This window comes from Zingiber officinale, chromosome 1A (assembly GCF_018446385.1).
Source record: "Zingiber officinale cultivar Zhangliang chromosome 1A, Zo_v1.1, whole genome shotgun sequence".
Taxonomy (NCBI): domain Eukaryota; kingdom Viridiplantae; phylum Streptophyta; class Magnoliopsida; order Zingiberales; family Zingiberaceae; genus Zingiber; species Zingiber officinale.
This window is the reverse complement of record NC_055987.1, coordinates 199196-339287: the sequence shown is the minus strand read 5'-3', so window position 1 is coordinate 339287 and position 140092 is coordinate 199196. Positions and strand designations below refer to the sequence as shown.

Genomic DNA, 140092 nt, shown 5'->3' with positions numbered 1-140092 from the left:
CCTCATTTATAAATAACTAAGTGGGAGAGGGATTTTAAATAAATCCCATGGTCTCCATTACTGGTTTGTAAGTGATGCAAACAAGCTTGCGCGTTGGCTCTGAGTGCCTTCCTCCATAACGGATGAGCTTGTTTGTGGATCACTAGAACAGACTTCCATTTCTGGATGACTATAGGAAGTTAATTAAGAGCGTGTGATCTTCCCCAACGGAAGGGGCATAATCTTATTAATGGACTTAGTGTCAAGTAATGGTATACACTTAGACATATCTAATAGTATCCTCCCAACGAGTCACTATTATTATTTGTGTGACCAAATAATACCAACTATTAATTTTATTTGTCAAAAAGTTAGGTTGACAAGATAATAAAATTAATGGGTTAAACCCTCCTTTAATGTTGAATTTGTATACGTCCACACTAACGTGGCATACAAAATTCACGGTGTGATGAGGTGTTGGTTAATTTAAAATAGTATTGTTTGAGGAATCAATATTATTCTAAATTTATAGTTCGACCAAAAGTTATTTGTGATTCTTAGGATGACTTTCAACCCACCGTCCATCATACTTCAACAAAATAGACTTACTGGACCTAATTACATAGATTGGAAAAGAAACTGGACATTGTTCACTGCTGAAAGTTATAAATTTGTATTGACTGAACCTTGTCCCGATGCACCCACTGGTGAATCTACCCAAGAGGAGATTGAATATCATAAGAGATGGGTAAAGGCAGATGAGATGGCGCGGTGTTACATTTTGGCTTCAATGTCAAATGTATTGCAACATCAAGATCAAGATTTACCAACAACTTATGATATTATGAAAACAATCTCAAGGAGCTCTTTGGTCATCGTGATAGGGCTTCTAGACAAGAAGCTATGAGAAAGATAATGACAGCCACCATGCAAGAGGGTACTCCTGTGAGGGATCATATCCTAAAGATGATGGCTTATCCGAACGAGATACAGATCCTTGGAGGAGAAATTGATGGGGAAACCCAGATCGATATGATCTCCAAACGCTACCTAGAAGTTTTGAGCACTTCCGAACTATAATAAAAGGATTTATTCATTAGGGGAACCACTGACATAACTTCAAGAAGGATTATTTCGTCACAATTCTCAAATTCACTTTGAAAATGGTTCTACTTCTAAACCGAAGGAAAGAAGAAGAAGAAACAAGTCGGCTCAAGAAAGAAAGTGAATAAATCTCGAATCAGGATTTAAAGCTAGAGTGAAGAAGCCAAAGGGCAAGTGCTTCAGTCGGGACATTGGAAGGCTGATCGTCCTCGTAGGAACCAAAACAAAGGTATATCTCATGCTCGTTGTTAAAACATGTTTAGCGGTGTTATCTACCAAGACCTGGTGTGTAGATACGGAGCCATTGATCATGTCCGCAATTCCTTGCAGGGTTCCAGGAAACCCGACGACTATCTCAAGGGGAGATTACCGTCTACATGGGCAATGCTACTAAGGTGGCAATTGCAGTGGGAGACGCCTACTTGTCTTTTAGTAGAAATAGAAATTTGGTTTTAAGAAATTGTCTTTATGTACCCAGTTTTAGAAAGAATTTAATTTCAGTTTCTAAACTGTTTATAGATGGATATTTCTTTCAAAACGATGTAGTTATTAAAAATAAAGTGATTATCTATTCGTGCATTAGTTGGCAATTTGTATATTTTAAATCCAATTTCTTCCACAAAGCAAAACATGGAAATTTATAACTCATCTTCTAATTCTAATAAGAGAAAAGAACCTTCAAATGAACCAAGCATATCTTTGGCATCTAAGACTTGGTCATATTAATTTAAGTAGGATTCAGAGGCTTATAGCCGATGGACTTTGAGTTCATTAGAGTTGGAAAATTTTCCAACTTGTGAATCTTGCTTAGAAGGTAAATGACCAAGAGGCCGCTTAAGGCCAAGGGGTATAGAGCCAAAGAAGTATTAGAGTTGGTTCACTCCGATTTGTGTGGTCCTATGTCCGTCCGTGCAAGAGGAGGTTTTGAATATTTTGTCTCTTTCATAGACGATTATTCAAGATATGGATACATTTACCTAATGCGCCGAAGTCCGAGTGCTTTGACAAGTTCAAAGAATACAAGGCGATGTGGAGAAACGATTAGATAAAAGTATCAAGACACTACGATCTGATCATGGTGTGGCGAATACCTCTTAGAGAGTTTAGGAATTACTTATCGAGGTGATTCAATCCCAATTGTTCGCACTGGAACACCCCAAGAATGGTGTAGCAGAACAAGGAATAGGACTCTTATGGAGATGGTTAGATCGATGATGAGTTATTCAGATTACTAAATTCGTTTTGGGGATATGCTACGAAACAAAGAAGATATCGCTCGAACTTAGTACCTTCTAAATCAATTTCTTCTACTCCCATAGAATTGTGGAATGGGCGAAAACCCAGTCTAAGACATATTCGGATTTGGGGTAGTCCAGCACATGTGCTGAAACCAGATGCTGATAAGTTAGAATCTCGTACAGAAGTTCGCGTGTTTGTAGGATATCCCAAAGGAACGAAAGGTGGTTTATTTTATAGTCCTAAAGACCAGAAGGTCATTGTTAGCACCAATGCCCAGTTTTTAGAAGAAGACTATATAATGGATCACAAGCCCAATAGTAAAGTTGTTTTAGAAGAACTTAGAGAGGACATGTCTACTTCAGTACCAACAGTACAAGATGAAGTACGACAAGAGACTGCAACACGTGTCACACATGATACACAACCACAGACAGTGCCTCGTCAGAGTGGGAGGGTTGTGAGGCACTGAAAGATTCATGTTTTGGGAGAGTGTTCGGACTTGATCCCGGTAAACATGAACCCGATCCAGTCATATGACGAAGCACTCCAAGATATAGATGCAGCATCTTGGCAAAAGGCAATGAATTCTGAAATAGAGTCCATGTACTCTAATAAGGTTTGGGAGCTTGTAGAACCACCTGATGGTGTAAAAGCCGTTGGATGCAAATGGATATACAAAAGGAAAAGAGGGACAGACGGGAAGGTAGAAACCTTCAAAACTAGGCTTGTTCCAAAAGGGTACACTCAAAAAGAGGGAATCGATTATGAGGAGACCTTTTCACCGGTAGTCATGCTTAAGTCTATCCGGATACTTTTATCCATTGCTGCTCATATGGATTATGAGATTTGGCAAATGGATGTCAAGACAGCTTTCCTTAATGGAAGTCTTGAAGAGAACATCCATATGAAGCAACCAGAAGGGTTCATTGAAAAAGGCAAAGAGCATCTAGTGTGCAAGCTCAATCGGTCCATTTATGGACTGAAGCAAGCTTCAAGGTCTTGGAACATCCGGTTTAATGAAGTAATCCAGTCATATGGATTTATTCAAAGTCCGGATGGGTCTTGTGTATATAAGAAGTGTAACGGAAACGTGGTGGTTCTTGTACTATACGTAGATGATATTTTGTTAATTGGCAACAATGTCAAGGTATTATCAGACGTAAGGGTATGGTTGTCCAAACAATTTGATATGAAGGACTTAGGAGAATGTGCACACATTCTTGGGATCAAAGTTATAAGGGATCGTAAGAAAAGAATGTTGTGTCTATCCCAAGCTTCATATATAGATACAATCCTTGCTCGTTTTAGCATGCAGGATTCCAAGAAAGGTTTCTTACCTTTTAGACATGGAGTAGCTCTATCTAAAGAGATGTCTCCAAAGACATCAAAAGAGATAGAGGACATGAAAGCGCCTTATGCTTCTACTGTAGGAAGCCTAATGTATGCAATGCTATGTACGAGACCGATATCTGCTTTGCGTAGGCATGGTCAGTAGATAACCCTGGACAAGGACATTGACTGCAGTAAAGCATATATTAAAGTACCGAGAAGGACTAGAGATTATATGCTAGTTTACCAAGCGGAACGATTTGCTCCCTGTGGTTACACTGATTCCGATTTCCAATCGATAGGGATAACAGTAAGTCTACATCAGGCTATGTGTTTACTTTAGGAGGTGGAGCCATTTCATGGAGGAGTGTTAAGAAATGCATTTCGGACTCAACCATGGAAGTCGAATATGTAGCGAGGCGCCAAAGAAGCAGATGGCTCAGAGCTTAATGGACTTAGATGTGATTCTGGTTTGCCCAAAATCATCACAATTTATTGTGATAATAGTGGTGCAAACTCGAAGGAACCACGAGCTCATAAGGCAAGTAAACATATAGAGCGCAAGTACCACCTGATACGAGATATTGTGAAGCGAGGAGAAGTTGTCATCGTCAAGATTGCATCAGCGGATAACCTGGCAGATCCTTTCACTAAGGCCCTTCCGGCGAAAGCTTTCGATCGGCATGTGGAGGGAATGGGAATCAGATGTATGGTAGAAGATATGGCAGCTTAGTCATTAGTATAAGTGGGAGATTGTTGGAATGTATACTGAAAGCCTAAGCTTTGTAAACATTTATTATGAATAAAGAATCACATTTGGTCTAATTGTCTACATTTGTTTGTAGTTGTTCATTTAATTTATATTATAGATAACATAGTATGTGGTGTCACATACAGAAGATGATGTTATCAGTACCTTATAAATTATAAACAGTAGCTCACGACCAAAATGGAAAATGAACAAACCATTAGAAGGTCGTAGTGTAATTAGATATTAGTTTATCTTGACTATATAATTACACTAGTACACTCAGAGTGTATTGAGTAGGACCATTTGAGGTCGTTTTTATACTGACTTTATAAAGGAACAAAGACCTCAGTTATTATGGAAGTGTGTGCTCTTAATCCTAATATAATAACAAGCACATATATTTGATATTTATTTCTTTAATTTATCAATGGGTGAGATTTAGTTCGTTGAATCAATAAACCCGATAAGTTAGGAAATGGTATTACTTATAGTGTGTGTTGTTGATTATAGAAGGAAACTGTGTCCTAGAGATACTAGGTTGATAATGTCCTCAAGAGGAGCTCATAAAGATTGTCATGTTAAACCCCGCAGTGGACTTAGTCCGACATGACAATAAGGTTGAGTGGTACTACTTGGACTTAGATATTAATTAAATGAGTTGTCAAGAACTCACTTAATTAGTGGGCATTCGATATCTTAAACACAGGAGACTAACACACTCATAATAAGAAGGAGCCCAAAATGTAATTTGGGATTGGTGCGTGTAGTTCAATGATAGTTCTCTAGTGGAATGAATTATCATTGATAAAATTAAGTTGTGTGTTCGGGGCGAACACGGGATGCTTAATTTTATCGGGAGACCAAAACCAATTCCTACTCTCGGTCCCTATCGTAGCCTCTTATTTATAGAGTTCTATACCCACCTATACCCACCTTCTATACCCATCAATAAGGGGCCGGCCAAGCTAGCTTGGGAAACAAGCTAGGGCCGGCCTAGGAATATTATTGGGTGGCCGGCCCTAGCTTGAACCCAAGCTAGTAGGGTCGGCCAAAATAAATTAAAAGGGATTTTAATTTTAATTTTTATTATTATGTGGAAGATATAATTTAAAGAGAATTAGAATTAAAATATCTCTCTTGTAAAAGATTTACAAAAGATTAAAGAAAGAGATTAGATCTCTTTCCTTATTTGTAGATTGGAGAGATGTTTTATTTTCTCTTTAAAAATTATTCACATGTTGATAAAATTAAAATTATAGAAATTTCCTTTTATCAACCATGAAGAGATTTTAAAGAGAAATTTTATTTTTTCCGGAAACAAATTAGGAAGTTTTAATTGTTGATTAAAACTTGTCCAATTTGTTCTCCAATGATGTGGCCGGCCATTGAAGATTGATTTGGAAAATTTATTTTATTTTTCTAAATTAAATCATGTCAAGGAAATTGAGGAAATTTTATTGTAATTAAATTTCCTAATTTGCCTAGGCCAAGGAATATAAAAGAAGGGGTGAGGGTGCCTTCATGAGATACAACCTCTATTATTTTCTCTCCCTCTTTTGTTCCTTGGTGTGGCCGGCCATCCTCTCCCTCTCTTCCTCTTGTGGTGGCCGAACCTCTCTCCCTTCCTTGGAGCTTTTGTGGTGGTCGGATACTACTTGGAGAAGAAGAAGAAGAAGGAGAGAAAGCTAGCATCTCTTGGAGCTTGGTTAGTATTTTGGTTTTCTTCTTTGGTGAAGTTCTTCCTTTGTGGCCGAACCTTGCTTGGAGGAGAAGAAGGTGGTTGGTGGTTTCATATCTCGGATCGTTGCCCACACAACGTCCGAGGTTAGAAGAGGAATACGAGAAGATCAAGAGGTTTTTCTACAAGGTATAACTAGTAATTTTATTTCCGCATCATGCTAGTTATTTATGGAAATAATACCAAATACAAGAGGCTTACGTTCTAGTATTTCGAATATGTTTTTCGATGTTGTGTTCTTTTGTTTTCTTTCTTTTCCTTGTGATTTGATTGTTCTCTTTGGTTAACCTAAAGTTATTTTAGGAAATTAAATATTAGCTTTCTATTAAAGGTTTTGTCTAGTCGGTGGTGGTTGCTCCCATATCCAAGAAGGCCATGTGCCTCGCCACGTCAGTACTGGGAACCTTTTATGGAAATTAATATTTAATGGAATTAATAACTTAAGGAGACTTGGGTCGAACGTGTTAAGTTCCGCAGGAGATCCAAGTCAAAACCTAAAAGAACAAATAGATTAAGTTTTGGATCAAACGTGTTAAGTTCCGCAAGCGATCCAAAATTTAATTTAAAAGAACACATGGTAGCTAGGAAAAGGTTCAGACCTTTGTACAAAATTTTTGTACAGTAGAACCTCTAGGTTTTCCGAGTAGCAACCAACAGGTTGCTACTCGGAATACCGTCCTAGTTCCCTTGTACAAAAATTTGTACAAGCATAGAACTATCCTAGCTACCCATGTGCTCTACTGAAGTTAAATTTGAATTGCAAACGATGCTTAACATTATTAATCCAAATTGTCCTTCAGAAGTTAAACTTGGATTGGAAACGATACTTAACATTTTTACTCTAAGTTTAACCGATGTGATCTTCCTAAGTTAAATCATATTACAAAAGTTATCAAATATCTATTTCAAAGATCGGCTTCCAGGTTAAACATGGCGAGGCACTAAGCCTTCTTGGGTATGGGATCATCCACCACTTCCTAGATAAAGTCTCACAAAGAAATCAAATATTTAACTTCTTACAGTAAACTAGGTTTAACTATAGAGACCTCAATAGAAACACAATATCGAAACATGAAATCGAAACAATAAAATCGATAACAAAAACGATAATTTAAAACCGTTAACCTCTTGTGTTTGATTTTTCAAGATCTATACAAAAGATGAACTAGTCATGATGCGGAAACTAATAACTAGTTATACCTTTTGTAGCTTATAGACCTCTTGATCTTCTATTGTATTCCTCTCCTTCTCTTGGACGTCATGTGGGTGACAATCTTCCAAGATGAAATCCACTCAAGCTTCTTCCAAGGCTTCCAAGATCCGGCCACCAACTAACCTCCAAGGGATGCTAGACACGAGAGCTTCCTTCTCTTCTTCTTCTCCTTCAAGCAACCGGCCACCAAGAGATCTCCACAAGATGCCGCCGGCCACCAAGAGGGAAAACAAAAGGATAAGAGAGAAGGACAAGGGCCTACCACCAAGGATTGGAAGAGAGGAATAGAAGATGTGTTATTAGGTGAGGCACCCCCTCCTTCTCTTTTATAATCCTTGGTCTTGACAAAAAAGGAAAGTTTTAAACATAATTAAAACTTCCTTATATTTCTTGCCAATGACTAAAAAGGAAAGTTTTAAAAAAAAAAATTAAAACTTGCTTTTCTTCTTGTCATGGCCGGCCACCTCCTTGTGTTCCAAACAAGGAAAGTTTTAAACACAAAATTTAAACTTCCTTATTTTTTCTGATAAAAAATTTTAATTAAAAAATTTCTCTTTTTAAATCCCTTGTTAGTTATAAAAGGAAAATTTTATAAATTAAAATCTCTCTTTTAAAACATGTGGATGGTTACCAAAAAGGAAAGTTTTATCAAAAATTAAAATATTTATTTTAACTATAAATAAGGAAAGATATCAAACATTTCTCTTAATCCTTTGTAGAAAGCTATAAAAGGAAAGATTCAAAATTTTTAAAACTTTCTTTTAAAACCATGGCTTCCTCAAAAGGAAAGATTTTAAAAATTAAAACACCCTTTTAATATGATGTGGTCGGCCACCTTGCTTGGGCTCCATGCTTGGCCGACCATTAATCTTGACTCCATCCTTTGGCTTGGCCTGCCCTAGCTTGGGCTCCAAGCTTGGCTTGAAGTGGATATAAAGCTTTATAAATAAGAGGTTACAATAGGGACCGAGAGGAGGAATTGGTTTTGGTCTCCCGATGATCTTGAGCTTCCCATGTTCGCCCCGAACACCCAACTCAAGTTCACCAATAATATCTCATTCCACTAAAGAGTTATTATTACACTACCGCACCAATCCCATATTACAATATGGGCTCCTTCTTATCATGAGTGTGTTAGTCTCCCTGTGTTTAAGATATCGAATGACCACTAATTAAATGAGTTACTGACAACTCACTTAATTAATATATAGCTCCAAGAGTAGTACCACTCAACCTTATTGTCATATTGGACTAAGTCCACCTGCAGGAATTACATGACAATCCTTATGAGCTCCTCAAGGGGGCATTATCAACATAAATTACTAGGACACAGTTTTATTCTATAATCAATAACACATCATATAAATAATATCATTTTCCAACTTATCGGGCCTATTGATTTAACGAACTAAATCACACCCTTTGATAAATTAAAAAAATAAAATATTAAGTTTGCGTGCTTGTTATTATATCATGATTAAGAGTACACACTTCTATAATAACAGAGGTTTTGTTCTTTTTAATAGTCAGTATAAAAAGAACAACCTTAAATGGTCCTACTCAATACACTCAAAGTGTACTAGTGTAATTTATAGTCAAGATAAACTCATACCAAATTACACTACAACCATTCCAATGGTTTGTCCCATTCCATCTTGGTTATGAGCAACTTTTTATAATTTATAAGGAACTGGTAACATGATTTTCTGTGTGTCTCCTCGCACCATGTTATCTACAATATAAATTAAATGGACAACTGCACTTAGCATAAATGTAGACATTTGACCAATGTGATTCTTATTTCAAAATGATTGTTTATACAAAAAGCTAGACTTTTATTATACACTCTAACAATCATGTCAATTGACTTGTGACAAATGGACTCTTCCTTATCACTGCATCATCTACTGATACGGAGATAGCTGAGGGGTAAAAAGGAAATTAGGGGAGGGAGGAGGGGCATTTTGGTAAGTGCACTGTAGCGCCCCTTTTTAGGGCACTGTTCACACCGCAAGCGGGAGGAGGCTGCTTCATTTTTCTGTGCTGCCACCAACAGAAAAGGAGCCTTCTTCCCTTTCATGCTTCTCGCCGACAACGACGACGACCGCCGGCTGCTCCCTTCCCCTTCCTCCAGTCACAACCACCTCCTCTTCTCCCTGCTTACCCGCACCGCCCCTCCTCATGCTCCGCTCTTCGCCGGCGCTCTCCACTGCTCCTCTCCTTCTCCTTGCGACGCTGCCATCCTTCTCCTCCTCGCGACACAGCCACCGGATCGACACCACCCCCACTTTCTTGCTCATCGCAGCGACCAGCCATCACCGTCGCGATCACTGCCTGCCCTCTCCAACATTGAGGGCGCAATTCTTTGCTGGCTTGCCCCTTGTCAGCATCATCGACCAGCGTTCACAGCTGCCTCTAGCGTCACAGACGGTTTCCGAGCCGCGGTCGAGTCCCATCATCGTAGACGGCTTCTGATTTGCATTGTAGTACATTTCCGAAGCTGGTCCGGTATCCGACCCATGTTGACGAGCGTCTTCGGCATTATTCCAACCATCGAGCTATTATTGTCTTCCGGCCTTCGAGTCGCGATTATGTTCTGGATTGTGTGATTTAGGTCTAGCCTCCTTGGTATTATTATTTCCCGACCTGCGTGCCAAAATCTTATTCCAGCTTGTGTGCCGACGTTATAGTTCAGCCCGCGTGCCGATGTTTTATCTCGACCTGTGTACCGACATTATAGCCCGACCTAGGTGTCGATGTTTTGTCCCGGCCTGTGTGTCGATGTTTTATCTCGACCTGCGTGCCATTATTATCTCTGACCTGTAACTCATCTTCCAGTTCGGTGCCATGTCTGACTCCGCGTTGTCAGATCCAGCTCCTCGTCCGATGCATTCATCTACTCTTCCGGGTCGTGACAACTCGAGCAGCGTCCAATCCGAGGGCACCCCCTGGGCAAGGGTACGTTATCGTACTCACTCTCCCTTCATTTGTTTATTCTAGTATTAGTCTGTTATTTATATGTTCGTTGGATCTGCCTCGAGCCTCGGGGTACCAAGGACCGGGGGGAACCTGATCGCTGGCTGCAGGTAGCGTTGACCAGAGGACTTCATAAGACTTGGTCAACATAGAAGCCATCTCAGCATACCCCCCTCCGGGACATCGCGACTCGGTCAACATTTCATCATTCCATCCACCTCACCCGGCGGTCCGTCTGACTCAAATTCTGGGCGGGATCAAATTTGACGCCGTCTGTGGGAATCTTCTCCACCTGTTCTGGGATGTGAAGATGGACGACGTCGGGAGGTTCTCTGCCATTATCACAATTCCGGAGGATCCCGACGAACATATTATCTTTTACCCTCACTCCACCGGTATTCGGGAGTCGAGGGATCGAGTGGAGCTTCAGTTGGCCGACAGATTAGTTTTTCTATTATGTTTTTTCCCTGACTCCACATGTATTCGGGAGTCAAGGGACCGAGACAAACCCTTAGCCGGTTGGCACGGCTCCCCGATCAGGTACGTTACAAGCTCTGCTCCCTTTTTACGGTTATAGGAGCTGTTATAACTCCCTGATAAGAGAGTAAGATCCTAGTTCCTTGATCAAAGACTAGGGCCTTCGATTTTTGATCGGACACTAGGGGCCCAGCTCCCCGATCATACACTAGGGACACATCACCCCGATCATTGACTCGTAGTACGACTTCTTGATCAGGATCTAGGGGTCTCACTCTTTGATTACAGGCTAGGGGTCTTACTCTCCAATCAGGGACCAGGGGCCCAGCTCCCCGATCAGGTGTGGTATAGGCTCTGCACCCTTTTCCATGAGGTTCTGCATCCTCTTACTAGTACAGGCTCTGCACCCTTCACCATGGGGCTCAACATCCTCTTATTGCTATAAGAGTTTTACTCTATTATTATTATATGCTCTACATCCTCCACCTGTTTTGTATCCTCTTACGTCTATAGGCTCTGCTACCTATACCCGCGGTGTTCTGCTTCCTTCTATGATTACAGACTTTGCTCCCTCATATGGCTATGGGCTTCACTCCCTTGGACGGTCAAGGTTCAGATTATTCTCTCCCTGACTCCGTGAACATTTGGGAGTCAAGGGATCGACACTATTTCTCTCATTGATTGTACAAGCATTTGGGATTCGAGCCAGCCGGTTGACATCACTTCGCCATCAGGTATGATAAAGGCTCTGTCCCCTCATATTGCTACGGGCTCCACTTCTATGGGCATCAAGGCTTATCCTCCCCCGGTCGGGGTCGAGTTATCGCCACTGGTCTCGGACCAGAGTATCACCACCGGTCTCAGATCGGAGTATCGCTAACGAACTCTCAGTCGGGCTTCCAGACCAATGCTCGGTCGAGCTTCTAGACCAATTCTTGGTAGGCCTCCAGATCAAGTCTTGGTCAGACCTTCAGATCAATTCTTGGTTAGACCTCCAGATCAATTCCTGATTAGGCCTCCAAAATGCTTCTTAGTCAGGCCTTTGGATTGTTTCCTGGTCAGGTCTCCAGATCAAGTCCTACTCAGACTTCTAAATCAATTCCTGGTCAGGTCTCCAAATCAAGTCCTACTCAAACCTCTAGATCAAGTCCTACTCAAACCTCCAGATCAATTCCTGGTCAGGTCTCTAGATCAAGTCCTCCTCAGACCTCCAGATCAATTCCTGGGCAGGTCTCCAGATCAAGTCCTACTCAGACCTCCAGATCAATTCCTGGTCAGGTCTCCAGATCAAGTGCTGGTCAGGCCTCCAGATCACCTCCCGATCGGCCTCCAGACTCTCGCCCCAGTGCGAGTTATAAGTGAGCCTGCTCTCATGCCCAACGACCTCTTGGTCGGTGTCCGAAACTCTCACTTCAATGCGAGTTATAAGTGAGCATGCTCTCACGCCTCTAGACTCTCGCCTTAGAGCGAGTTATAAGTGAGCATGCTCTCATGCCCAACGATCTCTCGGTCGGATCCCAGACTCTCGCCTCAGTGCAAGTTATAAGTGAGCATGCTCTCATGCCCAACGACCTCCCGGTCGGTATCCCAAACTATCGCCCCAGTGCGAGTTATAAGTGAGCCTGCTCTCACGCCCAACAACCTCCCGGTCGGGTCCCAGACTCTCGACTCAGTGCGAGTTATAAGTGAGCATGCTCTCACGCCCAACAACCTCTCAGTCAGGTCCCAGACTCTCGCCTCAGTGCAAGTTATAAGTGAGCATGATCTCACACCAAACAACCTCCCGGTCGGTGTCCCAGACTCTCGCTTCAGTGTGAGTTATAAGTGAGCATGCTCTCACGCCTCCAGACTCTCGCCTCAGTGGGAGTTATAAGTGAGCATGCTCTCACGCCTCCAGACTCTCGCCTCAGTGGGAGTTATAAGTGAGCATGCTCTCACGCCTCCAGACTCTCGCCCAAGTGCGAGTTATAAGTGAGCATGCTCTCACGCCTCCAGACTCTCGCCCGAGTGCAAGTTATAAGTGAGCATGCTCTCATGCCTCCAGACTCTCGCCCGAGTGCAAGTTATAAGTGAGCATGCTCTCACGCCCAACGACCTCCCGGTCGGTGTCCCAGACTCTCGCTTCAGTGCGAGTTATAAGTGAGCATGTTCTCACGCCTCTAGACTTTCGCCCCAGTGCGAGTTATAAGTGAGCATGCTCTCACGCCCAACGACCTCTCGGTCAGTGCTCACCGCTCACTCGCAGCTCTACCTGGCACTCATCAAACTCACTTTACTCGTCGCTCTGCCCGGCACTCATCCTTAGCGTTTCTCTCACCGCTGTTGCTCGGTCAGCACTCATCGCTCACTTGCCGCTCTGTTTGGCACTCGTCATACTCACTTTACTCGTCGCTCTGCCCGACACTCATCCTTAGCGTTTTGCTCACCGCTGTTGTTCGGTCGGCACTCACCGCTCACTTGCCACTCTGTCTGGCACTCGTCATACTCACTTTACTCGTAGCTCTACCCGACACTCATCCTTAGCGTTTCGGTCACCACTGTTGCTTGGTCGACACGCATCGCTCACTCACAGCTCTGTCTGGCACTCGTCGTACTCACTTTACTCGCCGCTCTGCCCGACACTCACCCTTAGCATTTCGCTCACCGTTGTTGCTCGGTCGATGCTCACCGCTCACTCACCGCTCTGTCTGACGCTCGTCTTTCACATTTCGCTCATCGCTGTTGCTTGGTCGTTTGCTCTGTTGGAACGTATACTAAAAGGCTAGCTTTTTGTATAAATATTTTTTTTTAGAAATAAGAATCACATTAGTCAAATGTCTACATTTTGCTAAGTGTAGTTGTTCGTTTAATTTATATTATAGATAATATGGTGTGAGGAGACACACAGAAGTTCATGTTATCAGTTCCTTATAAATTATAAACAGTTGCTCACAACCAAGATGGAATGGGACAAACCATTGGAGTGATTGTAGTGTAATTAGGTATTAGTTTATCTTGACTAATAAATTACACTAGTACACTATGAGTGTATTGAGCATGACCATTTGAGGTAGTTTCTTTTTATACTGACTCTTTAAAAAGAACAAGACCTCTGTTATTATGGAAGTGTGTACTCTTAATCATGATATAATAACAAGCACGTATACTTAATATTTATTTATTTAATTTATCAAAGGGTGCGATTTAATTCGATAAATCAATAGACCCGATAAGTTGAGAAATGATATTATTTATATGGTGTGTTGTTGATTATAGAATGAAACTGTGTCCTAGTAATCTAGGTTGATGATGTCCCCTTGAGGAGCTCATAAGGATTGTCATGTAAACCCTGCAGGTGGACTTAGTCCGACATGACAATAAGGTTGAGTGGTACTACTCTTGGAGTTAGATATTAATTAAGTGAGTTGTCAGTAACTCATTTAATTAGTGGACATTCGATATCTTAAACACAGGGAGATTAACACACTCATGATAAGAAGGAGCTCATATAGTAATATGGGATTGGTGCGATAGTTCAATAATAACTCTTTAGTGGTATGAGTTATCATTGATGAACTCGAGTTGGGTGTTCGGGATGAACACGGGAAGCTCAAGTTCATCGGGAGACCAAAACCAATTCCTCCTCTCAGTCCCTGTCGTAGCCTCTTATTTATAAAGTCTTATATGTTGGGACCTTTGTGCCTGCTAGAGGGGGGATGAATAGCTCGTCGTAGCTTGCTTCTTGCTGATAATATGCAGCGGAATACTAATACAAACACAACCAACGCTAACTCGAGGATTTACTTGGTATCCACCTCAAGAAGAGGTGACTAATCCAAGGATCCACACACGACGCTATCTCCACTATGAAAACCCTCCTTCTCGGTCACAGCCAAGGCGGAGAAGCCTTGTACAATCTCTCACACACACAAACAACTCATACAAGAAGAAGAAATACAAATATAAATAGAAACCCTCTCTTCTTGCTTACTTGTTGCTTGTTGTTGCCTCTTGAACCTTGGGAATGCACCCCAAGAGCCTTCAAGAACTGGCGGAGAAGCTCGGAGAAAATTGCCGGTGAATCGCACACAAATCGTAGAAGACAGCTCGTAAAGAACTGCGGAGAAAACGCTCCGCCCAGGCTTTAAACAGTGCTCCCAATCGATCTAAATCATCCCCAGTCGATTGCCACGTCAGCACCCAGCAATCCCAGCCGTCCATCGCATGCAACCTGCGCAACGGTTACTTCCCAATCGATCGACCGATCGATTGGGACTTCCTGAATCGATCGACCAATCGATTCAGAGCCTTTCTATTTTCTATGAAAATGGCTGGATCGATCCAGTTGTTCCCGCGACTCCTCGCACGAGAACTCCAGGTCCCAATCGATCCACTGATCGATTGGTAGCTCCAATCGATCGCCCGATCGATTGGGATGGCTTCTGTGCTCGCGAGTAATGCTCCCAATCGATCGACCGATCGATTGGCGCCATTCCACACTCGCAGCACACTCCAATCGATCGACCGATCGATTGAAGCCTGATTCAATCGATTGCCCGATCGATTGAACATCCTGGACTTGACTCAAACTCAAGTCCAAAGTCTCCACCCCAACTTCCGGTCAACCGTGACCTGTTAGGTTTCTATGCCTAGCATTTGGCCACACCCGACCAACCTCGAATTAGCCTTCTAGCCTCCTCCATCAGCCTTGCATCCCTTGGATATCTCCCATCCTTCACACCTTGCCTTCAGGAGCTTCGTTCGGCCTCATCCTAGTTGTCGGATTATACACCACACTCGATCAACCTTGAACTAGCTTTCTAGCCTCCTCCATCAGCCTTGCATCCCTCAGATATCTACCCATCCTTCACGCCTTGCCTTCAGGAGCTTCCTTCAGCCTCATCCTAGTTATCGAGTTCTCCTTGCCAAATCACACTAGGACTTACCTTGCCAAGACCATATGCTTGGACTTACCACCTTTGCCAAGATCACACTTGGACTTCCCAATTGCCTGGCTCCTCACCAGGACTTTCTCCTTTACCAATATCACACTTGGACTTTCCAATTTGCCTAACCTCCAGTTAGGACCTTCACCACCAAGTCTGGTCAACACTGACCTACTTGGATTTTCACTCTTGCCAACCTTCCTGTTGGACTTACCTTTGCCTAATCTCCAATTAGGACTTTCCCGGTCAAGTCTCCTGTCAACCTTGACCTACTTGACTTCTCTCTTGCCTAACCTCCAGTTAAGACTTTCCCAGATGCCTAAACTCCAGTTAGGACTTACCCGGTCAAGTCTCTTGACCATCTCCACAATCGGACGATTGCTCCAGCAATCTCCATATATTGTCAAACTCCTTATATTGTCAAACATCAAAACTCAAATCTCGACTCAAGCTTAGTCAAACTGGTCAAACTTGACCTAGGGAAATTGTCCCAACATTATACTCACCTAAACCTAACTTCTTACCCACCTTAAGGTGGCCGGCCAAACCAAGGCTAGATGGGTGCAAGTGGTGGTCAGCCCTAGCTTGGAGCCCAAGTAGGGTGGCCGGCCACAATAAATTAAAAGGAGATTTTAATTTTTAAAATCTTTCTTTATGTGGAAGCCATGATTTTAAAAGAGAGTTTAAAATTTAAATCTTTCCTCTTATAGTTTTCTACAAAAGATTAAAATAAAGATTTGATATTTTTCCTTATTTGTAGTTGAAAAGAAAGATTTTAATTTTGGAGAAAATTTTCCTTTTTTAACCATCCACATGTTTTAAAAGAGATATTTTAATTTATAAAAGTTTCCTTTTATAACCAACCATGAAGGGATTTAAAGGGAGAAATTTTTTAATTAAAATTTCTTACCGGAAACAAATAAGGAAGTTTTATTTTCATGTTTAAAACTTTCCTTGTTTGGAATTAAAGGGGTGGCTGGCCATTGAAAGGTTAAAAGGAAGTTTTGATTAAATTTTCCTTTTTAGACATTGACAAGGAAAATAAGGAAGTTTTAATTATGTTTAAAACTTTCCTTATTTGCCAAGACCAAGGAATATAAAAGAGAAGGTAGAGGTGCCTCACCTCACAACATACATCTATTATTCCTCTCCTCTCTTCCTTGGTGGTGGCCGGCCCTCTTCTTCCCCTATTCTTCTTCCTTGGTGGCCGGCGGCATCTCATTTCTAGGAGTTGTTGGTGGCCGAATCTTGTTAGAGGAAGAAGGAGAGATAGGAGGCATTGTTTCTTAGCATCCCTTGGAGCTTGGTTGGTGGTCGAAGTTCTTTATCTCTAGGAGATTGTTGGTGGCCGAAATTTGGAAGGAGAAGAAGGAGGCTTGGGTGGATTCTCATCTTGGTAGATCGTCGCCCACACGACGTCCGAGATAAGAAGAGGAATACGACAGAAGATCAAGAGGTCTATAAGCTACAAAAGGTATAACTAGTTATTAGTTTCCGCATTATAACTAGTTCATTCTTTTGTTTAGATCTTAAAATACCAAACACAAGAGGCTAACGATTCTAAGCAATCGAATTTATGTTCCTATTTTGTGTTTCTTTTGTTTTTCGATCTTGTGATTCGATTGTTCTTAATGATTAAACCTAGGGTTACTGTAAGGAGATTAAATATTTAATTTCATTGAAAGACTTTGTCTAGGAAGTGGTGGATGATCCGATACCCAAGAAGGCCTAGTGTCTCGCCATGTTTAACCTTGAAGCCGATGTCTGAAATAAATATTTAATCAAATTTGTAACATGGGTGGATTTGGATTAATAATGTTAAGCATCGTTTGCAATCCAAGTCTAAACCTCTAAGAACAGATAAGTTGAATTTGGAATCAATAATGTTAAGTTCTGTTGTGATTCCAAATTTAATTTCTAAAGAACACAATAGGTTGTTAGGAAAGGTTCAGGGCTTGTACAAAATTTTTATACAGGGAAACCAGTACGATATTCCAGGTAGCAACCAACATGCTCAACCATTCACTGGTACCACTCGGCTACTCGTTTTATGTCGATCAGCCTATCACTTAATGTTTTTCTTTGTTGGGCACTCGACATCGCTCACCCATTCTTATTCTGCCCTATAGGCATTCTCTCTGTTTCTTGATTGACATTTTTCGATGGTCTGGTCGTGAGTTACTGTCGCTTGGTCTGGATTTTTTCGATCGTGCTCGCGACTTCGCTCGCCCATCGTCTCTCGACCTGCTCGATAGTCGCCTTATCGCCCGATCGATATTTTTTCGATCGCCCGGTCATGATTACTGACACTTGATTGACATTTTTTCGGTCGCGCGATTGACACCACTCGATCATCATCTTTCGACCCGCTCAGCATTCTCATTATTTCCTAGTCGGTTATTCTCGATTGCCCGGTCGTGAATTACTATCGCTCGGTCGACACTCTTTCCCGGTCACGCTCACGGCTTTACTCGTCGATCCGTCTCTCTATTGCCTGGTTGCGATTTACTGTCGCTCGGATGACATTTTCCCGGTCACGATTTAATGTCGTTCGGTCGACACTTTTCGATCACCCGATCGTGGTTTGTTGTCGCTTGGTCATGCGCTCGGGACTGCTCGCCTAGCATCTCTATACCCAATTGACGTTCTCCTGATGTTTCGGTTGACATTTTCTCGATCGTGGTTTACTATCACTCGGTCGACACTTTCCTGGTATCACTCGGTCTACCTCAGCATTCGATCGATCGCTTGCTCGGCGTGCGCTTCGCATTATTTCTTGTCGTTCACTCGATACTATTTGAGTCACTTGCTCGGCATTGCCACAGCTACTCGTTCGACGTGATAAGACGAGCGCAGTAATCTGATTTCGTGTTCGGTAGTGATTCTGTTTTGGGCTTGGTCTAGTTAGTCAGACTTGCACTCCTTCGACTAGACTTGAAGGGGAGGCTTGTGATACGGAGATAGCTGAGGGGTAAAGAGGAAATTAGGGGAGGAAGGAGGGGAATTTTGGTAAGTGCACTATAGCACCCCTTTTTAGGGCATTGTTCACACTGCAAGCGGGAGGAGGCTGCTTCGTTTTTCTGCGTCGCCGCCAACAGAAAGAAAAGGAGCCTTCTTCCCTTTCACGCTTCTCGCCGACAACGACGCCGGCCGCCGGCTGCTCCCTTCCCCTTCCTCCAGTCACAACCACCTCCTCTTCTCCCTGCTTACGCGCATCGCCCCTCTCTCACGCTCTCTCGCCTTCGCCGCTGAGGAGGATTTTCGTTCACTTTTGCTTTCACCGCCAGTGCTCTTCCTCACGCTCCGCTCTTCGCCGGCGCTCGCCACTGCTCCTCTCCTTCTCCTCGCGACGCTGCCATCCTTCTTCTCCTTGCGACGCAGCCACCGGATCGACACCACCCCCACTTTCTTCCTCGTCGCAGCGACTAGCCATCACCGCCGCGATCACTGCCTGCCCTCTCCAGCGTTGAGGGCGCAATTCTTTGCTGGCCAGCCCCTTGTCATCATCATCGACTAGCGTTCACAGCTGCCTCTAGCGTCACAGACGATTTCCGAGCCGCGGTCGAGTCCCATAGTCGTAGATGGCTTCCGATTTGCATTGTAGTACATTCCCGAAGCCAGTCCGATATCCGACCCATGTTAACGAGCGTCTTCGGCATTATTCTAGCCATCAAGCTATTGTTGTGTTCCGGCCTTCAAGCCGCGATTGTGTTCCAGATTGTGTGATTTTGGGTCTAGCCTCCTTGGTATTATTATTTCCCGGCCTGCGTGCCGAAATCTTATTCCAGCTTGTGTGTCGACGTTATAGTTCGGCCTGTGTGCCGATGTTTTATCTCGGTCTGTGTGCCGATGTTATAGCCCGGCCTAGGTGCCGATGTTTTGTCCCAGCCTGCGTGCCGATGTTTTATCTCGACCCGCGTGTCGTTATTATCTCCGGACCTGTAGCTCATCTTCCGGTTCCGTGCCACATCCGACTCTGCGTTATCAGATCCAGCTCCTCGTCCGACGCATTCATCTACTCTTCCGAGTCGCGACAACTCGAGCAGCGCCCCATCCGAGGGCGCCCCCTAGGCCAGGGTACGTTACCGTACTCACTCTCCCTTCATTTGTTTATTCTAGTATTAGCCTGTTACTTATATGTTCGTTGGATCCGCCTCGAGCCTCGGGATACCAAGGACAGGGGGAACCCGGTCGCTGGCTGCAGGTAGCGTTGACCAGAGGATTTCTGAAGACTTGGTGAACATAGAAGTTATCTCAGCATATCCCCTTCCGGGACATCGCGACTCGATCAATATTCCATCCATCTCACCCGATGATTCGTCTGACTCAGATTCCGGACGGGATCATTTACTATTAGCAGTTGGAGCTGAAAGCTAATTTAATTTCCCAGCTGTAGATTATGGAGTGGGTTTTAGGATTTTGTAAACGCCATTTTGTTTTCTCTTCTCGGTCGAGCAATAATCACGAGTCTTTCCATAGCTTTGACGTTTTTTTTGTCCATGCATGTGAAATTTGTCGTTGAAATTGATCACGGTGTCTGGGATTGATGTGCGCGTATAGAAATGGAGACATAGATGACTTCAGGATATGTATTCACATCAGGAGTTTGCGTGCTTATTGAAAAAAATATATATATTATTGAAAAATGTGATTGATATTTGACTAATTCTTTCATGCTACAACAATTTTGAAGGCAATTTTCTGAGCAATTTTTACGCACTCTCAGGGTGTAGTGAATTAGAGTGTAATTGAAGTCTAATTTTCACATTCCATTTTCAATTCCACCATGGCTTCCTCCTTCGTCTCCCTTCTGCTTCCCCTCCTCTCTTTCGCTGGCGCCCAGGAGCAGTTACCGAACTGTGATCCCAGCGCCGGCAAGTTCAGCGACAACAGCACCTACCAATCCAACCTCGAACTCCTCCTCTCCACCCTCTCCTCCGACGGCTACGCCACCGGCTTCCTCAATACCATTGTCGGGGGAGGCTCCGACCAGGTGTTTGGCCTCGTCAACTGCCGCGGCGACATCAACGCCACCGAGTGCCGCTCCTGCCTCGACACCGCCACCGCCGAAGTCACCCGCAACTGCCCTAATTACAGGGCGGCCGAGGTGTGGTACGATGTCTGCCTCGTCCTCATCTCCGACAAGCCGCTGCCCATCTCCTCCTCTAACCGACAGCCACTGGCGTTTAACAGCATGAACAACGCCCCGGAACCGAACCGGTTCGCCTGGCTGTTGAGGATGCTGATGAACCGGACTGCCGATGCGGCGGCCAATTCCAGCAAGAGGTTCGCGATCGGGGAAGCCAACTACTACACGGCAGAGTTCCCCTCCATCTACGTCCTGATGCAGTGCAGGCACGACCTGTCGCACGAGCAGTGCAGGGAGTGCCTGGGCACGCTGTTCGTTCCGATGCCGCCGTTGTTCGTGGGAAAGCAAGGGGGGAGGATACTCGGCGAGAGCTGCGGCATGAGGTTCGAGCTCTACTCCTTCTTCCAAGGTTCCCCTACCGTCAACATCTCTGTGCCCTCGCCGTCAGCGATGCAACTGGCTTCGGCGGCCACCTCCTCCGGAGGTAATTAATTATTTGGTTAATCAATTAGCTACTTAACTATCATGAACATGATGATCTGCAACAGATAAATACAAGTATTAATTGAAAGCATAATGATCGGGTAATGATAGGGGTCCCACTAAAGATGGGGCAAATTAAGGAAGACCGGCTGACGTGAAAGATAAAGTTAAGCGGGATATCCTAGTCCGCAGAGTAGATCATGCAGTGCTGAGCGGACCAGGTATGGCCAAGTGGGTCGGTTACAACCGAGCGAATGATAATAGCTTCGTAGACAAGTAAGTTGAGCTCTACCTCAGTCGGGTGAAATAGTCCTCCGATAACAAAAAGAAATAAGCAGCAGCTGGTCTCGCCGACCGGGCTTTGTATTCGGTCAGAGCAGGATAACCGCTGACAATCAGAAAGCAAGGAAAAAGACAAGTCGGCAGGCCCTGAGGACACCGCCGAGCGGAGGCAGCCCAGCCGAGTAGACCCCGATCGGCCACGCATGACCCCATCAAGTATGTTGTCATATCTTTTTGGGAGTTTGTGCCACTGACAGTAGGACATGTTCTGTAGGCAATCGTACTTTAAAAGCTTCCAAGCTATCACATCAGAAGATTGCATGACTGTTTAAGGAATGATGTCAGGGACACTTTTTGACCTGTCTCTTCCTAGGACACCTAGGAAGATGTGTCTACACCTTGAAATGTGTGCACAAGAACCATGTTGACACTATAAAAAGGAGTTCCTAGATACAAGGAAAGGAATGTGCAACTTCGTCTTCTACATCTATTAGCTACAGTTCTCTGTTTCTTGAGATTGCCAGAGACTGACTTGAGCGTCATAGGCCAATGCCAGGAACCCATTAACGGTCTGGCACTGACGCTTTTGTGCTGCAGGATTACATGGAGTCTTCACTGCGTCAACTTCGAAATCACATCCTCAGCTTGTCATATTTGCTATTTTTGGATAGGGTTATATTTGGCGCAATATGTGGGAAGTTTACCTGAATCCGAAATGCAAAGATGGAGGACGTTAGATGACTCACCACCGTGATGCTGACGAAAGAGGAATTCGACATGTTGATACAAGCGTGAGCGGCTATGATATTAGAGCAGCAATAGGTAATAGTTGGTCACCAAGTAAATGAACCCGCGACATTGACAATAGGCCAACAGGCTGAGCATGAAACGCCGTCGCTTGTCGTCCGAACAACATGTCGATCGACACATTCGGAGATGCACTGGATGCGCTAATCCCTATCATTGGGTGTTGTTCCGCACCCCTTCAGAGGAACAAGGACGAGCAGATAGGGCCCAAGGATCCTTATCGGAGGAAGCGCCCACTCGAGACGAGCGCAAGGGTAAAGCACCAAGGCTCGAGGACTTCCCCAAACGGATAAACAGATAATTCTCTCAAGAGATCTTGGACGACCGGCTGCTACGACATTACGCGCCGCTAACATTCGGAGAATACATGGGGGTGACCAACCCAAAGGATCAAATGCTGAGTATTTCTCACTACGCTCTCCGGATAGGCTCAGAGGTAGTTCGAGCGACTGCCGATCAACTCTATATGTAGCTTTAAGGACTTCTGAGCAACATTCCTACAATACTTCGCTAGCAATTACCGCCATCAGAAGATGAACGTGAATCTAATCGTGGTCAAATAGGGGTCCAAGGAGGCACTACGTGTTGGTCCCTTAACGACCGGATAGAGGGGAGGGGGTGAATAGCCTGCATAAAAATAAATGAACTATTTTCGAACTTATAGTTTTATTAAAATTAATATTTGCATACAAATAATTAAAAGACTAAAAACAAAAGATATAAAGAAATTATTTGGTTATAAATGGAGAGGATGTTATACTCTACTAAGTACCAGCTGGAGCTGAAAGCTAATTTAATTTCCCAGATGCAGATTATGGAGTGTGTTTTAGGATTTTGTAAACGCCATTTCGTTTTCTCTTCTCGCTCGAGCAAGAATCACGAGTCTTTCCATAGCTTTGACTTTTATTTTCTCCTGAAATTTCTCGTTGAAATTAATCATGGTGTCTGGATTCGATGTGTTTTTCACATTCCATTTCCAATTCCGCCATGGCTTCCTCCTTCCTCTCCCTTCTGCTTTCCCTCCTCCTCTTCCTCTCTTTCGCCGGCGCCCAGGAGCTGTTCCAGAACTGTGATCACAGCGCCGGCAACTTCAGCGACAACAGCACCTACCGATCCAACCTCGAACGCCTCCTCTCCACTCTCGCCTCCGACGGCTACGCCACCGGCTTCCTCAATACCAGTGTCGTGGGAGGCTCCGACCAGGTGTTTGGCCTCGTCAACTGCCGCGGCGACGTCAACGCCACCGAGTGCCGCTCCTGCCTCGACAACGCCACCGCCGAAGTCACCCGCAACTGCCCTAATGATAGGGCGGCCGAGTTGTGGTACGAGTTCTGCCTCATCCGCTTCTCCGACCAGCCGCTGCCCACCTCCTCCTCCAACCGCCACCCACTGGGGTTTAACAGCATGGACGACGCCCCGGAACCGAACCGGTTCGCCTGGCTGTTGGGGATGCTGATGAACCGGACTGCCGATGCGGCGGCCAATTCCAGCAAGCGGTTCGCGATCGGGGCGGCCAGCTACTACACAGCAGAGTTCCCCTCCATCTACGACTCAATGCAGTGCACGCGCGACCTGTCGCAGGAGCAGTGCAGGGAGTGCCTGGGCACGCTGTTCATTCCGATGCCGACGTTGTTCGTGGGAAAACAGGGGGGAAGGTTACTCGGCGGGAGCTGCGGCATGAGGTTCGAGCTCTACTCCTTCCTAGGTTCCCCTACCCTCAACATCTCTGTGCCCCCGCCGTCAGCGATGCAACTGGCTCCGGCGCCCACCTCCTCCGGAGGTAATTAATTATTTCGTTAATCAATTAGCTACTTATCATGAACATGATGATCTGCAACAGATAAATACAAGTATTAATTGAAAGCATACTTTAGATACATCGAATCAAAACCATACGATGGATCTAAAGATCTAGTGATCATTATCTATAAGGCTACATTAGATAGAAATCGAAATTGATCTACTATGATTCTATTACATTAGTCATTGATCTTATTTATCGTCATAATTCCTATAAGCACTGAATGATCTTCTATAGGATCGGGTAGCAAATCGTAGTCTACTCAATGGAAAGAGAGGAGGAAGAGGAAGCTCTCTTGAATACCAAGGTTTAAGATTGATTCTATTCGGAATTTGACTCAGACGAAAGTCAACTGAGATGGCGCTGGTATTGACGGAGGGATGACTTTTGCGCGGCGAGCACAGGCACGTTGGAAAGAGGGACCCTAGGGATGTAAATGAGCCAAGCTGCTCGTGAGCAACTCAAAGCTCGATTCGATAAAAACTCGTTTAATTAGGCTCATTAAGATAAATAAATCAAGCTCAAGCTTCATAATATTTGACTCGTTAGCTCATGAACACGTTCGTTAAGCTCATGAATCAACTTTTAAATAAAAAATAATAATTTTGATATTAAGTTTATAAATTTTACACTCTACTTATGTAAAACATAGATAACTATATTAAATTTATTTATTAGAATAAAATTATAAATTTTAAGAAGAATATTATATATTTTTAAAATATATAATTTAGTCTTTAATGAATATTTAAATTTATAATTTATATTTATTAAGCTCGTTTAGGCACGATAAAAGCTCGAATAAGCTCATGAGCCATTAATATATTCGTTAAATAAAGCTTGAGCTCGGCTCGATAATAAATGAGCCAAACTCAAACATCCAAAAGTTCAGCTCGGCTCGGCTCGGCTCGGTTACACCCCTGGGACCCTCCTGTGAAGCTTCTGAACAATGACGGTGTTGCTAGTACTTGAGCTCTGTACACACTCGGACAAGCACACAGAGCGTTAGAGACCAAAAATCAGGGAAAAAGTTCCTGGCAATGACCCTCCGACGCTCAAGTCAGGTACTTTTTCCCCAAAGAACAGTGTATGAAAGAGAAGAATGTAGAAGACGAGTCCGAGAATGCGCGTGCGCGTACCTGGCTAAGGGAGAGGGCCTCCCTTTTTATATGACGTTGCGTGCCTTCTGGAGACTGCCAGATGTCAGAGAATATCGGATGTCAGGGTCCGTTGAGTGAGGGAGGTTGTACGTCGATCTTTCATTAGCGGGAGGAAGGTTCCACTGGAGCAGGATGGTAGACTACTGGAATATTCCCTGACGCACAACAGTTATTCCCTGACAGGAGGTTATGATTGTCTGATACTGTTGTCATCTAGTGCCAGTCAGGTATACAAGTCGGGTATTAGCTTTGACTGTGTCTGCTGCCCCAGATCTAGGAATCTGCTTAAAAATTTGTTTCATATTTAAAAGTCCTAGTTTATTGTGTACATTCCCAGTCGTCTTCGTAAATTACTGAATTCAGACTCTGGTAGTGGTTTGGTGAAAATATCAGCCAAATTTGGTTTGGACTCAACATAATTGAGTTCAATGTCTCCTTTAGAGACGTGATCTCTAATAAAGTGATATTTTATTTCAATATGTTTGGTTCTTGAATGATGCACTGAATTTTTTGTTAAGTTGATTGAACTGATATTATCAATATGGATTTTTACACTTTTATATTCTAAGTTAAAGTCTTTTAATGTGTGCATCATCCATAATAGTTATGCTACACATTCACCCATTGCTATATACTCGGCTTCAGTAGTAGATAACACAACACAGTGTCCTCTGATAAGGATCCTTGGGTCCTATCCGCTCAGCCTTGTTCCTTTGAAGGAGTGCGGAACAATGCTCGGTGGTAGGGGATCGGCGTGTTCGGTGCCTCTCCAAATGTGCTGATCAGCTTGTTGTTGGTCCGACGAGCGGCGGGGTTTTTCGCTCGGCCATTATGATCAGCTTGTTCACCTGTCACAGACGCAGCGAGTTCATTTCCTTGATGACCAGTTGTCGCCTGCTGCTGCTCCAACATCTTCATCGCTCGGGTTTGCACCAGCATGTCGAACTCCTCTTGCATCAATGCCACTGTGGTAAGTCATCCAGCATCCTCTATATTTGCGTTTCAGATTCAAGTAAGATTCCCACAGACGGTCAGTGCCAAATATAATCTTGTCCAGAATCAGCGCAGATGACAAGCTTGGGGATGTGGCTTCGAGTTGACACGATGAAGACTCCATGTAATCCTGTAGCACAAAAGCGTTAATGCCGGGTCGGGAAAGAGTTCCTAACATTGATCCTCCGACGCTCAAGTCAGTTTCCGACGACCTTAAGAAATAGAGAACTGTAACTAAGAGATGTAGAAAACCAAATTACGCATACCTTTTCCTGTAGCTGGGAACCCCCTTATATAGTGTCAATCTAGTGCTGTGCACACATCTCAAGGTGTAGGCATGTCTTCCTAGGTGTCCTAGAAAGAGACAGGTCAAAAAGTATCCCCGATACCATTCCTTAAGTAGTTATGTAATCCTCTGATGTGACAGATTTGAAGCTTCTAAAGTACAATTGTCTGCTAGACATGCCCTACTATCAGCGGCACAAACTCTTAAAAAGATATGAAGAGATAGTTGGTGGGTCCATGCGCGGTCGACCGGAGTCCGCTCGGCCGGGTTGTCCCCGCTCGGTAGTGTCCTTCCGAGCTACAGCATGTCCGCTTGCTTCCTGACCGTCGTTGGTTGTCTCCATCTGACCGGACATTGCTCCTGGTCAGTGAGACCAGCTTCTGCTTAACTTTCTTTGTTGTCGGAGGACAATTTTACTTGGCCGAGGAGCACCCAACATGTTGGATCCTAAACCGATTTCTTCCGCTCGACCGTAACCGATTCGCTCAACCGTACATGATCCGCTCGATAGTATCCAATCTGCTCAGGGGTATCCAGTCTGCTCGACGGACTTAGATCCACGCTTAACTTTGTCTCCTCCATCAATCAGTTTTTTTTTTTTTTTCCACTTTCATCTATTTTTTAATGGGCCCTTCGTTACTACCTGATCAATTATATGATTCGAATTGGTTGATTCTGCTTGCCATCGTGTTTGGACAAAGCATGCAGTGCTCCGCACCACTATTGTTAGTGGCTTTGAGAAATCCTGCCCATTTGTCTTATTTTTCTGTCGGTAATGCTTAGCATCACAATTTCAAGACTTTTGAAAAAGTCAAGAAAAGTCTCCCATTTTTCTATTGTGATGGCACTGTCACTGTCATGTTTTGCCAGCGACGTGACGTGACGTGACGTGACGTGACGTGACGTGACGTGACACTAAACGAATCTAATTAATATGTGGTGTAAAATTTTGGTAGCTCGTGGAATAAAACGTTGATGAGCACCAAAACTTGTGAGATATTTTATTGTCTTACATACATGCTCGTGGAATAAAACGTCTAAAGAATTATCTACAGGTAGGATTTAACGTCTAACAATATTGATTTTCGATGAAAAAGAAATGAAATGTTGAGATTTGCCGCAGGGAAAAAGAATGTAATTGGAATTGTCCTAGATATTGTAATACCATCGGTGACTGCGATGTCTCTCATCTTCTTAATTTGCATTTGCTACTGGAGGAGGAAGAAGCCGGGACCCCAACGTGAGTAACGTAACTGCACAGCATAATTAATTATCAAGCTACATAATGTGTCTTAATGTCTCTAAGTCGTTTAATCTTCTATCAATAGATGAAACTGAAGCAGAGAAAATCATGAGTGTCGAATCAATATTGTTTGATCTCTCCACACTACAAGTCGCGACAGCCTACTTCTCTAAAGATAACAAACTCGGCGAAGGTGGATTCGGAGCAGTTTACAAGGTATATTTAAACTCAAAAGCATATATATGTTGGTATTAATTTCTTGTTATGTGATGCGGCAAATAAGGTAGGACCTTTGAAGTTGGGGCCAAATAAAGAAGGTCAGTTAATGTGACGATCAAAGTCAAGCAGGGGTCGTTACTCGGGGTTAGCAAGGCCGCATGGCCGGCCGAGCCTAGCTGATTGGATATTTTGTCGGATTGGATTCCGAGTCCATGGCTGGCCGAGCAATCGAGTCGATTGGATCTTTTGTATGATCATATTCCGAATCCTACTGGCTCAATGGAAAGGCGAGTCCTCTTAGCTCAATAGAGAACCGAGTTCTCTCGATCTGATCAGAGCTTCTAGATATATTGTTCGATTGAATACCGAGTTCTCGAGATGATCAACCTTCTGTAACCAATTCAACTTGTCCAAAAGCAATGCCCGACCGAACAATAGAGGAGACTCGTCCAGCTCACAATTAAAGTAGGGTCCATCAACCTAAAAGCCCTATATCCTTCTTTGGCATCTTGTATAACCGTTGTCAGAGAACCAAGTAAATATTCCATATGCAGTCCGTACGTTGGAAGTGTCCACCCTGCAAGCACAGATGTGATGGACCCAATTTATGAAAAGTGTAAAATGTCAGAATGGTTGGTTCTATTTTAGTAATGCATAGATCTTCATGCAGAGAAAAAAAAGTATTATATAAGGGATCTCCACCCATAGGCGCAGGTAAGCTTCGCTTCTAGAATTCATTGTTCCTTGCTACTGTTCTTAATTCTTTCTTCATATCCCTGTCTAACTTGAGCGTCAGAGTCCTGCATCGGGGACTCTTCCCTGACTTGGTCACTGTCATTTTCTTCTTCTAGCTCTTCTCATTGCTAACTAGGCTCGATCATGGCATCAGGTTCCTCCTGCTCAAAGTATTATCCAGTCAACCTCAAAGCCACCTATTCAGTACGCCACATTGATTTCAGATAGGATCAAATTTGACTTCATATGTGAGAACTTCACATGATTCTAAAACTCGAAGATGGAAGAAGTTGGAAGGTTCACAACAATGACCCTATCGTAAGAGGACCTGGATTTGCTAGTGGCTATCAAAGCCTAAAAGATAGTGCAACAATACTCTTTACTGAACAACCTAGCAGTCTAAGTGACAGGACCTCACATAGAGTGGAGGACCAAGGTAGAAGGGCCGATGTAGTTTCCCTCGGTCCCTCCTCTAGCTAGTTTTAATCAGCTACCTGTACGACCGATTGATTTTCCTCCCATGCCCCCATCTTTGATCGCATACCATAGGGCATTGTTCCACACGCCTCTCGATGACATGGGCCGCCCGGAGAGGCCCTAAGGATCATTCTCGGGAGACGCACCCACTCGGGATCAACGGAAAGGGAAGACTCCAGCCCCTAGTGGCTCCCTCAAATGACTAAGCATGTCATTATCCTTAGAAATATTGGAGGATAAATTGTCACCCCACTTCCAATCCCTTGCGATTGGAGAGAATGGAGGCGTGGCCGAATTAGAGGATCACCTACTCAAGTTTAAAAATGTAGTCATCCTCCATTAATACACGGATGGTGTCAAGTGGCGAGTGTTCTTAACTACACTCTCTGTCTTTGCTTAGAGATGGTTTAACCGACTCCCGACTGACTCCATATGCAACTTCAAGGATTTCCGAAAGGCATTTCTCCACCACTTCGCCAATAGCTGTAGGTACCACAAAACCACACTAAGTTTATTCACCTTCAAGTAACGACCCAAGGAGGCTTTGAGGACATACATCAAGTGTTTCAACCAAGTGACCATGGATATCCCTTCGACCACTTTGGAGATTCTGGTAAGTGCTTTCTCCCAAGGGCTCACAGATGAAGACTTCTTTATGTCCCTGATTAAGAATCCTCCTAGGGATTTTGATCACTTGCTAGAAAGGGTGACCAAGTACATTAACTTGGAGGAGGCATAGTCTACTCGGAAGAAGAAGTTGGTTGTGCCTGCTCCTATCTTTGCCTCAGAGCACCGAGCCCCTTTCCCTCCTCCTCCATCTAAAGGATCCCAATCGGGCCCCCAACCGCATCCTCGTGAGCATAGGCCAAACATGTGGAGGTCATCTAGACTTTATTTGCTGAGCCTCGCCGGTGGATTCCCAATTTTTGTGCATACCATCAGTCGAAAACCCACAACACTAAAGATTGTTATCGATATAATCTGCGCTGGGCAGCTAATCAAGGGCTTCAACACCGACCTCCTCCTCAAGACAATAGATGCTACCAGCGACTGCACGAACCTCTGAGAGGAGGCTCTGTGAAAGTCGATCGACCCCAACAAAGGCCCTAACAGTAAAATAACCAGGCCTAAGCCCTATCCCTGTTGAACCTCCATGCTAGCAGACTCGACAGGAAGAGAACCGTAACAATGTCGCTTGGGGGGACATAGGCATGATAGCTAGCGGCCCAACGGACGAAGATTCTAACAGAGTTAGAAAGTCACACACATGCCGACTAGAGATTCATGTCATTGACTGTAGTCAAAAACAAGCACAGGGGCCAAAAATCTACTTTGGCCCCAAGTACTTGGAAGGGGTAGAAATACCCCATGATGATATGTTGATCATCAAGGCTATTATATCCAATTATAATATACATCGAAATTTTGTTGATACAGGAAGTTATGTTAATATCATATTCAAGAAGGTGTTCGATCAGTTGGAGATTGATAGGGGTGAACTTCAACCCATGATGACGCCCTTGTACGGATTCATAGGGAATGAAGTGCAGCCAATCAGGCAAATCAGATTGGCTCTCTTTTGTGGAGGAACTCCTGATGAGAACTCGATGATCAACTTTTATAGTGGTAGATGCGCCCTCGGCCTATAATGTGATTTTGGGTTGACTGGCGTTGAATAAGTTCTGAACGGTTATCTTAACCTTCTATCAAAATATCAAATTCTCGGTGGACAACCAAGTGGGAAAAGTAAGAGAACATTAGCTAATAGCACGCAAGTGCTACGTGGACGTCATCAAAATCGAAGCTTGCACAACTCTTAAGATTCAGGAAACGGAGGTGAACCAATACATGAACCACCCCCGATGTTAATGTTGAACTCCATAGTTATTTTGATGTGATCAACCAAGTTAGTATTGGTTGCTACTGGGAATATCGTACAGGTTCCCTTGTACAAAAATTTTGTACAAGTCCTGAACCATTCCTAACAACCTATTGTGTTCTTTAGAAATTAAATTTAGAATCGCAAATAAAACTTAACATTATTGATTCCAAATTCAACTTATTTGTTCTTAGAGGTTTAGACTTGGATTGCAAACGTTGCTTAACATTATTGATCCAAATCCACCCATGTTACAAATTCGATTAAATATTTATTTCAAAGTTCGGCTTCCAGGTCAAACGTGGCGAGGCACTAGGCCTTCTTGGGTATGAGATCATCCACCACTGCCTAGACAAAGTCTTACAAAGAAAACCAATATTTAATTTCCGTATAGTAATCTTAGGTTTAACCAAAAAGAACAATCGAATCACAAATTCAAAAATCAAAAGAAACACAAAATCAAAAACACAAATTCGATAACCTAGATTCATTAGCCTCTTGTATTTGGTATTTCAAGATCTAAATAAAAGGATGAACTAGTTATGATGCTGAAACTAATAACTAGTTATACCTTTTATAGCTTATAGACCTCACGATCTTCTGACGTATTCCTCTTCTTATCTCGGACGTCGTGTGGGCGACGATCTACCGAGACGAGAATCCACCTAAGCTTCCTTCTTCTTCAAGCAAGTTTCGGCCAACAACAAACTCCTTGAGTTGAAGAACTTCGGCCACCAACCAAGCTCCAAGGGATGCTAAGAAACAATGCCTCCTATCTCTCTTTCTTCTCCAAGCAAAATCCGGCCACCAAGATCTCTCCAAGAAGATGATGCCGCCAGCCACTTAAGAAGAAGAATAGGGGAAGAGGAAGAAGAGAGGGCCGGCCACCACAAGGAAGAGAGGAATAGAAGATAGATTGTATGAGGTGAGGCACCTCTACCCTCTCTTTTATATTCCTTGATCTTTGCAAATAAGGAAAGTTTTAAATAAAACTTCCTTAATTTCCTTGCCAATGAAAAGGAAAATTTAATTAAACATTCCTTTTATTTATTAATGTGGTCAGCCACCTCAATTCCTCCAAACAAGGAAAGTTTTAAACACAAAATTAAAACTTCCTAATTATTTCCGAAAATTTTTAAAATAAAAATTTCTCTTTAAAAATCCATTCATGGTTGGTTATAAAAGGAAACTTTTATAAATTAAAATCTCTCTATTAAAACATGTGGATGATTACAATAAGGAAAGTTTTTCTCAAAATTAAAATCTTCCTTTCAATCTACAAATAAGAAAAGATATCAAATCTTTTCTCTTAATCTTTTGTAGAAACTATAAAAAGGAAAGATTTAATTTTAAAACCCTCTTTTAAAATCATGAGGATGGTTACATAAAAGGAAAGTTTTATCAAAAATTAAAATCTTCCTTTTAACTATAAATAAGGAAAGATATCAAACATTTCTCTTAATCTTTTGTAGAAAACTATAAAAGGAAAGATTTAAATTTTAAACTCTCTTTTAAAACCATGGCTTCCACATAAGAAAATATTTTAAAAAATAAAATCTTTTTAATTTAATGTGGCCAGCCAATTAAGCTTGGGTTCAAGCTAGGGCCGACCACCAACTCACCTTGGTTTGGCCGGCCCTAGCTTGGGCTCCAAGCTAGGCTTGGCCGGCCACCTTAAGGTGGGTAAGAAGGTGGGTATGGGTGGGTATAACACTTTATAATTAAGAGTCTACGACAGGGACCGAGAGGAGGAATTAGTTTTGGTCTTCCGATGAACTTGAGCTTACCGTGTTCGCCCCGAACACCCAACTCGAGTTCATCAATAATATCTCATTCCACTAAAGAGTTATTATTGAACTACCGCACCAATCCCATATTACTATATGGGCTCCTTCTTATCATGAGTGTGTTAATCTCCCTGTGTTTAAGTTATCGAATGCCCACTAATTAAATGAGTTACTAACAACTCACTTAATTAATATCTAGCTCCAAGAGTAGTACCACTCAACCTTATCGTCATGTCGGACTAAGTCCACCTGCAGGGTTTACATGATAATCCTTATGAACTCCTCTTGGGGACATTATCAACCTAGATCACTAGGACACATTTTCATTCTATAATCAACAACACACCATATAAATAATATCATTTCCCAACATATCGGGCCTATTGATTTATCGAACTAAATCGCACCCTTTGATAAATTAAAGAAATGAATATTGAGTATATGTGTTTGTTATTATATCATGATTAAGAGTGCACACTTCCATAATTACAAAGGTCTTGTTCTTTTATGCAGTCAGTATAAAAAGAACTTACCTTAAATGATCCTGCTCGATATACTCAGAGTGTACTAGTGTAATTTTATAGTCAAGATAAACTAATACCAAATTACACTACGATTATTCCAATGGTTTTTTCCTATCCATTTTAGTCGTGAGCAACTGTTTATAATTTATAAAGAACTGATAACATGATTTTCTGTGTGTGACACCACACACCATATTATCTAAAATATAAATTAATTGAACAACTACACTTAGCATATAAATGTAGACATTTGACCAATGTGATTCTTTATTTCTAAATAAATATTTACAAAAAGCTAGGCTTTTAGTATACACTCTAACAGTTAGATTGGGTCATATTTGATTTCGATCCCTGTGTCTAAGTGTGCAGGAGCTTAGGAGCACAAGAAGTTGAGCGGAAGATGTAGCTAGCGAGAACGATGGCACGGGAAGGGAGCCGACGGGCTTGGTGCATCCGAGGGACGATAGGGTTATGGAAGGCGCCTTCGATGAATAGTACGAAGGCACCTTCCAAGGCTATGGAAGGCACCTTCGGACAGTTAAATTATATGTTGGCAGTGGATAAAGCTTTATCCATGAGTGCCTCGCTGGAGATGCCTTCCAGCCCTATGGAAGGCGCCTTCAGCCTTTTGATAAGATTTTCCAGGGGCTATAAAAAGACCCCTGGACCTAGGAAATAGTATCAACTCTAGTTTTCATTTCCTAGCACATTCCTGAGCTTTTTAAGAGTGTGATATGCTTCTCCGCCTACACAAAGGAGATCTTTCAGCGCTTTCTTTTACCTTGGATTAACAACCACCTAGGTTGTAACCAAGTAATTCCTTTGTATCATTTTGATTTATTAGTTACTTAATTTCATTTATATAAGTGTGCTACTAATCTGAGTTGAAGAACGAGGAAGGGTTTTATTTTTTTATTTCAGGCAATTCACCCCTCCCCTTTTGCCGACTCCGTTGCGCCAACAAGTAGTACCAGAGCTCAACTGCCTCAGAAGGACTAACCACCGACTGAAGCATCAAAATCAAGATGATAACCAGACCAACGATCTACCCGCAAAGTTCGAAGAGGATTTCACCTCATGAAAAAAATGCATGGAAGTATTTTTCAAAACCGACTTCGAAATTATGCTAATAATTAAATATGATTTTGTAGCTCCCAAAAACCCCCAAGGAGAAGAAAAAGAAGAATATCATTGGTCCAAGAAGGAGCAAGCAGACTTCGTAGCAAACGGACGAGCCGAATTCCACCTACTCAGTGTACTTCCACCCCAGGAAGTAAATCGAATCGAAGATTGCAACTTAGCAAAGGAACTTTGGGAGAAGTTCCTGGAACTGCACAAAGGAACTTCCGAAACAAAGCTTGCGAGATGGGACATGCTCCGGAATCAACTGACGAACCTCCGGATGGAAGAAGGAGAGTCAGTAACACAACTACACGGAAGAATCAAGGAGCTGATCACCGGACTAACAAACCTCGGAGAAATGGTAACTAATCGGGACGCACAAAGGTATGCTTTAAATGTGTTCCCAAGAACACCTGAATGGACAACTATAGTAGACTTCTACTATATATTCAAGGATCTCGAGGTAAGTACTTTAGAAAGTCTTTTCTTTACTTTCAAATTACACGAATCTCGATGTGCAGGACAAAGAAAGGGATCGAGTCAAAATGTTGCCCTGAAGGCAAGAATAAACGATTCAGATTCCGATGAATCTATTGATGAAAACGAAGCAGCCCTAATGGAAAGAAAGTTTAATAAATTTATTAAATCTAATAAATTTAAATCGCAGACAAAGAGAGATTACCGAAATAAAAGGAAGGTCTGATGCTACAACTATAACGAAGAAGGGCACATCAAAGATGACTGCCCGAAACTGAAGAACAAAGACAAGGAAAAGAATAAGAAGTCAGCTCAGCCCAAACATAATCTCAAAGCCACGTGGGACGAGTCATCATCCTCTGAATCTGAAATCGAAGCATACGTCGGACTAACCCTAACGACAATCCATCAAGAAGAAGATGAGACCGGCTTAGAGATGAGCATAGATGAAGGGGGAGGATCATCAGAAGAAAACAACGATGAAGGGGGGAGCATCAGAAATTGAGGTAAGTGAGGTACGTGCTCTCTCTCCCAAGCAGTCTTTTAAGTTTATTAAAATTCTTACTAAAGATCTAGTGAAATTAGAAAAGAAAAATGCTGAGCTAAAATTGAATTTAGCAATGACATGCCCTCTAGAAATGTATGATAATCTAAAATTAGAAAATGAAAAATTAAAAATAGAAATCAAAAAATTGAAAAATGACCATGCATGCTTGAAATCATATAACTTTCAAAAATTAAAACTTAGAATTTATGGTAGACTAAATTGGTTTATTAGACATCACCAGGGATAAATAAGGAGAGTTTCAAAAAATCATCTATCTCCCAAATTTTAAATTAATCCAGTAGGAAGGAACCTATATTGGGTTTCAAAATTATACTTAAATTAAAAGAAAAATTCTAAGGTTTTCAGAAAAGTTAAATGTTAAATTCTTTAAAAGGCTTTGTCTAGAAGTGGTTGATGATCCAATAATCAAGAAGACCTAGTGCTTCGCCACAGCCTGGAAGCTAATTATTGAATTAAATATTTAATTGACAAACTGATAAGCTTGTGAAATTAATTAAGATAATGCTTTCAATGTTTGTCAATTTTTGAAAAACTCCATAACTTAGATCAAGTTTTAAAATTTCTTTTACTTGTTTTATTAAATCAAGTTTCTTTTCCTAAAACTTAAATTTTCCATATTTTTACCCTATTTTTTGATGTGATCAAAGGAGGAGAAATATGTACAAGTTTAGGGGGAGTTAGATTTTTTTTTCAAATTCTGAATTCAAATCAGTTTATTTTATACTTAGCATTGCAATTTCTTGTATTGCAAACTTTATACTTTAAATGTTTTTTTATTACTACTTGTTTTTATTACCCTAACTTGAACTTGGGTTGATGCACATCAAAAAGGGAGAGATTGTTAGATCCCGTGGTTGTTTTGATGTGATCAACCAAGTTAGGTTGGGTTCTGTTTAGTTTTGATCCCTGTGTCTAAGTGTGCAGGAGCTTAGGGGCACAGGAAGTTGAGCGGAAGACGCAGCTAGCGAGAAAGATGGCACGGGAAGGGAGCTGACAGGCTCGGTGCATCTGAGGGATGAAAGGGCTGCGGAAGAGTATACCGGTGGACGAGAAAACGTACGTGACGTTCGAGGAACGAGAAGCCGAAGTGGAAGCCTGCTCGAGGAGAAGGCCAGAAATTGGGTTCGGGTGAGCCCTATTCAATGGCCGAAATCACGCAGGAGATCGCAGCAACAAATGAGTGAAATGGAGCTGCAAGTGCTGCTGGAGGCGCCTTCAAAGGCTATTGAAGCCACCTCCGCGCCTTCTGTGAAAAGCGCCTTCCATGGCTGGAAGGCGCTTTCGATGAACAGTGCAAAGGCGCCTTCCAAGGCTATGGAAGACACCTTTGGTCAATCAAACTAGACGTTGGCAGTGGATAAAGATTTATCCACGAGTGTGTTGCTGGAGGGGCCTTCCAGTCCTATGGAAGGCGCTTTCAGCCTTCGGATAAGATTTTCCAGGGGTTATAAAAAAACCCTGGACCTAGGAAATAGTATCAACTCTAGCTTTCATTTTCTAGTACATTCTTGAGTTTTTTAAGAGTGTAATAGGCTTCTCCGCCTACACGAATGAGATCTTTCAGCACTTTCTTTTGCCTCAGATTAACAACCACTTAGGTTGTAACCAACTAATTCCTTTGTGTCTTTTTGATTTATTAGTTACTTAATTTCATTTATATAAGTATGCTACTAATCTTAGTTGAAGAACGAGGAAGGGTTTTATTTTTTATTTCAGGCAATTCACCCCTCTCCTCTTGCCGACCCCGCTGCGCTAACAGTTAATTTATGAAGAGAAAGAAGAAGTGCAGATCCATCAAGGCCGACCAGAGGCTACCACTCAGATAGTGGCCAATTTGACCCCTCGAGATTAAGGCAGAACTAATCACATATTTAGCGCGCAATAATGATGTATTCACTTGAGCACTCTAGGAGATTACTGACATATCTCTAGATGTTATGGAGCATGTGCTCTATGTTTGCCCGGATGCTCGGATAATTAAGCAAAGGAAGAGAGATTTTATAGCCGAGCAAAGCAAGATCATCCGAGCTAATGTTGACAAGCTGCTGAAGGAAGGGCACATTTGGGAGGTACAATTCCTAAGTTAGTTGGCCAACATAGTGCTGATGTCCAAACTAGGGAACAGATGATGCGTTTGTGTGGATTTATGAGACTTGAACAAAGCATGCCTAAAAGATTATTACTCTTTACCGCATATTGATCAAGTGGTGGATTCAACTTCCGGTTGTGAGTTGATATCCATGTTGGATGCATATCAGGATTATCACCAAGTCCCGTTGTCTAAGGGGGACTAGGAGAATGTTAGTTTCATCACTGTAGAAGGAACCTATTGTTATAATGTTATGTTGTTTGGACTAAAGAATACATGCGCTGCTTATCAATGACTTATGAACAAAGTATTCCAGAAGTAAATTGGAAGAAATATAATGGTGTATGTGGATGTCATTCTGATCAAGTCTTTCTAAACGGTCGACCTATGTGCAGACATTGACAAGACGTGTCGAACATTAAGAGAATATGGACTCAAGCTCAACCCTAGCAAGTTCTTATTTAGAGCCAAGAGTGGATGTTTCCTTGGTTACATAGTGACCAAGCGGGGGATTGAGAATAACCCTAGTAAAGTGTAGGCTCTTCGAGATATGGCGCCCCGGCGTAATCTAAAGGAAACACTGCTACTGATTGAGTGAATCATGACACTGTCCTGGTTCATCTCGAATTGTCCGATCAGAGTCTACCCTTCTTCAAAATACTCTGGTGAGTCACCAAGTTTCATTGAGATGTCGAGTGCGACAAAGTGCTAGAGGAGCTTGATGATTACTTGTCCACCTTGCTTGTGCTCGCTAAACCAATAGTTAACGAGCCATTATGGGTGTACTTGTCCACTACTGAAGGAGTGGTCGGATCGGTCTTAGTGAGGTAGGAGAGAAATGAGCAACGACCAATGTACTTCTTAAGTCATATATTGAAAGATGTCGAATGTCACTACACTGCTCTTGAAAAATTAGCGTTCGGGCTAGTCTTAGTTGCATGGAGGTTACGTCCTTACTTTATTTCTCATCCAATTATAGTATTAATTAATAGTACTATCGACAGAGTACTAGTGAACCTAGAGGCCTGGGGGAGTTTGATCAAGTAGACCATGGAACTAAATGAGTATGATATACAATATTAGCCCCGAACGACGATCAAAGCTCAAGCATTGACGAACTTCATGATGGAGATACAAAAGACAAAACTGGAGGAAACATTGAAGATCTACGTAGATGGGTTGTCCACCTTACAGAGCAGTAGGGTTGGAATCCTCATGGTATCGCCCTACGAAGGCAGGTTGTAGTTATCTATTCGGTTTGCTTATTAAGCCATAAACAATGAAGTGGAATATGAATCATTGATATCCGGACTGTAAGCCGTGAAGCACATGGAGGTCATCTAAGTCTTAATTCATTTAGATTCTCAGTTGGTGTCCCAGCAGTTGGTTGACAAATTTGAGATAAACAACGAGCAATTGAAGTTGTATGTTGGAGCCTTTGAGAAATTGAAGGAAGGGTTCCAGGAGATGACCTTACAAAAGATCCCCCGAGCGGAAAACCAGAAAACAAATGAGTTGGCCAATTTGGTCGAGGCCTTGGTCCCGTGGACACTATACAAACCAGTGGATAAAACACTGTTAATATTTCACCTTATGGCCAATTTGGGGGAAGGTCTACGGTGAGATGGCCAGCTTCTCTGAGCTGCTTCATGGCCTCCTCCGCCCCATAACCAAACATTTTTGAAGTCCACTGGCCAAGGAGGAGATTGAACTCCTGGGAACGTAGATAATTCACCTTATGGCTTCAAGATGCTCATCTTCTCCCACCTTGTAGTTGACTAGCTTGACCTTTAATGCCTCCAGCTCGACGTACTTGCTATCTATGGCTTGTTGTTTCTCATCGATCTGTAGTTCTTTTATAGTCTGCTTGGCTGCCTTGCCGGTCAGTTTAAAGGCGTGTGTGGTCTTTTTTTCTTTTAGCTTCTCGGCAAGTGCCCTAGCCTCGACATTCTTCTGATTTAGATCAGATATGGCCTTTATTCTGCGGGCAATCTTGGACTTAAGGTAGGACTTGACGGTCTATACTTGTCTCTGGAGATTCTCCACTTTAGTCGTCTGCGCGAGTCCTCTCTCCTTCTCCTCAGTGACAACCTTCTCATCCCTTAGTAGCAGTCCGCCCTGGACCTCTAGAACCTTCTTTAGATGGGTCATCTCTAAACAAAGTTGATCGAGGGAGGTAGAGGAAGTTCTTGCCTCTGCTAAAGACCCCTTGGGTTTGGTAAGCGTGACTCATCTCTGTTATGTTTTGACATAAGGCCAACCCCGCCACCCAAAATTGAAGCAAGGAGAAGGTTAGGCCAAAGTAAAAAAGAAGAAAGGGAAAATCTACTAATAGAAAAAACTCACCTCGGTAACATCTTGGAAGAAGCGATCCATCAGTTCTTCTAGAAAGTGCTCAATCGTGTGGGCCACGCAGTCGGCCCAGGTCTGTGCCAGGGGGCCTTTCATCTTTATCGTGTACTGAGACGCAAGGGGTTCAAAAGGAATGATGTAGAGTTATTTGTGAGAAGGCAGCCTGAATATGATGCTGACCTTAACGGGCTCAAACCCTTGCGAGCCTGACATAGATTTTGATTTGGGGCTAGATTTGATTTGGGAGAAGGGGCCCTTCTCGTAAGGCTCGATCGACTCTATTGGTGGAGGAGGTAGAGAAGAGATGGGCAACACCGTGATGGGGTCGGTTGGCGTCAGAGGATCGGTCAATGTCTGATCGAAGAGGGCGAGATCCTAAGGATTGACCTCATCTTCGAGGGGAGCAGGCATTGAACTCTCCCCCGCTCGAACACCGAATGAGGTAAAAGGGTGTCGGCGGAGGCGAGAAGTGTAGGTGTAGCCGATCGACGCCATTTGCGATGAATGATCAAAGGTTCATCGAAGGTGGGAGAATGGAAAGGAACTGAGACAAGCGCCATGGAGGGTCGGGGAGTGTTACACTACCGTAAGTGTACAGTTGTCGTAAAGTAATAAAAATACCAATCCCATAGGGACTGTTAATTAAGCACTAGTTGAATTCACACGATGAATTATCTAGACAATCAAAGGATGGTTTTATCACTAGCATTTGTGAGAGATTGAGAAGAGAGAGAGAGAGAGAGGATAGAGAGGGAAAGAGTGTGGGCACAAGTGAACAAAGATAAGGAGGAGTTGGATGGTGAATAAATGATTCTAGAAATTCTGTTTCACTATGACGCTAGTTAATGTTCTTGCACATTGTTCATCTCCTTACCTCTATGCCTACACTCTTGTAGGATTTCTAACTAAAGTTCGGCTCAACCCTATGAAGATCATGTCGGAGAGTTTACATAAGTTCAAATGCTATTGAGTAAAGAAACGACTCTATAAAGTCCAGTTAGAAAGTCTGGTTAAAGGGTTACCCTCTGTCACAGGACCTCCGGTGATATAAATCTAGATTATACAAGTTACTTCATAACATTAATTTGGGAGAAAGCCTCTAAACTCTAATTATCTTCTCTTGTAGGGAATTTCCCTCTGTTTCAAAGAAGATACCCGAGAGAATAAGCGATATCCTCTATCACAAGGTCCTCGGTTAAATAAAGTAAAGTATCCCCTCTACATGGTGGCCAAAACTCTACATCTAAATATATTGACCTCATGCATTTCGTCAAATACACACAAAGCACAACACATAGAAAATGATATAAACATTTCATTGAACAAGGAAATGATATATACATAATTTATACATCAACAACATATTATAAATACTTCCTACATCCTAAAAATTAGAGAATCTACTTCATTACAAGGGAATACAACCAAAAGATGAAGAAAATAGCAAACTACAATTCAAGATATGTAAATAGAGATAAGAGAATGTTTATCCTTGAAGCTCGATGTCATTGGAGATGTTCCCTTACTCTAGAAGTGGACTGATAATGCAGATCGGTGAAGATAAAGCTTCTAGTATTCCCCCAAGGAGGAGATCCTTTCTCCAAGGAATGAGGGTGGAACCCCCAAACCAAAGATGAGTAAAAGGGGAGAAAATATCCTTTCTAGCAGGGGGCACAACCCCCTCATGTTCTTCGCCACATGTTCGTTCTTGGAGGCACAACCAAAGCATGTATCGGCACGGGTGAGGGGGTACAGCCGCGCCTTTTGACATGGTTAGCCTCTGAATTAGCTCTATACATATGTTAAGGTCGTGCCATTTGTCATGGTCGGACCACGATTCGCTCTAAAAAGGGGGGCACGACCGTGTGATTTCACATGACCGCCCCTCGATTAGCTACTAGTAGGAGGCACGACCATATCATTTGGCACGACCTACCTATGACTGCTCTCTAGTAATGGGGCACGGTCGTGCCTGTGGGGAACGATCATGCCTATGGGGCACGATCATGCCTGTGGGGCACGATCATGCTTGTGGGGCATGACCTCCTCGTGTATAGTGGGGGTGGAGGCACACGGTCATGCCAGGGGGCATGGTCATGTTGTTAGTCTTCTTCCAGAGTTGCTCTAATGTACCTTTCCATTCTATCTTTACTCCAAATTATGTCTTGTCAATCAAAATAAGGAAATAGCAGATCTCCCAATAAATAGAATAGAAGTATGGCATAGTAATGGAATAGAGTGCAATAAATATAGATTATATGCATGAAATACAAGTAGATATGCGTCAAATAATGTCTAAAAATATATATAATCTACGCACATCATACTTCTAGATTTAAACCTTTGCTTGTCCTCAAGCAAAAACTATAATCTAGACTCTTGTGGTTAAATAGTGCATCATAATCTCTATCTAAGCATTCTAATCATATCAAATAATTTTATTGGTGAGCAAGATATAAAAATTGTTTGAATATGACCAAAGAAATAGTTCTTTGTGTTCAGTACAATAAGTGACCTATTTTTTTCAAGGTTTAATCCCTAAGTCTAGTTAAGTCGTCATGGGACTATATTACGTATGCTTCATCGATAGACACTTATCTACCACATGCATAGTTCATATCTCTCAAACTACACAAGATCTTAAAGGATTTCTTGAAATCAGGATAAACATAACATTTATTTTTTCAGTAACCTAAAGGATTTCTTGGAATCAAGAGAATCAAGGTAAATTGTTAATTTTCACTGATGATAACTGTTTTCTATTCCTTATTCAAATGATGATTTTTTTTATGCTTTATAGGTGAAGCACTAACACATATGCAAATATACAAATGAAAATGCATGGATTTTGATTTTTCTAAGTGAGTTGCCATGATCTGAGATTATCCAGCTACTAAAATGTAATTGAGAGGTTACCTTAGAAACATAAGTACTAGTCTAGTTTTATAAATCATGACTATTTTTAGAGTTATCTGCCTTTAAAATTAGACAAAATATAAAAAGATCCTAAAATAAGGCCAATACTTAAACTCTTAAGTGAAAACATTGTTCACTTTATGCTATCATGGATAGAAAAAGATAGATCACTATACATACTAGCACCATTTGTCAAAAATAAATCATATGAAATCTAGAATAAACGTGTTAGTATTTTTATATTAAGGAAAAAATAATCATGATGCGATGAATGATGTAACTAAAAAAATATTATGTAAAAAGAAAATTAATTGAAAACTAAACTATAATCCAACACATTCGCCCAGAGTTAAACTTTTCATTGTCCCCAATGAAAATTAGAAATGTAATATGGATGAGATTTTAAAGTTATAGAAGTTACCAAGTGATGAGCTTTAGATGATTGAGATATTCATGTGCTAAAAATGCTCCTCTATATGATATTCACATTCCTCTACAACTTTGAGACTTACAAAAAGAAATTAGACAAGAGAAAATAGAGGGTTTGTGTTATGAAAAAGAAAATAAACTAGAAAGAAATTAAAAACTTAAATGAAAACAAGAAAGGACTTGGGTTGCCTCCCAAGAAGCGTTTATTTTAGGTCATTAGCTCAACCCCTTATTTGGTTCACTTAAATTATGATCTTGTCAGAGTGAGAAGCCTCCGAACTTTCCGGCAAATGACCCGAAATGTAGAGGGTTCATCATGGGAAACATATCGTGAGAAATTGCTCTATCCTTCTTCTTCTCCTTGAATATTCTCTCTAAAGGTTGGAGAAGGTACAGTTGAAGGGTCCAAGCCAAGAGTGTGATTATTACAGTTGATGTTGAGGCCTTATTATGATGAAAGTAAGATATAGGCAATAGTGGGAGTCTACAGCCTTGGGGTCACTGGCTATCCACCACTTTCCACTCTAAGGGTTGCATACTAATATCAACAACTACCTCATATATGATCTCATCATCAATCAAGCATTTATTATCAGGAGTTATAACAAGAACAACAACAAGGTTGGTTGAATATGCATCACAAGTACTTTTTGTAGGACCGTTGGTCACATGAGAGGAGGGGGGGGGTGAATCACGTGTATTTTAAAACTTATCTTTTTATTTTTTAAATTAGTGTGCAGTGGAATAAAATGGACTAAGTAAGAAATCAACCACAAGAAAATAAAGGGTTTTAACTTGGTTCAGAGCATTTGATGACTCCTACTCCAAAACCTAAATCCCTTAGACCTATCGATGGGAAATCCACTAAATTCTCTACCAGTAAACTCCTGATAGAGTAATCAAATACAAGAATATGAAGAAGAACAGTGTAACAAACTTACACTTCCTTTTGTAGATGTAATAAGTATGGACAAATAAAAATTCTTTACCAACAAAAATGGAAATCCGAATGCGCTTGCGTGTTAGTGTCAGTCTTCCAGTAGCGGTTGGGCGTAGTAGAACAGTAGTATAGCCGCAATGTGAAGATAAAGTAGTAAAACAATTGTTTGAACTCGTATGAAAGTTCTGTATGGAGGGATGACTGAACAGTGCTTTTCTGGAGTGTTGAGGGCACCTCCAACCTCATTCGAGGCGCCTCCAACCGCAAATTCAATCTCGAAATATTTGGCCTCTATTAGCTCCAATGTCTGCGGTTTCTATCAGAGTGGGTGTGCCTCCAACTCGCTTCGAGGCATCTCTGCACACCTCTGAGGCACCTCCAATGCGCTCCAAGGTGCCTTCACACAGCAAACTTCTATCCCTGAAGTTTATCTACGCGCAGGTGCCTCTGCTGGGTCCAAGGTGCCTCCACGCAATTCTGAGGCATTTCCTTGCAACGCCGAGATGCCTCAGACATTGTTCATCCAAGGTGATTATTTACAATTCAATTATACAAGTTCATGTTAGTCTAATAACAAAAAATAACTTGTAAAACAGAGTTAGTACAGTTTAAATGAAATGATTATTAATTAGATCTTATCTTCCCAAGACCAAGATCTAGTCATGGTCTTAGCTTAGACATCTAAAATAGCTCTAAGTTGGATCGTGCTTATAGTCCCACTAGGATTTATCCTCACTGGAACACTCTCCTCTGTAACTTACCTTACTTACCATTTGCAGTCACTTAACATGTCTCTTAACCCACTGGATCTTCTTGTCAGTTGTTAAGTCCACAGATCCAACTAACCTAACTAGATTTTAGCTAGCTGTCAGGTCCCGCAAACCTAGCTGGACTTCCTACCAGATATCAGGTCATACCTTGACCTATCTAGACTTCATGCCAGTTATAAGGTCCTTAAACCTAACTAGGCTTCAGCATGGTGTCAGGTCCTCTAGACCCATTAATTTCTGTACACTTGGTAAAAGTATCAGATTACATAGAATCTAACTTTAACCATTTTTCATTCATCAAAATCAAAGTTCAATTATTAGTGTCAACTGCACTAACACTTTTATTGTCTGGAGTATCATTGAATACACTATCTTCATGAAAAGCAGTAGAGGAGTCCTGTAGGGATGTATAATCATGAACACAATCACCATCAGCTTTACAGGTCATCCCCTCCAAAATATCATTTAGCTGAGACTCCGAATTTGGACTTGAAGCATCAACTTGTTGTAGGGATCGAATAAACAAGATCCCTTATTGCACCAAGAGCTCTTCTAAATCTTGAAATATGGTCTTCATTTGATTGGGAGAAAGAGTATCTGACTCTTGGGAGTCCTCCCAGTCAGTCAGCTCATCAAGTTACAACTGATGTGGTCTACCTGATAGTGAAAGATCTTGAAATTCTAACGGACTCTGATTTTCTTGAGAAAATTGCTCAAGATTTTGTATGCAGTTATAATTAAAATTTTGATTATTCATGCAATCTTGATTGTAGTGTTGAGTTGAGTCACTACAGTAACTAGTCATTCTTCTCAGAAGTGTGCTGGGGTTGAAATTTCAGAGTTTGGTGATCTCCACAATCATATCTAAAAGTACTAGGAACTGAATCATATATGTCTTGATGTTCAAGTTGGATTATATTCTGAAATTCTGTGAGAGAGGTAGTAGCCTTTTGGAAGAAATGACATATGTTGGTGTAATTTCCCCTGGGTCAAGGTTGACCAGGTTGACAAGCTTGAGTTGACTCAAGCTTGAATCATGATATTTAAGTTTTGATATTGGATAATATATGAAGATTGTGGGTGTAATTGTCCATATGAAAAATTGATGGTCAAAATTTGACCAAAAGTCAAGTAGATCAAGATTGACCGGATACTTAACTTGGAAGTCCTAACTTGAAGTTAGACAAGGACAAGTCCAACGGATAGGTTGGTAGAAGTTAAAATTCAAGTGGTTCAGTATTGACCAGACACTAGGTGATGAGAAGTCCTGGTGAGTGAAGTCAGACAGTGATAAAATCCTAGTAAGTGAAGCTAGGTGATGAAAAGTCCTGGTAAGTGAATCCAGGTGAAAAGCCCTAGTGAGTGAAGCTAGGAAGTTGGAAAGTCTTGGTGAGTGAAGTCAGACAGTTGAAAAAATCCTAGTGAGGGAAGATATGTGATGAAAAGTCCTGATAAGTGAAGCCAAGTGAAAAACCCTAGTGAGGGAAGCTAGGCAGTTGGAAAGTTTTGATGAATGAAGTCAAGTGAAAAGTCCTAGTGAGTGAAGGCAAATAGTGAGGAAGTCTTGGTGAGTGAAGTCATGCATGTGGAAATCCAGGTGGGTCAAAGTTATAACCAGATACCTAGTGTTTGGAAGTCCAAGTGGGTCATGGAGCACCAGATACTTGGCACGAGATGGTAAGTCTAAATGGGTCAAGGATTGACTGGATACTTGGTGACGAAGTCCAAGTAGGTCAAGACTGACCAGATGTTAGGCATGAGGAAGTCCCAACAAGTTAAGTTGACCGGATGTTGGGCAAGGGAACCTAGATTTGTGTTTTATCCATGTCGAGGGATGACTCTAAATCTGGTTCGACCTTCCTTGTATTTAGGGTGATGTTGTTGTTCAGTTCCTTGTATTTTCTTATGTCTGCATATCTAGACTTCTGTAATTCAAAAGTAGAAAACAAATTTTCTAAGCTACGTACCTTGAGTTCCTTAGAAATATAGTAGGCGTGTACTCTCGACTCCCATTTGGGTGTTCTCAGGAATGCATTTAGGGCATACCTCAAGAATCATTATTCATTACCGATTCTCTGAGGTTGTTAAATTTCGTGATCAGTTCTTTGATCTTGGCGTGCAGTTGAGTCACCTTTTCTCCGAGGTTGGTTAGTCGATTCTGGACCAGGTCCCATTTCACTAGCTTAGCCTCTGAGGTTCCTTTGTGGAACTGTAGAAACTGTTGGAACCCCAAGGTTGTTTTGGTGTGATCAACAAATTAAGTTAGGTCCTGTATGTTTCTAACCTTGTGTCTAAGTATGCAGGAGCTTAGGAGCACAGGTACTCGAGCGGAAGATGTAGCTAGCGAGAAGGACGGCACGCGGTGCGTTCGAGGGACGAGGTGCTGCGGAAGAGTACTCCGGTGGATGAGAAGGAAGCGTGCGGTGGTTCCGAGGGACGAAAGACGGAGCGGAAGATTGCTCGGGGAGCAAGAGACGCAGCTAGCGAGAAGGTTGGCACGGGGTGCGACCGAGGGACGAAGACTGCGGATGAGTATGCTGGTGGATGAGAAGGAAACACGCGGCGATTCCGAGGGATGAAAAGTCGGAGCTGAAGGCTGCTCGAGAAGACCGGAACTTGGGTTCGGGTGAGCCCTATTCCGGATGGCAGAGATCACCCAACTGAGCGAATCCGGAGCAGAAGACCCGGACCGAGGCGGGACTGAACTAGAGAAGAGATCCCGGACAAAAAGTCAACTACTGTTGACTTTTTGCTTCGGGGCGCCTGGAGCCGACTTTTGACCAGGATCAAGATTTGACTCGCGATCGATGGGGAGAACCCTTCCAGGCGCCCCGACCAAGGCTATAAATATAGCCTTGGTCCAGAAGCTTTTCAACGAACTCATTACTTGTAATTCCAACGCTTGTGTGCTTTAGAGTTAAGCTTCTATTCCTGTGCTTCAACGTTGTAAGAGGCTTCTCCGCCTGAAGGAGTATTCTAGTGCGCTTAACCTTCCTTGGATTAACAACCACATCGGTTGTAACCAAGTAAATCTTGTGCCTCGTCCTTTTAATGTTTTATTTATCTGCTTTGTTTATTTTACAAGTGTTAGCTTAAAGAGTTCGAGAAAGGGTTGTTTGTTTTATTTTTACAGGACTATTCAACAACCCCCTACTAACCGGCCGCAACGGTCCTACAAGTGGTATCAGAGCCGAGACGCCTCAGAAGGACTAACCGCCGTCTGAAGCAACAAAACGATGGCCGAAGATAGCATCTACCCACCTACATTCGAGGGGGAGTTTGCCGTTTGGAAACAAAAAATGGAGGTATATTTAAATCTATATTTTGGTATTTCTTTAATATTGAAAAGTGGTTATGAAGCACCAAAGACAACAAATGGAGAAGAACTCGATTTACGCCTCTGGAACAAGAAGCAACGTGACGAGTCAATGGCAAACGGTCGGGCAGAATTTCACATTCTAACTGTAATACCAAATGAAGATCTCGATAGAGTTGGCGAATATAAAAGTGCAAAAAAACTTTGGAAGAAGTTCTTGAAGCTCTACGAAGAACCTTTGGAAGCCGACAACTCCATGGACACCAAGCTGCCGACAGAACAGTCCGAGAATGAAGAAACTGGCGAAACAGCCGAACTCCATCCCGAAGCTACAGAAAGCTCATCCCAGATGAGCATCAATGAAGGGGGAGAGACTTCAGAAGAAAGTAATTCAACAAGGGGAGAACCAACGGCCGACGAGGTAAGTAAGGTATGGCCTCTACCCTCTGAACAATTGGTTCAATTAATCGAAAAATTATCTGAAGATTTTTGCGAATTAAAAATTGAATCATCGAAAGAATTTTTCGTATTAGAAAATTAGCTGCCGAACACTTCTTGCAAATTAGAAATATTATCGAAAGAATTTTTTAAATTACAAAATGTTTTGACGAAAGATCCTTGCAAACTAAAAATATTATCGAAAGAGTTTCTCGAATTGTAAAAAGTTTTGACGAAAGATTCTTACGAGTTACAAATTATTTTGTCAAAAGAATTTTACAAATCAGAAATATTGCCAAAAGATTCTTGCAAGTTACAAAATATTTTGTCGAATGAATCTTGCAAACTAGAAAAATTGTCAAACGAATTTTTACCAATTATTTGTCAATACAATTTCTTGCATGTTTAATATTTGTTGCTTTAAAGCTGAAAAAATAGTCTATCGATTAAAGTATCTCGACAAACTATTAACAGAAATTAGCATGATACAATTCTTCGCATATTCAAATGTTCTTACTTCAAATTTGAGAAATTGTAATACGTTAAAATGGAAATTTAAAACTTTCTGATAAAAGTATAAAAAATAAATAAATAAAACTCCCCTTCCAGCCAGCCGCAACGGTCCTACAGAAACTTCTCCCAGAGTTCTTTAACTGACTCGTAGATTCTGATCTGGTTGACTTCTTGTGGCAGTAGAACGCACAACAAATGAAACTTTGCTTTGTCGTTGGCCAGGAAGTTCATCTGCTGCTTTTTGGCCCAGAGGAACTCCTCCATTTCTTTGCCATCCTTGTCCTTGGATACTTCAAAATCATATTTAATAGTTAGAAGAATTTCAAAATCAGTCTTAAAAAAATACTTCTATACGGTGCATCCATAGCGCAAACTCTCCCTCAAACTTCAGAGGATGAATGCTTGATCATGCCATCGTTTTGTTACTTCAGTTAGTAGTTAGTCCTTCTAAATTGAGTATTGCTCTAATACTAATTGTAGGTTCACGTTAGGCCAACTAGAAGGGGATGAATAACCCTAAAAATAAGTTAGAATAATATTTCTTGCCTTTTAAACTAAGCAAAGATACAATATTAATTAAGAACAAATCATTATAAAAACAATAACTAAAAGTAAGAAGGCTAAAGAATTTACTTAGTACAACCTAGGTGGTTGTTAATCCAAGGCAATTGAAAGCTCACTAAAGGTCTCCTTTATTGAATGCGGAGAAGCCTCTTACACACTTTGAAAGCTCAGAATAGCTAGGAAGATCAGTACAATGATTGCTATCTAATTCCTACGTCTAAGGGGCTTTTTATAGCCTCCTCAAAAAAGTTATCGTTGCTTGGAAGTGCCTCCAAAGTCATCCAGGGAGCCTCCAACGTGGATAAAGTTTTATCCACGTTCCAACGATGAGCCAATAGCTCAGACTGGTTAGAGGCGCCTTCAATGTCATTGGAAAGACCTCCGCGCCTCTGCTTGAGGCGCCTTCAAGCTTACTTAAGGTGTCTTCACGTCTTTTTATCTAAGGAACCTCAGGCACATTAGAGGTGCCTCATACACTAAATGTGGCAGCTTCAACAATGGGCTTCCGAAGTGCCTCCATACAAGTGAGGCGCCTCGGGTCTTCAAGATCAACCTTCAAGTTACTCTTCTTTGATCCCGTTCACTTTAGTGATGCTTCGGTTGTCTCTGGGTTGAAGTCAAAAAGGCCAGCTAATGTGACGGTCAAAGTCAAGGAAGGGTCGACACTCAGGGATAGCAGGGCTGCATGGCAGGCCAAGCACTCTAACTGATCAGATCTTTTGTCCGATCAGATTCCAAGTCCATGGCTAGCCGAGTAATCCAACCGATCGGATCTTCTCTCCGATCGGATTCCGAGTCCTCCTATCTTGATGGAGATCCAAGTCCTCCTGCCTCAATAGAAGAACTGAGTCCTCTCAGCCTAATTAGAGCTTCTCGACATATGGCCTGATAGGACTCTCGTCCGATTGAATGTCGAGTCCCTGAGATGGTCAGCCTTTCGTAACCAACTCAAGTTGTCCAAAATCAATGTCCGACTTGAGAACAGAGGAGACTCGGCCAGCTCACTGTTAAAGTAGGGTCTGTCAGCTCAAAAATCCAATATCCCTCTTTGGCGTCTTGTGTAACCGTTATCAGAGAATCAAGGAAATATTCCCTGTGCAGTTCGTATGTTGGAAGTTTCCACCCTATAAGCACAGAGGTGGTGAGCCTAATTTAAAAAAAGACTATAAAATGTTAAAATGGTTCATCATATTTTAGCAATGCATCGATATTTGTGCAGAAGAAAAAAAAATAGTGTTATATAAGGGGTCTCCATCCACAACGCAGGTAAGCTTCACTCCTAGAATCTACTGTTCCTCGCTATTTCATTCTTTTCTTTAGTTCCCTATTTAACTTGAGTTTTGGAATTTCTGCGTTGGGGACCCTTTTATGGTCTGGTCATTGACGTTTTCTTCTTCTAACTTTTATTTTTGACACGCGGGCTTGATCGTGGCATCAGGTTCCTCATGCTTGGAGCCTTCTCACGATCAACCTCAAAGTCACTTGTCCAACACTCTATCTTCCCCCATTTCAGGGAAGATCATTATGTGTTTACTTATATTTCTTTAATTATTTGTAGGGATTTCTTCCAAATGGACAAGAAATAGCAGTAAAGAAACTATTGAATGCGGGTCAGGGACTTGCAGAGCTGAAGAATGAACTAGTTTTGGTTGCGAAGCTTCAACACCGGAATCTTGTGAAACTTCTCGGAGTTTGCTTGGAGGAAGAGAAGATGCTGATCTATGAATATGTTCCTAATCGAAGTCTCGATTTATACCTTTATGGTAATCATCAATTTGTCCATTCTTATGAAATGCAAGTCGCAGCACTGCAACACTGCTAATTAATCATCTGAACACTGGCCACACAGATCCTGTGAGGGGTAAGGAATTACGTTGGGGAACGAGATACAAGATCATCAGTGGAATTGCCCAAGGCTTACGATACCTGCACGAGGAGTCCCGGATAAAGATCATACATAGGGATTTGAAAGCCGGCAATATTTTGCTAGATGCAAAGATGAACCCCAAAATCTCAGATTTCGGCTTAGCCAAACTCTTTGACGACGACCAGACTAAAGGCACCACCAACCGAGTCATCGGAACTTTGTGAGTACACAGCTTGGCCTACCGATCAAGTGATCTGCCGTTTGCTTTTTCTTTGTTTTTTCTTCTGTCTGTTGTTCAACTTTGGTTGAATAAATTCCTTTGCTTTTATATATACAGTGGCTACATGGCACCCGAGTATGCAATGTATGGTAAATTCTCAATGAAGTCAGACGTGTTCAGCTTCGGTGTTCTGATCTTGGAGGTTTTGACGGGAAGAAAAAACTGCGGAAGCTATGATTCTGAGACTGCAGAGGGTCTTCTAAACTTCGTAAGTAGTAGTAGTAGTTGTTGTTTTTCAATTTAAAAAATTATTGTATGGTAATTAATGGGTTTGGGACAGGCGTGGGCGAAGTGGAGTGGAGGAGTTGCGTTGGAGATTGTAGACCCAGTTCTTGGCGACGAGTACCGAGGGAGCGACGTGCTCCGGTGCCTCCAGATTGGCTTGCTGTGCGTGCAGGAGAATCCATCGGATCGGCCCAGCATGAGAACGGTGGACCTGATGCTGAGTTCTGAAACGGTGTCCGTCAAAGCTCCTTCCAAGCCTGCGTTTTGCATCGTCAAGAGCGGCACTCGATCCGTCGCCATGTCGCCCAACGAGGTGTCCATTTCAGAACTGGAACCCAGATGATAAATTATCGATCACTCTACTGCCAGTCGGAGCTGAAAGCTAAAATAATTTCCCAGCTGCATGCTATGGAGTGTAGTGTTTAAGGATTTTGTGAACGCCATTTTGTTTATCACGAGCTTTGACGTTTAGAAATGGAGACATGGATGACTTCAGGGGATATGCAAGCACATCAGGAGTCAGCGTGTTTATTGAAAAAAATAAATATATTATTGAAAATTGTGATTGGTGTTTGACTAATCCTCTCCTGCTACAAGTCAATTGTCTCACCATGGTATAGAAAATAATTGGAGTCTAATTTTCACATTCTATTTCCAATTCCACCATGGCTTCCTCCTCCTTCTCCCTTCTGCTTCCCTTCCTCCTCTTCCTCTTCTCTTTTACCGGCGCGCAGGAGCTGTTCCAGAACTGCGATCCTAGCGCGGGAAATTTCAGCGAAAACAGCAGCTACCAATCCAACCTCGAACGACTCCTCTCCACCCTCGCCTCCGACGGCTACGCCACCGGCTTCCTCAATACCAGCGTCGGGGGAGGCTCCGACCAGGTGTTTGGCCTCGTCAACTGCCGCGGCGACATCAACGCCACCGAGTGCCGCTCCTGCCTATACACCGCCACCGCCGAAGTCACCCGCAACTGCCCTAGTAACAGGGGCGCCGAGGTGTGGTACGAGTTCTGCCTCGTCCGCTTCTCCGACCAGCCGCTGCCCACCTCCTCCTCCAACCGACAGCAGCTGGCGTTTAACAACGTGGACGACGCCCCGGAACCGAACCGGTTCGCCTGGCTGTTGGGGATGCTGATGAACCGGACCGCCGACGCGGCGGCCAATTCCAGCAAGCGGTTCGCGATCGGGGAGGCCAGCTACTACACGGCAGAGTTCCCCTCCATCTACGACGTGATGCAGTGCACGCGCGACCTGTCGCAGGAGCAGTGCAGGGAGTGCCTGGGCACTCTGTTCGTTCCGATGCCGCCGTCGTTCGTGGGAAAACAGGGGGGGAGGGTACTCGGCGAGAGCTGCAGCATGAGGTTCGAGCTCTATCCCTCCTTCTTCGAAGGTTCCCCCACCCTCAACATCTCTGTGCCCCCGCCGTCAGCGATGCAACCGGCTCCGCCGCCCACCTCCTCCGGAGGTAATTAATTATTTAATTTCGTTAATCAATTAGCTAGCTGCTTATGAACATGAACAGTCTCTCCGCTAACTAATTTAAACAAAGATCATCTAACTAATTGTATGGAAGAGTAGATTAGTTCTTGCAAATTTCCAAAGGCTTCTGCTGATTAGAAAGGAAGCTTACGATCGAGAAATTTAGAAAATTAAGGGAATTGACTGAAACAACTACTCCAGTCAGTCAACTGAGGAAGGCAATTTCATAAAGACGTGCCACTTCGTAGCCGCCCCACGTCAGCTTATTCGAATGAGGATGATTGGCGCAAATATTTACTTAATTTCTGGCCATTCATTCTTTGATCGATGCAGGGAGAGATACGACTACAGTTGTTCTGGCAACCGCGATACCGGCGGTATTCGTATTATCACTGGCCTCCATCATTTTCATTTGCTACCGGCGGCGGCTGAGGAAGCAGGCGTCATTGGGATCGCTCTGTAAGTGATCACTGAAACAAAATCAATGTATCATAGATTAATACTAATTGGTTGCTCTTTCAAATTGTAGATGAAACTGATCCGGAGAAGATCAATAGCGTGGAATCTCTGTTGTTTGATTACCACACACTAAAAGTTGCGACTGGCAATTTCTCTGAGGAGAATAAACTCGGGGAAGGCGGATTCGGAGCGGTTTACAAGGTACGACTGCTTAATTCAACAATCTTCATGAATTAGTTCACTACTGTGCTCATGCATTCTTGAGCAGGGAACGCTACCGAATGGACAAGAAATAGCAGTGAAGAGACTCTTGAACTCAGGGCAAGGCCTCGGAGAGCTCAAGAATGAGCTGGTTTTGGTGGCTAGGCTCCAACACAGAAATCTTGTAAAACTTTTTGGTGTTTGCTTGGAGCAGGAGAAGATGATTGTTTATGAATATGTTCCCAATAGAAGTCTCGACACATTTCTTTATGGTAATTATATATATCCTCATTTTTCCTCTGAACTCTATATATAATATACCTAAAGATCAATACTTTCTGTTCATCGATCTTTTAGATTCAGTAAAAGGGCGAGAACTGCATTGGGGAACAAGATACAAGATTATCACAGGAATTGCTCGAGGCTTGCGCTATCTACACGAGGAGTCTCAGCTAAAAATCATACATCGAGATTTAAAAGCCAGCAACGTTTTGTTAGATGCAGAAATGAACCCCAAGATCTCAGACTTCGGTTTAGCTAAGCTTTTTGATGTCGATCAGACTCAGGGCATTACGAATCGAGTTGTGGGAACTTTGTGAGTTGACTATCCCAATTAATGTAATAACTACTGCTCCTTGTTAAAAATTGTAATTCCATTAATTGCAGCGGATACATGTCGCCGGAGTATGCAATGCACGGGCAGTTTTCGAGCAAGTCTGATGTATTCAGCTTCGGCGTTTTAGTTTTGGAGATTTTGACGGGAAGGAAAAACACTGGTTCGTATAATTCTGAAATGGCAGAAGACCTTATGAGCTATGTGAGTATATAATTGAAGCACAACTACGCTATCTGTTTTCTGTTTAGTGATCAAAAAGCTTGTTTGAAACAGATATGGGGGAAATGGGATGGAGGTGCAGCATTGGAGATCGCAGACCCAGCTTTGGGTGGAGACTATGAAGCGAATGAAATGCTGAGATGCATTCAGATTGGGTTACTATGTGTTCAGGAGAGCCCATATGACAGGCCGACCATGTCCACTGTGGTTGTGATGCTGAATGCTGAAACTGTGTCTCTTCAAGCTCCTACCCGGCCGGTATTTTCTATCGGGCATAGTCGTCTCGCCGTGGACTCGGGCTTCAGCTCGAACGCTTCTAGTAATCGAGTCGGAGCGTATGACAGAGACAATAAGTCATTGCTCATCACACCCACAGCAGAGGATGTCTCCATTTCAGAAGTAGAACCTAGATGAAAAAATACTGAGACTTTCTCCATGAAGTTTGGATGTTTGGAGTTTCAAACACATTAGCACAGAGAAATTTTAGCTTAATTGTTTTGCTATGGAATTTCCTAGTAGACACAACTAAACTAATGAATATATCTGAAGTGTGGATGGATTGGATTCTCTTTGGTTCTTATAAATTTCAACTCTGACTTAATCTATATCCACATCCTTGAGGAATGCAAATAAAGAAACAAGTTAGTATGAAAAGACAATGATTGAAAAAATAATGTAGAAAATAGTCTTTTGTGGGTTAGTCTTTGTTTGAAAATAAGTTTAAAGTTATTTATCAGCCACACCTGAAACATGAAACATACGAGATCAGATTTTTTGTTAAAGATTTTTTTAAAATTTTAAATTACTTTAAAATCAATTTACGAGTCCATTCAAGCCAGCTGAATTCCTCTCGACATGCATGTTCTCCTCTAATTAGCTTTACCTAAATTGAGATTCAAGCTAGTTAGAAACAGTCTCAGCTACCACAAAACTAGTGCAAACCTTAATATTCTTGCCTTCAGTCTGAACATTGATTCAACAAAAGCATTTCAAGATAGAAAATTGAGAGTACAAGCTAGTTAAAAACACAAAAGCTAGTACTAGCAAAATTACGCGAATGCATTGGAATAGCTAGAGATTCTTCTTTAAGTTGAGCTAGCAAGCGAGTGGACACTGAAGCATCACATAAGCAAGCTCCTAATGATGGCAGCTTGATCGCTACTGCTTTCTTCCAGCAGCTTCGACAGTCTCTCGCTCAAGTCATCGACCTCCCGGTGCAAGCTTCTGATGTAGTTGCAGGTTTCCTGCAGCACCTTGGCTGCCGATGCCTGCACCGACAAAATCTAAAATTTGAATTGCAGAAATGGCGGCTTTGCTACCTTGCTCAATGACAGACACTTGAACATCAAAACTTACTCTATCGTTTCTGCGAATGCCGGCCTCGGGGAGGACGGATTGCAGCTTGGAGACCAGATCATTGATCTGTTCATCCGTGATCCTGGACGAGCCTGATTGCCTCGCTCTGTTTCTCCTGCTCGACATCTTTTGATACTGTCGAAAGACCAGTTAGAAGCTCAAGTGACAAGGTTTAGGAAAAGCTGCAGCAGAGGAGGAACACAAGAGAGCTAGAGAACTGTTTAAATACTGCAGTTAGCTGAGAAGGTGAGATGGAATATGCAAACCACGTTATGTTGTGGTTTTAAAAAATCTGTACAAAAAACATAATTAAGGCGTTAGATTTGGACCAAAGCATAGTTAACTATGTTCACGAATGGATTAATTGTGAAAAGTGTTTTTAAAACCAGGAATCTGCTGTAGCCTGTAGGAAGATGATTGTTCACCCATGGCATTTTCTTATTAGATACTAGTTTTGCACAATCGAATCACTAGCTAGTAGAGCATTAAACATGATTTGTTCAAGAAATTTCTGTTTATTCAGCTAGGAAATAAATTTTCAGAGTAGGAGATCTTTCTTTCATCTCATTGTAATATTCCACTTCGAGAATATATAAAAATATTTTCTTGGCCAACCAATCACAGCTGAGCATTTTGGATCTACCTAACATGTATGCTTACAAGATAGGACGCTGAAACAAGCAATAGAATATAGGGAAGAAGTTCTTGAAGATCTAATTAATGATGAACTGACACTTCTGCTAATAATGTCATTGGTATACAGAGAATTAAGTTAAACACACAGTACTAATTAAGCTTAACTAACACTGATAAATTGTATTTAAGTGGCAATTTGCAAGAAAAAAATAGAGATATTAACAGTATCACCTGGATCCAACATTTAATATTGTTAAAGTTAATCAATCAGTGAAATATATCGAACCAAGTGAAGTTTCCTGCATGCTGCAGGCGGCACATGATTTGGATCCCATCGACAGCGAAGACACTGAATTAAAATTAATCCTGGGGTTTTCTGATTCATATAGTTTAATGCATTGGTTCTGTACTGGACTTTGAATTGGTTAATAGGATCGTCCATGGAGGGATCCAATGAAGTTGATCTTCCTCCTGCTTTCTGCGTTTGGGGTCAATGCAAGAGTGATGAGGAATCACATGGAACCGTAAGGAGTGAAAGATGTGTGTAGTTCTTGAAATTTTTTTTTTCTTCATGCAAGTCAATTTGATCAAGATTCTTTCACGGATATCTTTACTCTAATGTTTATGCTATTTTTTATAAGATTTTATTGGCGATTGGTTGGACGGTTACAAAAATACAAGGTGATCAATGAGTTTTTACAGGATCGTAATAAACTTTAATGGAGGCAGAGAGCATTCACATGCAGAATGGTGTGTTTTCTCATACCCTACTTTTGATTAATGATTATTTAATTTGTGGTATGATCCGGCGATAAAGACAGAGGACCCCCTTTGAGGGGAGTCAATGTCGCGTGGAGGTCAAAGGTCAAACGGCCGACTGGGGAAGGGGGGACCGATCGGCCGAACGGGGTCTAAGCAGAGTCAAAGACAACCCGATGAGGACTCGGCTTTTCGACGCTCATGGGGAACAGGGTAGCCGGGCCGAGCGGGCAGCCTGCTCAAACCGAGGCTTAAAGTGGCAATGCTGTAAACAAGTAGCCAAGCACGCGACCGGGAGTCTTCCCGGCCGGACCAACAATATGCTCGCCGAGCGGGTGGGCGCTCGGCGCGGGTAAAAGAGGACAAGGGCAAGAGGACATTGGAAAACATCTTCTGACAACAGGCATGTTTAACGATCAAACCATACGCAAAATCTTACGACAGAAGGTTCTGCTGTCCCATCAAAGAGGTTCTCGGACTGTAGCAGTATGGTGTTAGACACGCTCCTCTAGTAAGCCCATGCTAAGGTATGGGCAAAGGACACGTATATGCCTTGTTAGGCGTGCCTGAGCCTCCCCACAGCTCTATATAAGAGTCCCCAGACTTCGCCGGAGGTACGCAATCACGCGATCTCACATCTTCGAAGCCACTATCATTTTCCTCTTGCTTGACTTGAGCGTTGGAGGGTCGTCGTCGGGAACCCTTTCCCGGCCCGACTTCCTTGTAGGTTCGTCAGAGATCCGTACGACCGGTCAGAGATCCACGTCATCAGATCGGAGAGCGCCACGTGTTCAGCGTCTATTGATTCAGCGTTCGGACAGGATCATGGTACATGAGCTAAATTTGTAGATACTGCTGAGAGGAGTGTGTTTAACCTAGTTTAGTGTGATTAATGGTATAAACATATGAGATCATCACATGTGAAGAAAGATTTAATTTCTCTGAAACCATCATGATAATATTCAATCACAGTGCATGGCCACCACACCATTTGTTATGTTTTTATCTTCGTGATTTCAAAAAAATATATATATTTTTTCAAATTAGTTAATCCTTCAACTGTACTGTATATATATTATGGAAAGATTACCACATTGTAAGCATTAAAGCTTAAGAAGAGCCTCGTGGCACCACATGCACATTGTTAAACAATTTGTTTAATTTATGATAGATTGGAGTTTTGCCATCACATTATTGCGATCCTAAAATTATTTAATTATCAACCATCAACAATATTTTTCTTTTAAAAAAAATACGATCATCTAGTTTTGATGCTTTAGATTTGGTTTTTATTTAAAATTGTACATAGGGAAGAGTGCATTAGAATCATGGATTAGTTTGTACATTTTGATATGATCAAAAGTTTGGTCTCAATTTTTAATTTCCATCGGAAAGAGTTCGTTAACATCGTGGATTAGTTTATGGTGCGGTGAGCAGGTTAATTAAGAAGCACAGGGGGGAAATTTTATAAAATTGGATTGGATAGATCGATTCAGTGAGTTAAATTAATAGTCAAAGATTTAGTTTGATTTGATCGGTCGGACTAAATGTAGAATTTCTAGTTGAAAAATCTGATTCAATCGAATAAAGACAATTATATATAAGATTTTGGATGATTTGAATGATCACATTTATTGCAACTTGTTTACTTCATAGCCTTATGATTCAGGCCACGAAATAGAGCCGGTACAATTCTTTTTAAAATTACAAATGCTGATAATTATATTGGATGTAAATAAACAAATATTGAGCCACGAAATAGAGTTTTTTAAATGCTGATATAATTCTATGTTACGACAAAGTTAAAACTCCTTTTCAAGTCATTATATGAATTTAATCAGCAACCTCTAATGAAAAATCTGCTGAATCTAATATGTACAAACATCCTATATCCATTTGTTATCACTGCCCTGTTGGCTCAGATGTTTTAGAAACAGTAAATCATATAGCCATAAAGATTCTAGAGTAAAACAAGAAAATGAAAAAGGGTTAGTCTTTGCAAACATTTCAATGGTGTCCTAGCATTCTACGTGGCATTCCAATATCTGTGCAGAAGCCACCATGGGGTTCTCCTATCTTCCCCTACCCTGATAGAGCAAGCTTCAAGTTGATCTTTCTAACATCCACTCCCTCAGTACATGTTTTAATTTGCTCAAGCTTCTATTAGCATTCTGTAACAAAACAAAGTTGGAATCCAAACGGGTCGGAGAAGAATAGACTGACAGATATATCTAATCCAGCAATTGAAAAATATGTTTTCGATTTGTAAATTTTGACCATTATATTATATATGATTGACCCATCGTTGATGAACTTGACCATTATATTATATATGATTGACCCGTCGTTGATGAACTCACATTATGAAGGGCAGCGACTCTCATTTCTGCATTTGTTATTTGAGACTCTATTTCTTCTTCTACTTGCCCAATAAGCTGTTTGTGTGAAGCTTCTGCACATTAAACCAAATAAAACCACTGTGTGAAGGAAATTATTATCCATATAAGAGAATTGCATCAGGTCTTTAAAAGAAAGGCAAACTTCATGAAACTGTATGATTTACCTTTTGTGAATTCAAGATAATGTGGCATGAATATAACGAGCACAAGCAACACCTTAAGAAAAGAATAATCTAACTTTTTTGAAAAAAAAAAAAAAGGGCATACTCAGTGTATATTAAGCTAGAAAGTCTAGTTACAGTGTTCCGTTACAATGCATCAGCTCTTGAAAAAAAAAAATGAGGACATAGCAAAAGAAAGAAAGACCCAGCAAACTACGGGAAAGTTAAGAGTAGAGAATGCCAACAACATAAAATATAGAAAGATTTAAAGAGACTGTGTGAAAAGAAGCTTAGAAAAGAAAAGAATGATCAAAGGGAAATGCTAATGCAAGTAATGTTGCGGTCAGACATCTTTAAGCTGTGTTCCTATCACATGATCCAGAACCTAGGGTTTGCTTTAGGAGAACAACCAGAAAGAAAACTTGGAAAACGACTAGTGCCTTCATGCATTTACCTGCCATTACATCTAATGCACAAGTCATGTAAGCTGTGTTCCTATCACATGATCCAGAACCTAGGGTTTGCTTTAGGAGAACAACCAGAAAGAAAACTTGGAAAACGACTAGTGCCTTCATGCATTTACCTGGCATTACATCTAATGCACAAGTCATGCTCGCTCATATATGCCTGTTATTTGTTTAATTAATGTCTAATTCTCCTATCCTAACAATTCTCAAATTTGACTTCATGCGCTAACTACATGAAATTTAAACACTTACGCTGCTTATCAAAACCTCCCTTCAGCTGTATCTTGTATGCTTCTATTTCCTCGAAAGTGTTTCTGCAGACATGGAGGTGCTCACCTACCTCCTCCTTGAACTTGTTGTGTACGAACTCCAATCTTTCTTGTTGTTCTGTGACTCAGAAAATAATGAAATAAGCTAAAATAATTTAAAGAGCTCAGGGAAACAGTATAACTGACAAGGACACAATTGACAACTGAGGCATCTTGCAAGCTTGTATTTACTCAAACTCTAGCTTCAAATGGTAGCCTGATGAGGCTAACAAAGTGAGAATGCACATGAAATTTTATTGAGCAATTTAATAATTCACCAAGTGAATTCATTGATCGCAGTGAAGTCTGTACCTCTGAATTTAGACTCTAAGCATTTTTCTTTCAATTTGCCAGCACTGAGGAACTTCCCACTGCAAATAGTAGAAGAGACTTTCATTAAAATTTTACCCATTTGTTGTAAATGTGAATAACTTACATATCTTTTTCTATCCGAGATTCAGCATGTTGTAGTTGCTCGCATACTTTTTCCCTGACATCTGAAAGTATATCTGAGCTTTTTTTGCATATTTGTGACCTTATTTTGGTTTTGAATCTTTGAAGAACTAGTGCCAATTGGATTACAGCCCTGTCACACGCAGGTAGATTGGTAGGAAACATGAGCAGGAAAAAGAACAGCTATTTTAGACCTGGGCGTCCTGAAAAAATACAGGCATTTGGTAGTGAAATGGATGAACCTTTCCAAGCTATCCTCTGGATACTGCTCCAAGACTTCATATGCTCCAGAAGGTTCTTCAGTTTCTGTATTAGAGTAAAACAAAGTTAACCTCAACCGTGGACATGGATGAGACAAAACATGAACATTTAGTTAAAGTAGAAAATGATAGGGATAGTATATTTTTGCTTATCATAAGGGTGGGTTTATTGATGAGAAGAAAGGATCGGTTGGGGGAGGAGATAAACTTAGAGAAAAATAAACAAGAGTGATAGAGCTCCATGTATAATTTTGTGAGCATTAGGACCCTCCTTCCACCATCCTAATTTTCCATCCAAGTAAATTCAGTATTAATCATCATCACACTGCATCCTTTCGTTTGACAAAATCCAACAGCATACTAGGACTGCTATTACTAAAGGGTAGCATCCGAAACTGAATAATCAAACTTAAAAAATTCAGCCAATCATTTAACCAATTTGGTTTTAGTTGGGAAAATAAGAAAATTTCATTTTCAAGCTGGAAGTCTTTACTAACAAAACTAAAACAGTATGGCCTGAACACCATAATTGACCAGGATTAAGATTAAGATTATAAAAAATGAAGCACAACAAATTAAGTCAATTCAACTCATTAAACATGGCATGTCTTGTGGAAGATCATTTCTTAATTTTTCATACTGAAATAAAGTTATAGCGTCAACATCCAAAAAAAGAAATTGGAAGTAAAATCAGGTAGGAAATATTTGAAAAGAGTATATAGTATTTTCTTTTGGGAAGGTGGGGTCACCAAGTATCCACTATCTGTGTGTATCTCCACTATATTCGAAGCAGTACCATTTATGAGCATTTAATATAATAAAATTTAATGATGGAACTCTGTAATGCTACAGTTGAGATTGCAAAAGGTGATAACTTACAAATGGTCATGAACAATGCACGTAGTACCATTACCATGTTGTATTTGACAAATCATCATATATATGATTTCAGAAGAAAGAAACTCAATGTATAGCAAGAGTATTCCATAATTATGCTACCACATAATAAAAAATAAAAATAAAACATCTGTAATTTTCTTGACTTAATTTACCAGTATCTGCATCTAGTGTTTTTGGAGCTGGAAACCCAATCATTAAATACTAAAGCCATATGCATCCCAAATGATGACATTTTCATAATTGTAATTGACCAATTCTAAAAGCAATGCAGTTCCTACTCATAAGAGATAACATTTAACCTTTGCATCTTTCTCACTGCCCACTGCAATAACATGCTGTTGACAATCAAAACTTAGAAAATGGTGACAATAGGCAACATCCTCATCAGCAATCAGGACAGTGGCCAATGATATTAAATGGGGTTGAGTAGAAGAAAACACCAAGATAAACAAGGAGAGTTATTTCTATAACAACATTGTATCTAGTATGTCTATGATTCCATTTAACATCAATGAAAAAGAACAGAACAATTGAACTGTTGAACATGATGAGCAGCATTCAATTAAACAGGGATCAGGTGTCAAAGAGCTATTGTATAATTGTATCTGAGGCAATGAACGAACTGAAACAGAAATTACAACAAGATTGCAACAAATGGGAAACAACTGAATCAGATACAATTAATCCACAAGCATATCATTGATAAATAAATAAGAAATGATCAGATGTTAGCCAATGACATATGTTTCAAACTTAGCCACTAAGATATCTGTTTCAAAAGGTCAGCATTCTACAAACTATAATCAATAAACAAGGGATCATCCAAGTTCATTAACTAAATAAAGGGAAATATTAAACAAACAGAAATCACAAGCAAAATAAAAAAGACATGGGTGAATTCAATTATTGAACTCATTTGGATCATGGAAAATCCCAACTATTAAACATGCATTTTACACAACCATACCCCACTCAACCAACACAAGGAATCTGGGAAACTGCTAGGTTCAGACTACTCCCTAACCAATAGTTATCCATGATTAACCATCAAACCATGTTGATCATTCTAAACAGGCAAAATGTGTGCACTTCAAAGTTATAATTTCACATCTAATAAGAAAAAGGTAGCAAGACAAATTGATAATTATGCTCACTTGCACAAGACTATCACATGAAAGTTAAGCACCTTTATAGAAAAAGTCACTTGGCTGGCATTTGTTTGGGGAAAGAAAAGGTTGTTTCTTAATTTCATTTTCTTCTTCCTCACTCAGAAGTACCATATTCTCTGATTCAAGAATCTCCACTGTCTGTTCCTTAACATAATTAAGGCAAATGAAATAAGGAGACAAAGAAGAGGCAACCTACAAGACTATTTTAGAAGAAAGACAACAACAAAAAAGGATACAACAGATTCCATGTCTGAATCTAAACTATCAGTTTTGTGTTTGTGTTTCTCCATAAATTTTGACTTAGAAGATGTTCTTAATCTTCTCGTAGTTGTTGGACTGTAAAGGTCCTCATCCAGTAGTTTACATCTTGGTGAAGGTGACCTCGCATTCATGGCAATATTTAGATCCTGAACATGCATGAGTGGGATTGTTTTCTGCACTGATGGATGTTTAACTTTGTTTTCCAGGTACACATTATTTGGCACTTCGCTGTCAACATGTTCCCATGAATACCTCTTCCTTTTTAGGCTATTAGAATGTTTTTGAATGTTCGCAGTGCTTGTTACGAGTGGAGTGACCAAATAACTATCTGCTTCAGATTGTAAGTGGCGTTTCAGACCCTTCTTTGATGCTTCTGGCTTTTCTTTTTCCTGCTCAACCATCTTCTCTTGATAAAAATTCAGCTTTTGAGTCTCAACTTGTTCACATGAATATCTCGTCCTTCTCAGACAGCCAGATTCTTCTTGAGTTTCTGCACTGTTTGCAAGCGGAGTGACCAAATGCTTATCTACTTCTGATTGTAAGTAGAAGTTGGGATCTTTGTTTAATTTCTGTGCCGTGTCTTTGTCATGCCCAACCAGCTCCTCTAGAAATAAATTTGGTGTTTGACTCTTGACAGATTCACATGAAAGGCTCTTCTTTTTCAGACTAATAGAATGCCCATCTTGAGTTTCTGCACTGCTTGTTACAAATGGAGTAACCAAATGTGCATTTGCTTCTAATTGTGACTGGTGATTGGGATCTTTCTTTGATGTTTGTGGCTTTCCATTGTCATGCTTAATCATCTTATCTAGATACACATTTGGTTCCCAACTCTTACCATGCCCCCTTGAACTCTTCTTTTCTGGACTACCAAAATGTTGTCGAGTTCCTGCACTGTTTGCTACAAGCTCAGGAATCAAATTCTTATTTGCTTCTGCATGTAATTGCTGGTAGGTACCTTTCTCTGATGTCTTTTGCTTGTCATGATCATGCTGAAACAGTAAATTAGCAGAGGGCCTTGTTTCTTGTCTTCTATGTGTTGCTTCATCTGGGGATGGCACTGTTTGTCCTCTTCCATTGGCTTCTAAAATTTTGACAGAAGAAAACATTTCAGGAAAATGAACTTCCGGTAACTCAAATCCCTTCTTTTTCAGTTCCCTTTTCATCCCTTTAAATCCATTGGGATTATAGTTAATGTGCTGGGCTGAATTTACTAGTTTTGTTTCCACTCCATCAAAGGTAAAGATGTTATTTTCTCCCAGTTTCTGTTTAGATTCAGAACTCGATGACAGAGGAATCTTTCCATACACACTGCCCTGGCACAATTTCTGAAATGTTTTAGATGAAGCCTTCTTTTGAGTCAGAGAGCGTGTAAGAGGTCTTCTGATGATTTCATTTGGACTTTCTGAATCAGTCTCAATAGTATCTGACTTCATTTTGTTCCTATTAGATTTTCTTTGTCTAACTTTTCTTTGATTTTTGTTGAATGTTTTTCTATCTCTGACAACTGGAGAATCTATAATCTGATGGCTCTGTGCAAACTTACCAGATTGATCACTGTTGATGGCGTTCTTGTCTTCAGGTTTAGGCAATTCTATTTTCTGCTTGCTCTCTGATGCCATGTTTAGTATCTCCTGAAGCTTTGCCTTCAAGCCTTCATTGTTATGCTTAATCATTTTATCTGGCAACACCATATTAACACCTTTATGCAGCACATGCATTTCAGTATTTGCAGCCTGCTCTAGTCTAATTCCAGAAGCAATACAACCTGTTTTCTCCTGCATCCTGTCCTGTGACTTGTTCGTTGAAGCTTGATTTCCAGACAAAGTTTTCATTGGAGTTGGCATTTGATGTTGGAACTTCACATCTTTGGCATTCAGTGTTCTACTTTTAGTTGTGTTCTCAGAAATTTCAGGATCCCTATTTTTCTTTATAACATTTTCATCCAATTCATGTCTCCTATGCCAAGATGATAATCCAACACCATCTTTGGTTTCTCCTTGGGATCCCAACTTTGGGTACTTCTCAACAGTAATACCGATGGATACTTTTGGATATCGTTCTGGAGGACAGTCATTGGTTCCCAGACTCGGGCAATCATTTGATCTAGCCTACATTATGCTTAAAAACTTAATAAAATGGAGGAATCTATTTGATGGTCAAAACATGAAAGAAACATTTAACTTGACCCAAGAATGAAAAAGGGAAACACTAAAAGAAATCAATCCTAATGCATGATGTTCCATTAATAATAATAAAAGAGAGAGAGAGAGAGAGGCAAGCAAGCTGACAGACAAGCATACATTTAATAACTTTGGTAACTTAATATCTGTCATTTTCTTCTTCAGCTAATTGACTATGGACATCCACTTCTAGATTGAATCTGATAAAACAGCAAAAAAAAGTCAGAAAATAATGGTATGACAAGAGGAAAAAGTGCTCTTTGAAGAGAATCCTACTGGACGCTAGTCCAATTTAACTCCAGCAAATAAGAACGTGGTAAGAAAAGAAGGAGAAAATTTTGAAAAATATAACAAAGAAATCTTTTAGCCATCCTTGTATGTATTCCTTTCATGTGATTTTCTTGGATCATTTAAATCTTAATTTACATTGTGCTCAACTCTTTTCCAATGTTTTACTTATAGAGATGGTGTCCAAATGGAGAGGGTCAAAAATGAACAGAAGGAGATCTTTTCTTGAACATTGGTGATAATTAGACATCACCTGTATGGAAATTTTTTTCATTCCCTCCCTCGTCCAACTTTTGATCTCTTCTCTTTTCTTTTTTTCTCACCTTCTTTTGGCTCCACCTTTTCCTTCATCTACAATACTTATCCCTCCAAGTAAACATAGTCTTCAAGATTCATCCTCAATTAGATCAGAATTTGAGGATGAATTATTGTCATTAGACTCATCATTGTCCAGTTCAGATATGCAAAATATTCAAACTTTGGAAACCCCTCCTTAAATGGCCGAGGGAAGTAGCTGCCATGTAGCAGTCTTAAACAAAATAAAACTTTGTAACAATAGCTAGTCGAATAACTTCAACTGCGCTTTTGTTTATTTTTCTCTGTTTATTTCGCTAGTTTTTTGGGTATGATTCGACTCAAAATAAAAAACTATCCTATTTGTATCTTAAAATACCAGTACAAAGTGGGCGGGTAATTTCCTGCAACATAATTTATTATGATTTTTATGTTTTGAGAATAACCTATGATATGGTAATCTAAAATTAAACCGATGTGAAAAACAAATTTGAATCTGAAAATAAGGGGGCCTCTCTTATAAACTGATGAGAGACTAGGCACAAGTAATTTGAAAATTTTGTTACATAGAACAAAATCTGCATGCTTTCCTCATATATCTCTTGTCCTAATATTGCCAATAACAAAATTATAAAAAAGCACAATGTCTAAGAAATGTGATCAAACTATGCTAACAAGGGAACAAGCCAGTTGCTTACAAATTTATAAGTAGTAGACATCGAGAAAGCATATGCCACAATGGTGTTCTAATTAGAAAGGAAAATATTGACTGCTATTTTTTTTTTTTAAATAGCAGAACAATATTCCCAAGATATCTGATCCATATTCCAACAAGTCCAGGAAAATGAGCAAAACCTAATAAACAACAACAGAAAATTCAAATTATGCAAATACGTTTCATAAACAAAGCTCGAAATCTTCACTTCTGACACTATATTGGTGAAACGAGATCAGCTTCCCGTGTGAAGCTCTAATGAAACCTTACTCCCCGGTAAACCCTAACACATTGAAAGCACAATGGAAGCGAAGCGGTCAATTAATCCCCACTCAAACAAACACAAAAACCCTAAGTTCCTTTTTCAAAAGCACCAAAAACCTAAATTACTTGCGAAGCGGCAATCAGAATCCCCTCAATTCGCGTAGCAAAACCACAGACATTGTATCGATCTAATGCGAACACCCATAGAAGAAACAGAACAGGACAGAAAAAAAGCGCAGATGAGGGGAAAAAATAGATCAAAGTTTCCGAGTAAGTCCATCTCAGAAGCTAAGCCGAAAGCATCTGCGATTGGAAGATATCTCACCTCCGGCTCCATCTTGGGCAGATCTGAACTCAGAACTCTGAAGCCTTTCACCTCTCCCTCTCCCTCCCTCTCTCTCTGTCTCTCTCTCGGACTTCAAATCTGAAACGAAGGGCGGGTTCCCTCCAACGCTAACGGAACGAGCGCCGCCATTCTATAACGTGGATCGTGCGGGCTTCTAACAACTTCGAATGTACCCAATGTTTCACCATGTCCACTTGTCCACTCCGACTAAGCAAGAGTTTGTGCATCCGATTCAACAAGAGGCTTTGCTGGTACTTGAAGCAGAAGAAATGAAGAAGTCACTTCAATTAGACCTAAACGACTTGGCATGCTTGAAACCGACTCCGAAATTCGAATTGGATCTGAATCCGACCCGATTTGGTTTCTTATATAACCGGTGAAATTTTCTTCGGGTCATAAAAAAAAAATAATTCCACGCTTTATACTCGCTCCATCGGACCCAGGGTATATGACTGGGTAACTACATTATTGATTGGGTCCAACGTAGCCCAGAAACTTCTAGATTGCTTTCACCCAGGCATCTATAAATTACAATGAACCCCTTTTTTCAGGTCTCTCCAAAACCCTCCCAACTCATCGATAACCTTCCAGGTCTCTCTTTTCCATCCTTCTGCCCCTGATCACCGCCGCCATGGCCATAATCTCCGAGATCGAGGAAGAGATGCAGCAGCAGGAGGCGCCTGCCTCCTCCTCTCCGATTCCCGCCTCGACGACGGATGCAGACGAGGAGGTCTTAGCATCGCTTCTCGCCAAGAAGGGCCCCCTTCCCTTTCTGGAGGCCGCCATTGACCTCGTTAGGCGTCGAACGGAATTCTTTAAGGACGAGGCGGCGGTGGGCAAGGTCGTCAAAGTAGTAAACGCCGCCAAGGAGAAAGCCGATGCCGAGGAGAGTTTTAAAAAAAGGGCCGCTAGCGAGGCAGCGAAGGCCGAGAAGCGGCTCAAGGAAGAGGTCCAAACTGTTCCGGTGAACACGGAGGCCAAGGATCCGGAGACGACGGAATCTTCTTCCAAGCCAGATGAAAAGGATGGTTTGCGGAGTAAGCGCTGCTCTTCCTTGTTTTCATAAACTTCAGTATATCATATCATTTTTTTCTCTTTTTAAACTGTATTGTTGGGAGGCGCCTAAATCTACATTGAATTAGTTTAATTTTGGTATTGTGACGTAGTTTGACTAAGAGCTGGACAAAGTTTGAGCCTTTAGGGTTACCCCGTTCCCCTACCTGAATGCTCAAACTTGAATGCTTAAAATTTTTGTTATTCATATTTGGATTGAATGTTGCAAATTACATTTTTCTCTTGCAGAATCATTGAAATTGCAAATTTAGTTGCTTTTGCGAGTAGTGCGCCCTTTCTTTTTATTAGGGGTTTCTCTCTGATTTTGAATTTAGCTTCGTTATTTTTGTGAAGTCTTTTTGGTTTAAGATTCACTTTATTAATATTCTGTTCCTTATCTTGCAGAACCAAATTCTGGTAATGGATTGGATTTAGATAAATATTCATGGATACAATCACTTCAAGAGGTCACTGTTAATATACCAGTTCCTCAGGGAACAAAATCAAGATTTGTTACTTGCGAGATCAAGAAAACTCACCTTAAGGTTGGATTGAAGGGTCAACCTCCAGTTATTGATGTAAGTGTGTATATTGCATATATGTTTCTCTGCTTCAGACTATTGCTAGAAAGTCTTGTATCTCACCCATATAAATTTACCTGCAGGGGGAGCTTTATCAACCAGTGAAGGCAGATGACAGTTTCTGGAGCATAGGTACTTCAACATGAACACATTTTGTGCAAATTATATGTTTGTTTTTATATCTTAAAGTCAGATGTTTCCTTACAGAGGATGGGAAATCCATTTCTATACTACTAACCAAGCAAAACCAGATGGAATGGTGGAAATCTGTGGTGAAGGGTGACCCTGAAATCGATACCCAGAAAGTTGAACCCGAGAATAGCAAGCTATCTGATCTAGATCCTGAAACTCGCCAAACTGTAGAAAAGATGATGGTAATTGCTTCTCTTTTTTTTTTTCTTTTTTTTTGCTTCCAATACATTAATGTGGTTTTTTTTTCTAATTTAGACAATCTCTTCATTATCAACTCGTCTGATTAGTGAAAAATCTATAACACTGATCTCTATTGTTGCCATATTTCACATGAATCTTTCTATAGTAATCTTTGCTTTCAATGGCGGATTTATAAACAAACTGGTTAGCTAGTTTTGCCTCAGAAGATGAGGAAAGGCTTTGAACCAGTGACACTTTAAATGGTTTGGTTAACACCCATGCATGATTTGTAGGAATAGCTACTCTATTCCTTGTGAAGATTGATGAAAATACGTTTGCATTAGGTATCCAACTTCGTTGACTAATGCTGGAATGACCAACCCTATCCTATGGAAGTTTCCCAATTTTGTTAGAATTAATGAAGGGATATTTTATACATGTATATATAGGAAAAAGTTATGTTGCATCCCTAGTGTGTGCGGCAGGGGTGCGCGCCTGAGGGGCTGGTGCCCATGTGGGGCACTTGCCAGGGGGCAGTGCCCCTCAAGCATGTATGACAGGGGTGTATATATATATCCTAAATCTTAAATCATAAATCCTTTTAAAAAAAAATTAACACGAAGTGCGCATTGATGGGGCGTAGGGTAAAAGTATCTATATCAGTTAACCTATCTAAAAATTTTATCCTGAATTGTGGGTGGGGTAGTTAAAAATCTTTTGCATCTATCCTATCTATTTCTTAAATTTAGATTTGATGAATAGTGTTGCTCTAAATTTAGGAAATGAAATCTTTACCCTAAAAGTAAAATAATATTTTTTTTCAATCTCTCTCCTTCCGTTCATTTTTTTCAATCTCTCTCCTTTCACTCATTCCATAAATATAATAATAAAAAAATAAATGAAAGAAAAGAAAATAATAAAAAATTGAAGATAATAGAAATTTTAAGACGGTAGTGTGTAGTGAAAAGTGTATATATATTTATGAGAGACAGAGAGAGTGTGTGTGTTATTATATCTTACCCGACTCCCTGTGTGTGACGCGGAAGTGATCTTGGCGTCCGGAATCACTGCACTTTTGAGCACCCAAATCACTGCCCTATTCACTCAGTCGCCTATGCAGGTCGTGTATGGGGAGTATTGATTTTATATATATATATATATAAAAGAATTGTGAACTGCTTCAGTTGCTCATGTCAAAGCAATTTTCTTGTTTATCTATATTATATTTCTTTCTGTTATGTCTTGTATTGTTATATATGCACTCAAATGGTTTGTTTAAGTTGTCATTGGCTATTTGGGATGATGATGATTTTTTTTTCTTTTTTTTTCCGTATGGTACTTCATAGATGAATTTTATTGGATTTGGTACTCTGATCAATTTTATCCCTGATAGACGCCATAAATGTTTTTTACTAATTATCATTTTGATTATGCAATGTATTCTTTCTTAAACTCAATGGTTTTTGTTTTCAGTTCGATCAGCGGCAGAAATCCATGGGTCTTCCAACAAGTGACGAGATGCAAAAGCAAGAAATCCTCAAAAAATTTATGGCTCAGGTGATTGCGCTTCTCTTTTTGCCAACATCTTCTTTCTTTGTCTGTACTTGTCTGCACATGTTCTATTGAATCATTTGACTGCTTTGTTCTGTGCAGCATCCGGAGATGGACTTTTCAAGGGCGAAAATAGCCTAATATTATGACGTCAGATCAAATACGTCCGTGGACAATGTGGGTTATGGAATTAAGTTATGGAATTAAGAAAAGCATATCTTCTTGAGTCGATGCTTTGGTTATGGCAATGTTTTGTTATCTTGTCTCTAGACTTTAGATAGCATTATTGATTTAAGATGTTTTGTTATGCTACATCCATGGTTTGATGCTGTGTTTGAACTGACCTGTATTATGATTTTCTTTAATGAACCGGTTGAGAATCAAATATAACTCTGTTCGTTCCATTGATCTTAACCAATTTATAGTTGAGATTTTGAGCGTACATGAGAGATTTTGATTAAGTTATTGTACCGTTTTTCTTTTTTTTTTTTTCCTCTCTCGTAGAGAGTGCTGTTCTCATCCTCGTTATGTGTAGTTTACTTTGTGAAAATTATACCACTTCATGAGCTCCGAATATTGGCATCCATGTTACTTAACATGAATATCGAAATCATTTAGTCCCCTCGGGGTGGTGTGATGGTTAAGGTATGAGATGTTGTCACATGAGGTCTTGGGGTCGAAATTCAGTATGATCGAATATAATCTTTCTCATGTCTTGACCATTTGTACTAATGGTTAGTAGTTATCCGTGATTTACTTCTTCTGTGTTGGCCTAGGGACGGATTGACGGGGGCGCTAGGTGCGAGTGAATCGTCTTTTTTTTTTTGCCACATGAATATTGAACCCATTCATCCAGGGTTATGGTGTTATATTAGGATATTTAGATTATTATTCAAGTATTCGTAACTATTTATGATATATTTGTAAAAAAAAAAAGAATATTCAAATGGGACGTATAATTAAGGGACATTTTCTGATTTATTCTATGATTCAATTGGAAAATTTCATAGAGTTGGATTTAATTGAGATTATCAATTTTTTTTTTTATCAACATTGAACTCGGTGAGATAATTTTGTAGGGTAAGATAGGTGAGATAATTTTGTAGGGTAAGATAGTATGGATAGTTAATGAGATTAATTAAGATTTTTTTTTAAAATGAGTATGACTCATTTGTTTCCACTGGGTGTTCAGGATTAATTTCTAGCCGATGTCTTTTCCTCGATAACGTAGGAGGGGATGTTAAAGGCTGGAAATGAGTATAATTACATTTTTAGTATATAATTAATCAAATATTTATACTCTCTTTACTCAAAAGAGTACGGAAAGAGAATGGAATCTCATGAGTACATATGGTGTCAATTTTTTATATATGATGTAATAAAAAAAATATTTTTTTCTTAATTTTACTTTCCATTCTCGCACGTAATTCATTTGCCCTTGGATAATGGCGGCGAGTGTTCAATTTTGTAACCTAATGTCGTTTAAAAAATTTTAAAAAAAAAATAACTAAGGATTATGGTATATTGGTATGATATTATTTCATACTATTTTTTACACATTTGGATTATAAAAATAGCGAACTCGTTTGGATTATGGTACGATATTACTTCTTATTATTTTTTAACTCATTTGGATTATGGTATGATTTTATTTCTTATTATTTTTGGTCATTCTCTCTTGTTTATTTTGTGATGGAGAATAATTTTTTAAACCATAAATAAATATCAGCATGAAGCGAAAATTCCCACATTAGTTGAAATTCTCTTATTTAGAATAGAAAAAAAAATCTATTCTAAATGGTCTGATTCTAATCACATTCAAGATTATCTTGAATAATATTGTGACATAAGATGAATACGAATACGGAGGAAGTAAATTACGGATGACTAATAACTTTTAGAATAGTAACTAGCACATAAGGGAGATATCTATCTCAACTTTGTCGAAATTCAAACCTCAGACATCATTATGACAATATCTCATATGCTAATCATTAGATCCATTTGAGGGGACGAATGATAATCTAATATTGCATTATAAGATTTAGGTTTTAAATTTTAGTAAAATCAAACTAAATATTTTTTTTATATATTAATATTATTACAAAGATTAATAGTAGTTAGAAAAGACTATTTATGTTTTTGACCACCTGGAATGATAATCCAGAGGCCTTGGATTATAGTACAGAGTATTATCATCGAGGTATCCATGAAATTTATAATCACGGTTAGAGTGCTTCTTTATTTATCGGATAGGAAAATTCGGTGGAACCCGACCGAATTTATCATATTTTTAATTTTTTTAATGATAATCTAGAGTGGCAAACAAAACGCGTTAGAAGGCAGCGAGGAACAGACCCCTGGTCCCCAACGAACACGATGATAAACGGCGCTGATCACGATGCAGGAACAAAGAATCCATAAAAAACCGCTGCCTCCGACCACCCAGAACGGAGAGAAGTCTGAGGAGAGAGAAGAGGCGGTCGGAGAAGGCCATGTCTTACAACAAGGTGTTTAGGGTGGCGGCCGACGGAAGCGCCGACTTCCGCACGGTTCAGGAGGCCATTGATGCCGTGCCGCTCCCCAATCGGACGCGGACGGTGATCCAGGTGACGCCCGGCGTGTACCGGCAGCCCATATACGTCCCGAAGACGAAGAATTTCATCACCATCGCCGGTTCCTGCCCCGAGAATACCGTCCTCAGTTGGGACAATATTGCAACCCGCATCAACCACCACCAGGTTCGCATCAACCCCGCGAAGATGTTTCCTATATGTTTCTCTCACGCGCCTATTCTCAATACAGCCGTCGCGAGTGATAGGGACGGGGACTTTTGGGTGCGGAAGCACGATTGTCGAAGGGGAGGACTTCATCGCGGAGAACATCACCTTTGAGAACTCTGCTCCGCAGGTGTGCCCGATTGGTTGCCTAAAACCTCCATGTTTATTTCTCTATTCTTCCACTGCCTCCACGCTGGAGTGGTTCAATGTCATGGCCCGACACAGGTCTAGTTGTTTTGGGTGTACATGTAGGGTTCGGGACAGGCCGTGGCTATCCGGGTGACTGCCGATCGATGCGCTTTCTACAATTGCAGGTTCCTTGGATGGCAGGTGCTTTTGATTGGCTCACTCTTTCTTCTCGATCACTTGCTTTTTTTTCTTGACATTCCGGTTTTTATTACCTAGTGCAAGAGTAAGGAAACTGTTGCTACAATATGTCGAGTGGCTATCTTATCCTTTCTACTCTATCTAATCAACATTGATATTAGTTAACATTTGTTTGTTGTCTCTATTCGCATAGCTATGATTTTTCTTCTTCTTCAATTTTTTGTTAACACTAATAGGGTATTTCATCTTAAACTTATATCCTTTCTTTTCATTCTCCTTCTTTCTTGTTGTGGTTGATTCTCATAAAAGAGAAAAGGATTCAGAGCTATCCAAACAAGAACTCAGTTGAACACGAAATGAGATACAAGGGTCAATGTAGTGGGCTGCAAGGCATTTTTCCTTACCACAGGGAGCCGAGCAGCAAGAAAAACAGGGACATTACTGCATGCCACGAGGCTGCAAAGCATGTAACCTTGCAGCCATTAGCGGTTTAGTTTTGTAAGAAATGTGCGTTAGATTTCATTGCTTACAATGTAACAAAGTGATCTATTATACTTCTCACCAAAAAAAAGTGATCTATGCAATTTTTTTGTGAGTAAAAAGCAAAGAACATTGTAATTCTAGTACGTCCGTTGAAATAGTTGGCTTATGTAGAAGATTTTGGTCTGAGGCAATTCATTAGGAGGTTAATTTTAAGAAGACATTGAAGAACAAAGAGGGAAGATGAATTTGTGTCTTGAGTTGGCAAGGGAGATTTTCCTTAGCTATCCACTTTTGTGGCTTCATTTGCTTGGATCCTTCAATCTCTGGTTGATTCCAATCAAAATCAACCAATGAAAGCTGACAACTATATCAATTCTTTGTATAGTCTTCAAGAACATGCGGGCATTCATTGTTGTGGATTTAGCTCTGCAATTCCATCTCTTTGAGGTTGTGGAAGGCTTATATTCACACAATCTTCTCCCTATGTTCAAGTAACCAATCAGGATCATATGTTCATATCCACCTCATACTGTCACTTGCAATAGGGAAGGACTAATGGGTTGTTAATAACTGATATAGTTTCCATTTCCTAAAAATCAATAACTGGTGTCATCAATTCTTCTCTTATTTAATATTTCTTTCTGTCATTTCCTCTTTCAGTATTCTAGATTTACTCATTTCGACAAACTGATATATTTATCTCGGGAAAGTTTTTTGTAGCTTACAATCATGATTGTGAAATTAACAGTACTACAATTTTATAACTTTTAAGTAACAACTGTTGTTTAAATTCTGCAGGATACCTTATACCTACATTATGGAAAGCAATATCTGAGAGATTGCTATATTGAAGGAAGTGTTGACTTCATTTTCGGTAATTCTACTGCTCTCCTAGAACATTGCCACATCCATTGCAAGTCGCAGGGATTTATAACTGCTCAAAGTAGGAAGTCTTCTCAAGAAACTACTGGTTATGTCTTCTTAAGGTACACAATTCTTTAGCAAACTTAATGGGATTAGAAAAAGTGAAGAGATTTGTTTGCAACTTTAAGTTGAAAGAAATAGCTTCTGTTTATTCTCTATGTCAAGATAGCTCTAGGATCTGGTTGAAATGATTTGCATGGACATAAAATAACCCATAACTCTGTATTGTCTTGCAAACACAGAATTGTCTATTACATATTGTTTTAGTTTTGCTCTTTCAAAGGTAATGCTCATTGGGAATGTCATATTTATGAAACGCCCCAACCTAAAATTCTATCTTAGAAAATCAGGAGAATGGTTTTATGAATGAGTTCTAGTTTCAAATTGGATAACTATTCAACACCTTGAATTAAAAAAAAATCACTTGATGAAATGGTTGTGAAACTCTATTTGATTACTTAAACATCCTATGTTGGAGAATTATTAGAGATCATTTTAGGATTTGATGCAACTTATCAATTTCTTAAAATTTTTTATCAATTTGAAGGGGAGCAACAGTAAAGTTGTACTGTCATGTGACCTAGAAGTTGCACAATTAAATTGACATTGACAATATCATATAGTGATAACCTATTTATTTAGTTTGATGAATAGGATGGGGAGAGGGAGATGGAAAGAAACAGGAAAGGAACCTCATGAAAATTTGTGCATTTGTTTTTCTTTCCGTTTTGCCTCTTATGTTCCCTCTCCCCTCTTATTCAGCCACCCAGCTGAGATTGCCATTTGGTTTCAGCATCCAGTGCCATTTGTTTTGCTTGCTTAGATTTTGTTCCTTACATTTGATTCGTGCAGATGTGTTATTACGGGTAATGGTGGAACTTCATATGCGTTTCTTGGGCGTCCATGGGGACCCTTCGCGAGGGTTGTTTTTGCATATACTTGGATGGACTGTTGCATTAGACCTTTCGGGTGGCATAACTGGGATAAACCTGAAAATGAACGAAGCGCTTGTTTCTACGAGTACAGGTAATTTTCCAACCGTTACTTACCTAGTTAATTCACCCCTTTATCTGAATTCAATCAATCATAGTTGATTGATCTAGTCTGCATTGTTTCAGAAACGATTGTCTGATGAAGTTCTTGCTGCTTGTCAACAATCTACACTCATCAATGAAATAAAAAGATTCACCTGTTTACTTTCTGAACTTATTTCAGATGCTCAGGACCTGGTTGCTGCATCACAAACCGAGTCGCATGGTCAAGAGAACTGCTTGATGATGAGGCAGAATCTTTTATCTCACACTATTTTGTCGATCCTGATCCAGATATGCCTTGGCTTGCACAGAAGATGGCTATTAGAATTCCATATTCGGCTTAGAATTCCGAGTTCATGCAGAATCTGAATGTTGTGTATGCCCCCTATAATTTTAGCACCTCATAGGCTCGGTCCTTTTAAGAATGTACTTAAGAACAATAAATTTGAGATGTTTTATTCATGCCCCATGACGTAGCACGGACGATGGATGCATGATAATTCTGACGTAATAGTTAGAGGTCTGGGTGATGATTGACATGGTCGATCCCACTACTCAATGTCTGTATATCTGCATGAACCTTTTCCCATATTCACGGGACCGGTTCTACGAGGGCTATTAAAATAACAAATCTATCTTTGAGATGTTTTATTCGTTCCTTATGTTGGTATTAATACTTAAAATCATATATGATATGGCACTCTACATCTCTGTATGTTTACATTTGTAGGATTCGCAAATAATTTGAGTTTTTGAAGGTGTTCAAGTGCTACATTAATGATATACTTATATACTAGAATCCCAGCAATATAAAATTTTATAAGTACAATCATAATTTACTTAAACTATTAATTTAATATTTTTTTATTATTTTAAGTTTATTGTAGCTATAATTAAACATCAAAAAAAAAATTAAAAGATTTTTTTTTGTTCCGTAAGAGTACTTCTGCTCAAAATATAACTCTTGGTAAAAAAATTTATTGATCCCCTAGAAATGTCATTGAACATTTATAATGATGATTATATAAGAAAAAAAAATCAAATGAATCTATATAACATAACATTATATTTTAATTAAACTTTGTTGCTATATATATATATTTATTTATTTATTTATTATACTACAGACTCTATCTTATTACGACCAAGTGTCATGTCATATTATTTTATTTTTTTATAAAACAATTTCTCTTTCTTTGATTTTTTTTCTTCTTCCTCGTTCTTGCTGAAACGAAGTCCGCTCACCGCGCGTGCCTCTTCTTCGTCGTTCTCGTTGAAACGAAGCGCCGGAATCCGGACGCGATCGCGACGGAGGCAGGCACGGTCGCGTCTGGATTCCGGCGCGGTTGCGTCTAGATTCCGGGCGCGCCCTCGCCGCTGTATCGCGGCTGGAATCGAGATGTGGCCGGAATCCATGCCGCGATCCCCGATGGGTTAACCCCTGGGCTATAGTGTGGGTGGGTCCAAGCGGCCGGAGGCCATCGGCGGTGGGCAGATGGCCGGTGGCAGGGCGGGTGGCGGGCGCACGAGGAGGCGCGGTGAGCACAGTGAGTTGTTTCGACGAGAACTAAGAGAAAAAAAAATTATATTTAAAAAATTAAAAAGAAAATGACATGGCAAGTCCGTAACAATTCGTAGGAAATAGTCCGCAGCATAATAATCCTATATATATATATATATATATATATATATATATATATATATATATATATATATATATATATATATATATATATATATTAATTATGTTTGCATAAAAAAAATATTAGAAAAATATATGATATAAAATTGTGTCTTTTTAATCAAATATATCTCTTCCATGTTAATGTTAATCAAATAATATTCTATAATTCTATAATAATTTTGTTTTTTTTATAATAATGATTTCCGACTTCATCACCCCTGTGACGGGATCCAAATGAAATGTAGGGTATTTTTGACTTTTAACTAGTTCTTAGGGTTCGGTTTATAAGACGTAGCATCCTCGCAGATTTTCCATTCGCAGCCGTGCAAATCTCGATACCAGGAGAAAAAGCTCAGGTTTTTTTTGGCTGCAGGAGAGTGATCTTGTGTGATAATGGCGTCGAGGACCCTTTCTCAGAAGGAGCAGGACATACAGATGATGCTTGCGGCAGATGTTCACCTCGGTACCAAGAACTGCGATTTCCAGATGGAGCGCTATGTCTACAAGCGGAGAACTGATGGTAACTCTCGTCTCCGTCTCCAAAATATAATATTTTATTTTGTGTCTGATTTTTCATTAGCTTGATGCCTTTCTATCGAAAATGCGCTATAGTGATTCTGATTGGGATTTTGGGTATTCAGTAAAGCTTACTAATGTTTCGTGAGGAAAAATGGTACTTTGTGTGTGCGTTGTTTGGCATGTAACCTTGAGTGCTGAAATTCTTTAGTTGTAATTCTTTCGTGCTATGAGAATTCGTATCTAAATTCTCCGTCTTCGTTTGTCAATGTCTTGAAGTTGAAGTTGAAGATTGATGATTGGTAATGATATGAAATTATGTAATTCTTTTGTGTTATGAGAGTTCATATCTCTAAGTTCTCTATATTCTTTTGTCAACGTTTTGAAAGTTGAAGTTTGATGATTGATATTGGTATTGGTATGAATTTATCCTACGTCTTAGAGACAAAAAGTCTAAGGGTTATCAAATAATAATTCACTCAAGAATTTATTCAAGGGGGAAAAAAAATAAACAATTCACTTCTATGGTTGAATTCAATTTAACTATGGCTATTTGACGACTGTCACAAACCTAGGAAAGTGTAAACTACTCATACGGATGACTGAATGCATTCAATGTGCTCGTGTATCATTACAACTTGAGATGTAAATAAGTTTAACCTACTCATATGAATGACTGAATGTATTCAATGTGCTCGTGTATAATGCATTACTACTGATGAATTTATATGTATGAATATATAATTAAATGTTTTACATTGAATATGGATTGAGTTCCTAGTGTGGCCTTTAGTCACAATTATTCGGTGAAGATGAAGAGTTGGTTGGTAGTGTGGATCTGAGTTTCACTCGCTATGGGAGCAACACAATAGAGTTTCATTGGGAGAAGAATCCCAAAATTTATACTGCTAGCAGTTTCTCAATTGGCTTTGATGAAGGAGAGCTAGGATGAGTGATTATATATATATATATATATATATATATATATATATAACACCATGTAACACACGGTAGTCGCTTTTATGTAGGGTAAGCTGTGGTGGGCAGGATGGGGCCAGGAATGGCTGGTCCTAATCAAGATGGTTTGATGCAATCTCTCATGTGAGTGGGTTGAATTCCCACATTTTTTGCAGCATTATTCAAGCACAAAGTGGTGAAGTGCTAAGAGGTTTTAGTGAAGACTGTTGGAGTTTGTGGTGCTAGCATTCAGAAAGGTTATGTAAAGGCTTGTAAGAGTGGGAAGAAGTGTTAGTTTTGGCCCATGCATGAGTTCAGCTATTCTAAATCTAATCATTACATTTCATTTTGATTAGATTGAGTTGCAAATCTCCGATCCTTATATGATGGATTGTTATTCAGCCTAATTGTACTGGTTTTAATCCCGTTGGCGATTTTTAAAATTCCCTCTCTTGATCTAGGACCTATTATCGTATTCTATTGCCTATAATATTTTTTTTAATATAATATCAAATGTATGTGTTTCAGACCATAATCCTTTATTTCTTCTTGTTTAAGTGCTATGTCATTTTAGGCTATGCTCATTAGAGTGATACAGAATTCCAAAGAAAGAAAGAAAGAAAGAAAGAAAGAAAGAGAGAGAGAGAGAGATACAATACAGGCAGAGAACAAAATTGGTAATTTTCTATTTATGTTTCTCTGGAGGGATCGGAAAAGACATAAATTTCCTATACCCATCTTTCGTCTGTTAAAAGTGGATGGTAGCTGGATGGATCACATGCAGGTGAAATCAGGCAAAGAAGCCAAGGCAGCAGCAAGGGATGGATAGGAGATTGCAATGATAACTTCATATTTGGGAGGATCAAAGTTTTGTGGAAAGGAAGAGTAAATCTTCCTTCGGCTATCTTCTTTTTTTTTTTTTTTCTTTCTCCTCTACTCTTATTTCTTTTTCTCAACAGAACCACAACCTTACACTACACCAAAAAAGAAACCAGAACTGATGAATAGTATTGATTTTCAGTTACGTGCCATTGATGTCAAAGAGGATTTTGTTTTTGTTAATTACTTCTCAGTTGTTTGATTACATATTATGATTGTAGAAGTTCAGTTTCTATCTAGAATGACCTGGTCTTTTCTCTTTATACCAATTGTCATTTGTCTAATACCTAGTTTTCCAGATCATTTGTTGGTTTTCTTTTGTGTTGCAACTAGTTGTTCATCTATTACATAATTGAGCACCATCGAACTACTAAGTTCTATTTCCTGGGTAACTTATTTCATTGAAATTGCAGGTATCTACATCATCAACCTTGGAAAAACATGGGAGAAACTTCAACTTGCAGCCAGGGTCATTGTGGCCATTGAGAACCCTCAGGACATTATTGTCCAATCTGCAAGGCCGTATGGTCAGCGAGCTGTTCTCAAGTTTGCACAATATACCGGTGCTCACCCTATTGCAGGGAGGCATACCCCCGGAACCTTCACGAATCAGCTACAGACATCATTTAGTGAACCACGACTTTTAATCCTAACTGATCCTAGAACAGATCACCAGGTAAGAAAATTGTCTAGAAATTTTGAGATTGTACTTGGATGCATATTAATTAAAGAACCTGTCTCATTCTTCTACCAACAGCCTATCAAGGAATCTGCCCTGGGTAACATTCCAACTATTGCCTTCTGTGATACTGACTCTCCAATGCGATATGTCGATATTGGGATCCCAGCTAACAATAAGGGAAAGCTCAGTATTGGCTGCCTTTATTGGATGTTGGCCAGGATGGTTTTGCAGATGCGTGGCACTATTCCATCTGGCCGAAAATGGGAAGTAATGGTGAGCTTTCGCTGATTGTTTATTTCTACTTTTCATCGTTCATACTAATGCAATTTTGATGAAATTTTTTTTTATTTTTGTGCATTTAATACTTAATACCCCTGCTTAAAGTTTTTTTCCTGTGGATTTGATATATGTCATGTATTTATATCAGGTTCTAATGAACTTATTTTTGTTTCAGAAGTTCATAATAACCTTTCTCTTGTTCCACAACTTAGTTCTCATTTCCTTTTATTTTATTTATTCGGTAATACTGGGTTTGCAGGTTGATTTGTTCTTCTACAGAGATCCTGAGGAAGCAAAGGAACAAGAGGAAGAGGAAGCTCCAGTTGCTCCTGATTTTGGTGCAGTTCCTGATTATGGTGCCATGGTACCTAATGATCAATGGGCTGCTGCCGAACAGTGGGTGCCTGATGCAGCACCTGCACCTGTCATTTCTCCTCCAGTTCCAGGGGTCGAAGGGACTGCTGCTCAAGGTTAATCTCAGTAACCATATGATGATCTACTTTACTATGACCAAATTGACTAAACTATGACAAGTTTCTGCCGTACAAGACATTTCTGAATCTACACCACCAGTAGTATACTGATGCATTATTGCATATTTCCTCTCAAATGCCCTTGATTACCTTTCATTTTAAGAATCTTCTCATGCAGTGATTCATGATATGTTGAATCATTAGTTATCTAGGTGCGTGACAGAATTGAATAGAGAACCAACTCATTTTATAATCATACATAGATGCTGCTTCTGGAATCAAACCACACACTCGCTGGTTACGTTTGTGGCATCTATTTTAGTGTCTGATAACACAATGTTCTACATGATAAATTTTAACCAATTGACAACATTCTGTTGTTTAAATGTTACTTACCCCAAGGTTTGTCTAATTGTTGTAGCTTCCGATGGATGGGACGTCGCTGCTCCACCTCCAGAGGATGCCGCTGCCGTTACGCCTGTTGTCCCTTCCGGTTGGGAGGCCGTTCCACCTGCTGCTCCCACTGGCTGGGAGTAAAATGATCCGAAATGCTAGTGCTGCATTAATCTTCAAATAGTTTCGCCTGAAAGAATTTGAATTTTGTTTTATTAGCACATTTTGTTCTTCTGATAACCTCTCAGACTAGTTTCGCCCTTTTCAAGTTTCTTGTTTCTTTACTTCATTTTCTTTGCAACAGATCATTTCAGTGTTTACTTCTTTCCCCATGTCATGAGCACCAATTCTATGAACATGTTATTAGCTGTACGCTATACTCAAGGAAGATTTTGTTGAAACTAATAATTAAAAGTAGTGATGTTTAAGCCTTTTACTTGGTTATTAGTTTCATATTGAAACCCAACTGAAACTCAATCGATCTTACCCTGTAGATGTTCACTCCCACTATGAGAAGTTTAAAGTTCAAACATTCCAAAGACGTAACGAATCTAATGCATGAATATAATATGAACGTAACACCCACTTGTTGCTTTTCATGCAAGATGCTTGCTTTCTTGCATGGAAATTGATCATGAGGAGCCAATTGAAGGAAGGAGCGAACAAGTTGCGTTGCATGACAATTAAGCAGTGTAAGAAACGTACGTATCATTCCCCAAGTGGCCATCACAGTCACTCTTCCACCGCCCTACCCTACACCAATCACCCCAAACGGAGAGAGGTCCCCGCTTTACATTTATTATACGAATTTAGCGAACCCTTCTCCTTTTTCAGTCAATTCCTGCGTTCCCGAATGATGCTGATCGAGATTTCATGTACACATTGAGAATTTTGTATGGAATTAAGTAAAAGAAATATGTTTGTTGTTTTGCATCACGCTAATAAATCGACTTGTTATTATCACGCAAATTTTGTATGGAATTAATATATATTTTTCGAAAGTAACCATTTACTATAATCAATGTACAAATCAACTATTGTGATGGAATCCAAATTAAAGTACATACAATAAACATCTTATACGCAATTCAAATATATTAATAATTTGCTTCAATATCACAAGTAAAATAAAGAGTAAAAATTGAGGGGAGGATAGGAAAAAAAAAACTAAAGTTGACATGGCTCAATGCCATTGGTTACGTATGCCAACCCTAGATCATAGAGAGGGAGCTAGGGTTGCGATAATTACTCGCATTAATTAAATAGTTTTATGCGATTGCATGCATATTTCCAAACTAAGGAATAACGATGACGTAGTAATCGTTGGATTGGTCCTTCTTCACCTTGTCGTCTTGCATGGCATGCATGCGGCGAGGCATGTGGCATCGTGGACTTTAATGGAGGCACATGCATCGACTGGGCCCACTTCAGTAAGTGAAGGTGGTCCCCTGCGTTCCATGTAGGATCAGATTTAGCCCACCGTAGGTCGCCCGCCGCCTTCGTCGTAAATACGCCTAACCAACGCGACGATGACCATGTAAAAATGTAAAAAATAAAATAAAAAATTGTTTTTTAATTTATCTTGAAGCTCGATGATTAATCGAAAATGACGAGAAGGAATTGCCTGTTCAACATTGTATATTGAAAATCTAACTAAAGTCAACCTACCCAAGCGAATCTAAGCCGTAGTCATGTTGGTTAATTGATAAATACTTTCAATATAATATGATTTAATTTCAACTCGACAAATCAATAGTTCTATCCTTTAGTCGTACGTCAAAAGGTTGCTTTATCCTCATTTTAAAATAAATAAACTAGCTTTTTTTTAATATATAGATGAACACGTAGAAACAATGTCTGGCCTTTTATCAAATTGCACCATTAGATGACTCTATAAGTTTCTCAAGTCACACGAGTATTTTAATGCTTCATCTTTGACCAATAATTATTGATTAATAATATACATGAGCAAACACAAATTCAATGCTCTCATTGATATCTTAAGATAGTCATTACAAAAGATGCATGTTTACGCCAATATCATGAAACTATAGATTATGAACTTGATAAATTTGTTCTTAGTCGAATCCCTTTTCAAAAGGAGATCCTCATCATAGGCATTTCACAGACAATCGACTGTCGATAGGAGAAGTTACCCTGTAGATTCAAAAACAACTCAAAACTCTACAAATGTTGAATGGAGTTTGTGAGATTATACCGAAACAAACAAAAATAATAATAAAGAAAGATACCACAAATTGAATTCTCTGTATACCAAACTTCATCGTTATGTAGCTGTAGACTTCTGTGAGCTTGATTAAATGATGTGGTCCCATTCAAAATCCACAGTGAATGACTACAAAAATTGTAAAAAAAAAAAAAAAATCAACTCTACTTGGTGAATAATAAGCAAATACTGCAGCAAACAAGTTTTATTTTACCTTGGTAATCTTGAAAAAAAAAATGGCATCTGGTAGTTTCTTCCGATCACGAGCCAAAGATTACCTCAACTGCCAAAGCATATAGGAGATCAGAAATATTTTGTTTTCTTGCGAAATTCGGAAAAAATTGGGAGATGCTACGATGCTTTCTACTATTTAAAGCAACCCAGAAGGCCGTTTATGTACTTGTCTTCCAGAATTAGAAAAGTGATTGTAGTTTATCTTCCAAGAGAGAGAGAGATATGAGAAGCATCTCCTGTTCCGAGCAATTCAGTAGGGATGTTGAGAGGAAACCAAATGACCAAGAAGAAGCTCATGTTTCTGGTGCATACATTCGCAGTCTTGTCAAAAGACTCAGTTATTCGAGGTCTAGAGGTCCAGCAAAAATGGAGCTTGAAGATGGCAAAGACATAAATCTCCTCAATAAGTCACAGTCAGGATCACCGAAGTCACTACCACTGAAGAAACAAGTGAGAAGAAGACTCCACACGACTAGGCCTTACCAGGAAAGATTGTTCAATATGGCAGAAGCGAGAAGAGAGATTGTAGCTGCCCTCAAATTGCATAGAGCTTCCATGAAGCAAGCCAACGAACTCCAAAGCATGGCGACGGCATCGACTTTGCAAGGGACATCCCATGAGCTGGTGGTGGATTCTATAAGAAACTCCATAGACCATCATTCCGACCACAACTTAACTAACTACTTTCATCCTTCTCAATTCTCACCCATCGACTTTTCTTCCCCCTTCTCTTGGACTTATCCATCCATTGCACCTACTGAATCAATCTTTGATCAACTCAACTTCCAATTGCCCGATCAGCCATTAGGCCTCAATCTCAATCTCCAAAGTTTCCAAAATATTGATACATCCATTTATCACGACATTCACGAGCAAAATCCTGTTGAGCCATCATCATCATCGACATCATCATCATCACAAGTTTTGTTGTCATCTTATTCAAACTCTACTTCTAATGCAATGTCAGGCATCCAAGGGCCAGCCAGTTCTCAGCAACCGTCACAAGTTGCATTCGATCCTTCATCGGTCTCACTGCACCAGGCAATGGATGATGAGGAGATGGCTGAAATTCAATCCATTGGAGAACAACATGATATAGAATGGAATGATAAAATGAACTTGGCAACATCAGCATGGTGGAGTAAGTTCTTGAAGAACATGGAAAGTGGTGTGGGTGAGGGTCATGGTGGAGCCAATGGAGATTGGATCTATGCCTTTGATGAGGCCTTAGACATGCCATATTGGTTAAATGGCAGTGTTGGAGAGAATGCAAAGGAGAATTCCTTATTTCAACAACACTTGGATGATTATTTCCATGTTGATGATTACCTGCAAGATGCTACTCTGGAAAGGTAAGTGACCTAATTTTTAATTCCAAAGATCTATCTGAATCAGCTTTGATCAACTATAAATTAGAACTGGCCGCACAGTTTACCTAGTATCATCATCATTGTTGTAAATTAGGATAATCATTTCTTCTACTTGAGTTTAGTGAACTGAACAGTTTTGCTTATACTTTACTGGTTTTCTTTTGCAGCTTGGATACAGGAGAAGTTGAATATGGAGGAGAATGATTAAAATAGCAAGAAAGACCATTTTTGACAAACAGCATCTCATCACAGCTCCAACAAATTGATTTGGACTTGGAGATGGAAATATATGAAACTAAATTTTGGGAGAAATCATGTATCAAATAAGCTGGTTTTCTATAATATAAAATGGCAAGCTCAAGCCATGTAGAATGTAACTGGGAAGAATTTCATGTTTTAATCTAAACCAAAATTTTGTTTCATGCTCATGATTTAAGGTTGAGTGAAGGACTTGTAACAAATAAATAAAAAAATAGGTGATATAATGCCAAAACAATAAAAAAAAAAAAAAAAGACATTTAGATGATACCAAGTACTGCCTTCAGAAAATGGTTGAAAAAGATCCATGTAATTGACACAAACAGTTGAGACATTGCTGAGTAAAAGTTAATGTGCGGCAGATAACTCAACTATCCCTTATACGATTCATTGTAATTCAGAAAAACATACGGGAATGTATTGTTGATCTTCCATTCAAATGGTTCAAATTGAATCACACTCAAACCCAGATTGATTATCTACCCAAAAGTCAATGTATGCACTACTTTCAGATTCTACAAGAATTTATGACCAAAGAAGATCTTTTCTTTCATCAAAATATCCCCATTGGTTTGTGCTTGCTTTCCTTGCTGAGGTTGCTGCTCAAAATATGTATAGCAACACATTTGGTCCATTTGAATGCCTATGACTTGACTTAAATTTAACTGGTTTTCTAAATCATCCTGAAACACCAATTTGAATGTGCAAGCTAAATACCAATTTCATTGGCTTCTTAAGTTTTATGGGATTCCTTCAGAGAAAGAAGTTTGAGTTGTCCTCTACTACAAAATTTAGCAAGTCACCAATTAACTTAAAATTTTCAAAAATATAATTTTTTTTAAAAAATAATCATCTTCGTACATTGTCAACTTATGTGGTGATTTGGGCATATTTTGAATCTTTCCGAACCTTTTTGTGATATAACAAAAAAAAAACCAGAATCATCATTTGTCTCCTATGGAACATATGATGCACCATCAAAGTGAAGTGTATGGTGAAGATGAAATGATGCACCATCAAACAGAGAAATAACAAATTTGGTAAGCAGACTATGGTTGCAAGATTTATAATGTAATGTCTCCTACGGAACATATGGTTATAATTCTACTCTCAAACCTCAAAACAATGGCTCTTAGTTGTGACAAGATATGGTGTGTCAGTGATGTTGTCAGGTATCTAACCATTCAGGCAATCAAACAATTTTACATCTGCAAATCCTTGTCATGGGACCAACCTACATAGGACCTAGCACTGACAAAAAAAAAAACTCCTCCAATGCCCCCGACAGTATTTCAATTTCTTTTGTGATCATGTTTACTACTGGATCATATAGTCCAACCTTTGCAATCCAAAAAAACAAGATTTAATAACAGAAGCAACAAATCTAGTAGGAGGTTTTCTTTGGCATCTGTAGATTCAATGCATATTCAACAGCCTGCATGGTAGTGGAGGATATAAAAGTATACAGAGATAGAAGAGTTAGCTACTGCTGTAAACTTTAGACACCAAACACTTCTAAATTTTCAAAGGAAGAGCTCAAATACAAGGTTGGAAATTGGGGCCAAATGATCCAGCAAATGGAATCAATAATAATGCATTTAGAAAATAGAAGAAAAACACAAGTTTAGCCGTAATAGTGCCTATTAGAAACGTCCAAATGCTGAGTGGTCCACAACCTACGGCTAGTGTGTCATGCCTACTTAAATTGAACCTACACGGCTACACCACATCACATTGTCACCCCATGTTACCCACTGTTGAAATGGAAGACAACATGAATGTGAAGCAACTACTATGTTTTCTGAACAAATTCACTAGATCTTCAACTAAGCTAGTTCACATTGCCTTGTAATTTTAATTTCATATATTACATGATGACAATAGGATGAGATGTTGTGGACATATTCAACGGCAATCAAGAGGTTCCATGATTAGCAGAGTTGAATTAATAGAGTGAAATATGTAGGGGTGGAAGAAGATCAAAGAAAACATTAGTTATTGTATTAAAAACTAATTTTAATTGATTTGAATATTACTAGTGATATATCTTAGTATTTAGTTCACTGAAAGATAAGATTCACCTAATTGATCCAAATATTTGGACAAATATGACTTGACGATAATGCCATGATACCATCCACTTAAAAAGTTTTTGATCTACCATTTCAAACATTTTTGCAAAACTACATATCATAAAGTACAAATTATTTAAGAAATGCCACCTAATAATTTTGATCTGATTAATTAGTCTGACAATCATGTTATTTTTAGAAACCTCAAGAGTTTATTAGAATAAAGCTTGCCTTCCTAGGATATATAGTAGCAAATATAACCTAGATAGCTAGATATGTATGGGATTTAAGAAAATGAAAAACAAGGTACATGAAAGATTGTATTGGAGTAACTCCAGCAGATATATAATCTGAATGCTTAAATTGAAACCTAAGGGGTAGAGAAAAAACAACAAAAACTCTAGTTAACAAAGATCGAAAACGATTCAAGAAATGCAACCTGAGTATGATGGTGTTCGACTAGGTACATGCATAGCTAGATTTCATTAACATAATAATTTAGGACTAACAGTTGCAAGGATATGATGCTACTGTGATGTAGTATCAAACCAATCTCAAAGAAAGAATTTATCATGTTCATTTTAACAGACAAATGGAACCCCCTAGTTACCAACAAATTCATCATAAGGCATAATAGATGAAACCCTAGTTACCAACAAATTGTTAGATTCTTATATTGCTTTTGCTATACGCAATCTTCAAATTGTTGACTTTTTCAACGTCCCTATGATAAACATTGAAAGAGGAATATTCTCTTGTGAGAAGATGATAACAAAAGTAAAGGTAGCATGGCCCTGACTTCTGAAATAAACGGAGATAATAACAAAGTAAAAGTGGTGGCATGGCCTTACCTTACCTCTGAGATATCTGTTCCCACCAATCCCTTCCTCTCCAGTCCTGCGAATATGAAGAGGAGCAGAAGACAACTGGAGCATTCTCACTTCCTCCATTCACCCCCCTCTTCTCACCTTTTCAATCGAATGAATGAAATGGTGCCAAGATTCATGTGAACACCGGTGGTTTATGAAAAATTTCAATTCATTCATCAGCTTTTAAACATTATCTATTTCAATTTCATTCATTCTTACAAAAATGTATTTTATATTTTTTATTGATTCAGGAACATGAATCAAACAGTAGGATTGTTGTAGAGATCAACCTACTAAGGACAGACGGCATTAATGTTATGGAATTGAATGAGTCAAGTGGCAGCATGGGCTACAGCCTATTGTGCAAATTATTAAGCCTCGCATTAGCATAGCAGAGCCACAGAGGTGGTCATTCTGTTCATCCTGGTCGAATGAGTTAGACAAACTGGTGAGGATAACGTAGCCATAGAGATGACGATCATTTATGATAGCTTGATTGGGTCGGCTATAGTCTACGATCAGCTACTGTAGTAGCCAATTCCTTGTGACCAGGCTAATAAAATAAAACTTTAGATTTTTCTTTAAAATGGCCTAAGTCGAGTTTGACATAAAATTGAGTCGGGCTCAAAATATGGAGGGCCATGCTTGGGCCCTCTTAAGGGGCCTATTCAGTCCTGGAGTTTCATTCCCCTTCATCAGGAATTTGTTGTTTAGAGATTCTCTTATCTAAGTTGATCGGCAAGAGGGAGAGAATTTGTTCTTGTTCCTTGATTTTCTGAAAATATGTGATTGTGTTTTGATATTGGAATCGTATTCAGGCAGAATGAGTTTAATTAAGAAACATGAGTAATTATTGGATAACTAGAGACGAGTCCAATTTATTAAACAGAAAGCAACCTCTTCACTAGAATGGCATTGCTCAAATACAAGTAATTAACAAGACAAAGCTGGAGGATCAAAGATAGGATATGACAGTGAAGGGCGGGAAACACTGAACACACTTGCGGTCATCAGAAATCAACCATCTGCTCTGCAACGTGAAGAAACTAAAGTTAAAAGAGTAAAACAAATGGATACTGTCAGATATTTGGAGCCATACCATTGTAACATTGGGAAGCAATCATTGGCATGCCATGATTTGTCACGGGAAGGGAAATAGACAGTCGTGTCTTCGAGTCCAAATTCATGCTCATCCAAGGATCTTCGTTCTTGGGAGGCTTCTCGTCGAGAAAACAGTGGAATGGCCTCGGTTGTTCCTCCTCCAACTTAGCAGGGCTATCTGTCCTACGATCAGTACACGACAGAAAGTAGTGTTTTTCCATCTCTTCCTCAGAAACAAGAATTCTGGAGAGGGAATCCGTGTTTTGAATGCTGCTCCGAATCTGTGCTCTGCATGGCGTCTCCCTTCCACCCTTAGAGCTTTCCGAGAGGAATGGATATTCATGTAAATAATATAATCAACAAACACAGCAATACTTAGAGAATGATATATGCGATGCGATTACCTGAAATTATCAGTCGAGAGGGGCAGAGGGTCCAAGCTCAAATTGGTGGAATCCTTATGGCGCGAGTAACCCTCGGCAGGAGGCCTTGCAGAGGAGGAACATGAGAAGGGAAATGCTGACCGTGAGAAGTTTGATGAACAGTGGGAGGAGACTGGGCTGGTGGCCAAAGACAATTCCACAGGCTTTCTTGAACGGCTTTTACCCCTGTGCATGTGCCTCTCGCAATACTTGGAATCAGGATAGGCCTCCTTGGAGCATCTCCACTTTTTCCCATCCGTTCTCCTGCACCTCCCAGGCTCTGCATCCATTGCTTTTCTTGCACCAGCATCCATCTGATACGCTCCCCATCCAACTGAAAACGGGCAATGTAAATTGTGTTGCAAATACAACATCATCTAAGGAACTTGAACTCGCAGGGCTTACTTGGAGGAGGATTAGGGAGGAAGGGCAGAGTTTGACGATCAACGAAGAGTCTTCTCCTGATGCAAACGACGAGATCAGAGGGTACGGGTATACCTGCTGCCATGTACCTGAAGACAAGGGCTTGGAGCTCCAATTCTTGCCATTGGGATAGTGTGAACGGATATATACTCCCCCCTCCTCCCATCATCATGATCCTCTTCTCAGTGAGTGGCTTTCGCAGAAGAAACACAGCTACAGGTTCAACTAGGTTGAGATGTTAACCGCAGAAGCAGCAAGGAGAAGGGAAGGCAAGAGTAATGGTGGATAGGAAGTCGATGCTCTAAAGAATAGAGAGTGACCGACACATGACAGAAGCAGCAGCGACTTGTTAACTTCCCGCAATGATAATTTAGCTTTGTTTTCTTATGTGAATGCAAAAAAGAAGAAGCACGTTTTGTTTGCATAGGTCTTTTCAATCAATGAGGGAGTGGGGAATCATAAGAAGACTCAGCATGGGAGTTCAGCAGAGGTCATAGATCACGGAGAGTAGTATTGGGAGTAGCTTTACCTGTGTGTTCACATAACATTTAGGCTTAAAAATTAATGGCGTCAGTAGCTGTTTCTGCTACCTTGGTGCCAATGCTCTGTCTGTTCTTAATTTGACTGACGGCTGATGGAGTGCAGGCAAAGGCACAAGCACACAATTTGCAGCTCGTCTGCTGTCTTTTGATCATTGCTGCTGCCTTTTGTTGTTATTGCTGTTGTTTTCTGACGCCCTGCCACCTACGCAGAAACCATTTGTAAAAAGGGAGACTTTAAAAAACTCATGCAAATGGTAAAAACATTTGGGAAATTTTTTTAAAAGAGTTTCTTGTTTTTCAAAGGATAAAAACTCACAGCCATATCATGAGCAAACTCACGGACTAGCCACAAAGGTTAAGATTGCATGGTCGCTAGCTCATGGCCGTGACTCGCAGTTCGTGGTAAAGAACTCATCTTCCAATGTATAGGTGATTCATTGGTAAAGAACAAAAAAGTTTTAGACGGTTACTGAATCACACTACTGTAACTTTTCATGCAGGGGATTGTTGCTGAGCCTTAAATTTAAGGAATCGTTTATCTTTTCCTATTTATGAAAGTTTTAAATTACCCAATATGGGGATTAGCCAGATCTGTGTGAAGATGCAGAAGGTATCAGGAGACAGACACCCTGCAGAGATTTTTGGATAGTCATTAGCAATGACCATTCTGGAACTTCCACAAAGTGTTCAAAGTTACAAATAATTAAGATTCAGTCAAGCACACTGCACATGCATATGTCAGAGGATTGCCTTCTGCAATCTCCAGTGCCATAAGAGAATGCAAAATTCAAAGTATACAATGAGAAGATCCTTTCCTCTGACCTCAATCTCATGTTCAGACTGTAATTGCATTACTGCAAAAGACCAAAAGGACAGCATCCAGCAAGAGATGCTTGACCCGACAACCATTCATAGGAAATTCTGAAAATGCACTGTTGGATTTTGCAGGTACCCGACAACTACTAGGCCTCTAAAAGTCTTGGCTAGACTATCAGACTATGCATTAGCTCAGCAGCTTCGTCAGTAATTTTAATATATATATATTTTTTCTTTTTAAGGTTTTTGAGATATAATGAACTCAAATCATTTGCAGGAAGACCGTAAACATATAAGGAATTTTCATTAGGACATGTTTATTGTGCAGAAATGCATTTTACAGAAGTTGTAATGGCTGCTTCTTCACCAAAGGTATGGGATGATGCAGGACTAGGTGTGCATTCAAATGATAACTAAAAACAAACTAGAACAAAACATTGTCTTCTATCTAACTGAATGATAAAAAACTAATACAATACAATGCAGAGCATCTTAGCATTATATGGGGTCTTCAGGATCTACAAATATGCTAGCTAGAATACATAAAAAGTGTCACTAGACTCAATTTGCACCTCAAGCGACGATAATGATACAGTAAGTAAAATTTGTATGTCCAGCTGAATTTGAGCTAAACAACAGGAGACTTTCAGATTGACGGTAACATTCCTATAAGTAGAGTAACTATCGACATTTCAAAGGAGGAGGAAGGGCCTCGAAGATAATAAGCGCAGCATCTATTAGATTGGGCGTGACTTTTTGCTGCTGCATGTTGGGCATTTGTACTGCTTGATGTGCTCTGCTTTAGCTGGCGTGATCTTCACACACTTCCCGTGAAACCATGTCTCACAAATATCGCAGCAGATCCAAAATTCATCGGATGCATAATTTTCCCCACAAGCCCCGCATAGGGTGTCTCCATGCTCATCCTCTTCTTCCTCATCAAGTTCATCATCCTCTTCCTTGAATTGTGCCTTTGGAAACTTCGCCTGGGGTTCTGATACACGCTGCAGCAACAATGCATGGAAAAACAAGTCTAATATGATTATAAAACAAAAGAAACTCAAAGTTAATGATGATTCTCTTTCCAATGCAATGATTTTTGGAATGTGTGAAAATGTCTCGTATACAAATCCAAGATGAGAAAACAGTCTTCTGCTAATATCAAGAAACTCAGATTAGTAAAGGGAGGTGATTCAGTAAGCTAACCGTGCTAGAGTTCGAATTGGATTTGTTATTGCTATGGTTCGTTTCAGTTGGCCTGACCTTGTTCCTGCTACTCACAACTTCATATATGGAAGGAAGATCATTGATCATTCCAAAGAGGCGCTTCCTGTATCCAAAATCACCACAAAATTATTCGAGATGCCACCCAGTATAACACATGCATCCAAACTCCAACAAATTGTTACTTGAAGTACGTGAACAATTAGAATACAGTTAATCTAGTCATAACTTGCTGAAAGAATGTCAATAGGACAAACATAGGAAACGGTAAAGGAGTGACTAAATCTCTCAAGTGAGCAAAGCAAGCCATGTGTGTGGAATGTCTTAATGCAGCATTTGTCAAAAGGTAAAGGATTTAAGTTGAAACACTGTGTACACTGCTAGTCACCCCATTTTCTGGGCCAGTGCAAAATGGTTCAAACATACTGGCAGCGGCAGCTGTCATTAAGGCATACCAAAATATACCTTCCTTGTGGTTTTAAAATTAGGGCTTACATAGGTAAATCAAGCAATGAGCAAGGCTGAAAGAAGTGCCCCAAAAGCTCACAGTTAAACCACTGCCTAGACCTAAAAATTTGAATACATGAACATTTCATGAAATTTAGATCTAGGCAAGCAGGTATAAAGAGATATCTTGGGTTTCAGGTTCTAGAAGCTTATAGAATGTAGAATGACCTAAGTATGACACCAAGCATGTTACACTTATAAGTTTCATTTTTTAAAAAAGGGACTGTCCATCATTAAAGCCCTTTCAGGAAGGTAAGTATCCTAATAATCTTTCTAATGGCAGTTTGATCTAGTAATCACAACAGACAAAATGGATATCATCAAACATTGTTGGTCTGATGCAAGATGATTGCATGCTGGACAACTTATCCTTATGTCATACAATTGTCTCACTAGGAGAACAATTACCAGAATCATGAAAACTTACAACCATCTTAGTCACAACTCTTCTGAATAAACTAGACTACTGATCCTATAAACAAATTATCTAAAGAAGCTTCACACAAAAATAAATGTTGTCAAAAGAAGCATCCTTATGTTTCTAGGATGTCTGATTAAAGGCATTTCAATTGAATACAACTAGATATCCATCCAAACCATCTGATGTTTCTAAACTCAAAAAGTAATTTATTTGCCAATACTTTCCTATAAGTAATATAAAAAAATTTAAAATGCAGATCCGCTACATTAATGGCCCCCCTAGTACCGGCCCCAGGGATATGGAGGGAAGTACATGCAGGTACACAGGCGTCAGGCGCATGGTGGGATAAACCCTAGGTTGTTAGTTCCTGAGAATCGACCCCTAGCCATTACGCCAGAGATGTCATGCGCCCACCGTCTGTGCTACACCCTGGGGGCAATATAAAAAAATTTAAAAGCTTTTATAGAACTTAGATGTTGACACCTTATGCTAAGAAATTTGGTCACTATTGAGAATAACTAGTCAACATGCAAAAATATTCATATACCAAGGTGGACAAAAAATCAAGAAACCAATACACAAAATCCAAACAAAGTAAAGGCATTATCAGTCAAGACCAGAATAACATTACATATGGACATGCAACCCATAATTAAGCACTTTGGTACAATTTGAAGCAAACAAAAGAGAGGAAATTGCACTAATGATGTCCATAATTAGTATTCAAAACCAACATTGTCACCACAAGAACTAAAGGTCATTTTTGTAGCTCATATAAGCAACAATTCCATGAACCAGATATACAGGAATAAAGGAATTGACTACACAGAAAAATCAATAAAAAAAGTTATTTTCATCCCACATTAGCAACAATGTTAAAAATTAGACAACTCTGAATGAAGGTACTGAACTCACATCAGGAAAACTCAATGAAATTTATTGTCAAAAAGGAAAGCCTATAGCAGAAATATATACAGTAGTAATTCGAGCCAATTAAGAAAACACGATTAGAAAATTTTACTTCAGAAGAAACATAAAATAATCACCTTTGTAACTTATCAAATCCAAATCTAGCACCAAAGTAGAAAGCAACAGCAAGTAGCCAAGCATCACTGTGAACAGCGACTAACGAGAGCCAATCCTTTTCTTGCATTCCATCCCTGGCAAAGTTAATGCCTAGAGCCGGTTCAGGAAGTTCTGGAGGCACCTCTTCTGCAGGTAAATTAACTTCCCAGTGTTCATTGGGAAATCCATAGAGACATAAATTTTCTTTCTCTGTAAATAAGATAAAATTGTTAAGCACGAGATGACAATTTATTAAAAGTATTTGCGGTCTCTCCAGGTAAACAAAAAAGATGTTAAAAGGAAATAGTGTAACACAATACCCATATTTTTCAAATCAGGAGATTATAACATCTCCATTTAAATGAGATATGTTTCACATGTTTTCCATATATAGGTCAAGAAGAATGCATTCAAAGTCAGTATTAGTGTCTGCATGTTCAGAGAAGAGTTGGCATATGGAAAATCATTCTAGTAATAATGACAGAACAAAAACACGAAGTGGTTTGCAAATACATTTTTCCTTTTTTTTCACATGCTAGCTTTTTTTGTTTTTGCATTGTTTATGCAAACCTAAACCAACTCTAATGAAAGCAGATCATTGGATTCTATTGTTTAGCATTGATTGTAAAATCTGGTCAAAATTTCACAGTTTTATCGTTCTTATATTTCTCCACTATCCTTCTTATCAATTGGGCCGGATGGAAAATATCAAGGATGAACTAGAACCAGTATATTTATAAAAAAGATGGATGAAGCTTATTCTATCTATCTTATTGTTTACTTGGATGGATGGATAGATATATACCAGTTTGTTCACTAGCAATTCAAATGATGTTTTCTTGGAGACGAAGTTATGATTATTTTGGTTCTGTTTTTTTTACAATTAATTGCTTCCGCATATAAATAAAGTTAATTCCTCTGTTACAAATTTTTTGAAGTAAAGGTGATAATATTTCGCAACCGAAGCATCCTACAAATAGCCAACGAGGAAAAATGTGAAAACTACATACTCAGAGAATTTAACAACAAAAAATCTACCAGTACCAGCACCATCAAGCCACACAATAATCGATAAAAAGGTTACAGCAAATCCTCACCAGGGTCACACTGCTGGTAAAAATCCTCGACATCTACAACAAAAGAAACCGTCAACAATTCAATCTTCGGCGACAAAATAATAATAATAATAATAATAATAATAATAATAATAATATATTTTAGTGCGCGAAAGATGAAAATAGCAATTAAAAGATCTTTTTCTAGGTAGATATGAAAAGGTCAGTTTTTTTTTTTTAAGGGAACGAGATGCAGACCGGTGGTGAGGGCCTTGACCATGGCAGCTCGCCGGCCCTTGAAGTCGCGAAAAACCTCCTCCACCGTCTGCGGATTGTACTGCGCCGCCGATCCACCATCCATTGCCTCCCCAAAAGCGAGCGCGCAAGCAAGAACAAGGAATCCAGGAGTTACGGTATAAACATATATAAAATTAGATTGCGACGAGCTTCACCCGGATCGAGCGAGCAGTGAAGTAGAACGACAGAACAATAAGAAAAAGGAGACGCTCTATTTTTTTATTTGGGGAAAAAATAGTAGATCCGTAGATCGAATTGGGAACTAGGGCAAAATACACGTCGGTACAATGGTCTCCGAATGGAATGTTTACATTTATAAACTGCATCCTTTCGCTTTGCCCGTCGATGGGCCGGCCACGGCCCATTAAAGGAGGAGCCGTGCCATATGCCCACAAATAATTTATCCATTTATAATAAATATTTCTAAACGAATTTTCTTTATAACGGAGGTCACGAGATATGATCAAATGAAATTGCAAAAAAAAAAAAAAACACTTGCATAATAAAATAAAAGTATTAAATTGGAATAGGATAACTATTTTAGCATAGTGATCGAGCCGAATCTACAATAAATCCGTACTATTAGTGGACCAACTAGCAGCTAGGATGCAGTGTACTTTTGTCTCCCTATTTAAATATCGTCGACAGATTTCTTTCCAAAATGCTGTTGCTTTTAATTAATTATATTTCACCCTGATATTACCCTCCAACACTTAAATATAACAAAAATATACATAAATAAATAAAACGCGGAATTAGTTCGATGGTGTTTTATTCCGTTGTTTTATAAAGATTTCAGTAACAACAACGTTGACCCCATGAATACAGATCAGTGATTAAAAGCGAGGAGCGAGGCACGTGTCATGGTGGAGGAGCACGTATCACGTATGCAGTTGCTGCTGGTGCATGCGGTCTCTGGCGAACACGTGACAAGCCGACGAAATCTATCTCGAAATCTATTAACCAAAGTCCTGTGAATCGTGATCTGCCAATTACGGCGTGGGATTTATCCTGGGATCCAATGGTTTTTTTACTCGTCGGGTCCGCTGGGCGTGGGCCTTGGAATTGGGCGGTGACGGCGGTCTTCAGTGTGGTAATGAGTCATCGCCCGCGCTCCATTTGGCTGCCTTTGGATCATGCCACTGACGAATATAGCTCCAAATCAAAGGGGTAATCTGGTCAGGATAATTATGACATTGGAGGGCAATAATTTATTGGACGAAAGTAACGAAAAGCAAAGCAGAGGGCCGAGAGAGGAGAGGAGAGGAGAGGAGAGGAGGAAGAGACGTCTACTGGGTGGTGGTGTTGGTGTTTGGAAGTGGGGAGAGAGATTGATTATTATTTATATTTCTTACTGTTTTTAAGGATAAAGAAAGGTGGACAGTAAGGGGAGATGCTCTTGCATATTTGGCAGGTTAAACCTTGGCAGCATATCTTTTAAATGTGAGGAGAGAGGAGAGGAGGATAACCAGGAAGGAGGAAGGAGGAGGAGGAGGAGAGGAAGGGGAAAGGCAAGGGGCTTTAAGATTTCCTCAAGGTTAGTCTCTGCAGTCAATGATCTGGTTCTGATTTTAGTCTGTTCCCCCCCCCCCCCTTCCTTTTAAATCCTTCGGTATATTTGCATGCATGCACTTGAGCTGTTGCCTCTTGCCTTAATTTTTCTTATTCTTGGGATCCCGTTGCTGATTTCGTTACTTCTTTCAAAGGTTTAGGGTTTGATTCAGCTCAAAATAAGTTTGATTCTTATTTTTTAGTTCTTGCTGGATCGTGTGAAACTTGTTGGATTTCAAACGTGCATGTCATTTAGTTGCGGGCCCTTTGGGAAATAGATGATGTTGGTGGTCCTTTCTTGGTCTTCTCACGGTGTTTGCTCCTTTTTTAGGTGTTGATCACTTCTTTTTTCCCTTTTTTTTTTTGGAAAGAAAACTAACATGGGAATCATTGGTTCTTAGCTCGTTCTTGAGTCGTTCATTACTTGGAATCGTGTTGTTCGGTTTCTGGTTTCTTTTCCATATGGGGAAACTGGAAATTTCATTTCCCAGACTGCTTGATGTATATGAGACTATTTATTTTCTGAAGAAATGTATTTGTTAAGTATCATCCTTTTGCATTGATGCATCAGAATTTTGCATATTGACTTTTCTTATGTGGAAGAGGATTGCATAAATATGCATTTTTTGACCTGCATCAGACTATCTTAGATGCTTCAGATGTTAGGACGTGTGGTTGTAACTTGTAATTGCCTTTTAGAGATCAAGACCCTACAACCCACTAATAGAACTCGACCAAAGAATTGTGTGCCGGCTTGTATTGCAAAGCGATATTAAAGCAGTTTGCCCTTTGACATGTTAATCCCAGTTTCCGAGTAAGCCACACTTTTGCGTCTCTCAAAATCTCACTATGTTGGGGAAATATTGCATATGGAGAAGAGTGTGTTGTTTAATGAGAGCTTCTCATCTTCCATTTTATCTTACAACCATTGTGAAAGGAGCTGGTACTTGTCTCTTCATGTTGGTGAATATTGCTTGGATAAAAAATCGAAGTCGACCATAGCAAATTCGGGGTTCATCATTAGATGATTTGATTTTTCTTGTTATGAAATTAAAATTTGAAATAGATTTTAACAGGTAGTCAAAAAATGATATTAACATTTCACAAATGTCTATACTTTCCACAATTTTCTAGAAACTGTTGGCAATAACTTGTGTTACTAAGAGGACAAATTTCTGATTTCAGGTAATCCTTCCTCTGACACTTTTGATAGTGTTATACGTTCCTTTATTATTAGTAAGCTGATCAGTAAGAAAGATTGCAGTTGTGCTCGGTCGAGCTCTGTGGAAATTGAGTTATGCATCATTATGCAAAGGCTTCAGAAATGCAAGTTGTTGGAAAGAAAGGTTCAGAGAATAATTCACTCTATTCAACATCTACTTTTGTGAACAATCCGGCCTGGTGGAATATGAGCAGTGCAAATATTCTGCAGTCCTCTTATTCCAAAGAATTGAATATGAATATGGACTACTTAGCAAAAGATGGTAACAGGGAAACACAATTGAGCCATACAATATCTGACCATGACTCTTCAACTCACTCCAGTGATCAATCCCATCGAGAAGTATCCGAAATGAGTGAAGACAATATCAATCAGCAATACATTTCTATACAGTCTGGTACTATCGAACTTTACAAAGTGCATCTCAAGTTGTACTAGTTGTCTAGGACTAAATTCTTGTGCTTATTTTGTTAAACAACCACATCGTTCTATAGCCTATGGTTAATTAAATTTGAATTTTCTTGTTTATTTTGGCAAATTGATTTTTAGAGTAAGAGTGCATTTTCTCTATCAAATGCAATTGACTCTATCTGTACCAAAGATCCAAATGGCAAAGCTTCTTCTAGTTTATGGTTGATTGCTTTTCTGTTGGGTTACTTTATGATCTTATTATCAATTCCTTCGGTAATGTTTCGTCTTGTTTCTCAATACATCTAGCCTGGACTGCATAGAGTGAGCAAATTGTTCCTGTGTATGAGAGCTATTAGAAAAGTTGGAAGAAAGCTTATGATTCCACAGTAGTGTCTCAGCAGATATCTTTCTGGCATGATAAGTCATAAAATATATGCCACAAATCTTTGTTCACTTATTGAACTCGATGTTTTTAAACATTGTTGTCACCAGTTTGGGGTTAACATATCTGCTTCTATTTACTGTTCAAGATCATTACTATGTTCCATGTGACCATATGGCATTAGCGATAATTGTTTGCTATCTTTTTGTTAATGTTTTCTTCTTGTAATTGCCTTCGACCTGTATGCTTTACTGCCATCTTCTAAACTGTATTCCTTAGGTACTGATAATCCATATAGCAAATCTGACAGTCCCACGAAACCAGTTTTATGTTTGGGGAATTCAGAAGTTTCATTTGCACCTCCGAAGATGAACTATGGCCAATCTTTAGTAAGTTACTTTCGATACATAACAAGTATTCATGGTAACTTTGTTTTTGATCTTTTGTTTATATCATGCTTCTAAATTGAAATATTTGGTTATTTGGCTTTTCGACTTTAGGGCCACATGCAATATCCTTATGCTGACCCTTACTTGGGTGGCTTCCTTGCTGTTTGCGGACCACCAGCCATGGTAATTATACTAAGCAAACATCCTCCTTAAAACATCGATCGATGTCATTACAATTGCTTAACCACTTTGAGTACTAAATTATTGTTTTGTTGGTTCACATTTATGAATGAAGCACATTAAGATTGATTTTCATTTTATTTGATCTCAAGACATTAAATTATCTGTGGTCCTCTATTGTGCTATTCCACCTGCAGATCCATCCACAAATGGCAGGAACATCTTCTGCTTCTCGCATGCCACTGCCTCTTCAACCTGCAGCTGAAGGACCTATTTATGTCAATGCAAAACAATACGCTGCGATTCTACGAAGACGGCAACTGCGCGCAAGGTTGGAGGCTGAAAATAAACTCATAAAGAGCAGAAAGGTAGGGTAATTGTTCATGCCAAGCTATTAACATATTACCACTACCATGGCATACCTTCTGTTTTATAACTTTACAGCCATACCTTCACGAATCGCGTCATCTCCACGCGATGAAGCGAGCAAGGGGTTCCGGTGGAAGATTTCTCAACACAAAGCAACTTGAGGAGCAGCAGCAGCAGCAACAACAGACCCAACTTTCAACAATGTCAGTCTGCCAAGGTCTCTCTGATTCGGCGAGTGCCAACGCGAGAGCTGTTCCGACGAATGGAAGCAAGGGAGGTGAACGGAAACACTTCAGCTTCCCAACATCCAATTTTCACTCAAGTTTGGAGTGAGCATGCAAGGTGGAAGCACCATGATCGAACTTGGGGCATTGAGAAGATTGCATTGTGCTGTCTGTCATGGTGTTTCCCTGGCAATTCATCCTTGGCTTTTGGTAGTATCTTCGTTTCAAGTGTTTTATTTGACATTTCTAGTGAACATAAATAGGATTCGACTGCATGATACTGATAACTCGTCTAAACAATATGGTGTAAAGTTCTGAGTCTGTCTATTATGAATCTCCTTCTCGTTATCCCATTATTCTAATATTTGAATGAATAATTTAAATTGAAAACCCATTAAAATGTTGAAATTTTAAATAAAGAATCTGGTATAAAATATCATTTATCAAAATTTCAAATAAAAAAAAAATCTGAGGTAGCTAAAAAGAATGTTATATATTAAATAATTACTTTAAAATTTTTATATACTTTTTATGAAAATAAAAACACTTGTTTGGTAAATATTGAAATGTGGGGCGGTTATTTGTTTTATAGTGGCCGGTAGACGGTTCATCGGCTCTTAAGTCAACTCTTCATTTTTAAAAAATAATTATTCATTAATTCATCAAAACAAATATTCGATATACAAATATTAATTCATTTGTTAATTTATAAATTATTATTATTTTTTTTAATAATTTTTAATATTTAAATATTTTTTAGTGAAACGGGATATTACGAGCAGATTCAGATATGACGTGAAGATAAATCTATGAATCTATCTTTCCATTCACATAGCACAACCCTCAATATATGGACTATGGTTAGCAGGCCCTAAAGCTCGTATAATTGCAAAGATCAATAGCTCCACTTATTGTCAAAATAAACCGAGCAAATCTAACCGGCCTTAGCGTGCTGGTCGAGCATATTAGATATCGTTCCCCGTTGTTACAACTTGATTCTCAACATATAGCCGGTCGATCATAATGTCAATCGGGTGTATACAGTGTAGCATCCTTATTTCCTGTATATAAGCAAGATAGGTGCAACATTACACAATATATTGGCCCACGGCCAAGAAGACAAGTGACCCTACTATCTTGGTACCCTACTTATATGCTAATATGATATACAACGGGTCGGCTAAAGATCCGATCGGGATATCTTTAGGGGATAACATTGTTTAAGAATTATAACAACCTGTCTGAATGTAACAACCATTCATCAGAGAATATTCTTTTGTTACAATATATGCATTCAATAGAACATTCTCCGAAAATATCTGTCATCAGCAGCCGATATATTATGACAGTATATTCCTTTAACCATCTCATTAATGGCGAAAATTATACATGTGTAACGAATGATTCTTTGGACGGTGACTATACACCTCCCAAACGGTACGTCTTCACTTACTCGACAATCTTGGACACTTAACAGTCTCTGTCATTTCATGATTACGGAGATTATGAGAGGTGTTATATAAAGGAAAGTCTCTCCATTAGCAAGGTACTATAGAAGATGCTTTAATACGCTTTTTATAACAGTCTTATTTACGTGCACACATCTATTATTCTTCTCTCCATTTCCGCTCAGCCACTGTATTGACTTGAGCATCGAAGGATCTTCATCAGGGACTCTTTTTTTTGATTTTGGCGTTACATTTTGTTTGCGCTCTTGAGTGTGTGCTGAGAAGAAGAAGAAGCCCTTTTACTTCATTTCATAGTCTTTTTTTCCCGATTAAAAATTTTCTTTCAGTCAACATCCGAACCATCTATTCAATGCATCATCGTTCCAACTTTTAGACAGGATATTTTGGGATTTTGATATTTTTTATTTACTTTTATTTTTATATTCTGAGTTTGTTTAAAATTTTAAAAATTTAAATAAAATAAAATGTACAATCTAGATATATGGATTGTTTTCTTTCTTTACATAATATTTCGTTTTTATAAAAAATTAGAGAATAATAATTACCTTAATCACTATCCTACTCACATCACCGTTGCACCATTAACCCGAATCTAAAACTCGTTCTTAATTTCTTATGTCAGACGCTCTTCTCTTGACTCAGCGAACGGGAGTATATTCCTCGGATTCCGTTTATTATTCCCCAAATATTCTAGGAATATCCATATCTCTAAAACAACGGGCAAACGTTACGTAACTCTCTCTCTCTCTCTCTCTCTCGGATTCCGTTTATTATTCCCCAAATATTCTAGGAATATCCATATCTCTAAAACAACGGGCAAACGTTACGTAACTCTCTCTCTCTCTCTCTCTCTCTCTCTCTCTCTCCTCTTCTGCTTAACCTGCTCCAGCAGGTGATTCCAACTTCCAAGCACGCACCGCGAATCACGGTAAGCTTCGATCTCGTGACACATTATAAATCTAAAACACTTGATTCCAGAGCCAGTGACCTTCTCGGTAACCTGGCAAATTTTATATTTGGTATTTTTTTCGCATTAGAACACTAATATCTTCACTAATTAAGGATAGGTCCCTAGTTAGAATGCCTCCCTGCTAATTTTTCTACTACTTTTTTAATTTAGTCCATATAAGTTTCCTCTATGTTTTTACCGTTCGTCGTTCTAATTCTCCGTACGCCATGATCATCTAGAGAGCTTGTTCCTTCGCTTCCATTTGATCCCGTCAACCGCTATCCGACCTATGGCATTGGCCGCGCTCCAGAGCGCGGCTTTGGCCGTCATCGTCCTCGCGGCCGTGACGATGGCGCCGGCGTTCGTCCCCTGCTCCGCCGAGCTGCAGCGGTTCGAGCGCTCACCCAAGCCCGATGGGTCGCTCAGCCTGTTGGTCATCGGAGATTGGGGAAGGAATGGGCTGTTTAATCAATCGGAAGTGGCGTTTCAGGTAAACCTCCTCCTCCTTCGTTTCTCCCCTTTCGTTTCTACAAAGTTTTCTCCGCCCAAAAAACATTTTTTTTTCCCTTCTTGCTATTTGGTTGTGGTTGTGAACAAATCGAGAAAAAAAAAACATTTTTTGGTTCCCTCGTCGATTGCTTTTTCTCCAATTCTTCCGAGTGGAGTCTTGCCGCGCGCTGTTTAATCTAGATGCCAGTGCAGGTCATCTTTCATTTGCTTCTGTTGGAAATTGGAATATGCACATGGTCCAGCTTTTCTTTTACTTCTAAGATGAAAATATGCTTCTTTCGGTTCCTTAAAATCTCGAAGCAGAAATTTTAATTGTTCAATAATATGCTAGATGGGAAGGATTGGAGATGAATTAGATATAGATTTGGTGATATCCACCGGAGATAACTTCTACGAGCATGGCCTTGCCGGCGTCGATGACAAGAGATTCGAGGAGTCATTCTCCAACGTTTACACCGCAAAGAGTCTACAAAAGCAGTGGTACAGTGGTAAGTTCATCAAATCCATAGCCACGCCCTCAATCTTCTTTGTTTGCGAATTTTTATCGCCCTTTGGTATAATCGGTCGATCCCCTTGTGCTCCTAGTCTTGGGAAACCATGACTACAGAGGAAATGTGTTAGCACAGCTGAGTCCTGTTCTCCGTAGCATAGACGGCAGATGGCTTTGCTTGAGAAGCTTCATTCTTAATGCAGGTGAGACTAATCCAATCACCTCTATTCCTTGTTTTATCGCACAAATTGTTTTTTTTTAAAAAAAAAAAACTTTTCCTTGTGGTGTTCTTTCTCTTGCCAGAGATTGTAGACTTCTTCTTCGTGGACACAACTCCATTTCAGGAATCGTACTGGACCAACCCAGGGAAACATCACTATGACTGGAGAGAGGTTGCACCTCGCGGGACTTACATTTCAAATCTACTGAAGGTTTTTATCTCCCACTGCTACTCTTTTCTTTCATTTTGGCTTCTGTTTCTTGTGGTGAAGAACTGGGATTGAACTGTTAATTGCTTGTGTCACAAGGACTTGGATGCAGCACTAAAAGAATCCACAGCACCATGGAAAATTGTCGTCGGCCACCACACAATGAAGAGTGTTAGTGAGCACGGAGACACGCCTGAACTTTTAACTCTACTACTCCCTGTTCTCAAGTCAAATGGTGTGGATTTATACGTGAATGGGCATGACCATTGCCTGGAGCATATCAGCAGCAATGACAGGCACAAAATACTCGTGAGCTTATTGTTGCTTCGGCAGATATATAGGCTTCATCTATTAATAGCTAGCTCTCTTCCTCGGCAGTCCAATTCAGTATCTGACCAGTGGAGGTGGCTCCAAGGCATGGAGAGGTGTTTCCCATTCAAACTCAGGCAAGCTTCGTTTCTTTTACGATGGGCAAGGATTCATGTCCCTGCAGCTCACCAGGTCAGCTGCTGATCTGGCGTTCTATGACGTGTTCGGCCGAGTTCTTTACAAGTGGAGCGTGGCCAAGTCTCTTCGCCCAGCAGCATAGGTCATGTAGTTGATCAGTGGATCATTTGTGAGTATGTCATTGTTCAAGGTCTTAGGATTTGTGTTGCATTGAATTAGCAGAGAGTGAGATTGTAATGTGGCAGAGAGAGAATAATGATGTTGTAAGATTTGAGTTGTGAATGGCCATGAATAGTCTGCCGTTTTCTTAATTGCTGCAAGCTATGATTGTAGTTTTTAACTCAAAAAATTGAACTGATTGACAACATTAAAAATATAACAAAATTGTGTCTGCACTCGTCTGCCACTCGTAAGAGTGGACGAGGAATAGGAGAACACTTGTCTCATGATCCACAAGGCTAATGACAATCATTTCGTGGCTGTTTCAGCCTCATGATCTGTGCTGCCAGAGCATGCTCACCGTACCTATCAAACACCTTAACGATGGAATCGGCAGAGTCTTCCTGCAAACAAATCTCCTTCTCTACCACTTTTGCTCCCACCCTGACAGCCTCCACCAAATGCCCTTCGTGACAAACACCTTGTAGAAGCGAAGAGTATACGTCAGAATCAATGCAGTCCAACCCTTTATCCTCCATCCTGAGAAGCCAATTATATGCATCAGGGAACCGCATTTGCCCGCAGAGCTCCCTCATCAGAGAATTGCATGCCATTGCATTTGGTCGAACACCTTTCTCCAGCATCCCCCAAAGCACCTTCTCCGCTCGCTCCACGTCCTTGATTCTCAAGAGGCACACTACGAACACGCTGTAACAGTCTTCGGTCGAAACCTTTCCTTCTGAGGAAACCCTGTCAACCAGTTCCTGAGCTCCGACCAGATGTTCCCGGGCACAAAAGCCATCGACCAAAGTCCGAACTGTGGTTTGGTTTGGCGAACAGCCTCTCTTCTCCATCCGGTCGAATATGCCCAATGCTTCGTCTAGTTGACCATTCTCACAGAGGCATTTTATCAAACATGTATAGGACACCGCATTAGGTGCACAGGAAGAAGTGTTTTCCATCTCCCCCAGTATCTCGATTGCAGACTGCAGATTGCGGTGGGCGCAAGCGCCGTCGAGAAGCGCCGAGTATACTACAACATTAGGCACGCATCCAGAAGATCGCATTTGGCCGAGGAGAGAACGGGCAACTTCAATCTGGCCGGAGGCGGACAGCGCTCGCACCGCCGAGACGTAGGTAACCATGTCCGGGATCAAGCCGTCCACTTCCATCTCCTTCAATAGAGCTGCGACGGTGGCACCACGGCCGGAATCCCCCAGGATGCGAATGGCGGCGTTGTAAGATGAAGTATCTGGACGGCAATCGAACTCCGGCATTCTGCGGAGTAAGGCGACTGCCTCCTCGGGCAGGTTTGCATGACGGCAGAGGTTGAGGAGGATATTAAAAGTTTTGGTGCAGACGGGTGAGGCATCGGCGCGGTAGGAGTCAAGGAGTTGAGATAGGCAGTGGGGGCGGCGATGGAGGAGGAGGGCGTCAGATGCCGCAGCGTAGGCCGCGGTGGAGTGACGGAGACGGGGCTGGAGCCCTGCCCAGACAAAAAATCTGAGAGCCTGTGAGCGGTCGTCGTCATCGGGAGCGGCGGCGGACTGGCGGAGGACAGATTCGACGACGGAAGCTGTGAGATGGGTCCTGGAGGGGGACAGGGACAGGATTCGATCGAGGGAAGGTCGGCCGTAGTTAGATCGGAGGAGGCGCCAGAAGTCGGCGGCCGCGGAGGAGGCGGACGATGAGAGGAGGCGTCGCGGAGTTGGGTAGGAAAACATCTCGAAGGCGCCGCGAACGATGAGCCGGTGAGGCAACGAAGGACCGCGTTGTGGTTTAACCCGTCAAGGATCCAGACCGCTCCGGTCTGACCATGACCAGCTCGGATATATTTTCTTTTATAATAAAACATAACAATTTGAAATATTTTTAAAAGGAAGTTATCAAAATTAAAAAAAAAAAAAAACATAATTAGCAAAACACACAGTTCCATTAGCAAAAGTAGCAAATTTTACAAGGCATTTCCAAAATCCAGTTCAACTGAATCCTAATAGTAGTAATAAGTTCAAGAGCTACATATCAAATTACATGAACTGAACGAAAATAAAAATAGGAAGGAAAGAAAAGAACACCACAGCTACAAGAAAAAGAAGGTGAATAAATTTACAACAAGTCATGATACAAGTCATCTTCCATCAGCCGAAGTAAACGAATCTGCAAAACCTGGTGGTCTCGTCGGAATGCTGGTGTGGGTGTTGTCCAAGCTCGCGAGGAAAGAGGTCGTGGCTCCGTTCAAATAACTGCGATCCTCAAACGCCTGCCATTTTTTCAGTGCCTGAGGGAGTGTCATGTCGAGGTCGATACTGTAGCATTCCTCCGAGTCGGGATCAGAAGGCTTCCAAAGCTCCGCGAGCGAAGAGAGGACGTTGACTGCATGGCCCATGTCTGGCCTCTGGTGAGGCTCTCTGGCGCAGCAGTGACCAGCAAGCTCGGCGACCGTGCTGACGCTAGATGAGGTCTCCTCGTCGAGGTCAATTGACTGATCGATGGCCTTGGGGAATGCATCCTTGTTGAGCAGCATCCTCCGGAACCATGTCACCAAGTGCATGCTCTCCTCTGGCTGGGTCTCGTCGAGAGCCTTCCTGCCGGTGATCATCTCCATCAGAATTACTCCGAAACTAAATACATCCACCTTTGTGGTCACCCGCCCTGTAACTGCAATAGATGCATGCAGAAGAATCCGTAGCATCACAAATTTTCTTTAGCAATGATAGCAGAGGAATGAAAAGATTATGAGAATGTGGAATTGTGGAAGCTCAGTGACTATAGAATTACTAGGTTTTCAGAAAATGGAACTAATCACATTTGTTAGGAACATGAATCTAGTCAAATGAATTTGACAAATTTTGACATAATAGAACCATAGGTTTCTCTCTACACTGATAAATAAACTCTGCATGTGAAACAAAAATGTGAATGTGAATGTTAACATGGTACAATTATGCCATAAGAAAAGGTGAATGTGATTGTCATTCATTTCAGGTGGAAAGATCTTGTGTTGGTAGCAGATGTGATGGAGTCAATGATAAAGACCCTCAACCTAATTCAAGTCCTAGAAGAGCATAATTAGTCACTTAAATTTCATTTCTATGTAGCGGGGAAGGTAATATAAGAACCATATAAAACATGATGCAACTAACAAATTATTGATTCTAACAGTGGAGCTAGATCACCTGCATACTCTGGTGCTAGATAACCAAAAGTCCCTGCCAATCTTGTCTCTACAAAGCAGCCTTTGCCCTCCGGTGCAAGTCGAACAAGGCCAAAGTCAGCAACCTTGGCCTTCATATCATCCCCAAGGAGAATGTTTGAAGGCTTTAGATCCCTGTGGATGAAGCTCTGCTGTGCTAAACTGTGTAAATATTCAACACCCCGTGCCACATCTAATGCAATGCCTAACCTCTTCTTCCATTCCATGGGTTTCAACCCTTCTTCCTTCCAGTCAAAAAGATGCCGGCTTAGTGTCCCTTGTGGCATGTATTCATAGACCAAAAGCCTCTCATTGCCATCCAAGCAATATCCGAGCAGGGAAACCAAATTCCGATGCCTGACCTTTGTGAGAACTGCAATTTCTGATTGGAATTCATTCAGGCCTTTTGTCCCCACTGCACCTGCCTCCATCCTCTTGACTGCGATCTTTGTTCCATCATGCAACTCACCCTTGTACACCGTTCCAAATCCCCCACGACCGAGAACATTATCCTCGCTGAAATTGTTGGTCACATTCCTAAGGACTTGGATGGAGATCACCATGTTTCCAGACTCAACAACATGGACATCGCTTGGGCCACTGCTCGTCCGGCTAATGGTCTCACTTGCAGCTGTGCCTCCATTTACACTGGATCCTGCAACCGTGATCTTGATCATGTCTGGATCAGATCCCGAATGCCGTGGGTGTATCACAGTTGTGTTAGGGCTCTGAACTCTACCTAAATTTTGTTGCTTTCTCTTGTAGTAGCAGACACCCAACAGCCCAAAGATACCAATTCCCAGCACCACAGCTATCAATGAAACAGCAATTACGCCTCCTTGAACGTGGGAAGATTTCCTGCTTCTTTGGCTATTTGAATCATCTGATCCATCTGAACTAGAATTGCTGCCATCACCGGCAGAGGCCAAGCCAGAACCAGGGGAACCACCGATCACATTCTTCCCTATATTTTGGTTTCCAGCAGTATTAACCAAGACATTCTTGCCAAAGATCGGGACTTGTCCCCATAATGAGTTGTTTGACACATCCAATTCCTTCAAAGATGACAACTTTGCAAGCGTATCTGGAATTGTCCCAGTGAGATTATTGTTAGACAAGAATAATTTCTGCAAAGAGGTGATTGATCCAAACGCTGGCGAGATTGTCCCATTGAGCCCCATTCTCTGGAAGCTGATCACAGTAATGTTGCCATGGACGTCGCAGCTAATCCCCAACCATCCGCAGGGGTCGTTTCCATTCCAGTTCTGAGAGAACCGAGTGGGGTATCCAAATCCATTGGCAATGGAGAGTAAGGAATTTACGCGGGGATCGCAATCGCCTGGAGTGGGAAGGCAAAAGTTCTCGCCTTTGGGATCCACATCCACTTCCTTGACGGAGGGCGGGAACTCTGGCACCGGCCCCTGGAGGAGGTTGTTGGTGAGGGTTATTTTGGTAAGCGCCGGAAGATGGGTCAAGGATTTGGGGACGACGCCGGTGAGTTGGTTGTCGCGGAGTTGAAGGTCGCGGAGTGCAGTGAGCTGGGAAAAGTCAGGCAACGGCCCAGAGAAGTAGTTGGAATGAAGCCAGAGTACCTCGAGGGCGGTCATGTTCTCGACGAAGGCAATGTCGCCCGAAAGGCGGGCGTTTCCCTTCTGGTTGTTGAGCCAGAGGGAGCGGATTGGGGCGGTAGCAAAGGCGTGGGGGACAGGGCCAGACAACTGGTTGAAAGCGAGGCCGAGGTGGTCGAGGTCGGGGAAGGCGGTGGCAAAGAAGGCTGGAAGGGATCCGGAGACGCCGGCAGAATTGGCGGAGAAATTGACGAGGGGGGCGGCGTCGCGTAGCGAGTCGGGGACGGGCCAGGGCGCGAGGGGGTTTTCGTCTAGAAAAGCGGACTGCAGCGAGGAGAGGCCGGCGAAGAAGGTAGCAGGGATGGACGAGAAATTGTTGCCGTGGAGGAGGAGGACCTGGAGGGAGGAGAGGCCTGCGAGGGAAGGGAGGGGGCCGGCGATGCGGTTGTCCTGGAGCTCGAGGCGTACGAGGGCGGTGAGGTTCTGAATGGCGGGGGAGAGGAAGCCGGTGAGGCCGCGGTTTCCAGCCTGGATAGCGGCGACGCGGCCGTCGTCGGAGCAGGAGACGCCCCGCCAAGAGGAACAAGGGTCGGCGGAGCGGGACCAGGGGATGGAAGGGGAGCGGTCGGCGCCGAGGGCAACGGAGATGGCGCGCATGGCCACCAGGTCGCCAGGGTCAGTCTCGATGGCGGAGGCGGAGAGAAGGAGGAGGAGGAGCGCCGCCAGCAGCAGCAGCAGGGAGTGGCGAAGGGAAAAGGTGGCCATCGCTTAGTCTGGAAGAGGAAAAGAGAAGTCCAGAAGTGAAGAAGGTGATGGGTAGTAAACGCGTTTATAAAATGGAGACTGAAAAAGTTAGGCACATGGGTAACTCGGCTCGCCCATGTTCGCCTCCCGACAGGCAACACTTATTAGAGACATATTATTTCTGCAGCTTTGTAAAAGGCCAATTTTGGGTAAACAAGGCCAATAATTTGGTGTACCATGCGCCGGCGAATACAGGGAAGAGGAGGAAGGTATGCATGCGGGGCCGAGACAGGTGGTAGACAGCGGCTACTTGCTGGAGTCGGACGCTGCTGATGCCTGACAACCATCTTTCTCCCTCCGTCGGATTCTCAAAAGCTGACGATGCAGATTGAATCGATAAAAAAAGAGAGACCGTCCGATGGGAAAGATCGATGAGATTGAATTATTCAGTGAAGTAAGCTTCGGTCCAAAGTCGAAGCAACAGGTTGGGTTCACTCGGTTGCTTCGCCGCATGAGCATATCAGCTGTTGCCAACTGTTTCTCGTGGCTTCGAGCATTCAAAGCGAGAGAGAGGACATGCAATGCAACGTGCATTTATGTTGCTCAGTGGACAAGTTCATTAATTCGTTGTGTACCTGAAGAAGACATGCTGTTTTTTCAATCTGATACTTCTCTATCCTCCGCAACTCGACCAAATGTATATTGTGATTTGTGGCTATTATTGAAGCCTGATTGCTTAACTGCTGGCTGCTGTAATTGCTCGCGTATATGCTGCATTTATGAAACTAGCCATCACAGTTACCTACGAAACCCTGTCAGTGTTGCATCATCGATCCATGCTTTTGTTTCAATGAAATCGAAGGTGGGTTGCAGACAAACACTGACAGAAGCCTGATTTTGCACGCACTACTGTTCCTCAGGGTGAGCAGCTTTCTAATAAATGTGTTATCTTCCCCTCTGTAGAAAATGGTAGCTTGAATTAATGCATCGCTATCAATTTGGTGAGCTAACATTAATGCAGGATCAATCACGTACGGACACGAATTTCATAGAGCCATTTCATTGATGATCTTATATACTTAGCAAATAACAATTCTAAAGCTTTATTGGCATAGATTCTAAAATTTTCATTGTATTATGTTTAAAACTACAGTGTATAAACGCATGACAAAATATACTGATACGATGATAAAGAGAGATCATCAAACAACGGTAAAAGGGGGAAAGGTCTGTTAACGTAGAAGTTAAGATCAAAGGTCCTAGTCGATCGATCGGATTAAGTAAGCAAGAGTCTTGGCTGGCCGGGAAAAGATGCAGAACGGTCATCCTCCGATAACAACAACTAGAGTTGAGTGGAAAGCGGCAATCCACGACAAATTAGTCATCGCCGACTAAGCGACAGGACCGGTCGGATAAAGTCAATCGTGAACAGTCAGGAAGAGAGCAAGAGACAAGCCAGCATCTCAGAACGACACGATCGAACGGGGATAGCCAGTCCGAGTAGAGTCTGGTCGGCCAATAGTAGAGCTCACCTATATCTCTTCTCGTACTCTTATGGAAGTTTGTGATGCTGGCAACAGAACATATCCAGTATGTAAATTATACTTTAAAAGCTTCTAGCCATCACATCAGACCAAACTCAAACTCATTTGCTCCGATCGAGCTGATCGATATAATAGACATGCCTAATTTTGCTATCATCCATATCTTCTCTCTCGTTCTTGTCTCTACGGCCGTTGTCGCGATGGCCGGGGGAGGCAAAGATCCAGATATGTGTGCGCCGCCGCCCACGATCGGGCTGCCAGTGTACCCCGGGGAAAAGGACCTGTTTCAGTTCGCCCAAAACTTCGAGTTCCTCGAGGGCGAGTTCTTCATGTTCGGCGCCCTCGGCTACGGCTACGACACCGTCGCGCCGGGCATGTCCATGGGCGGGCCGCCGCCGGTCGGCGCCAGAAAAGCCAACCTCGACAATACCACGAAGGACATCATCGAAGAGCTCGGCTACCAAGAAGTCGGCAACATGAGGTTAATGATTAATTCACGACTTAATTAATTAGTTAATTAGTTTGCCATGCATGCAATGATAACATAACTACGTATACTTTGGTGCGAATTAATTAAGGGCGGTCAAGAACGAATTTGGGGGGATACCAAGGCCGCTGCTCAACTTGAGCGATGGAGTCTTTGCAGACATAATGAACGATGCCTTTGGGTACAATCTGAACCCTCCGTTTGATCCCTACAACGACACTCTCAAGTACCTCATTGCTGCCTACGTGATCCCCTACGTGGGCGTCGTCACCGCCGTTGGTGCAAATCCCAGCGTTAGGGGTTACGAGTCCAAGAGGGTAATTTAACTGCAAGGGCCTTCATAATTAACATATTTAATTATCAACTTAATTAATTATAACTCCAAATTTAATATAATTATGCAGCTTTTGGCGGGACTGTTAGCTGTGGAAGCTGGCCAAGACGCGATCATAAGAACGTTATTGTACGAGCGCAAGTACGAGTTGGTGCCGCCGTACAATATCACGGTGGCCGAGTTTACGATCAAGATATCGGAGCTGAGGAACCGGCTGGCGATGTGCGGCGTCAAAGATGAAGGCCTCATCGTTCCGATGCCGTTGGGCGCCGAGGGAAAGCTGACCACCAACATACTGTCGGCCGACAACGATTCCCTCGCCTACCAGCGAACTCCGAATGAGGCGCTCCGGGTGCTCTACCTTACCGGAAGTGAGTGCCAGCCGGGAGGGTTCTTTCCCCAAGGCGCGAATGGGAAAATCGCAAAGGAGTTCTTAATATCTCCTTGTTGAAAAATGAAACTGATCATCGATATCGATCGCTGCATGCACTATTAACTAACTAAATAAAACTGTCATGTAGCCTATATATATGAATTGAATAATGCCGGCCCGAACTGTAAGCTGTTCTTGTTATGATCTTCCCAGCAATGCAACGAGAAGAGTATCTCGAGTTATATATGTTTTGAGTTTTATTTTTTTTAGATTATATATTAGTGTAAGAATTTGTGAACTAAATTTATTTTTGATAAAGTAGCAAAACGTGAATTTTATAAACATTTTTTTAAAAAAAAAATGCTAGATTCTTTTTTAATGAATGATTAGATTTAAATACGAATAAAATTATAAAAATTATCAAATTGTATAATGATAGGAACCTTTAAATTAAGATAAATTTTTTATGAGGCATTATTTCTGAAAGTTTTCAGATATTTTAATTTAATTTATCGGCCACAAGCTATTTCGCTTTTTTTTTTTTTTTTTTACAATGTAATTTATGCCAGCATTGCGAGGCGATCAGCTGATTTATATAAACAAACTTAGTTACAACGTCTCAAAATATATTTTAGAATAAAAAATTTATTTTCACCTCAAACTTCTATTTTATTTTAAAATAATCTCTGAAATTTTACTTTTTACTTTTTGACTTTTATATTCTTATAAATATTAGTGGCTAATCCATTTACAACGGAATTGTAATAAAAGGGTGAATTTAAGAGGAAGAAGATAAAACGGTAACAAAGTTAAATATTTCGTTAACATACTTATCATTATATTAAATAATTATTAATAAATCATAAAATTATTTTTTTAGAAAAAAATAAATTGTTGGTGCAATTTTTCTCAAATCAAGGTTGACCAAATTGACTAAACTTGGGTTGCTCAAGTTTGAGTTTCGATATTTGAACAATATGTATAAATGAGAAATCAAGTAGATCAAAGTTGACCGGGGACTTGACGGAAGAAATTCTAATTAGAGGTTAGACAAATGGAAGTCCTAGTGGAACTAGAAAAACTTAGTTGGGAACTAGGTTAAATCCAAGCTGGATTAACTCGAAGCTAAACACTTAGCACGAGAGAAGTCCTAGTTAGGAACTAGGTAAGGGAAAGTCCAAGTGGATCAAGGAGGATCACACGTTGGCAAAGAAAAACTCTAATTGAGATTAAGCAGGGTAGAAGTCTATATCGAGTGATTAGTCCTAATTGAGGTTAGGCAAGAGGAAAAATCAAGTGGGTCTAGGAGGACCACACTAGGTAACAAGAAGTCCCAACATGTAACGGCTGACCGTACGTTGAGCAAAGGAACCCGATCTGATCAAGCAAGTTAGGGTTGGGCAATCGATAAGGGCAATCCATTGGTTATAAGCTAATCGATTAGGAAGTTCTCATGAGGACACATAAAAGGTCTGAATCGATTGATCAATCGATTGGACAGAGCCTAATCGATTGATCAATTGATTAGGGTTATTTTCTTGATCGAACAGGAGAGGTCTGAATCAATTAGGAATATTTCCTAATCAATTAGGGATGACTCGAATCGATTAGGTCAGTCACCTAATCGATTGGGAGTTGTGTTTCACGAAGAAGATCCAAATCGATTGAGGCAATATATTCAACCTTTCTTAATCAATTGGACAAATCCATTAAGGGATTTCGTGAGAGAACAGAAAGGTTGAGAATCGATTAAGACTTCTCATGAAGAATAGAAGCTTAGGGAATCGATTGAGGCAATCGATTAAATGCTTTTGAATTAATTGGGATGACTCACTAATGAATTAAGGGTTAAAAAAGAACCGTTCTTTAAGTGTTCTAATGGTCACCTGACGTGTCAATCGATTAGGGAAAAATCTTAATCAATTAGAGACATCAAAGGAACCCTAGAAAAGGATATTCACGAAGAATTGAAGCATGGTTCTTGGGTGCTAGTTCTTGAGTTCTCGGAGATAAGTGTTGTTGCACTTTCTAGGCATCAAGAGACATTTTTCAAGCAAGAAGAAAGCAAGCAAAGCAAGTTTTCAAGTATTGTAAAGCTATTTTTGATTTTCATTTATATTTGCTTCTTCTCTTCTTGGTGTATTATCGTATTTGTGCTTGTATGAGGCTTCTCCGCCTCCAAGAAGGAGGTATTCATAGTGGAGCTATGATTGTTAGGAGCGGACTCTTGGATTAGCAACTTCAAGGAGGTGGAATCAAGTAAAATGAAAGTATTAGCATTGCTTCAAGTTTTTCACTGCAACAAATCATCAACGAAGCTATTGGAGTTAATCACCCCCTCCCCTCTCTAGCTCTTTACATGTCCTAACAAATGGTATTAGAGTGAGGACACTCTTATTTGGACTAATCACCAAAAAGAACAAAGAACTAGAAGAAGAAAAAGAAGTTAAAGATTTGAGCCCTAATTTCAACAAGTTAAAAGGTTGATCATCAAGGGAGCTCAAGTTCAAAATGGAGTTTAAAGATGAATTCGGATACAACATCTGAGCACCTCCCCCATTCAGAATTGAAAGTTTCGACCTTTGGAAATCAAGAGTTAAAATTTTTTTTATGATGGAGATAAAGCAATGATTTACCTTGTAAAAATAAAATACCTTTCCCAATCTTATAGCTTGATTAGAATAGACACTTGCATAAAAGAAATAAGAAACTGATTAAAAAGAAGAGACACAACGAGGTTACTTGGTTTGCAATCAAGTGATGCTTTTAACTTCTGGGATTAGAGCTATATTTATAGCCCTGATCAGGGCGCTTGGAGGGATTCTAAGCAGCTGGAGGTGGATAGAGTTTTATCCTAGTCGCAATGGATTGTACCACATTGTATTTGGATAAAAATTCTAGTTCGGGCGCCTGGAGGGGTGTTGGTTGCTACTCGGAAAACCTAGAGGTTCCACTGTACAAAAATTTTGTACAAAGGTCTGAACCTTTTCCTAGCTACCATGTGTTCTTTTAAATTAAATTTTGGATCGCCTGCGGAATTTAACACGTTTGATCCAAAACTTAATCTATTTGTTCTTTTAGGTTTTGACTTGGATCTCCTGCGAAACTTAACATGTTCGACCCAAATCACCTTAAGTTATTAATTCCATTAAATATTAATTTCCATAATCGGTTCCCAGTACTGACGTGGCGAGGCACACGGCCTTCTTGGATATGGGAGCAACCACCACCGACTAGACAAAACCTTTTATAGAAATCTAATATTTAATTTCCTAAAATAACTTTAGGTTAACCGAAAAGAACAATCAAATCACAAGGGAAAGAAAAACAAAAGAACACTATATCGAAAACAAATTCGAAACTCTAGAATCGTATGCCTCTTGTATTTAGTATTATTTCCAAAAATAACTAGTATGATGCGGAAAGAAAAAATACTAGTTATACCTTCTAGAAAGACCTCTTGATCTTCTACCGTATTCCTCTTCTAACCTCGAACGTTGTGTGGGCAACGATCTTCCGAGATGAGAACCACCAAGTACCTTCTTCTTCCTTCTAGGTTTCGGCCACCAAAATTCTCCAAGAGAAGTAGAGGTCCGGCCACCACCACCAAGCTCCAAGGGATGCAAGAAACAAAACCTCCTTTCTCTCTTTCTTCTCCTAGCTAGAACCGGCCACCATCAAGAGCTCCAAGAGGGATTGCCGCCGGTCACAAGAAGAAGAGAAGAGAAAGAAGTTAGGGCCGGCCACCAAGGAGGAAAGGAGAGGAAGAATAGAATAGAGTTATTCACCATGAAGCCTTCTCTACCCCCTCTTTTATAATCCTTGGTCTTGGCAAATAAGGAAATTTAATTAAAAACTTCCTTAATTATTTTGCCATGAAAAAGAAAATTTTATTTAATTAAAAATAATTTCCTTTTTACAAATACAATGGTCGGCCACACCATTCCACAAATCAAGGAAATTTTAATTCACACAAGAATTAAAACTTCCTAATTTGCTTTCAGAAATTTATAAAAATTTCTCAAATAATTTTTCCCTTCATGGTGGTTAATAAAAAGGAAATTTAATAAATTAAAATCTTTCTTTTAAACATGTGGATAAAAAAAAAGTTATCTCTAAAAAATTAAAATCTCTCTTAATCTACAAATAAGGAAAGATATCAAATCTTTTCTTAATCTTTTGTAGAAACTAATAAAAGAGAATTATTAATTTTTAAACTTTCTTTTAAATCATGAACATGGTTAAAAAGGAAAGTTTTCTTAAAATTTAAAATCCTCCTTTAATCAACAAATAAGGAAAGATTTCAAATTTTAAACTCTCTTTTAAACATGTAGATGATTTACAAATAAGGAAAGTTTTTACCAAAAATTAAAACCATCCTTTAAAACTACAAATAAGGAAAGAGATTAATCTCTTCTCTTAATCTTTTGTAGAAAGCTATAAAAGGAAATTTTTAATTTTTAAACTCTCTTTAAAAACCATGATATCCACATAAGAAATAATTTTAATAAAAATCATTTTTAATATTCTAGTGGCCGGCCACCTAAGCTTGGGACCCATGCTTTGGCCGGCCACCTACATGGCTCATCCACTTGGTCTTGGCCGGCCCTAGCTTGGGTTCCAAGCTAGCTTGGCCGGCCCCATTGGATGGGTAAGAAGGTGGGTATGTGGTGGGTATAAATCTCTATATACTAGAGGCTACGATAGGGACCGAGAGGAGGAATTGGTTTTGGTCTCCCGATGAAATTAAGCATCCGTGTCCGAACACACAACTTAATTTCATCAATAATAATTCATTCCACTAAAGAACTATTATTGAACTACCGCACCAATCCCAAATTACATTTTGGGCTCCTTCTTATTATGAGTGTGTTAGTCTCCCTGTGTTTAAGATAACAAATGTCCACTAATTAAGTAAGTTACTGACAACTCACTTAATTAATATCTAGCTCCAAGAGTAGTACCACTCAACTTCATCGTCATGTCGGACTAAGTCCACTTGCAGGGTTTAACATGACAATCCTTATGAGCTCCTCTTGGGGACATTCTCAACCTAGATCACTAGGACACAGTTTCCTTCTATAATCAACAACACACACTATAAGTGATATCATTTCCCAACTTATCGGGCTTATTGATTCATCGAACTAAATCTCACCCATTGATAAATTAAAGAAATAAATATCAAATATATGTGCTTGTTATTATATTAGGATTAAGAGCACACACTTCCATAATAACTGAGGTCTTTGTTTCTTTATAAAGTCAGTATAAAAGAAACAACCTCTAATGGTCCTACTCAATACACTCTAAGTGTACTAGTGTAATTATATAGTTAAGATAAACTAATACCTAATTACACTACGACCTTCCAATGGTTTGTTCCTTTCCATTATGGTCGTGAGCTACTGTTTATAATTTATAAGGTACTGATAACATGATCTTCTGTGTGTGACACCACATACCATGTTATCTACAATATAAATTAATTGAACAACTACATTTATCATAAATGTAGACATTTGACCAATGTGATTCTTATTTCTATATAAAAGTTTATACCAAAAGCTAGGCTTTTAGTATACACTCTAACAATCTCCCACTTATACTAAAAGACTAAGCTGTCATATCTGCTGCCATACATCTGATTCCCAACCCTTCAACATGTCCATCAAAAACTCTCACCTTAAGGACCTTAGTGAAAAGATCTATAGGTCATCATCTGATGCATTCTAGGCAGCAACAACTTCTCCTCGTTTATACGATTTCTCGTATTGGGTGGTACTTGCGCTCTATTGTGTTTACTTGCCTTTATAGACTTATGGTTTCTTCGAGTTTGCTACTGCACCAATATTATTACAATAAATTGTAATAATCTTTGGACAAACCAGAAATCATATCTAAGTCTATCTTGAGGTTATTGAGTCATTCAGCTTTTATGGCTACCTCAGAGGCTTGCCATATACTAAACTTCTATGGTGGAGTCTAAAAAAAAACACCTATGCTTATCACTCTTCCATAGTTATGACTTTACCTCCTAAAGTAAACACAAAACCCCGAGGTTGACTTATTATTATCCCTATCCGATTGGAAGTCAAAATCCATGCAACCCACAAGGACCAAATTAACTGCCTTGTAAGCTAGCATATATTCTCTAGTGCCTCTAAGGTACTTCAATATATGCTTTACTGGATCCACTGTCCTTGTCCAGGGTTACTTTGATATCTGCTAACTATGCCCTTGGCAAAACAGATTTCGATCTCGTGCATAGCATACATTAGGCTTCCGACAGCATAAAGAACTGCCTTTATTTCCTTTATCTCCTTTGATGTCTATAGAGACATATCTTTAGATAAAGTTACTCCATCCTGAAAAGGTAAGAAACCTTTCTTGGAGTTTTGCATGTTTAAAACGAGCAAGGATTTTTCTGATGAAGCTTGGGATAAGTAAAATATTCTTTTCTTGCGATCACTTATTACTTTGATCTTAAGAATATATACATTCTCCCAAGTCCTTTATATCGAATTGTTTGAACAACCATACCCTTACTTCTGACAACATTTTGATATTGTTTTCAACTACCAAAAATGTTATCTACGTATAGTACAAGAAATACCACCACGCTTCCATCACACCTTTTGTATACACAAGACTTATCCGGTTACTAAATCCATAGATCTGGATTACTTTGACAAACCGGATGTTCCAAGACCTTGAAGCTTTGCCTCAGTCCATAGACTGATTGAGCTTGCACACAAGATGCTCTTAGCCTTTTGTAATGAACCCTTCTGATTGCTTTATATGGATGCTTTCTTCAAGACTTCCATTAAGGAATGTTATCTTGACATCCACTTGCCAAATAGATAAAAGAATCCGGATAGACTTAAGCATGGCTACTAGTGAAAAAGTTTCCTTTTTCATCATGCCTTGCCTTGAAAGTTTCTACCTTCCTGTCTATCCTTCTTTTCCTATTATAGACCTTTTACACCCAAAGGCTTTTACACCACTTGGTGGTTTTACAAGCTTCCAGATTTTATTAGAATACATATATTCTAATTCTATTATTCATTACTCTTTGCCAAGATGCTGCATATTTATCTTGGAGTGCTTCGTCACATGTCCGGAGATCAAGTTCATGTCCTTCAGGGATCGAGTCCAAAAACTCTCCCAAAACATGAATCTTTTAAGGTTGCTTAACAACCCTCCCACTACGACAAGACATTTTTTTTAATTGTGTATCATTTGTGATACGTGTTGCAGTTTTCCTTGTGGTATCTCATCTTGTACAGTTGGTACTAGATTAGACATGTCTTTTATTATTTCCTTAAGAACAAATTTACTTATGAGCACGTGGTTCATTATATAGTCATTTTCTAAAAACAGTCATTGATGCTAACAATGACCTTCTGATTTTTAATACTATAAACCTACTTTTGTTTATCTAGGATAACTTACAAACAAGTGAACTCCTATCCAACTTATCATTATCTCTCATATGTGCTGGATTACCCGAATCCGAATATGCTTCAAAATAGGCTTACGCCTATTCAGCAACTCTATATGAGTAGAGAGTTATGACTTTGGAAGGTACTACGTTCACTTCCGTTTCCAGAGCATATCCGTAAAACAAATTTGGTAATTTTCTGAATAACTCATCACCTATCTAATTATTCTATAAGAGTACTATACCTTCTTTCTACTACATCATTCTGTTGGGGTGTACCAGATGCAGTTAGTTGGGATTGAAATCCAACTTCTGATAAGTGACTCCTAAATTCTCCCAAGAGGTACTTGCCACTACGATCTTACCATAGTGACTTTTACTTTAACATTTCTCCGCATCAGCCTTGTACTCTTTGAACTAATCAAAGTACTTAGTCTTGCGGCACATTAAGTAAATTTATTTGCATCTTGAATAGTTGTCTATAAAATAGATAAAATATTCAATACTACCTCTTATCTGGATAGTCATAGGATCACACAAATCAGAATGAACCAATTTCAACATATATTTGACTCCATACCCCTTAAAAGCTTCTTGGTTATTTTCTTTCTAAGTAAGACTCGCAGGTTGGAAAGATTTCCACTACCAATGAACCCAAAAGTTCATCAGCTACCAATGAATCCTACTCAAGTATAACCTAGCTTTTAGACGCCAAAGATATAATTGGTTCTTTTCTGAAGGTTGCTTTCTCTTAAAATTAGAAGATGTGTTACTAATTTCTATTTGTTGCATCGTGGGAGTTATTGGATTATAAATTGTCAACCATCATACCAGAATAGATAATTTCCTTATTTTTCTTGATAACATCTTTGTTATCAAAATAGACACAATATCTATAATAGTTTAGAAACTGATATCAGGTTCTTTCTAAACTTGGTACGTAAAGACAATTACTTAAAATCCATATTTTATTCTTACCAAAGGATAAACATCTCCCACTGCAACAACTACCACTTTTACAGTAGTGCTCATGTGGACGGTGATTTACCTTTCATTTAGTTGTCGGGTTTCCTGGAACCCTGAATTGCAGACATGATTAATGGCATCTTGTATCTACACTCCAGGTTTTGGTAGATAACACCATTAGACATGTTTCAACTAATGAATTAAATACACCTAAATTGTTCTTAGTTCTAAGAAGACAGTCTACCTTAATGTCCAAGTCCTATTTCCAATCATTACAATTGGGACTACTAAGTCATTTTCTATAGTATGACTACTAGGGATTGACAAACATCCTAAGAATCACAAAAATATTTGGTCAAGATCAACTCCTTAAAATCTCCATGAATTTTGTATATACAAAATCGAAGAGGAGATTTTATTCATTAATTTTATTATCTCGTCAACTTTACTTTATGACGAATAAAATTAATAGTTGATCTGTCTTTGATCAAATATTTGGTCAAAACTCTTTGAATTTAAAATAACATTGATTCCTCAAACAATATTATTTAAATTCACCAACACCTCAAACACCATGAATTTTGCATACCACGTTAGTGTGGACGTATACAAAATTTAAACATTTGTAAGAGGAGGGTTTTACCCATTAATTATCTTGTCAATAAATCTTTATGACAAATAAAATTACCTCAAACACCGTGAATTTTGTATGCCACGTTAGTGTGGACGTATACAAAATCAAACATTTGTAAGAGGGGTTTTTAATTTTATTATCTTGTCAACCTTTTTATTTGACAAATTAATAGTTGGTTTTCTTCGGTCACACAAATAATAGCAGTGACTCCGATGGGGAGGATACTATTAGACATGCCTAAGTGTATACCATTACTTGACACTAAGTCCATTAATAAGATTATGCCCCTTCCGTTGGGGAAGATCACACGCTCTTAATTAACTTCCTATAGTCATCCAAAATTGGAAGTCTGTTCTAGTGATCCACAAACAAGCTCATCCGTTATGGAGGAAGGCACTCAGAGCCAACGCGCAAGCTTGTTTGCATCACTTACAAACCAGTAATGGAGACCATGAGATTTATTTAAAAATCCCTCTCCCACTTAGTTATTTATAAACGAGGAATTTTTAACTATACTAGTCTATGTATACTAACATGCACACACAGTACAATATAAAAGCAATAAATAGAAAATCTAATTTTCAACTATTATGGCTTTTATCTATTGTTGTCCTCCGTGTGTCACCAACCCTAGCTGCTGCCATCTTTGGCCACTGCCACCGGGTCTAGTTGTCGCATCCATCTTGCTCCTTGTTCCGCTGCGCCTCTGGTCCTCAAAAAGTTCCACGCCTTGCAAGATTCGATTCGCGACATATATAGAATTTTTACATTTTTCGATCCTATATTCCTCGAAGGAATGTACATGTATCTAGATCAAAAAATAAAATCCTAATAAAACTAAATACAGCTCCTGCTGTATTTTATAATACAATCATGCACACACAATAAAATGCCCTAGACATGTCCAAGGGTCCAATCACACACATAATAACTATAAGCCATAATAGTTGGATCCTGCATCCACAAAGTTAGCACATCCTACTATTAACCTGCCTAAATTATGTATGACATGTGCATAATTAAACTAATACCAAATACACAGAGGCAAATCCCTAGCTCTGATACCAATTGTTGGTTGCTACTCGGAAAACCTAGAGGTTCCACTGTACAAAAATTTTGTACAAAGGTCTGAACCTTTTCCTAGCTACCATGTGTTCTTTTAAATTAAATTTTGGATCGCCTGCGGAACTTAACACGTTTGATCCAAAACTTAATCTATTTGTTCTTTTAGGTTTTGACTTGGATCTCCTGCGAAATTTAACACGTTCGACCCAAATCACCTTAAGTTATTAATTCCATTAAATATTAATTTCCATAATCGGTTCCCAGTACTGACGTGGCGAGGCACACGGCCTTCTTGGATATGGGAGCAACCACCACCGACTAGACAAAACCTTTTATAGAAATCTAATATTTAATTTCCTAAAATAACTTTAGGTTAACCGAAAAGAACAATCAAATCACAAGGGAAAGAAAAACAAAAGAACACTATATCGAAAACAAATTCGAAACTCTAGAATCGTATGCCTCTTGTATTTAGTATTATTTCCAAAAATAACTAGTATGATGCGGAAAGAAAAAATACTAGTTATACCTTCTAGAAAGACCTCTTAATCTTCTACCGTATTCCTCTTCTAACCTCGAACGTTGTGTGGGCAACGATCTTCCGAGATGAGAACCACCAAGTACCTTCTTCTTCCTTCTAGGTTTCGGCCACCAAAATTCTCCAAGAGAAGTAGAGGTCCGGCCACCACCACCAAGCTCCAAGGGATGCAAGAAACAAAACCTCCTTTCTCTCTTTCTTCTCCTAGCTAGAACCGGCCACCATCAAGAGCTCCAAGAGGGATTGCCGCCGACCACAAGAAGAAGAGAAGAGAAAGAAGCTAGGGCCGGCCACCAAGGAGGAAAGGAGAGGAAGAATAGAATAGAGTTATTCACCATGAAGTCTTCTCTACCCCCTCTTTTATAATCCTTGGTCTTGGCAAATAAGGAAATTTAATTAAAAACTTCCTTAATTATTTTGCCATGAAAAAGAAAATTTTATTTAATTAAAAATAATTTCCTTTTTACAAATACAATGGTCGGCCACACCATTCCACAAATCAAGGAAATTTTAATTCACACAAGAATTAAAACTTACTAATTTGCTTTCAGAAATTTATAAAAATTTCTCAAATAATTTTTCCCTTCATGGTGGTTAATAAAAAGGAAATTTAATAAATTAAAATCTTTCTTTTAAACATGTGGATAAAAAGAAAGTTATCTCTAAAAAATTAAAATCTCTCTTAATCTACAAATAAGGAAAGATATCAAATCTTTTCTTAATCTTTTGTAGAAACTAATAAAAGAGAATTATTAATTTTTAAACTTTCTTTTAAATCATGAACATGGTTAAAAAGGAAAGTTTGTTAGGACCAAAAGTAGCTAGAGGGGGGGGGGGGTGAATAGCTCGTCGCGTTCTCTCGATGCTCGGCGTTGCTTGGCGTTGCTTGTTTCTTCAAGAATATGCAGCGGAAAATACAGAAACAAATGCAACAACGCTAACACGGTTGGTTTACTTGGTATCCACCTCACAAGAGGTGACTAGTCCAAGGATCCACACCACGCACGCACCCTCCACTATGAATAACACTCCTTTATGGTAACTACCAAAGGCGGAGAAGCCCTACAACACTCTCAATACAAGAAAAAGAAAGGGAAATACAAGTTAAGCAAAAGCTTACAAGATGTGCCGTAAAAACCCTAACCCTAACTTCTTCCTCTTGCAATAGATCCGCCTCTTGACTTGGAAAGCCTCCAAGAACCTTCAAGAACTGGCGATCATGTGCTTGTAGAGAGCTGTGGAGGAGCTGGAATGAATCTGAGAAGAGCTCGTGAAGAGATACCGAAGACCACGCTCGCCTGCGGCTTTAAACCCGACGCAACGGTCGGATCCCGATCGATTCGAATGTTCCCAATTGATCGGGGAGGCTTTGGATCGATCCACGGATCGATCCAGAGCGCCTCTGTGCTCTGGAAACGCGCCTGGATCGATCCACGGATCGATCCAGCGCTTATCGCGCGAAGCAGCCGCGTCCCAATCGATCCACTAATCGATTGGGACATCTGGATCGATCCACGGATCGATCCAGAAGCTTTCTGTTCGCCAGCGATCGACCTGGATCGATCCACGGATCGATCCAGCACTTGGTTTTTGTCCAAAACCAAGTCCCAAACATCCCTAACCAACATTCGGTCAACCTTGACCTGTTGGTATGTCATGCCTAGCATCTAGTCACTCCCTTGACCTGCTAGGACTCCCTTACCAAGTGTCCGGTCAATCCCTTTGACCCACTTGGACTTTTCTCTGTGCCAAGTATCCGGTCAATCCCTTTGACCTACTTGGACTTTTCTTTCATGCCAAGTATCCAGTCAATCCTTTGACCTACTTGGACTTCCCAGCACCAGATGTCCGATCATCCTTGATCCATCTGGATTTTCCCTTGCCTGGCTTCACTCACCAGGGCTTTCACCTAGCTTCACTCACTAGGGTTTTCCATCTGCCTAGCTTCACTCACTAGGACTTTCACCTAGCTTCACTCACTAGGGTTTTCACTCTGCCTAGCTTCACTCACTAGGACTTTCACCTGGCTTCACTCACCAGGATTTCCATCTGCCTAGCTTCACTCACTAGGACTTCCTTCTGCCTGGCTTCACTCACCAGGACTTTTCTTCTGCCTGGCTTCACTCACCAGGACTTTCATTTTGCCTAACATCCCAGTTAGGACTTCCCAGTCAAGTATCCAGTCAACCTTGACCTACTTGACTCTTCTTCAATCAATATCTTATTGTCAAACATCTAAACCTAAACCAAGACTCAGCTTGGTTACCCAGGTCAACCTTGACCTGAGGGATATTGCACCAACAATCTCCCCCTTTTTGATGTTTGACAATACCACAATAACACTTACAATCCCATATGTAAGTTAGGCTAATCCCATAGCCTCCTTCTTCATGCCACTAGGTAATGAAAGCATAAATTAAGCTCTTCATTCTCCCCCTAAGAGGGCAAACTCCCTCTAGGTAATGAAAGCCTAACTTACTCCCTTTCATGAGTCCTTTCATTCTCCCCCTATGAGCTTCTCATAGGTAATGAAGGACTAAGCTTAACCATACATTCTCCCCCTATTGGCACACATCAACCCATCGTTGGACACACATCAACCCATGCTCCAATTCTGGGCACACTTCAACAAATCCATTTGTTGAAGACTCTCCCCCTGAAGAGTTGCTCATCGTTGTTCACAACATCACTCGTTGTGATCAACACGATAATGAAGGTCCCATACCCTTCATTTATCCTTAACCTCTCCCTCAATGTTGACAAATACCCAACCTTGAGCATTTTCAACCACTTGAGTGTCCACTTGAAATAATGAGGATATCCACTCCCCATTTTTCCCATTTCAAGTTTAAATGCTCAACCTTGAGCAAGTTCACAACAGAAGGTTAACCACCTTCCAAGGTTCATGAAAAATAACTTTCATGTCTTTAAAGAGTCCCTCCCTAAAGACATGGTGGTAACTTCTGTCATCGCACCAACAATGACTTGGAATCCCTAAAACATTAGGAAACCCAAATTTGGAAGTTTTGAGGTTCAAATATTCAAAATTTGAAACAACCTCAACCTAAACTTCTACTTAGTCTTCGTTAACCAATCCATCCTTGTTTTCAACATGAAAACACCCTTTGTATGTATACAAATGTATTTAAGAGGTTTGGAATGGTTACCTAGACTCAAGGAGGTTCAAAGATGCTGAAATCAGGCCTTCCCAGCCAAAATCAGCAACTTGGATCGATTGGAGTTGGGTTCCAATCGATTGAACCTTTCTGAATCGATCCACGGATCGATTCAGACTCCCTGGGTCGATCGGCTGATCGATCCAGCGAGCTTCTGCTCGCGGGAATTACCGTTTGAATCGATCCATGGATCGATTCGGGCACTCGAATCGATCCATGGATCGATCAGAGCTCTGATAGTTGCTGAAATTCCATTTCAGTCAACTTCAGAAACCCCTAGAAAATTCTACAAAAATCCAAAAATCATGAAATTTCGTGTAGACATTATTTAGGGCATACTTAATCATGGAAAAATAGTTTTCTATGAAAATACATCATATTTTCAAAGATTGACACAAACTTGAAAACTTGCAAAAACTTTAGTGTTTTTCTTCAAGTTTGTGTCTAACTATTCAATGGTGATTACTATCAAAAGATAGCCTTCACCAAGGTTTTCCAAAAACATTTTAAAACTATTTTCAAAACCAATATCCCATCACATTCCTTGGGCTCAATGCACATGACTTGTACATTAGCTTTCCCAATGATGGGAAAACACATAACTATGTGTTTTGATGAACTTAAAACTCAAAGGAATGCACTAAATCAACATCTTGAGCTTTGTTCATCATCCTAACACCTCACTTGTATATAATATGCACTAAAACACATACAAGTCACCTTATAGGTCTTTGTGAGATGTAAGATTTTGGTTTTGCCCTATTCTAGGGATCATGCATATCTATCTAGGCATTTTGAGAGGTAGACATCCACAAAGGATGTTACTTGTTGATTTACTTGTTAAACACATGTCACTTGTTTATTCCACTTGTTGTAAACAAATGCCACTTGTTTAACTAATGCCATATGTCCTTAATTTTTAAGGAAATACACATAATGCATGATTATGTTATGGCATACATCAAAATAAAATAGCTTTCAAAAGAAAGATTTCTATAACTACATGATGTATGTATGGCATGACATGGTATTTTTGTATTTTTCATGATAAGTCATGAATGCAAAATCCAAATAAGATAAAATATGATGTCATGGCATATTATGAGCAAACAATCATGGCATGGTTTAGCATAAATAAAATATACCTAGATTACCTATCTAAGTATCATTAATCTTAGCTAATCCTAAAACTTAAACCCTAGATTGCCCTAAAGTGCTTCAAGAAAATGCCAAAGCCTAAGTTTGCATTTCTTATTCCCTTGATTAATTTATGCCAATTAAAATAAACATGTCCTCAAATGTTGGCATATTCCATTTTTCCTCAAGAGTAGCACTTTTAAATTTAAGGCCCGGATTGCCTTAAATTGCCTAAGAACATACCACAAACCCAACTTGATAGTTCTTATTAATTTTCAATATGTGCCATTTAAGATAAAATCAATACTTCTCCAATTTTGCACATTTACTCTTTCAAGGAGTAATCAATAATTCCATTTCATTTTCAAAGGTTAACAAAAACCTTGAAAATGCTCCTTGAGTGTCAATTTCCTCAAAGTTGGGTTAACCACCCTTCTAATCGGAGTTGACACTCTCTAACCCATCTATGGGGTAGAGAAGATGCTCCTAGGAACCCAACACCTATTGGTGCTCCTTGGATGCTCTAGGTACTCACTAGGGATAACTTCCCTAGATACCTTCCTAGTGACCTTGTTGGGCCTCTTAGAAGCCTTGGTCACATTTTCTAGGTCAACTCTAGGGATAACCTCCCTTGTGACCTTGTTTGTGACTTTCTTAGACTTCTTAGAAGTCTTAGTCACATTTATTGCAAAAATACTCTTAGGGATGACTTCCCTAGTATTTTTGGCTTGACCACTAGACCTAGGGTTTGTTCCATAGCTATATGGAACTCTATGGTAAGAGGGCACATCCTTCTTAGCCTTTGGTTTGTATCCCAAACCTCTATGGCCATTAGATGACCTTTGTGCTCCTAGACCTAGGTTATGCTCATTTTGCCCTAATAGGATATTTTCCATCCTTTTTAGGGTCTTTTCCATTTTATCAAGTCTTGACCTCAAGACTTGATTTTCTCTCACTAAGTCCTTAGTATTTGACCCATGAGCATTTTTGTTTCTAGGCTTGTATCTAACATCCTTAGAGTTTACGCCTAGATTTTTACCTACAATCCTAGCCTTAGGTGTAGTAGTTTTAGCATGAAAAGCTATATGTTTTTCTTTAACACTATCATGCTTTCTATTTTCATGGTAAATAGCATTAAAATGATATAAATTTGAACTATCATGCTTTTTACCATAATGTAGAGGAGTAGGCTCAATAAATGTTACCTTCCTTTTTACCTTAGAAGCTCCCCCTTGACTTGAGCTCCCTCCTTGAGCCTTGACCACCTTCTTCCCCTTGGGGCATTGACTCCGGTAATGCCCCTTTTGATTGCAAGAGAAGCATATGATATGCTCCTTGCTCTTCTTTGTCCCGGGGGTGGTCTCCTTGGGCTTCTCCTTGCCCTTTTGTGCCACTTGGCCCTTCTTCTTGGCCAATTTGGGACACTTGCTCTTATAGTGCCCATGTTCCCTACACTCAAAACATATTATATGATTTTTATTAGTAATTGAAATATTTATACCTTTGCTTGCAGGGGTGGCATCTTTTTCTTTGGATCTGAAGGTAGAAGCTTCCTCTCGATCGGACCTTGATTCTCCTCCATTTGATTTTTCTTGACTTGTGGAGGTAGAAGCTTCTTCTTGCTCCGGTGTCACCAAGGATTGCTCCCCCTCAATCCTAGAGGTGGAGGCTTCATCATCTTGAATGTGAAACAAGGAGTATGCTCCCTCCTTGTTCCCTTCGGTGCATTCCCTTGAGGATGAAGCTTCTTGGATTTCCTCTTCTTCGGAAGTTGAGTATCTCTCAACCTCGGAGTCCTCCTCTTGGTCTTGCTCCAAAGAGTCACCCTCTCTGGATTCTTCATTATCTTGTACAGTGGAGGGGATCTCTTCATGAAGCTTAGCCAATTTGCTCCAAAGTTCCTTTGCATCTTCAAATTCTCCAATTTTGCAAAGAATGGTGCTTGGCAATAAATTGACCAAAAGCTTGGTCACATTGTCATTTGCCTCGCACCTTTGGACTTGCTCCGGGCTCCATTTGCTTTTCTTTAGAACTTTGCCCTTTGAATTTCTTGGAGCCTTGAAGCCTTCCATTAGAGCAAACCATTGCTCTATCTCCATCATAAGAAAATTTTCGATTCTTGATTTACAAGAATCGAAACTCGTAGAAGTGTATGGTGGAGCCACCCTTGTGTCAAATCCAAGCCCATCTTGGAATTGCATCTTGAAGTTGAGCTTGATAAAGTCTTGAACTTGAAGAATTTGCTCCAACTTCTTCACCCTCTAGCTTTTCTTGATATGCTTGACCCTTCCGGCGATGATTCCGGTGAAGAGCGGCCTGGCTCTGATACCACTTGTTAGGACCAAAAGTAGCTAGAGGGGGGGGGGGTGAATAGCTCGTCGCGTTCTCTCGATGCTCGGCGTTGCTTGGCGTTGCTTGTTTCTTCAAGAATATGCAGCGGAAAATACAGAAACAAATGCAACAACGCTAACACGGTTGGTTTACTTGGTATCCACCTCACAAGAGGTGACTAGTCCAAGGATCCACACCACGCACGCACCCTCCACTATGAATAACACTCCTTTATGGTAACTACCAAAGGCGGAGAAGCCCTACAACACTCTCAATACAAGAAAAAGAAAGGGAAATACAAGTTAAGCAAAAGCTTACAAGATGTGCCGTAAAAACCCTAACCCTAACTTCTTCCTCTTGCAATAGATCCGCCTCTTGACTTGGAAAGCCTCCAAGAACCTTCAAGAACTGGCGATCACGTGCTTGTAGAGAGCTGTGGAGGAGCTGGAATGAATCTGAGAAGAGCTCGTGAAGAGATACCGAAGACCACGCTCGCCTGCGGCTTTAAACCCGACGCAACGGTCGGATCCCGATCGATTCGAATGTTCCCAATCGATCGGGGAGGCTTTGGATCGATCCACGGATCGATCCAGCGCTTCTGATGTGAGGACTCACCGGATCGATCCACGGATCGATCCGGCGCTTATCGCAGGCGCGTCCCAATCGATCCACTAATCGATTGGGACATCTGATCGATCCACGGATCGATCCGACCGATTGGGACAGTCGGATCGATCCACCGATCGATCCGAGCTCGGATCATCGGTCGATCCAGCACTTGGTTTTGTCCAAAACCAAGTCCCAAACATCCCTAACCAACATTCGGTCAACCTTGACTGTTGGTATGTCATGCCTAGCATCTAGTCACTCCCTTGACTGCTAGGACTCCCTTACCAAGTGTCGGTCAATCCCTTTGACCCACTTGGACTTTTCTCTGTGCCAAGTATCCGGTCAATCCCTTTGACCTACTTGGACTTTTCTTTCATGCCAAGTATCCAGTCAATCCTTTGACCTACTTGGACTTCCCAGCACCAGATGTCCGATCATCCTTGATCCATCTGGATTTTCCCTTGCCTGGCTTCACTCACCAGGGCTTTCACCTAGCTTCACTCACTAGGGTTTTCCATCTGCCTAGCTTCACTCACTAGGACTTTCACCTAGCTTCACTCACTAGGGTTTTCACTCTGCCTAGCTTCACTCACTAGGACTTTCACCTGGCTTCACTCACCAGGATTTCCATCTGCCTAGCTTCACTCACTAGGACTTCCTTCTGCCTGGCTTCACTCACCAGGACTTTTCTTCTGCCTGGCTTCACTCACCAGGACTTTCATTTTGCCTAACATCCCAGTTAGGACTTCCCAGTCAAGTATCCAGTCAACCTTGACCTACTTGACTCTTCTTCAATCAATATCTTATTGTCAAACATCTAAACCTAAACCAAGACTCAGCTTGGTTACCCAGGTCAACCTTGACCTGAGGGATATTGCACCAACAAAGTTTTCTTAAAATTTAAAATCCTCCTTTAATCAACAAATAAGGAAAGATTTCAAATTTTAAACTCTCTTTTAAACATGTAGATGATTTACAAATAAGGAAAGTTTTTACCAAAAATTAAAACCATCCTTTAAAACTACAAATAAGGAAAGAGATTAATCTCTTCTCTTAATCTTTTGTAGAAAGCTATAAAAGGAAATTTTTAATTTTTAAACTCTCTTTAAAAACCATGATATCCACATAAGAAATAATTTTAATAAAAATCCTTTTTAATATTCTAGTGGCCGGCCACCTAAGCTTGGGACCCATGCTTTGGCCGGCCACCTACATGGCTCATCCACTTGGTCTTGGCCGGCCCTAGCTTGGGTTCCAAGCTAGCTTGGCCGGCCCCATTGGATGGGTAAGAAGGTGGGTATGCGGTGGGTATAAATCTCTATATACTAGAGGCTACGATAGGGACCGAGAGGAGGAATTGGTTTTGGTCTCCCGATGAAATTAAGCATCCCGTGTTCGCCCCGAACACACAACTTAATTTCATCAATAATAATTCATTACACTAAAGAACTATTATTGAACTACTGCACCAATCCCAAATTACATTTTGGGCTCCTTCTTATTATGAGTGTGTTAGTCTCCTGTGTTTAAGATAACAATGTCCACTAATTAAGTAAGTTACTGACAACTCACTTAATTAATATCTAGCTCCAAGAGTAGTACCATTCAACTTCATCGTCATGTCGGACTAAGTCCACCTGCAGGGTTTAACATGACAATCCTTATGAGCTCCTCTTGGGGACATTCTCAACCTAGATCACTAGGACACAGTTTTCCTCTATAATCAACAACACACTATAAGTGATATCATTTCCCAACTTATCGGGCTTATTGATTCATCGAACTAAATCTCACCCATTGATAAATTAAAGAAATAAATATCAAATATATGTGCTTGTTATTATATTAGGATTAAGAGCACACACTTCCATAATAATTGAGGTCTTTGTTTCTTTATAAAGTCAGTATAAAAGAAACAACCTCTAATGGTCCTACTCAATACACTCTAAGTGTACTAGTGTAATTATATAGTTAAAATAAACTAATACCTAATTACACTACGACCTTCCAATGGTTTGTTCCTTTCTATTATGGTCGTGAGCTACTGTTTATAATTTATAAGGTACTGATAACATGATCTTCTGTGTGTGACACCACACACCATGTTATCTACAATATAAATTAATTGAACAACTACATTTATCATAAATGTAGACATTTGACCAATGTGATTCTTATTTCTAGATAAAAGTTTATACCAAAAGCTAGGCTTTTAGTATACACTCTAACAAGGGGTTCCAGGCACCCGGAGTCCGGGCGCTCGGAGGGGTTCCAGGCACCCGGAGTCCGGGCGCTCGGAGGGGTTCCGGGTGCCCGGAGTCTGGGGGCCCGGACCAGGTTCGAGCGCTTGAACTAGAAAAGTCAACTTTTAGTTGACTTTTTGGTCTGGGTCTTTCGCTCCAGTTCCGCTTGTTTGGGTTCGGGTCTTCCGTTCCGGTTCTGCTTGCTTGGGTGATTTTGGCCATCTAGAATAGGGCTCACCCGAACTCATTTTTCGGTCTTCTCGAGCAACCTTCTACTCTGGCTTCTTGTCCCTTAGAAACGTCGCACGTCTCCTTCTCGTCCGCCCACATACTCTTCCGCAACACCTCGTTCATCGGATGCACCGAGCCCGTCGACTCTCTCCCGTGCCGTCCTTCTCGATAGATGCATCTTTCGCTCGACTTTTTGTGCCCCTAAGTTCCTATACACTTAGACACAAAAGTTAAACACCAACAGGACTAATCTGACTTGGTTGATCACATCGAAACTACCATGGGGTACTAACAATCTCCCCCTTTTTGATGTGAACAACCCAAGTTAAGTTAGGAGAAAAAACATAAACAAATAATAACAAGGTAAATTTCACAAATAATAATGTGTAAAAATTAATGATACCTTCACCCTAGACTTAATCTTCACTTCTTCGCCTTTCATCGGTACTTTAAAATCATTTTTAAATAAATCTAAAATAAAGTCTAAGGGAAAATACTATTTTCCAGAAAATAATTAAAATTTTTTGAAAAATCTGGATTCTTATAAAGAATTTTGAAAAATATTTAATTTGATAAATAAATCTAAAATTTTACTAAGGTTTGAACAGATATAAAATTTTCACAAAAACAAAATCTTATACAGAAAGTTGATCATTTTTCACAGAAAAATAAAGTTTGAAAACAACTTTATGAAAAAAAATTTAACAGAAAACATTTTGAAATTTTTTGTACAGCTCAGTGATGAAATTTTCTTTATCGAAAAAAATTAATTTCTAAATAATTTCTAACATGAATTTTGACAAATAATTTATTTGAAAGCATTAGATAATTTTTAATTGAATACTTAACAATTAGTCAATTAAATATTCATTTCAGTAATTGACTTTCAGGCTGTGGCGACACACTATGCCTTCTTGATTATTGGAACAACCACTTCTAAACAAAGTCTTTTAAAGAAATTAAACATTTAATTTTCTTTCTGAAAACCAAAGGTCTAACTTTCAAAAAAAATAGGACATGCAAAAAAAATGAACCTAAATATCATTTTGGAATCCAAAATAGATTCCTTCCTACAAGATTAATCAAAAATTTCTTAGAAACATATTTCTGTAATATTTATCTAATTTGGCTCTTATGATATTTAAAATGTCAATTTACTCCATTATATCTTCTAACTTGTTGAATATGTGAGCATGCATAATTTTTTAACACTCTTCTATTTCTATTTTTAATTTTTCGTTTTCCATTTTCATCTTGTCGAAATCTTCTAACTGACAAGATGGTGCTAAATTTCCTTTTAATTCATCATTTTCCTTTTCTAACCTACAGGAATTTTTTTACAATATTTTTATAAATTGAAATAATTTATCAGAAGGTAGAGACCGTACCTAACTTATTTTGTCAATCCAATAATCTGAAGCTCCTCCTGAAGTGTTGTTTCCTTCTGATATCGCTCCCCCTTCATTGATGCTCTCGATGCTCATTTCGGATGAGTTTGCTTCGTCTTCATCTTCTTGGTGAATTGCCACTAGCGTAAGTCTGGTGAGGCCTTCAATCTCTAATTCGGACGACGTTTCGTCCCATGTTATCTTTAGATAATACTTGGTCTGGGCTAGCTTTTTGTTCTTCTCCTTATAATTTAGGCTAGTTATCTTTCACGTGCCCTTCTTCATTACAGTGGTAGCATTTGTTGGATCGTGAAGAACGCTAGAGGGGGGGAGGGGGAGGGGGTGAATAGCGATCGTCGAAAATCGATAATTAAATCGAGTATGTAGCGGAAGAGAAAAATAAGAACAATGCTAACAAATCAAGTTTTACTTAGTTCGAAGCCTTTGTTGACTCTTACTCCAAGACTCACACTCGTCGAGTGCTTTTGTTGGGCAATCCACTAATAGTTCACAAAAAGGGTTACACGATAAGTACAAAAACTATAATATAAAATTACCGACAACAAGGGAAATAAAAATGAGAGTCGCAGGTTGTCGAAGAAGCTTCATAGCGTTGCAGGAGCGTCTTTGGAGCAACGCACAAGAAGGTAATTACAGAAGAAAGTTATTGTACTGTGCTACTGGTGGAAGGCTGCTTATATAAGGCAGTTCCGGGCGCCTGGATCCCTTCTGGGCACCTGGACCGTGACATCATCCTATCCAATCAGCGCGCTCCAAGCTGACAACGAGATAACTTTTGACATTCCAAGCACCCGGACTAGCTCCAGGCGCTCGGATCCCCTCTGGGCACCCGAACCTAATTTTCCAGCAAACTTGTTTTCCTGCAAGTTAGTCCGAGGCAATAAAAAAATTATACTACCCTGCAAAATAAAGTTAGCACAGTATAACAAATAGAGTAGTAATTAGATTATGTCTCCTCGAGACCAGAAACTAGTCAAGATCTCAATTAGTTCAACAATGACAAACAACATTGGGAGAAGCTTGTGAACAATGAATATCATGTATATCTACATGACCTGGCTTTCAATTAGTTCAACATCCAAAGCGTGATGGATATGAATGCTAGTTTGGGAGGATTTACAACTGTACTTATTAACCAACCTCTTTGGGGAATGAACATTTTACCTAAGGATGGTTCAGACATTGCGCATGCGGATTATTTTTAATGGAGAACTTATTGGAATTTATTAGTAGTGTAATCTTTGGACACTTATCCTCAGACATATGATATGCTGTATTCAGCATTTCAATTTGAGAATCTAACAGAGAGGTGTGACATCATGATGTTGTTGTCGAAATGGATCGAATATTGAGACTTGGTGGATCGGTTGTGATTTGGGATTCTACAGTGATGATTAAAAAGATGCGTTCAATACTGCACTCCCTTCGTTGGGTCACCACCCTTCACAAAAGGAGGTTTCTTGTTGGTAAAAAGGGTTCTGGCGCCTAACAAAACATCTACCTAACGAACTTAAGATGCTTGATTAAATCAAATTTAGTCTTGTATTCATTACAAATTGTATTTCTCAGTAGCATCCTATAAAAGGTCAGGCAAGAACTGTAATCTTCCTGGTGCTCACTTAATCTCCTTGGTGCTTCCTAAAGTAGATCATAGCCATTTAGATTGATCTAACAATTACTTCTAGGGATATATTTCCTCGAAGTACCTGAGAAATCTTTCTCTTAAGGGCACACTATCACCATATATTAGCAAATTCAAACACTTGAATGCCTTAATTTTACATAACTATTCCTTCTGTGGAGTTGTTCCTGTCGGCATTGGGCAATTGCAAAAGCTGAACCCGGCAGATAGCTCACTCAGATTCCTCTTTGATTAAGCACTTATTACATATTCAGGATGTAAAATATTGAACAATTAATAATTAAATAATAAGATAATTTGAGGAAATAATATTATTGGAATTTTTAGAAATTTTCTGGGATTTAATCGGAGCTTATATGACGTATTTAGAAGGGGTGCGTTTATAGGCTTAAGAAAAGCTTGTTTGGAATACCCGGAGGTGGGAGTTGATTGAGAAATGGATCTAGGGTTTGATTAAAAATCCCTGCTCGACGTCTCGTGTCCCTGCTTGACGTCGCCAGTCGTCACAGTGTCACCCAATCGATGATGACGCAGTTGTCGGTGTCGTGAGGGGTCGATGAGGCCGACCCTCCTGCCTCGTCTTTCCTCTCCTGGTCGGAGTCACTTGGAAGTTGTCAGAGGCCATGCCATATCCTCCATTGGGCGCTCGATTCCTATTAGATCTTGGTCGTCGGCGGTATGCTGCAGCCATCAGATCATCTTCCTCGGCTAACCTCCTACTCCTAGGGTTATCGTTGGACCTCTCCCCTTGGTCCGACATAAAGCTCCCGGCCAGGATCTCTTAACTGCCCGATATTAGCCAAACAACATGGTTCC

The 140092-nt window shown here is 40.2% G+C and overlaps 15 protein-coding genes and 1 long non-coding RNA gene across 27 annotated transcripts; 9 read left to right on the top strand and 7 right to left on the bottom strand.

The window, feature by feature from the left end:
• Window positions 1-20517: 20517 nt before the first annotated feature.
• Window positions 20518-22256, top strand: LOC122039037 (cysteine-rich repeat secretory protein 38-like). The gene is made up of 2 exons (XM_042599052.1): window positions 20518-21304; window positions 22183-22256. The coding sequence occupies exons 1-2, from the start codon at window positions 20518-20520 to the stop codon at window positions 22254-22256; spliced, it is 861 nt and encodes a 286-aa protein (XP_042454986.1).
• A 1123-nt stretch (window positions 22257-23379) lies between these two features.
• Window positions 23380-52888, top strand: LOC122039036 (putative receptor-like protein kinase At4g00960). The gene is made up of 7 exons (XM_042599051.1): window positions 23380-24172; window positions 27756-27872; window positions 27961-28091; window positions 51549-51753; window positions 51840-52077; window positions 52195-52345; window positions 52418-52888. The coding sequence occupies exons 1-7, from the start codon at window positions 23380-23382 to the stop codon at window positions 52703-52705; spliced, it is 1923 nt and encodes a 640-aa protein (XP_042454985.1). The 3' UTR covers window positions 52706-52888.
• A 111-nt stretch (window positions 52889-52999) lies between these two features.
• On the top strand, window positions 53000-55905 carry LOC122014389 (putative receptor-like protein kinase At4g00960). The gene is made up of 7 exons (XM_042570618.1): window positions 53000-53829; window positions 54177-54302; window positions 54373-54503; window positions 54571-54775; window positions 54861-55098; window positions 55170-55320; window positions 55393-55905. Exons 1-7 carry the CDS (start codon window positions 53028-53030, stop codon window positions 55750-55752), a joined length of 2013 nt encoding a protein of 670 aa, XP_042426552.1. The 5' UTR covers window positions 53000-53027; the 3' UTR covers window positions 55753-55905.
• A 374-nt stretch (window positions 55906-56279) lies between these two features.
• On the bottom strand, window positions 56280-56871 carry LOC122014356 (transcription factor ILI6-like). Its single transcript, XM_042570574.1, has 2 exons — window positions 56695-56871; window positions 56280-56606 (listed from the first exon to the last, which is right to left on the bottom strand). The coding sequence occupies exons 1-2, from the start codon at window positions 56818-56820 to the stop codon at window positions 56460-56462; spliced, it is 273 nt and encodes a 90-aa protein (XP_042426508.1). The 5' UTR covers window positions 56821-56871; the 3' UTR covers window positions 56280-56459.
• A 3046-nt stretch (window positions 56872-59917) lies between these two features.
• Window positions 59918-68797, bottom strand: LOC122014332 (meiosis-specific protein PAIR3-like). Of its 4 annotated transcripts, none has more exons than XM_042570547.1 (10): window positions 68537-68797; window positions 66771-66850; window positions 64443-66578; window positions 64224-64344; window positions 62120-62183; window positions 61861-62010; window positions 61737-61795; window positions 61369-61503; window positions 60450-60541; window positions 59918-60260 (listed from the first exon to the last, which is right to left on the bottom strand). In XM_042570547.1, the coding sequence occupies exons 2-10, from the start codon at window positions 66801-66803 to the stop codon at window positions 60192-60194; spliced, it is 2859 nt and encodes a 952-aa protein (XP_042426481.1). In that variant the 5' UTR covers window positions 66804-66850; window positions 68537-68797; the 3' UTR covers window positions 59918-60191. The 4 variants fall into 4 exon arrangements, with proteins under 4 accessions (XP_042426481.1, XP_042426473.1, XP_042426490.1 ...); XM_042570539.1 differs by having other exon boundaries at window positions 64224-64350; window positions 68537-68796; XM_042570556.1 differs by lacking the exon at window positions 66771-66850 and having other exon boundaries at window positions 64224-64350; window positions 68537-68795.
• Window positions 68798-69104: 307 nt separating this feature from the next.
• LOC122014324 (protein BOBBER 1-like) lies at window positions 69105-72504 on the top strand. The gene is made up of 6 exons (XM_042570526.1): window positions 69105-69594; window positions 70016-70188; window positions 70275-70323; window positions 70399-70565; window positions 72037-72120; window positions 72217-72504. Exons 1-6 carry the CDS (start codon window positions 69189-69191, stop codon window positions 72253-72255), a joined length of 918 nt encoding a protein of 305 aa, XP_042426460.1. The 5' UTR covers window positions 69105-69188; the 3' UTR covers window positions 72256-72504.
• Window positions 72505-74436: 1932 nt separating this feature from the next.
• Window positions 74437-78315, top strand: LOC122014316 (pectinesterase 31-like). Its single transcript, XM_042570515.1, has 6 exons — window positions 74437-74855; window positions 74920-75024; window positions 75147-75224; window positions 76503-76690; window positions 77481-77654; window positions 77844-78315. The coding sequence occupies exons 1-6, from the start codon at window positions 74610-74612 to the stop codon at window positions 78004-78006; spliced, it is 954 nt and encodes a 317-aa protein (XP_042426449.1). The 5' UTR covers window positions 74437-74609; the 3' UTR covers window positions 78007-78315.
• Window positions 78316-79643: 1328 nt separating this feature from the next.
• LOC122014308 (40S ribosomal protein Sa-2-like) lies at window positions 79644-83961 on the top strand. The gene is made up of 5 exons (XM_042570504.1): window positions 79644-79866; window positions 82112-82374; window positions 82456-82653; window positions 82919-83129; window positions 83554-83961. Exons 1-5 carry the CDS (start codon window positions 79740-79742, stop codon window positions 83667-83669), a joined length of 915 nt encoding a protein of 304 aa, XP_042426438.1. The 5' UTR covers window positions 79644-79739; the 3' UTR covers window positions 83670-83961.
• Window positions 83962-85496: 1535 nt separating this feature from the next.
• Window positions 85497-90705, bottom strand: LOC122014299. 2 transcript variants are annotated; one of them, XR_006120638.1, is made up of 4 exons: window positions 90538-90705; window positions 85967-86035; window positions 85778-85881; window positions 85497-85682 (listed from the first exon to the last, which is right to left on the bottom strand). It is a non-coding gene; the product is annotated as an uncharacterized LOC122014299 (long non-coding RNA). The 2 variants fall into 2 exon arrangements; XR_006120637.1 differs by lacking the exon at window positions 90538-90705 and having other exon boundaries at window positions 85967-87822.
• Window positions 90706-91388: 683 nt separating this feature from the next.
• On the bottom strand, window positions 91389-92865 carry LOC121998333 (growth-regulating factor 1-like). 2 transcript variants are annotated; one of them, XM_042553223.1, is made up of 4 exons: window positions 92484-92865; window positions 92061-92412; window positions 91655-91974; window positions 91389-91585 (listed from the first exon to the last, which is right to left on the bottom strand). In XM_042553223.1, exons 1-4 carry the CDS (start codon window positions 92671-92673, stop codon window positions 91566-91568), a joined length of 882 nt encoding a protein of 293 aa, XP_042409157.1. In that variant the 5' UTR covers window positions 92674-92865; the 3' UTR covers window positions 91389-91565. The 2 variants fall into 2 exon arrangements, with proteins under 2 accessions (XP_042409157.1, XP_042409166.1); XM_042553232.1 differs by having other exon boundaries at window positions 91389-91580.
• A 1462-nt stretch (window positions 92866-94327) lies between these two features.
• On the bottom strand, window positions 94328-98725 carry LOC122014292 (PHD finger protein ALFIN-LIKE 9-like). Its single transcript, XM_042570483.1, has 5 exons — window positions 98390-98725; window positions 98174-98206; window positions 97058-97286; window positions 95066-95189; window positions 94328-94863 (listed from the first exon to the last, which is right to left on the bottom strand). The coding sequence occupies exons 1-5, from the start codon at window positions 98490-98492 to the stop codon at window positions 94597-94599; spliced, it is 756 nt and encodes a 251-aa protein (XP_042426417.1). The 5' UTR covers window positions 98493-98725; the 3' UTR covers window positions 94328-94596.
• Window positions 98726-99667: 942 nt separating this feature from the next.
• On the top strand, window positions 99668-103504 carry LOC122014275 (nuclear transcription factor Y subunit A-4-like). Of its 2 annotated transcripts, none has more exons than XM_042570474.1 (6): window positions 99668-99965; window positions 101244-101598; window positions 102274-102383; window positions 102495-102566; window positions 102761-102931; window positions 103008-103504. In XM_042570474.1, the coding sequence occupies exons 2-6, from the start codon at window positions 101277-101279 to the stop codon at window positions 103263-103265; spliced, it is 933 nt and encodes a 310-aa protein (XP_042426408.1). In that variant the 5' UTR covers window positions 99668-99965; window positions 101244-101276; the 3' UTR covers window positions 103266-103504. The 2 variants fall into 2 exon arrangements, with proteins under 2 accessions (XP_042426408.1, XP_042426401.1); XM_042570467.1 differs by having other exon boundaries at window positions 99669-99965; window positions 101165-101598.
• LOC122014244 (purple acid phosphatase 3-like) lies at window positions 100032-107760 on the top strand. 6 transcript variants are annotated; one of them, XM_042570457.1, is made up of 7 exons: window positions 100032-100132; window positions 105949-106064; window positions 106416-106572; window positions 106670-106777; window positions 106878-107005; window positions 107102-107298; window positions 107381-107760. In XM_042570457.1, exons 1-7 carry the CDS (start codon window positions 100051-100053, stop codon window positions 107589-107591), a joined length of 999 nt encoding a protein of 332 aa, XP_042426391.1. In that variant the 5' UTR covers window positions 100032-100050; the 3' UTR covers window positions 107592-107760. The 6 variants fall into 6 exon arrangements, with proteins under 6 accessions (XP_042426391.1, XP_042426364.1, XP_042426372.1 ...); XM_042570438.1 differs by lacking the exon at window positions 100032-100132 and adding an exon at window positions 105612-105644 and having other exon boundaries at window positions 105814-106064; XM_042570430.1 differs by lacking the exon at window positions 100032-100132 and adding an exon at window positions 105451-105553 and having other exon boundaries at window positions 105814-106064; window positions 107102-107760.
• LOC122014233 (pentatricopeptide repeat-containing protein At5g47360-like) lies at window positions 107759-109414 on the bottom strand. Its single transcript, XM_042570409.1, has one exon. The coding sequence runs from the start codon at window positions 109330-109332 to the stop codon at window positions 107908-107910; it is 1425 nt and encodes a 474-aa protein (XP_042426343.1). The 5' UTR covers window positions 109333-109414; the 3' UTR covers window positions 107759-107907.
• Window positions 109415-109522: 108 nt separating this feature from the next.
• On the bottom strand, window positions 109523-113181 carry LOC122014224 (receptor protein kinase TMK1-like). The gene is made up of 2 exons (XM_042570400.1): window positions 110785-113181; window positions 109523-110266 (listed from the first exon to the last, which is right to left on the bottom strand). Exons 1-2 carry the CDS (start codon window positions 113132-113134, stop codon window positions 109737-109739), a joined length of 2880 nt encoding a protein of 959 aa, XP_042426334.1. The 5' UTR covers window positions 113135-113181; the 3' UTR covers window positions 109523-109736.
• Window positions 113182-114857: 1676 nt separating this feature from the next.
• LOC122039035 (desiccation-related protein PCC13-62-like) lies at window positions 114858-115929 on the top strand. The gene is made up of 3 exons (XM_042599050.1): window positions 114858-115138; window positions 115236-115461; window positions 115549-115929. Exons 1-3 carry the CDS (start codon window positions 114858-114860, stop codon window positions 115927-115929), a joined length of 888 nt encoding a protein of 295 aa, XP_042454984.1.
• Window positions 115930-140092: the final 24163 nt, after the last annotated feature.

Coding starts and splice junctions, on each gene's coding strand:
- LOC122014292 (XM_042570483.1), bottom strand. CDS start 98,492: ATGGATGGTGGATCGGCGGCGCAGTACAATCCGCAGACGGTGGAGGAG. Junction 95,190..97,057: donor GGATTTGATAAGTTACAAAG/GTGATTATTTTA, acceptor TTTTGGATACAG/GAAGCGCCTCTTTGGAATGA. Junction 94,864..95,065: donor CCAATTCGAACTCTAGCACG/GTTAGCTTACTG, acceptor TTGTTGCTGCAG/CGTGTATCAGAACCCCAGGC.
- LOC122039036 (XM_042599051.1), top strand. CDS start 23,380: ATGGCTTCCTCCTTCCTCTCCCTTCTGCTTTCCCTCCTCCTCTTCCTC. Junction 52,078..52,194: donor AACCGAGTCATCGGAACTTT/GTGAGTACACAG, acceptor TTATATATACAG/TGGCTACATGGCACCCGAGT. Junction 52,346..52,417: donor CAGAGGGTCTTCTAAACTTC/GTAAGTAGTAGT, acceptor GGTTTGGGACAG/GCGTGGGCGAAGTGGAGTGG.
- LOC121998333 (XM_042553223.1), bottom strand. CDS start 92,673: ATGATGATGGGAGGAGGGGGGAGTATATATCCGTTCACACTATCCCAA. Junction 92,413..92,483: donor CCTCCCTAATCCTCCTCCAA/GTAAGCCCTGCG, acceptor GCCCGTTTTCAG/TTGGATGGGGAGCGTATCAG. Junction 91,586..91,654: donor TGCTTCCCAATGTTACAATG/GTATGGCTCCAA, acceptor TTCACGTTGCAG/AGCAGATGGTTGATTTCTGA.
- LOC122014356 (XM_042570574.1), bottom strand. CDS start 56,820: ATGTCGAGCAGGAGAAACAGAGCGAGGCAATCAGGCTCGTCCAGGATC. Junction 56,607..56,694: donor GCATTCGCAGAAACGATAGA/GTAAGTTTTGAT, acceptor TTGTCGGTGCAG/GCATCGGCAGCCAAGGTGCT.
- LOC122014316 (XM_042570515.1), top strand. CDS start 74,610: ATGTCTTACAACAAGGTGTTTAGGGTGGCGGCCGACGGAAGCGCCGAC. Junction 74,856..74,919: donor CCCGCATCAACCACCACCAG/GTTCGCATCAAC, acceptor TTCTCAATACAG/CCGTCGCGAGTGATAGGGAC. Junction 77,655..77,843: donor GCTTGTTTCTACGAGTACAG/GTAATTTTCCAA, acceptor AACTTATTTCAG/ATGCTCAGGACCTGGTTGCT.
- LOC122014275 (XM_042570474.1), top strand. CDS start 101,277: ATGCATCATTATGCAAAGGCTTCAGAAATGCAAGTTGTTGGAAAGAAA. Junction 102,567..102,760: donor TTTGCGGACCACCAGCCATG/GTAATTATACTA, acceptor TTCCACCTGCAG/ATCCATCCACAAATGGCAGG. Junction 102,932..103,007: donor AACTCATAAAGAGCAGAAAG/GTAGGGTAATTG, acceptor ATAACTTTACAG/CCATACCTTCACGAATCGCG.
- LOC122014233 (XM_042570409.1), bottom strand. CDS start 109,332: ATGTTTTCCTACCCAACTCCGCGACGCCTCCTCTCATCGTCCGCCTCC.
- LOC122014224 (XM_042570400.1), bottom strand. CDS start 113,134: ATGGCCACCTTTTCCCTTCGCCACTCCCTGCTGCTGCTGCTGGCGGCG. Junction 110,267..110,784: donor TCTAGCACCAGAGTATGCAG/GTGATCTAGCTC, acceptor CATCTATTGCAG/TTACAGGGCGGGTGACCACA.
- LOC122014324 (XM_042570526.1), top strand. CDS start 69,189: ATGGCCATAATCTCCGAGATCGAGGAAGAGATGCAGCAGCAGGAGGCG. Junction 70,324..70,398: donor TGACAGTTTCTGGAGCATAG/GTACTTCAACAT, acceptor GTTTCCTTACAG/AGGATGGGAAATCCATTTCT. Junction 70,566..72,036: donor AAACTGTAGAAAAGATGATG/GTAATTGCTTCT, acceptor TTTTGTTTTCAG/TTCGATCAGCGGCAGAAATC.
- LOC122014244 (XM_042570430.1), top strand. CDS start 105,864: ATGGCATTGGCCGCGCTCCAGAGCGCGGCTTTGGCCGTCATCGTCCTC. Junction 106,573..106,669: donor ACAAAAGCAGTGGTACAGTG/GTAAGTTCATCA, acceptor TTGTGCTCCTAG/TCTTGGGAAACCATGACTAC. Junction 107,006..107,101: donor ACATTTCAAATCTACTGAAG/GTTTTTATCTCC, acceptor TTGTGTCACAAG/GACTTGGATGCAGCACTAAA.
- LOC122014308 (XM_042570504.1), top strand. CDS start 79,740: ATGGCGTCGAGGACCCTTTCTCAGAAGGAGCAGGACATACAGATGATG. Junction 82,375..82,455: donor ATCCTAGAACAGATCACCAG/GTAAGAAAATTG, acceptor TTCTACCAACAG/CCTATCAAGGAATCTGCCCT. Junction 83,130..83,553: donor CGAAGGGACTGCTGCTCAAG/GTTAATCTCAGT, acceptor TAATTGTTGTAG/CTTCCGATGGATGGGACGTC.
- LOC122039035 (XM_042599050.1), top strand. CDS start 114,858: ATGGCCGGGGGAGGCAAAGATCCAGATATGTGTGCGCCGCCGCCCACG. Junction 115,139..115,235: donor CAAGAAGTCGGCAACATGAG/GTTAATGATTAA, acceptor GAATTAATTAAG/GGCGGTCAAGAACGAATTTG. Junction 115,462..115,548: donor GGGGTTACGAGTCCAAGAGG/GTAATTTAACTG, acceptor ATAATTATGCAG/CTTTTGGCGGGACTGTTAGC.
- LOC122014389 (XM_042570618.1), top strand. CDS start 53,028: ATGGCTTCCTCCTCCTTCTCCCTTCTGCTTCCCTTCCTCCTCTTCCTC. Junction 53,830..54,176: donor GCCGCCCACCTCCTCCGGAG/GTAATTAATTAT, acceptor TGATCGATGCAG/GGAGAGATACGACTACAGTT. Junction 55,321..55,392: donor CAGAAGACCTTATGAGCTAT/GTGAGTATATAA, acceptor TGTTTGAAACAG/ATATGGGGGAAATGGGATGG.
- LOC122014332 (XM_042570539.1), bottom strand. CDS start 66,803: ATGACAGATATTAAGTTACCAAAGTTATTAAAT. Junction 62,184..64,223: donor AAGTGACTTTTTCTATAAAG/GTGCTTAACTTT, acceptor ACTCTAATACAG/AAACTGAAGAACCTTCTGGA. Junction 61,504..61,736: donor CTTAGAGTCTAAATTCAGAG/GTACAGACTTCA, acceptor TCTGAGTCACAG/AACAACAAGAAAGATTGGAG.
- LOC122039037 (XM_042599052.1), top strand. CDS start 20,518: ATGGCTTCCTCCTTCGTCTCCCTTCTGCTTCCCCTCCTCTCTTTCGCT. Junction 21,305..22,182: donor GGCGGCCACCTCCTCCGGAG/GTAATTAATTAT, acceptor TTTGTGCTGCAG/GATTACATGGAGTCTTCACT.